Genomic DNA, 143,030 nt, shown 5'->3' with positions numbered 1-143,030 from the left:
AATGTAACATAGTGGTTTCTAGTGAGTGCTGGCACAGAAGTCTATGAAGGTGGTTTACACCTACTGTTAATACAGCTCTTTGCTGCCACAGCCTCCCTTTCTAGCTCTTTCCTTATGCTTGCTACTAATAGAATACTCTTTAAAAGGAGGGCCTTTGAGGATCTAGGAGGTGGCTTAGCAGGTGTAGTACATGCCATTCAAGTGTGAGGAACAGAGTTTGGATCTCCAGGATCCACATAAATGCCAGCTGGCTGTTGGTAGCCAGTCCATAGCCCCAGCATTTAAGAGGCAGACAGGAAATTGCCAGTGCACACTGGCCAGCTAGACTAGTCAAACTGGCAAGTTGTGGATTCAACTGGACACATCTCGATAAATGTGAGGTGGAGAGTGAATGAGGAAGACACTTCTGGCCTTCACATACACACTCACCTGCACATGTGTGCCCCTACACACAGCAGCCCCACATACCACATACATACATACATACATACATACATACATACATACATACTACACACTAAAGATTTGGACATACTTTTGAGAATTCTATGAAGATAGAGATATCTCAAAATAGACCAGAAGGTGTTTTAGTTTGGGGGGGAGTGAAGGACACATGCATATGTTTTATCTGTTTCCCTTTAGAGTCTTAATGGTGGGGGAATATGAAGGAGGCAAGTGCCCTTGGGGGCAGAGGGGGAATCCCTGAATGGCGTGGTTTACATCTGGCCTTCACTTTAAAGTCTTTGATCTAATTCAGCTTCTGTCACTTGACAGGTAAGAGCCAGTAACAGCAGCTTTAGCTCAGTGAACCAGTGACCAGATCTGCCAGTATTTTATAGCTCAGTAAACTGTTTCTATTTGATGTCATAGCTGGAGTAGCTTTTCTAGCCAGAAGTTGAAGTTGCCAAAAATAAAAATGTGCTTATTGTTTTGGCTTGGATTAGCTTTTACTTGGCACTTAACTGCTTTCTATAAATCAAGCAATTTCTTTCACAAATTAGTCCTATACTAATTAATTTGCAGAGATACTTACTAATCTTATTTTTCTAATTAATGTCAGAAAACTATATTGTCTTAGACTTAAATTAAAATTGAGAAATAAGATTTGCAAATTTAGCTGGGCGGTGGTAGCATACACTTTCAATCCCAGCATTCAGGAAGCAGAGGCAGGCAGATTTATGTAAATTCCAGGACAGCCAGGGCTGCACAGAGAAACCCTGTCAGGGGGAGCGGGGGAGCTTAAAAAAAAAAAAAAAAAAAGAATTACAGGTTGATTAAACAGTTTTCAGTCAAACATTGTATTATGTAGATCTTTGCTAAATATGTAGTAAACTTAGAATTGCAAATCTTTTTGTTTTTTTGAGACAGGGTTTCTCTGTGTAGCTTTGGCTGTCCTGGACTCACTTTGTAGACCAAGCTTTCCTCAAACTCACAAAGGTCCTCATGCCTCTGCGTGAGTGCTGGGATTTCAAGCGTGCACCACGGAGCCCGGCTGAATTGAAAATCTTTTGACCTTGACATAAGTCAAGTTTAGAAGTTTATGGACTTTAGTTAGACCTAATGTTTAGAGACTTGGCTGTTTGAGACAAGTATGAGAAAAAGTAAATGGGAAGAAGTAGAAATTCAACTGTGTAGTATAGAAAATGGTATGATTTAATTATTCATAAAATTATAATAATTTTTAGGTTTTTGAGGATTAGCTGCCAAAGTAATAGTCATATGTTGTGGTAAAGGGCACTGACACTGAATTAGGTAAAGATGGGTCACCAAATAGTCATTTTGTTGTAGACTAACTATATATAACCTTCACGATTTTTACATAAGTTAATTCATCATCCATCACATGACGTTCTCTCTCTCTCTCTCTCTCTCTCGCTCTCTCTCGCTCTCTTTCAAGACAGGTATCACTGTGTGGCTCTGGCTGGCTGTGAATTTATAAATATCCTGCCCTTCCAGAGTGCTGGCATTACAGGTGGCATTACCACACCTGGCTGTATTTTCTCTTTTATCATCCCATTAATGCACTGAAACTAGAATCCTGATATTTTTTTGTTGTTTGCTTTGCTCTGAGGTTAGTTTGAAGTGAGTTTCACTAGTAGTCCAAGCTAAATTTGCCTCTGTCTTCTGAGTGATGCCTGTGCCTCACACCTATCTTGGTAATAATCTGTTAATGGGTCTGGAAATGTAGTTTGGTCCGTAGAATGTTTGGCTGGGTTCAATCCCTAGTACGTCATAAGCCAGACATGGTGGCATGAGCCAGCCCAGAGTTTAGCTATGTAGCAAATGAAACCCTGCCACCTCTTATTGAAGTAATCCTTGGTTCTCTACAAAACAAAACAAAACAAAACAAAACAAAACAAAAACATTTATGCCGGGCAGTAGTGGCGCACACCTTTAATCTCAGCACGCAGGAGGCAGAGGCAGGTGGGTCACTGTGAGTTTGAGGCCATCCCAGTCTACAAAGGGAGTCCAGGACAGCCAAGGCTACACAGAGAAACGCTGTCTCGGAAACAAACAAACAAACAAACAAACCAAAACCAGAACCAAAAGCATTTGTTACTGTGTATGCTCATGTACTTTTGGGAGGGTGGGGTGTGTGTGGTGACAGGACAACTTTGAAGTTCTTTTCTTCCACTGTGGTTGCTGGGGGATCAAACTCAGGCTTACGTGGCAAGTCCTCTTACCCTCTGAGCCATCTCATTAGCCCAGATCTCTTTGGCTCTGTTGGTTCTTTCTTATATTTTATCATTTATTTAGTTTTGTTTTGTGTCAGGATCTCATGTCCCGAATACTCTCCTTGAACCTCAACTTCTCAATTGCTAGGATTACAGGCATGTGCTGTCAAGTCCAGCTATTTTATCTCTTTTTAAAAGTATTTAATTTATTTAGTATTATGGGCGCACATAGAGCAGATGTGTGGAGGTCAGAGGCCAGTTAGGGGGAGTTGATTCTCCCCTTTCACCATGTGGGTTCTGAGGATTGAACTCAGTTTGTCAAACTAGTTAGCACCTTCACCTACTGAACCATCTCTCCTGCTCCATTTTTTAAGATGACACATAGTTATACACATTTATGGGGTGTTATATGATGTTTTAATATGTACATATACACTACATGCATATACATATTATATAACATGCAAGTCAGGGTGACCTTCCTGAAGTCTTCAGATACTTATTTTTGTATATTTGTGGTGAGAACACTGAAAATCCTAGCTTCTGTAAAATATAGATAATTTCAGTTATCTGTACTCATCTCACTATGTAACAGAACATCAGAATTTCTATCATTCCATTACCTAACCTTTTTCTATCCCTCCCTCCCACTTTCTCAGCCTCTTGTAACCACTCCTTTACTCTCTACTTCTATGAGATCAGTCTTTAAAGATTCTGTACGTGAGAGATCATGTGATACTTGTCTCTATGTGACTAACATTTAACATAAGCACTACAGGCTTATCCATGTTGTCACTGATGACAGGATTTCATCTTTTAACTCAATGACGCTCTATTGTGTATATGACACATTTCTTTACTCATTCAGCAGTTAGTTAGTAGACACTTACTTTTGGCTGTTGTGAATAATACCTCAATAAACATGAGATGCCAGTATCTCTTAACACTGATTTCATCCCTTTGGATATATACCCAGTATTGGACATAGTGGATTGTCAGCTTTTTTTTTTTTTTTAAATTAAAGACAATGAAAGTTTGTATATTTGTGTTTTTATAATGTTGGATTATGTAATCCTTTATGTAAGTCTGTGGAGTAAGCCACAGAGGGGCCAGGTTATTTTCCATTTTCCTTAAGAATGAAAAACAGAGGTTGGGGATGTAGTTTGGTAGTGGTGCCTTTTAGGCACATTTGCTATAAGCTCTAGTCAATGTGAACAGTGTGAGCAAGAGAAAACCCAAATAAGAACTTCAAAACTGGGCTGGCAAGATGGCCCAGTGGGTGAAGCCTTCACCTCCAAGCCTGGTGATCTGAGCTCAGCCCCCAAACCCACATCACGGTGGAAGGAAGAAGCAGCTCCTAAAAGTTGTTCTCTTATCTCTACCTACAGATACACAGTAGCCTGTAGGACCTACACATACCACACACAAAAATAATAATTGCAAGAATATTTTAAAGTTTAAAAGACAAATACAAAAGACATTAAATGGAAAGCATGAAGGATTTATTCAAAATTTTTGTGAATTAGATAAATGTGATAATGAGAATCAGCCCTAACTTTTGCTATATCAGTGTTTCCTCAAGTCAAATTTCTTCAAAGTTAAATCTGAGTCAGTTCTGTCTCTGTGTCTCTGTCTCTGTCTGTCTGTCTGTCTATTCTCTCTCTCTCTCTCTCTCTCTCTCTCTCTCTCTCTCTCTCTCTCTCTCTCTCTCTCTCTCTCTCTCTCTCTCTCTCTCTCTCTCTCTCTCTCTCTGTCTCTCCCCCCTCCCTTTTCTGTGTAAGAACCCTGGCTGTCCTGGAACTTACTCTGCAGACCAGGCTCACAGAGATCCACCTGTCTCTGCCTCCAAAGTGCTGGGGTTAAAGGCGTAGGCCACCACACTTAGGGCAGTTGTTATCCTTTTAAAGTAAGAATTAGTGCAACTTTTAAACAGCTTTTAGAACTTGTTTATTTATTTACTTGCATGTCTGCGTACTATGTGCATGTGGTGCCCACGGTAGCCAGCAGAGAGCGTCACATTCCCTGGAACTGGTTTTACCCAAACTTGTGAGTTGCCATATGAGGGGGGAATTGAACCTGGGTCCTCTCAAAGAACAACCACTGTTCTTAACCTCTGAGCCATCTCTTAAACAACTTTCTAACATTTTCTTTTCAATAAAATATCTTATTTTCCTAATTCCGATTTTCTTGCAGTTTTGTGTTTTTGGTAAGTTTTGCAAGCTACATCACTTTTCTATACTATAACCTGCAGTCTCCTGGACTCCTTTCACCAAGTCAGCTGAATTGTAATTGTGGTATACCCCAGAGCTTAGAGGCTCTTCAGTCAGTCTTACTTCCTACTTGCCCCTTCTTTTACAGCAGAAAAATCTTACACTTTATCCACCTTAAGTTGAGACCCACCAAAGTGGCTGGAGATGTCTAGTACCACAGATTTGTTGCTAAAGTCACTTTCTGCTTTACCAGTTGGGAATTGTGTTTGACTTCTAAAAACAGATAAAAGAGCTGGGCATAGTGGCACACGTCTTTAATCCCAGCACTTGGGAGGCAGAGACAGGCGGATCTCTCTGAGTTCTAGGACAGCCTGATTCCAGTGTGGTTCTAGGACAGTCAAGGCTATACAGAGAAACCCTGTCTTGAAAAATAAACAAACAAGCAAAAAATAAAATAAAATAAAATAAACATACAAAATAAATAACCTCTGCTTTTGAAAAATAGTTCACTTCCTTGTTTAAAAATTTAAAAATCAGAAATAAAAAGTATAGGACTGATATACTTCAGAATTGTTAGAGATCCAAGCTCCTCCTCTGTTTCTCCTTTGCCCTTGGTTTAATTTGTCTTCCATTATCAAGGTCACCTAGTGATACTGGCTGACCACTTCTAGGCAGAAGGGAGAAAAATGAAGTGGATACACTCATCTTCTAAGAAACATCTTTAGAGAGAGGCTGTGGTGGTGTACACCTTTGATCCCAGCACCTGGGAAGCAGAAGTAGGCAGATCTCTTGAGTTCTGAGTTCAAGGGCAGCCTGCTCTCCAGAGCAAGTTCCAGGACAGCTAACACTACACAGAGAAACCCTGCCTTGGAGTGGGGGAAGCAAAACCCACAAAAACACACTTTTAGAAACCCCTGTTATACAGAATTTACGTGATTTTAACAAGTAGAGCTTAGTCTTTCATATACATAATTGCAAGTAGAGTTTATAAATGGCTTAGTTAAGTGTATGTATAGACCAGATCAGTGTGCTCAAGGATAGGGCTCTATATTATATATAAACTAATCATCTTTTTCCTACTTGCTGCTTTTCCTCATTACTGTGTCTGTTATTGACTGTGTAGCTGCTATCAAGCTGCTTGTTTATGAATTAACTTCTATGTACTTAATCTTACTAAGAAATAGAAATACAAACTCAACAGAGACATACTCTCTTCTCTAGAGAAGCTGCATTTTAATAATAGGATTTGCAAATTTGTCCACAAGTTTCTGAGAAGAAAAAGTATTAAGTTTTAAGCTCAATTGGAAATAGCTACCACTATGCCTTTGTTTTCCACATCAGTTTTTACAAGGCGTGAGAGGGAGAGGCGAAGCTGACCTTTTGGACAGGCATTACTAAATGGAAGTGTTCTAAGGTAGAGGGAAAAGATGTTCCCCAAGCCCAAGAGAAAGGGTTGTTTTTATATGCCCTAACATTTGTCCTCTGATGTGAGACCTGTTTGTTCACTAGTCTTAGATGTCACTATTCTGAAAAGTGCATACTGGTGCATGATCTAATATAAGCATTCTGTTCCAAGATATGGTTTCAGCATATATTTTCATCTTTAAGGTGTATTTATCAGTGTTCTCAGAAAAACAACCACCAATAAAAGATGCCTGTGTGTGATTCATTACAGAAATGGTTAGAAATTAGCTCATAAGACTAAATTAACCAGTCTCAAGAACTGCAAGATACGTTGGCAAACAGCTCATCAGAGTTGATGGTGTATTCTTGTCAGTGTCCAAATGCCTAAGAGCTTGAGATGATGTAGTTATTCTACACTAAAATTATCTGTCTTGAGATGCAGAAAGGGCAGAAATTTGACCCCAAAGATAAGAAAATGGTGATGTCTTAGGAGAAAGGCAAATTCAGGCAGGAGGCACACGCTTTTACTTGGGAGGAGGTTTAGCATTTTTGTTCTATGTGTGAAAACTACCCATCCCAAGTAAAGGAAATGTTTCATTTATCTATAGATAGTTAATTATTATCCACAGTAACCTCAAAGAAACACCTACAATAATGTTTAACTACATATTTGGGTGAGATTAGAACTCTTTTTATCCAGGGTGGGGAAGAAATATATTATGAAACGGTAATGAACACAAATGATATTTTAATGTCTCTAATAACTACTAATTTGACAATGAAAATACCAGTAATTTTTATTAGAATCCAAATCACAGAAAACTTTGTGCCCCACACCCTGTGTATGTTCATAATCTGATGTGAATATGTCTTGTTCTTTTTGAAATATTATGAATTCTGTTCACAGCCCTGGGCCCTAGGCCAGCAGCTTGGGGTGGGAGAGGAAATCTGCATTGACAGAGGGAGAAGGTTTGTAAGGGGAGGTGATTCTTCACTTGAGAGGTGAAGGAAGAGTAGGATAGTTAGCACACAGTTAAAGGTATTCCCTAGAGGAAAGTTCTACAGACAGTGCTTGGAGAAGTGAGACAGCCTGCTTTCTCATGGCATTGGTCATCAACATGATGAATGTGGGTAGGTGCCTGTCATCCCAGTACTCCAGCGGCCTAGGCAGAGGGATTACAAATTGGGTTGCCTAGCAAGACTATCTAAAAAAAAATTGTTTAATTTATATCTCAGTCCCTGCAAACAGGGCCATTTGTTCACAAGCCTACTAAGCAAGTACTAATTCAAAAAACCATTTAGCCAAACCATTGTATCCATATCTGTAGTCACCCCTCTTTTTAAGTCCTTTTTTCTATAACTTTATACATTGTGTAAAGCTGAGCCTACTGGGGTATTTTCCTTCTCCTCTTCCTAGTGAGCTATTTTGTTGTAGTAATGTCAGCTCAATGTATGAAACCCCACACAAACCAAAGTCATTTTTTTTCTTTTGGTTGTAGGGAATTTTATAGGCAGAGGTGACATGTAGTAGAAGTAAAAGCCTTAGATACTAGAGTCATTCCTTTTCTCTGTGTTTGTGGCCTGCTGCAATCTTGCTGTAGCCAGGGTTAGCTGGTAATGTCACAGTAGTTACAACCAATATTCAAATAATGGCTTGGGTTTGTTTGTTTTTAAAGAAAATGGTTATTTATTCCTTCATGAGATCTGCTGTAGGCCTGGTGGCTACAGGCAGCAGTCTTCACTTGGTAATGTATCCCTTTGACTCTGTTATCAGAACAGCAAGGGACGGATTTGCTAGATACTGCTTCCTGGAGGTGAAATGCCTTTATGGACATCATTTTTACCTTTCGATCAAAACAAGTCTCAACTGACATTTGACTAGAAGATAGAGAAAAAGAGGTCCTCCTTTGTGTACTGAAGAGGAGAAAAGAACTAATGTGTGTCTGTCACTTCCATTACTGATGAAATGCTGTGGCACATTTGCCTTTGGCTTGGTGGATCAGAGCACTCAGTTCCTGAAGATTGGTTGGGGAACACGGTCACTTTGGAGGCTTATGAATACTTTCTTACAGGGTCCAAAAGCCAGGTCAGGAGCTGTTTCTCAAAAGGAGAATGGTCATCCTCAGGAGGCATAGGCTCTTAGAGCAGTAGTTCTCAGCGGGGCAGTTTTGCTCCCAGGGGAATATTTGATGGTATTGGAGATATTTTGTCAAATGTAGAGAAAATGTGAGTAGAATTTTGTGGGTAGTGACTTGGGACTGAAATGCAAGCTGTGACATACCAGCCTGGGAAGCCATGCTTTATGTGGGGTTCTTGACCTATAGTCCCCTGTTGTGTCTTCTGTAGGGACCCACTGGTAGCTTTGCCAGCTACCTTATCATCGCTCATGCACTTTGAACACCATTAAGTTTGCTGGATTTAAGGGCCAGGATTTAATGGCCAAATGATGACATAGCTGCATTGCCACCATGATTTGTTGCCTGTCCTTGTCTTAGGTTATTTGGGGGAAAGTGACAGAGCAACATACATAACATGGTTTATGTTATATCTACAATTCAAGCTGGCCTATCAGGTGACTTCTGTATTTTCTCGTTATCGTGACAAAATGACTGACAAAAGCAGGAAAGGAAGGGTTTATTTTTGGGTCTTAGTTTGAGGGTAGAGTCCACCTTGGTGGACGAATCATGCTAGCAAGAAAGTAAGGCAGCGGCTCACATAGTAGTCACGGGAAATAAGAGAGAAGAGCGGTGGTCAGCTCATTGCCTTCTGTCAGTCCAGGACCCCGACTCCCACAGTCAAGGGGAGTCTTCCCTCCTCAGATAAACCTTTCTGGAAACACCCTCGCAAGACACATGCAGAGGTGTGTTTCCATAGTGATTCTAAATCCAGTCAAGGTGACAATTAATTACGATTCACCAGAACAGCTTCTTTCCAAGAGGTAAAGGGTGGCTGAGCCAGCCATTTGAAGGGCATATTTTGGTATATCCAGAGGTGTCGTTAATATGTAAAACTGCTAAATGTTCATACAGTTCTTCTAACATGTCGCATAAATGTAACTTTTACTAAGAGACCTTGCTAACCAAGTGAGATAAACATGATGTTCTCAGCATAATCAACATGCATGATATTCTTTGGGTGAGATTTACAAAGTTTGTATAGCCTTGCCTGGTGTGGGAGTGTGTACTTGTAATTTAAGCACTTTTAGAGCAGGATTGCAAGTTTGAGGCGCCCCCTAAACTAGATAGTGCAAGACCCTGGAGGAAAACTGTCTAACGTGACAGTTGGCCTCCTCTCTTACTAATTATATGACCTTGGCAAAATAATTTAATCTCTCAGAGCCTGTGTCCTCACCTTTAAAGTTGGGATAATAGCAGTTATATAGGATTACTTACTGTATATAAATAAATTATAGAAAACTGTATGAAATAGCACCAGGGTGCTGGCTAGTTTTATGTCAACTTGACATAAGCTAGAGTCACTGGCTAGGAGTGATGCTCAATTGAGAAAGTGCCTCCATAAGACTGAGCTATAGGCAAGCCTGGAGGGCATTTTCTTAATTAATGATTGATATGGGAAGGCCTGGCCCATGATGGGTGGGACCACCCTTAGGCAGGTGGCCCTGGGTTCTATAAGCTGCCTGAGTAAGCCATGCGAGCCAGTAAGCAGCACCCATCCTTGGCCTCTCCATTTGCTCCTGCCTCCAGATTCCTACCCTGTTTGAGTTCCTGTCCTGACTTCTTTCAGTGATGGACAATGATGTTGAATCCTAAGCCAAATAAACTCCTCCCCAAGTTGCTTTGGTCATGGTGTTTCATTCCAGCAATAGTAACCCTAGCTAAGACTGCTAAGTATAGCACATGTTTTAAAATATTAGCTAATAAAAACAAACCCTACAATAATGTACAAATATTTTTTTTTTTGCTTTTTTTTTTTTTTTTTTTTTTTTTTTTTAGACAGGGTTTTCTGTATAGAGAACCTAGAATTCACTCTGTAGACCAGGCTGGCCTCAAACTCTCAGAGAGCTGCCTGCCTCTGCCTCCAGAGTGCTGGGATTTAAGGCATGCACTACTACTGCCCGGCTTTAATGTTCATTTTCTAATTGTAAATATAAGTACGTGTATATAAAGCATGTATCTTTAAAGTTTAAACAAGAAGTCATACAGAGGAATGGTGGCTACTAGGGAATGAAAGGGGGCAGTGACAACATGGGGACTATTTAATGGTTGTAAAATTTGAGTTTTACAAGATGAAAAGAATATGAAATAGGTGGTGATGATGAGGTAGTAAATTTTGATATATGTATTATGCTACAATAAAATAAAGAGGAAACACAAAAAAGTAAATATCAATTAGCTTACATATCTTTACCTTAAGAAGGGTTGTTTTGAATTGTGTCTCTTAATTTAGGTAAGGATGGGAATTTTCATGGAGGTTAAAATGCTATCAAGTGCAGAGACTGCCTTTTTTGATTCTGTTCTTTGATTATCTGCTTCTTTAAAGCTGTTTATTATTCAAAAGTCTATTCTAAAATGTAGCATATTTTCTTGGCATTTATTTTTACACTTTGATAAATTGTGTCTATATTACTTAAACATACAATATGCTTAGCATGTTTATATAGGTCCTTCTGGACCTATAAAAAGGTCCAGGATATTATGTATAGATTCTTGGGAATTTGTGTGGGCATGTCATCTGTAGGATTCCTCTCCATTTGTTTGTTTGAGCGAGTTTGGGTCTCTTATAGCTGAGAATGGCCTTGAAGTCCGAGTCTCCTACCTTAATCTTCTAAACTCTGGGACTGTAGGCTTGGGGTACCACACCCAGCTTATTCCTCAGCTTTTCTATTTAGTCTCTTTTGGTTGTTCAAGTGTTTGTTTCATTTGTTTTTCCAGTACCTCAAGGATTTTAAATTTTTTATATAATTTAAATAAATTTATAAATTTAAATTTTTATTTATTCATGATGGATTTTTGCAGGCAAGAGGTCCCTGTTTTCAACAACTGCCTCTAGGGAATGGCTTTTGGCATTGGCTGAACTCCAGGTCAGTGCCAAGCAAAGATAGGTTTGTAGGTAGGATCTTCCAGAAATTGCCAATACGTTAGATGGTTGCATTTCTCTGGGAATGAAGCCTTGAAGACACTTTAACCCCACTATCCTTCAGTGGCTGCCCCCTGTGGTTTTCTGTGATTGGGAGCTATTTTGTTTTCAGAGCTATTAGTAACATGGGAATAGGGCAGATTAAGATTCTACAGAGCTTTCTGGTTTTGGCCAATGTTCAGTGCTGCCAGCCCCTCTATGTGGGGGATATGGATATGGTGTATGTGTGCCTAACTTGTATGCTTTGTGAGACCGTTGGTCCTCACCTTCGCCAAGGTCTCTTGCTGTTCACAGTTTCCACTTCAGGCTAGCTGGCCCTTGAGTTTCCTGGGATTTTCTTATCTCCACTACCCATTTCCCTGTAGGAGTGTTGAAATTTTAAACACACTACTACTGTCTTGTTCTGGAATTATTAATATTTAATATTGGTTAATATAATTATTAAGGTGGCAGTTATCCCTTAACCTGCTGTTTTAGAAATAAATGGGCATAGAAACCTCTAAGATTTTTAATAAGCCTTAATACACCTGGGGCTGGGCAGATATTAACCTTCTAAACTATCTTGTCTATTTCCCATTTCCCAAACACCATAAAATACTTGCACATGCTCCAGTTCGGCTGTTCCTGCTCCATCAGGCCAGTCTGCAGAGTAAGCTTCTTGGGCTAAGTGCTCCTGGTTCACACTAACCCATCGCTACCTGCTTCTCCTTCCTCCTGTCTCCCCTTGTAGTCCTTCTGTGCCCCCCACGCCCACCCTAAAGCCCTTGAACCAAGGCTCTGCCTAGCTCTGACCTGCCCAGCCCAGGTGTAGGCACTTTATTTGCCAGTCAGGGACAATTTGGGATTGTTTGGATACGTGAGGATTTGCTCTTAAGGAACTTGGGGAGCAAGCAGTTAACATTTGAATACATAGTAGCTACGTATCAGCCACAGCACTGTCTACTCTGCTTGAGTTTGCAGATCCTGACTCTGAACTCTGGTCCTTGAACTTGCATGACAAGTGCTTTATCCACTCAACCATCTCCACAGTAACTTTTCTTGAATATACACTTCACAGTTTGCTTTAAGCCTTTAATTAATTTCCACAGTTTATGAAAAACTTTCTTCTGACAATGTTTCTAATAGGACAGGTTTTCTAAAGTCATTATTTCACTGCCATCACTTAAGATTTCCAGGTTCATGTGTTCTAGAACAAGGAATTGGACAGGGGTGTGCAGATGGTAAGAGAAGACAGCAGACTAGCTCAGTAGTAAGAAGGACTACGACCCCCTGTTTTGTTCATTTCTTGGCTGGGGAGCTTTCCTGTTTTCCTCTCTTTTAACTGGTTTCTTTGATAGACTAAGTCTCAGCCTCCATGTTGGGTTTTTCTGGACCTTCCCTGCCCTATTTTCTTGCCTCAGTGCCACTTACATAATCTCTTCTTTCCTTGTTTGTATATGAAATGACTATTACTTTGTACAGATATTGTGCATATAATGATGAATAAATACTTCCTTCCACATATAGCTTGTGCTTATATTCTAGTGGGACAAAATTGATAGTAAATAAGTTTGTCTGATTTTGCAGTGCTGAAGATTGAAAACAGGGCTTGTACCTGTTAGGCGGGTGTTCTACCCCTGACTGCAGCTGCTCCACAGTAAACAAGTAATCGTAGCTATCATTCAGACCAGTAAATAGGATTTGGGGAAAAAGAATGTTTTCCTTTGCACTTTGAAGAGCCAAGACTTGAATAAAGTATCAAAACAGTGCAAGCAGCTGGCAGCAAAGGCAGTGGCAGTACAGCACAAGAGTGAAGTCACGTGTTGAAGAGATAGCAAGACAGTAAGTGTCACTAAAGCAGCCAAGAATGGAGACAATTGTTGTTACTAAAATTGCCTAACTTGAACCCATTGGTATTCAGGACGTGCTCTTAGTAGTAATGACTTTCCTTAGTCATTGTTCCCACTGTTGGTTTCTTTAGTGGACTGACCTTCCAGCAGTACAGGGTTGCTGGGCTGATTTATAGTGTCTTAATTGTGCATAGTTCTGAATTCAGTGTCTCTCAGAATGCCTTGGCTAACTAGCTGTTTTGGAAATTATCAAGTAGTAAGAAGTTTTAAACTGCTTTTATGAATAATTTTATCCTTCAGCAAGAATGTACCCTCTAAAATTTCCATAAGCTCCCCCAAGTAGTGCCATCAACTAGGGACCATGTGTTCAAATACGTGAACCTGTGGGTGGCTTGTCTTACTCAAACACTACATTTCATCCATGGGCCCCTATAGGCTCATGGCCATTTCACGATTTAAAATGCATTTAATCCAAACTCAGAAGTCTCCACAGTTGTTAGTATCTGGACACTGTACATGGTCTCTCTCAAAGCTCTGACTCTGACCTCCTAAACTGGTTGTAATGTGCATGGCTGTTTATAGGATCTGTTTTCCTTTTGTTATTTACTTAGATTAGCGTGAGGATGGGTGGGTAGGTGCATGCATGCTAGATGAGCTACAGTGAGTGTGTGTGCTACTGCACAAGTACCGAGGGCCTGAGTTCAATGGAGAAAACCACGTGTTTCTGCCTGTCTGTAATCCCAGGGCTGAGGGGGCTGATGGGAGGGTCTCTGGGACTTGCTGGCTTCCAGACTAACCAAAAAACGTATTCAGGACTGTGTGAAGGGCATAAGGCGGGAAGCAGCAGAGGGGGTGCTCAATGTCTTCCACTTGACCATGGCCACGTGTGCACAGCCTCACATATATGTACACATGCACACACACATAAAAATGAAGAACTGTTTTTTGAGTGTGTCAGTTAAAATAGTTTGTGTGTATGCTCTTGAGAATATTTTCTTAATATTTGAGTTTTTTATTTTTATTTTTTATAGAATTGGAAAATACACTCTCGACAAATGAATTCCACACTTGAACTCTGCCGCATCCCTGTGCCACCTCCTCCTTTAGAAAACTTATCTTAAAACAGGTAAAATTATGACTTTAACTTTTACAAAATAGATGAAAATATAATTTCTCATGATTAAACATATTAAGAATTTTTGATAGTCTGTGGCGAGCAGCTTTATTTATTATACAATTTTACCCGACATGATCATGTTGTACTGCCTTTGAATTCAATTTTTGAATTATTTTAGTAATTGCATTTAATAAATGTCTTATCTGAATTTTTCTTCTATTTGGTTCATTTATTCAGCATGATTGTGTTACCAGGGTGCATCTCATCACTGTTGTCCAAAGCACTTATGTGACTGTGGCAATGTTCTCTTGTTGTTATGTCTGGCACAGGAAAATAACCATGTGTCTATTTCAAATATAGCTACAGCAAATAACCTGCTTTTTCTAGTGTTATTAATATGTACAAAGCATGCAAAGTCAAAGCCAGGTGTAGTATGTATGCCTGTAACCCTAGCACTTAGTAGGTAGAGGCAGAAGGATCAAAAGTTCAAGGTCATCCGTAGCTAGATAGCAAGATCCAGTCTCAGAGAAGGGCCTGCAGGAGAAAAGAGAGCTCAAATAAATATTTATCCCCAAATCTATTTTGCTTTAACCCAAGATCCTGCACACATCTCAACAATCTCACTGTTTTCTTAGAAGACACATGCCAAGACAGGTCAAGAGGAAAATGGGAATGAGCAAAATCACTTAGTTGAATCTACCCAGGAAAGCAGTTGGTTGGAATTCAGAAATGGCTGACAGGGCCGTGTTAGTGAAAGCCTCAGAATGACAAGGTTCAAAATAGGGACAAAGAGCAAGAAAACTTGCAAAGGCAGTGCTCACGCTACATGGAGTCTGACCACCAGATCTAGCATCCTGACGGGAAACTGGTGTGTATCATGAAATCTCCGGAGTGGCTCTCGGCAGGGGGCTCCACCCCACCAGCCTTATGCTCATCCCAGCTAAAACTGAGTAGATACCAGCATAGATTTGCCATCATAGAACCCAGCGGCCACATGTTGCCGACCTGAGTTTCGAATGTTGTTGGGAATGGACTCATAGGGTGTAAATTTTAGCAAATTTAGTTGTAGACTGATACTGGTTCTGTATGTACTCCTTTACTATCTCCCCACGCCGTGAGGAATAATGGACTTGGCTGGCATGGTGTCCTAAGTTAGAGTCTGTATCTGTATGAATGCACATTAGGAGAGCAGGATAACCAACATTAGGTTCTCAAGCATTAGAAAAAAATACTAGAAATGAATTTGGAGTACAGGACAGATTGCCTTATGAAGTGAAGTCATCAGTAGACTTGTAAAGACAGCAAAGCTGTCCAAGGTACGTTCTGTTAGGTCACAGACCCTCTATGTGCCCCCTCCCCTCTCAGAGAGACGGGGGGGGGGTAGGGAGGGAGGGGGAGAGAGAGAGAGAGAGAGGAGAGAGGAGAGAGAGAGAAAGGAGAGAGAGGAGAGAGGGAGAGAGGAGGGGGAGAGAGAGAGAGAGAGAGAGAGAGAGAGAGAGAGAGAGAGAGAGAAACAAAGAAAGATAAAAAAAAACCCTTGGAGTCTTTGTTTTAAGCAACTAACTACTCCTGAGTGTAGGGCCTGCCCTGGAGCATAGTTGATATACTCAGTGTCCAGTAAAGCTGTCCAAGGTACATTCTGTTAAGTCACAGACTGTCTAGTTTCCCACCTCCCCCACCTCACCTCCTTTCTCCCCTCTACGCTCTCTGTCTCTGTCTCTCAGAAATCAGGCCCTGGCCCCTTAAAGCTGACAGGTCCCTGCTATGAAGTCTAGAGCACACAGGTTCTGAGGTGCAAGGGAGGAGATGAGTAAGTTCACCCTTCCCCCTCAAAGCTACAAGGTAAATTTACCCAGAACCTGGCTCCTCGGCACAGAGGCTGTACCAGACTAAATCACACTAAAACTTGTGGTCATCCCCTCAAAACCTAGAGAAGTCAGAGAATCCCCTTTGTTGGTGGTCTCTGCCTGAAGGCTGTCTTTATTTGCCACCAGGGATGCGGTGTGTGCACACATGTGCTTATGTGGAAGTCATAGTACAACCTTGAGAGCCAGTCCTCTCCTTCCACCGTGTGGGTTTGGGGAATTGAACTCAGGACAACAGGCTTGGCAGCAAATGTTTTTACCCACTGAGCTCTCTCTCTGGCCCTCTCTCCAGTAGCTTAGAACTACTGTATCAAAGTACAGTTTTAAGTTTTGCTTTAGGGAATTTAGTCTTTTCAATAAAAGCTGCCTTAATCTAAGTTTTAGACATACACTTGAAATACTATTGTAATTTTTCCAATTTTTGAGGAGAGGACTTGAGACAGGGTTTCTCTATATAGCCCACCTGTCCTGGAACTATCTCTTAGACCAGGCTGGCCTTGACCTCAGAGATCTAGCTGCCTGTCTTTGCCTCCTGGGTGCTGGGATTAAAGTCATGCACCACCATGGATGGCCCATTTTGAAAATCAAGCTTAAGAATTTTCAGTAATGGTTATTATTGACTACCTCATATGTTGTACTGGTAATTCTGTGGCTTCGTTTATCTAATTTTGATTCCTTTGAAATCTTTGAGAGCACTTATTTTCTTTTTATCCCTCATTGTTGTATCATTAGCATTTCATTCAACAATATTTTCTTTTTTCTTTTTGAGACAAGGTTTCTCTGTGTAGCCTTGGCTGTCCTGGACTTAATTTGTAGACCAGGCGGGCCTAGAAGTCACAGTGATCTGCCGGTCTCTGCCTCCCGAGTGCTGGGATTAAAGGTGTGCACCACCACGCCCGGCTCGAACCATGTTTTGATAATGACAAATAAAAGTGGAGAAGAGGCCATCTAGGCAGTGTCAGGTGGGGGCTCCCTCTCTGTGGTGTGGGCCTCAAGTTGGACCAGTCTTTGGATGGCCACTCCCACCATTACCCCAGCACATCTTGCAGGCAGGACAGGTTGTAGGTTGTAGGTGTTGTGGCTGGGTTGGTGTTCCAGTGCCAGCACTGGAAGTCTTGCCTGGTTACAGAAGATGGCCAGGTGAGGTTCCACATCCCTCATTACTAGGCGACTTCTCCAGGGTCACTCTCATAGATCCCAGGGAGTTTCAACCACACTAGGGTTCTGCATTGTCCTCAGTTCCAATCCTTCCTCCCAGTCCTCTCTCCCTTCGTTCCTCTCCCCCACCTCCACATGATCCCTCCTGTTTCCATTCCTACCCATGCCTAGTCCACTCAAATACCTACTCAACTTCCCCTTTCTGGGGAGGATAGAGCCAAGCTTGACTGGTTTTTTTTTTTTTTTTTTAAGAGATGGGGGAAGCAATGAAATGATTCCTAATGATGCTCTGCTATATTCATAGACTAGAGCCTAGCCAAACTGTCATCAGAGAGGCATCATCCAGCAGCTAATGGGAGCAGATGCAAAGACCCATAGCCAAACACTAGGTGGAGCCAGGGAACACCCCACCGCACCCCCAACACACACAGCAGAAGAGAGGGGGAAGAATTGTAGGAGCCAGAGGGGTTGGCCCACAGAATCAACTAAGCAGGGTCACAGGGGCTCACAGAGGCTAAAGCAGAAATACAAACCCTGTATGGGTCTGAGCTAGGTCCTCTGCACACTTGTTACTGTTGCACAGCCTGGTGTTCTCGTGGGACCCCTAACAGCAAGAGTTGGGGTATCTCTGACTCTTCTGTCTGTGCTTGGGACCCTTTTCCTCCTACTGAGCTGCCTCGGCCAGTCTTGACGTGAGAGTTTGTGCCTAGTCTTATTGTAACTTGTTAAACTATGTTTGGCCTGCTCCTTTTTTTTTTTTTTTTTTTTTAAGGGAAATGGAAGAGGAGTAGATCTGGGAGAGAAGGGAGGTGGAGGAAGGCCTGGGAGAAGTGGAAGAAGGCTCACTGACTGTGGTCAGGATGTAATGTATGAAAGAAGAATTTAAGGGCTGGAGAGATGGCTCAGAGGTTAAGAGCACCATCTGTTCTTCCGAAGGTCCCGAGTTCAATTCCCAGCAACCACGTGGTGGCAAACAACCACCTGTCATGAGATCTGGTGCCTTCTTGTGGTGGGCAGGCACACGTGTGGGCAGAGTACTGTGTAAATAATAAATAAATCTTTAAAAAAAGAAAGAAGAATTTAAAAAATGGAGACAGACGATGGAAGAGTAAATTAGATACAAATAATTTTGAAAATGTATGTATAGGTATGGGTACGTGCATGTGTGTATGTACCCTAAGAGGCCATAAAAGGATGTCAGATCCCCTAGAATTGGAGTTACAGGTGCTTATGAGCTACCAGATGTGGCTGTTAGGTACCAAACTCAGGACTTCTGCAAAAGCAATATGCACTTTTAACCACCAAGTCATCTCTTCTGCCTCTTGCATTGGATATAAATATAATATGACTGACCTTAAGCTTATAGCCATTTTGCATAGTAATCAGAATACAAAATTTATTATATATTATTCTATCTACTTTGTTATAGCTTGAAATGTCTTATAATGAACAATAAAAGCTAAATATTCAAATACACAAAACCTGATATAAGAGATACAAAACAGGGTGCCTACATTTATTTGTTTACTTATTTATTTATTTATTTTATTTACTTACTTATTATTTACTTGTTTTGTGGGTGGGGCTATGGACAGTATACATTCATAGACTGCTCTGAGGTCTAAGCAGAACTGTGAATCCTACTTCAGAAAAAGGGAAGTAGGGCAAGGCATGTGGCCCAGCTGGTGCAGGGCTTGCCTACCATGCAAAAGGCACTGACTTCATTGCCAGCACAGAGTGAAAAGACAAGTACCAACACTGTCTAATGGTTTAAAGAGAATTTTGGCCTATAAAACATGTTTTTGGAAGAGTTACTTTTCTGTCACCTCAAACATCTTGTTTATAAAATGTGGACAATAGAAGTATCTATGACAAAAATTTTTCAGGTTTTGCTTGTCTGCTTTGTTTTGAGACATGGTCTCACTGGGAAGCCCTAGTTGGCCTAAAAACTCAGTATGTTGACCAGGCTGACCTCAAATTCACAGACATTCTTTTGCCTCTGCTTCTCCAGTGCTGGAGTAAAGGCATGTGCCACTACACCCAGCTGATAAGAGATTTTTTTTTAACAGAATAAATAACACACAAAAGTCTTAGAATAGAGATTGGCTGTTTGGGTTAGAATTTAATTAATAAACACTATGACTAAAAGCAACTTGGAAAGGAAAGAATTTTTTCATATTATACTTTAGAGTTCTATCATTAAGGGAGACAAGATAGAAATTCAAGGTAGGAGCTTGAAGCAGAAGCTAACAGAGGAATGCTTGCTTGAAGTCTCACATTTAGCTACATTTCCATACATCCAAGGGTCACCTTGGTCAGGGATCTCCTGTCAGTTAGTGGTCAAGAAAATACTGCACAGATAACAGCCATTGGCCATTTTGTCAGAGGCTGCTCTTCAGGTAAGGTTCCTTTGTATGACTAAATTGACAACGTGTGATACATGATACCCAGTGTCTTTACCACCCAGTCAGTGATATGAGCCACTAAAGGATCCCCCATTACTTTAAAGCGAGCCCCAAGCATTACACCACTAAATTTCAATATGTATCTCTTAGAACTTGTTTGTTTGAGACAGGGTGTCCTTGTGTAGCCTTGGCTGTCCTGGACTACCTTTGTAGAACATGCTGGTCTTGAACTCAGTGATCCCCCTGCCTCTGCCTCCCGAGTGCTGGGATTAAAGGCGTGCGCCACCACTGCCTGGCTTTTCTTAGGACTTTAAAAAAAAACTCTTTTGTACCACTATCATATATAAAAATGAACTTTGTGCTGGGCAAGGTGGCTCACATCTTTAATACCAGCATGGGAGACAGAGGCAGGCAGATCTCTGAGTTTGAGGCCAGCCTACAGAGCAAGTTCCAAGACAGCCAGGGCTACACAGGGAAACCTTGTCTCAAAAAAAAAGATCATAAAAAGTCAAAGTGGTACATGCCTTTATAATCCCAGAATTTGGGAGGTAGATGCTGGGTCTCTGTGATTGTTTTTTAAATCTCTGGGATGGGTTTTTTGGGGACAGGGTTTCTCTGCGTAGCCCTAGCTGCCCTGGATTTTGCTCTAAGATATCAGTAATTTTGTGGCTAGTCTGGTCTAAATCCTGAGTTCCATGCCAGCCAGAGACACACAGCAAGATCCTGTCTTTAAAAAGTCATACCTTTGTTGTTGTTTTTGTTTTTAACTTTTAAAAGAGGCAGAATCTTGGTATGCAGCATTGAACTCATGATTCTCCTGTGTCTTCCTCCTGATTTTTTTTTTTTTTTTTTTTTTGAAACAAGGTTTCTTTGTGTAGCCCTGGCTGTCGTGAAACTCACTCTGTAGATCAGGCTGGCCTAGAACCCAGAGATCCTTCTGCCTCTGCCTCCCAAGTGCTTGGACTAAAGATATGTGCCACCACCACCACCTGGCTTCCCTCATCTTTCTTAATTTTGGATTTAACTGAGCAAATACATCACTCTATTTTAAGAGATTTTGCTTTTAAAAAATAATGGCATATCTTATTTCTTTGTCTTTTTTTTTTTTTTTTAAACAGAGTTTCTCTGTGTAGCCTTTGATGTCCTGGACTCACTCTGTAGACTAGGCTGGCTGTGAACTCACAGCGAACCACCTGTCTGCCCTCCGAGTGCTGAGATTAAAGGCATGTGCCACCACACCTGGCCTTATTCCTTTTTCTTATCTTTTGTTACATCAACACTCTGTAGTGCCCCTGCACACACATGTTTTAAAGTCCTTGTGGAACTATAACACACAGACCTAAAGAAGCTAAATAACAAGAAGGCCCCTAAGGAGGATGCTTAATTCTCATTCAGAAGGGCAAATAGAACAGACACCGAAAGCGGTTGAAAAAGGCAGCAGGCTGGGAGCCTACCATAGAAGTCCTCTGAAAGACTCCACCCAGTGCGGGATTGAAGTAGATGCTGAGACTCACAGCCAAACATTGGGGTGGAGCGCAGGGAGTCTTATGGAAGAGTTGGGGGATAGAAGGAGCTGGTGGGGACAGTAGCGCCACAAGGAGCCAACAAATCTGGACCTGGGTTGCAGAGATGGATGCACCAACCAAGGACCATACGTGGTGAGAACCTAGGCCCCTTTGTAGGCATAAGGTTATTGTGTAGTTTAAATTCTGAGTTCTGTCTCAGTGTTGTGTAAACACTGCTCCCCAGCTGTTCCCTGGTATGCCAATAAAGCAGCTTACAAAATAATATTGAGCAGTTTAAGTCTGTTCTTAATCCTCTATGTTATCCTGACTCCATCTTTGCCAAAATTCCCACGTTACTTGCTTTTATAGTTCTTTCTTTGCTCCAACTGAATTTTTTTCATTTTTCCTGCTCCTCTGCCTGTGGGTAAATCCCTCACTTCCTTTTCTAACTCCTCCTCTCCTGACTGGCAGAAAGTTCAGCCCTATTCTCTCCCCTGCTCATAGATTGCTGTAAACTGCCTTACTGACATATCAGGGAACAATTGGGGAGCAGTGTTTAAACAACATTGAAATAAGAGATTCTCAGAACAAGGATTGCAACCAGACATGGGCAGGGGAGGGGTACAGAAATCAGCATTTGAATTATATAATAACCCTATGCCTACATTTCCCTTTTTAGTCTAATAAAAGGCTCTTTCTTGCGTGGTGTCACACACCTTTAATCCCAGCAGTTGGAAGGCAGAGGCAGGTGGATCACTGTGAGTTTGAGGTGAGCGAGTCCAGGACAGCCAGGATTACACAGAGAAACTCTGTCTCAAAAAAACAAAACAAACAAAACAAAAACAAAGAGAGAAAGAAAGAAAGAAAAAGGCTCTTTCTCTTACAAACTACTATAGTTGTATGTTGGTATAGACTTAAATATATTTTGTTACAACACCCTTGTAAGCTGCTTTATTGGCATACCAGGGAGCAATGTTTATAAAACATTGACACAGAAATTAGAATTTAAACTACACAATAACCTTATGCTTACACCCCCTGCTCAGATGTAGTCAGCAGGCGGCACAGTCTCTTTTGGGTCCCATAATATGGGGAATAGGGACTACTGACAGGGATTCTGGTGCCCACTCATTGACCACTTCCCTTTGGCGGAGCTGCCTTACCCAGGCCCCAGCGGGAGAGGATGCAGGCAGCCAGATGAGACTTGATAGGCTGAGGTCAGATGATAGGGGAGGAGGGCTCCCCTTTCTGAGGACTAGAGGAACGGGGGAGGAAGGATGTGGGGAGAGATGAGGGAGGGCCTAAAATTGGGATGTAAAGTGAATATATTGAAAAACTTTTTAATTAAAAAAGTCTTTGTGGCCGGGCGTGGTGGCGCACGCCTTTAATCCCAACACTCGGGAGGCAGAGGCAGGCGGATCGCTGTGAGTTCGAGGCCAGCCTGGTCTACAAAGTGAGTCCAGGACAGCCAAGGCTACACAGAGAAACCCTGTCTCGAAAACCAAAAAAAAAAAAAAAAAAAAAAAAAAGTCTTTGTGGAGTTTTAAATTAGAAATGTAGTGTGAAGAGTAAACAGTATGGGGGAAATAGGATCAAGGTTCATCATATACACATATGGAAATGCCATAATGGAACCAATTTTTGAATAAGTAATAAAATTAATACTTTTTAAAATCTAGTGTGGAATTTGACAAACACAGAAAGAGCTTTTTTTTTTTTTTTTTTTTTTTTTTTTTGGAAACAGGGTTTCTCTGTGTAGTCCTGGCTGTCCTAAAAGTCACTCTGTAGATCAGGCTAGCCTTGAACTCAAAAATCTGCCTGCCTCTGTCTCCCAAGTACTTGGATTAAAGGTGTGTATCTTTTTGATACAAGAACTTCTTTTCAGTTATTTCATAAATAGTCTTGCTTCTTCAAGTTCTATTTTTTGCTTATCTTGTTTTTCCCCCATTTTAAAATATAATGTAAACTGGGCACCATGGTGCAGACCTATAATCTCAGCACTTGGCAGTCGGGTCTCTGTGAATTCAAGGCCAGCCTGGTCTGCACAGCTAGTCCAGGATAGCCAAGGCGACACAGAGAAGCCCTGTCATGAACCCTCCCCCTAAAAAATAATAAAATAAAATAAAATGCATTTTATTTTTATCCAGAATTAAGTAGATTAGACTACTCTCAATGGCAAGCATTTAATAGTTGAGCATATATTTGTTTCCTGGTTTTTAAAAAATATAAACTTTAATTGGAATTATAATTTGCAGACTGTTAATCAGTTTGATTTTGCTACTTAGGCATTTTTCATCTTAAAAGTTAAAAATCTAAGCCGAGTGATGGTGGTGCACGCCTTTAATCCCAGCACTCGGGAGGCAGAGGCAGGTGGATCTCTGTGAGTTCGAGGCCAGCCTGGTCTACAAAGCGAGTCCAGCACAGCCAGGGCTACACAGAGAAACCCTGTCTCGAAAAACAAAACAAAACAAAACAAAACAAAACAAACAAAAAACAAAAAGAACAAAAAAACACAAAAGTTAAAAATCTGCCTTATTTTAGATAATATGTACATTGTTACAGTTTTTCGACTGTACGTATGGCCCTTGCTTTTTTAAGATCTGCTGTTTATATTTTGTCAAAGGGTTTGTTCTGTCATATATAACTTGCTCGGTGCATGTGCTTTGGATAATGTAATTTGGTTTCACTCGGACGCTTAAGTTATCTTTCAGCTTTTTGTTTTGTTGGTCCAGGGTGTTGCTGTCTAGTCCAGGCTTATCTTAAGCTCACTTCGCAACCCAAGCTGACCTCTTGCCTCAGCCTCCCCAGAACTGAGATTACATATGTCTAATTTAAGGATGTCTTCTTTGACAGTTTGAAGTGAGGAAAATGTGAAGGCATGAAGACAATGGGTTTCTGATATATCATTAACAAATAAAACTTATTTTTGAAAAGTTTTAATTGTACTCTAAACTGAGTGTGAGCCTCTTTCTAAAATATAGACTAGATAAGTTTCTTGGTTAGTAAAATGTACACATTATGTACCTTTGGTAATTTCTGTAGATAATGTTCTCTTCAGATTCATTTCTTAAAATTTGTGTTTTAGAGATAGAAGAAGAATAGAAGGTAAAAGAAGATGCTGGGGTCAGAACGAGCTGTTGTGGAAGAATGGCTATCAGAGTTCAAGGTAAATGTGGGGTAAGACTGTGCTGTGTAAGTGTAGGCCAAAGTGTAATGATGGGAGTGTGTTCTGAAAAGAGCCCTAGAAACAGACCTTTAAATGGGAGATGCAGAATGTGAAATAATGCCTCTTTGCTTGTGGTTCTTTCAAGTACAGCTAATATGAATAAGGGTCAAAGGAATTGTGTGGAAATAAAAATAATTGTTGGGTTTAAGATACATCTAGTAGAAGACTGGAGTCTTTTAAGCTTTTATAATAGTATTGTTCCTATGGTTAAAAGTCAAGTAGTTTTGATCGAAAACTATCTAATATATGAGCATTTATGAAATATATTTGTGAAAGCATAATTCTAAGAACTGAAATACATCCTGCTCTCTTTTAGGCTAGGTTACTTTAAGGTGACCTGTTTTTGTGAAATCTAGCTATAATATGTAACATGGTTATTTTTTCATGTAAAAACAGCTAGAAAACTCCTATGTTGATTATTTAATGTTAATTATATTAATTATTTTCAAGGTTCTTATTTGACTCTTCTTTTGCTCAAGAAGCACTCATGTAAAATAAATTTGTTTCCTAAATACTAAGTTCATTTTGCTGTCCTTTGGTGGTTTTATCGTAGGCATTACCTGACACTCAAATCACCACTTACGCAGCAACTTTACACCGGAAAAAAGCACTTGTACCAGCACTCTATAAAGTTATTCAAGACTCAGACAATGAGGTAGGAAAGCCTGTAAGAAAGTAAGTTCTGAATAGTGAGATGAAGCCTGTGCACTGAAATCACGTAAATGTAAGCTTATAGTTTCTGTCTCACTTGTGAATCTGGAAAGCTCTTTCTTCTATTTTCATCCTGATAGTTGCTTTGGCTTCCCCACCCCGTCCTCTTACATTTGATAATGTTTTGGTCTTTTTTTTTTTTTTTTTTTTTTTTTTCTTTCTTTTTTTGTTGTGAAGGTGGTATGCTTTGATTCACCTTCATCTCAATGGATTATTTACTTAATGTATTTTTTCTTTGTATTCTTTAATATTCTTTCTCTGGAAACCAGATTTTAATGGTATGCAGATTCAGCCTTCTTTATTTTAATATTGTTTACTCTTATTTCTTAGTACTATAGAGATGTGTATAAGCACTCTGATCAGTTGTAAGCTGATAACACAACATTATGCTGCTATCCACTGAGTTTACCTGAAAATTACCAGAGGAAGTGCTTTTACAAATCTAAGTAGCAAAGATCAATAAACTTACAGTAACAGTCAGCTGTTTACGCACCCCGTGATAGAGGATAGAAAATGCAGCAACTGAATCTATATGTAAACTTAAGCCGGATACACACAGTAACTTCCCAGTAACAGTGGTGTGACAGGTCGTTTTATCCCACTGGATTCATGTATGCTTTACCATGAAAATGGAAGGAACACACAGGAAAGTAGCTTCTTATCTTCCCAGATACAGCCTCCGAGACTGCCTCTGCTGTGCACTGCAGCGAGCTTGAAGAAGTTCAGGTAACCAGCTCCTAACCAGCAGCCCAGCTTAAAGTGCATCTTTACCGTGTCCTCTCACCACAAGCTTGCTTATTGACCTCCTCCTCCTCTGTCTCCTGTGTTTGGATTGGCTCTCAGACTTGCATCTGCTGTTTTTTCTAGCAGCAGCTGCAAGATTCATTTGCTGCTTTTTCTCCTGCGGTGTATTGCTGAATTTTTTAAAACTTCAGACATGGGCTGTGTGTGCGTGAGAGTGTCATGCACACACATATCTCTAGTCAGGAGTATTTGACATTTTCTAAAGAGTAAATTCTATATACCCTACCCCTGATTTTGCATTGTCTTAACATTTAAGCTTTGCTTATTAAAAATTATTTGTTTTATGACTTTCCTTTTAGATTGTAAGCTCTTCATGGGCAGTAGTCATATGTGTTATGATTGTTATTTCCCTAAAATATAATATTCTATTATGTATGTAATGAATATTTAATAGCTATTATGTGCTTGGGATGTGGCTCTGGGGTTAAGTGTAAATAAATAAGCAAGTATTTATTAGAAAATAATGAAATACGAAAGATTCTAAAGTTTTTAGATTTAGTACTCAAAAGGTATGAAAAGTGTTCTCACTTAAAAAAAGATAGACTTTTTTAAAAAAGGTATTCAGACTCTTCTGTATTGCCGTGCTTTATAGTAGCACATGAGACCTTGAAGTCATGGATCAAAATGGAAATAGAAGCTGAGAAATCCAGTCTCAAGACTTTAGCATTCATTATAATTATGAAGTTGCTAGGCCAGGTCTGCATCCTTCCTTTTTACTATCAAGTCAGAAGCTTCTAATCATGCATTCAGACTTTTGAGAACCCAGTATAATAAATTCTGAAGACCCTCAGAACTGTGCTGCGCTGCAGTCACAGTCGGGTGCACTTCAAGTCCTGGTTTGTTACGCCATGAAGCATCATCAGCTGTGCTACCAAGATGCTATTTCAGAGAACGGCCACACACTTTGTTTAATATGAATTGAACTTAGGATAGTCTGGAAAAAAATTTATTTAAAGACATGAAAGTCATTGATATGAACTTCTAGAAGTTTAATTTTACATGTCATGGCTACCTTTGTTACAACTTGACTTTTAACTGCTTTATTTTTCTTTTTTCATCTTAATAGACCTTAGTCACTCTAGCACTTTTTCCATTTTGAGCCTCCACTCTTGAGTCCCCTCCGTTTGATTTTATATTTTCTTTGAATCCGTACTGTCGCCTTCCACCTTTCTGAGATAGGTGTGCATGTGTCTGACTGTCCGCTGTCTCTGCTTCCCATCTCCCTGCAAATGTGTAGGGCTAATATGCATGAGTACCGAGACCTCAGCTCGGTCCTGGGACCTACGCACTACCACTGAGCCGTACCTGCCCACCACACTTCTATAAAACAAAGCAAAACCTTCTTTGACTTTTCCTTCTGTTAGCTACCTCACCCCTCTGCTGCTGTTCCCAAGTAGACTTAGAACAATTTTACTCCTTATTATCTGTCTTATTGGTCCCGTTTCTTCACCTCACATTATTTCTCCTACTCGAGTTAGGCTTAAGTTTCTGTCATGTCATTCAAAATGCTCTCTAGTGTCTTCATCACATAGTCTGTCTCAGTAACTATGTCAAAGCAGTGTTTGCTTAACGTAGGAAAGGAGTAAGTTGATCCTAATTAGGCCTTTGTAAGCCACAGATGACCGTTGTTATCACTGGTGTGTGGGTGATAGTACCATTTAATGGGCTTGGTTTGTTTGAGACATGACCCCATGCAGCTGTGTAGCTGAGAATACCTTTGCACTTTGATCCTCATGCCTCTGCCTACCAAGTGCCACCATTTCTCATTTTCATTGAGAACTTCAGAAATAGTAGCATGATACAAATGCTTAGAGTTAAATATCTTAATAGATAGCAACGGCAGGTTTTTAGTGGTCAATTTTGTAGTTGTATTTGATTAAAAGCTGCTGGATTACCAGTACCTCCCACCTTTAAAAATAACAGGGTCAAGCCTGGTGATGGCATACACTTTTATACCCAGCACTTTGGAGGCAGAGGCAGGCAGATCTCTAAGTTCTTTTTGTTTGTTTGTTTGTTTTTATTTTGTTTTGTTTTTTCGAGATCAAAGTTCTGCTGGCCTCTGCCTCCCTGTGTGCTGGGATTAAAGGTGTGTGCCACCATGTCCAACTCGGATCTCTGAATTCAAGGCCAACCTATTCTATAAAATGAGTTCCAGGATAGCCAGGACTACACAGAGAAATCCTGTCTCAAAATAAAACACACAAACAAACAAAAAAATGGAGTCATAACTTTGGAACCTCTTTTTCTTTAGTATACTCATAGTGGCTTCTTTGCCTGATACTTTCTACTAAGCTGAAGAAAATCCATTATTTGTATTTAAATAGCTGAGGCATTTTCTAAGAGTTCATAACACAAACTGTTGTAAAGGGCAAAAGTAAAGATCATTCATGGTTTAGAGAGGCTAAGCTGAATAAAAGTTTTAGCAAAGATTAAGTGATCAAAGAAAATACATTCTCAGTATAATTAAATATTATTAAACTTTAAGTGGTTAAAATTTTTTTAAATGGAAGTTAATGCCTTCATAACAAACTTACTGTGATGATATCACAAGCCACAAAATTTTAGAGAAAGCAGTCTTTGGAAAGTCGTTTACTAGAAGAAGAGCAAATCAAAGAGTATGGATTTTTAGCAAATAATATTTCGAAAAGTGCACAGTCTTTAATTGCTCAGAGCAGTGCTGTTATCATTTCCAGATACAGGGTAGTGATTCACTGTTTTCAAAATTATTGGTACTGTTGGGCGTGTGATGCATACCTTTAATCCCAGCACTCGGGAGGCAGAGGCAGGAGGATCACTATGAGTTTGAGGCCAGCCTGGTCTACAAAGCAAGTCCAGGACAGCCAAGATAACACAAAAGAAATCCTATCTCAACAAACTTAAAAAAAAAAAATGGCACTATGTCTAGTATAGTACTGGTAATTTATCAGTCTTTACCAATATTTTAGCATAAGAAACATGTTAGAGCCGTACATGGTGGCGCATGCCTTTAATCCCAGCACTCAGAAGGCAGAGGCAGGCAGATCTCTGTGAGTTCGAGGCCAGCCTGGTCTACAAAGCAAGTAGGACAGTCAAGGCTACACAGAGAAACCCTGTCTCGAAAAAACAAGAAAGAAAGAAAGGAAGGAAGGAAGGAAGGGAAAAAAGATGTTAGTTTAGAAAACCAGTTTGATGTTAGAAAACCTTCATTTAAAATCCTCCTCTGCCACTAATTTCTTGGCACACTTTATGATTATTCTAAACATCGGTATCAGGAGATAATTTTTTTTTTTTTTAACTTTTAAAAATACTTTTAAGGGCTGGAGAGACGGCTCAGGTAAGAGCATCTTCCAGATGCTCTTCCAGAGGTCCTGAGTTCAATTCCCAGCACCACATGGTGGATCACAACCATCTACACCCTCTGATGCATGCAGATAGAGCACTCATTCATATATATAAAATAAATACATAAAGACTGCCACTAGCAAAAATACTTTTAAATTTTGCCCTGATTTTTATTTGTCTTAGAGAGTTGAATATTTACTAGACTAGGGCAAGTATGTATTTGTGAACTTTTTAAGCTTTAAAGTTGTTCTTCAAGAATAAAGGTCAGCTTCTCTAAATATTAACTGTACAATTGGCATAGAGTTGTTGACAGTTTTACAACTGTAAACGTAGTGACTTCATTCAAGAAAACTGAAATATTAAAACCACAACCTTCTAATATAGATCTGAATATAAATATTTCACTTAAATAGAGGTAAGTATATGAAGTTACTAACTATTGCTCCTTTTTTAGCAATTAAATTTTAATATGAAAAATTTAGTTTCTCACCAGTTTTTATATGCAGTTAAAAGTTAAAAGTTAACCAGGCATGTAAAGTCTATAGTTAATAGGAGTGAAACCATTTTAAATCATCAGTATGTAGAACTGCTCATTTTTTTTAGTTTTCAACATCATTTCATGTGGTAATGCAAGAATGATTAGTCATTTAAACACTGAAAAACTCAATTGGTATATACTTTTTTCCCTTTCAAAATTGTGTGTGTTTGTGCGTGCGCGCGTGCATATGTGTGTGTGTGTGCACCAGCCAGCAGTAGATCTTGAGCACTGCTGTCCAGCACTCTCCACCTGGTTCCTGAGGTAGAGCCTCTCACTGAACCTGGAGCTTGCTGTTACATACAGCCCAGCTGGTTGGCCAGCAAGCCCTAGGGAATCTGTTTCTCTCCCCCTCCCCTATGCCCTGCTATGCTCAGGTTTTATGCAGGGGCTGGGCATCTGAACTCAGGTCGTCATGCTTGTTCAGCAGGGACTTTACCCACTGAGCCATCCTCCTAGCCCCCAAGTCTTTTAAGTAAATATAACTAGTGACATCTTAATGTTTTTATCTCCCTTGTATGTATTTAAAATATATTAGTTAGAATTTTGGATGCCTACATCAAATGTTTTGTAAAATGAGCGGTATATAATTTAAGTCATGGCTTTACTTGAAATTTGAAGTTATTTTAATTAAGAAGACATTTCATAAAATGGAAGATGGGCCAGTGAGACTATTCAGTGGATAAAGGCAGTCGCTACAACCTGAGTTGAATCTCTAGAACTCATACAATGGACGGAGAGCACCAGATCCCACAAAGTTGTTCATTGACTTACATACGTGTACCATGCTATTAAAGTGCCTGCACATACATGCATACATACACAGATGTAAAAAAAATTAAAATAGAGACCAGAAGGTTTTGATAAGAACAGAAAGAAAACCCACCAAGTATAAATACAGTGAGTGCATTGGCAAACAGATTTATTATCTAAAAAATTTAGTAGCATAGCACACTAAAAAGTATAGTGATAGTTTATGGTACCAAAGTGCTTACAGTTAGTGGTTTGGCCAGGTTAATATGTAGTCTATTAAAGGCTTTGTTGAATTAACTCATATATGGAGGAATTAATAGTGAGAATTTATTTTTTTAATATTATAAAGATGCATTTGCCTTTTAAGAAATGCAGTTACAGATCAAGCAATGGAAATCATATTGCTGTTTTTCTTTTAGCTCCTGGAGCCTGTCTGCCACCAACTGTTTGAGCTCTATCGTAGCTCTGAAGTCCGACTTAAGAGATTCACACTGCAGTTCCTGCCTGAATTGATATGGGTTTACTTGCGACTTACAGTTAGTCGAGACAGACAGAGTAATGGCTGCATTGAAGCACTTCTCCTAGGAATTTATAATTTGGTGAGTTGAAAGTGATAGGTTAGGGAATTTAATATTTTTAAATCCTCTAAAATATCTGAAGATTGTTTAGAGTGAAACAAATTGAAATATCTATTAAATGATTTTTGAGACAAATACAAACATTTGAGCTAAATACAAAATAATGCAAACATAAGGTTTTTTTTATAAAGTTGTTGAAGATATAATTGGTATCATTGTTAGATCAGATGACTTACTTTTATTTCATTTCACCAGTGTCTATGAATGCCTTTATATAAGAAACAAGTTGGATTCTGTGAATTCAAGGCCAGTCTGGTCTATAAAAAAGTCCAAGGCTACAACAGAGAAGCCCTTTCGGGTTAGGGAGAAACAAATTAGATACTGAGACGAGCTACCTGCTTTAGGGAAACTCCTACCTCAGAAGGCATATTCATAGATGACTAATAATGCAGAGTGTGTATAGAAAGGGCATGAGAAATTGAAATATTAGCCAAAGTTACTATAGCTTTCTGGAGGAAATGGCTTCTGCGATTAGGGATAGGTGAGATTTTAGGAAGAAGTACTTGTCTTAGGGTGTCTATTGCTCTGATAAAACTAAAAGCAACTTGGGGAGGAAATGGTTTAATTCACCTTACAGTATTTTTGTAGTCGTATCATCTATGGAAGTCGGCAGAAACTCAAGTCTAGAACCTGGAGGCAGGCACCGAAGCAGAAGCCATGGGGGAGCGCTGCGTCCTGGCTTGCTCCTCAAGGCTTGCTCAAGCTGCTTTCCAGGCCACCTAGGATGGGCTGGGCTGGCCCTCCCACATCAATCATTGGCCAAGAAAATGCCACACAGGTTTGCTCTCACGCATCCTGAAGGAGACATTTCCTCAAAGTTCCTCCTTCCCAATGACTCTAGCTTGTGTCAATTGACATAATGCTGCGAAGCACAGGAATCAAATGAGCAAAACAAAAGGAAAGCTTACTTGTGTCAATGCAGATGAAAAGCACAGGATATATATATATGTTCTTTTATTTTTGCTTTTGTTTTTGTTGTTAGCATTTTTGTTTTTGTTTCTCCCTGTGTAGCTTAGGTGGGCCTCAGACAGTATGTAGTTCAGGCTGCTCGTGACCTCTTCACTTGATCCTAGGTCAAAAGGCCTCATTCTTCACCTTCTTGCCTTAGCCTCAAAAGGCTAAGATTGCAGACAAGCACCACTGTGCCAGCTAGAAAACCTTTTCTGTTTTGGAAGATGGGGTCTTATTATGTAGCTTTGGCCAGCCTGGAACTCAGTACATAGAGGAGACTAGCCTTTAACCTACAAAGATGGTCCTTTGTTTCTGCCTCCTGAGTGCTGGGATTAAAGATGTGTACCACCACAGCCAGCAGGGAAGCCTTTGTGATGGGAAGAGTTCAGGCTTTCTTTACTGCGTTCCCTGGGAAAGCAGATGGGAGACTTTTGAGAATTGTGTTATATCCTGAAAGGAGGGATAGAATGGTGCAGCAAATTTCACAATTTCATCATTTGTAACAGTTGAATAACATTTCTTTGGGTTTATGTATCCCATTTTCAGTGTCTGTCCCTCAGTTGGTTGACATCTAGGCTGGTTCCAGTTCTGGCTGTTATAAACAGAGCAGCAGTGAACACGGATGAGCCAGTGTCCCTGTAGTAGGATATTGAATCTTTTCTGTGTATGCCCAAGAGGGTGTGGCTGGATCTTGTTATAGATCTGCTTTTAAATGGGACCTCATAAAACTTAAAAGTGGCTTTTTAGGGGCTGGAGAGGTGGCTCAGAGGTTAAGAGCACTATCTTTTCTTTCAAAGGTCCTGAGTTCAATTCCCAGCAACCTCATGGTGGCTCACAGCCATCCATAATGGTTTTGAGATCTGGTGCCCTCTTCTGGCATGGAGGCACACATGCGAGCAGAATGCTGTACAAATAAATAAATCTTGTTTTTTTTTTTTTTTTTAAAGTGGCTTTTTAAATAAAAAGCTAATCTGATTTTAGCTTACCTGATTGTTTATGAGACAGGATCTCAAATATTGTAGTCTGGCTTCAAACTCTGTACAGCCGAGTCTAGCCCTTTAACTTTAGATCTTTCTTCTACCACCCATGCAAAAGTTTGCAGCAGCATATCTGGCTCTGTTTTGTTTTGTTTTGTTTTTTAATTCTTTGTGGCTCCTTAAACTCTGACTCTCTACTATAGGGTGTGTAAGAGCAGTTTTCTGTATATGGGTTTCATGCCAATTACGTATTACTAAGAAAAACAGAAAGCAATGGGGCAGTGAGATGCAGCAGTGCTCATTCCTCATGCAAGAACTACTGCTACCTACTGAGCAGAGGTGACACACAGGAGAAACGAAGGGCATCAGCACTCCTTTCTTTTCTTTTTCTTCCTCCAAGAGAACAAACACTGTAAAACGTGTAGCCAGGTATGGTGGCACACACTTTGTACCCCAGCACTTAGGAGGCAGACCTCTGTGAGGTCAACACCAGACTGGTCAGAACAGCCAGAGCTCATAGGGAGACCCTATTTCAGAAAACTTAAAATTACAAAGAACTGGATGTGGTGACTCATTCAGGAGTCTGAGGCAGGATTTTGAGTTCCAGGTCAGTCTGAACTACGTAACAAGTCAGGCTGCAGTACTACATGAGACTCTCTCTGTCTCAAAAGGGGAAAAAAAGGAGGAGGAGGAGGCAGGCCTGGTGACACACATTTCTAATCCTAATATTCAGTAAACTGAAGCCAGCCAGGACTGCATAGTGCATGCAGGCCCACCCTGGCTACTGAGGGAAACATGCAAACATGAACACAAAAGGAGTCTCTTACAGTTCAGTAGCAATTACTAAAATATGTCCATTTCTTGACTACTTACACTAATATTGCCAACACATAGCTTACTACAGTCAGTAGTTTATTACTGAGGGATTATAAATATCTTTTCATCGGGGCTGGAGAGATGGCTCAGAGGTTAAGAGCACTGTCTTATTCTTCCAGAGGTTCTGAGTTCAACTCCTAGCAACCACATGGTGGCTCATGGGCATCCATAATGTGATCTTAATCCCTCTTCTGTTGTGTATATATAATAAGTAAATAAAATCTTTAAAAATAAATAAATATATTTTAATCAAGATTCATTCTTAAAATACTCTCATTATGAAAATGGTAATATAGTACTGGATATTTGAATAAGTTTGTTTATGGTAATTATTTCACAAAGAAAATGTATCAAAACTTCACTTCATAGACTAGAAACTTATATAAACTCTACCAGTTATGGCTTGGTAGAGCTGGGGAATGCTTCATTTGTGTTAGAATAATGTGTTTTTCTTATTTTAGTAAGTGTGGGTCTCTTGCTATAGTTACATGTATTCAGCCATGTTTCTACCAAAAGATCTGATCAACTTTTTTTTCCATCTAAGGTCTAATCACTTTTTTTTTTTTTTTTTTTTTTTTTTTTTGGTTTTTCAAGACAGGGTTTCTCTGTGTAGCCTTGACCATTCTGGACTCACTTTGTAGACCAGGCTGGCCTCGAACTCACAGCAATCCGCCTGCCTCTGCCTCCCGAGTGCTGGGATTAAAGGCGTGCGCCACCACGTCCAGCGGTCTAATCACTTTTAATCTTCCTGTTCTGTGTGCACCTGCTTCTTGCCTGGCTGTCATGTTGGAGCTGGTGTAGTGTAATTTGTGCTCAACATCTCTGTGGGTAACAGCTGTGCCATAAATGTATACCAATTTGCTAATAAATTGAAAGGGTATGCTAGGGTAATAGTATATTTATGTACTCTTGTTTCTAAAACTCTCCCTCAGTTACCAATGGTATATTCTGTAAATTAAGGAAGTTATTATTTATTTTGCTGAAGACTTACTATTACATTGTTTTGTACATTTTTTACTACAGGAAATTGCTGATAAAGATGGAAACAATAAAGTGCTGTCTTTCACTATTCCTTCCTTATCCAAGCCTTCAATATACCATGAAGTAAGTAACATTGGGAAAATGGAATGTTTGTTTCAAATTATGTTGAGAAAGAGACAAAAATTATTTTGCCAGAGGTAAATGCTGTAAATACTTCATTTTGTTTCTGTTTTTGAAACATGATCTTTTGTAGCCCAGGCAGGTCTCAAACTCACCAGGTGGTCAAGGGTGACCTTGCACTTGTGAGCCTGCTTGCTCCTACCTGCCCAGCGAAAGGGTTGCTCCACCAGGCAAGGGTTCTAATATGCAGTCTTCTCCTTCTGTTGTGAGCTGAGATGGCTCCGTGGCTAAGAGCACTAACTGTCCTCCAGAGACATGCAAGTTCAATTGCCAGCACCCAATGGTGGATCACAGCACCTGTGAGTCCAGTGCCAGGGTATCTGACACCCACTCCTGGCCTCAGGGACACCAGGCATGCCCCTGGCCCACCTATATACAGGTGAAACACTCACACATATTCAGTGTGGGGGGGGGGGAGGGCGAAGGGAGGGAGGGAGAGAGAGAGAAAAGGAGGGAAGGGAAAAGAAGGTAGGTAGGTATTGGGCCAGGCCAGTCACCAAATGTGACAAACCTGAGTTTAATCCCTGGGACCCACATAGTGGAGGAGAGAACTGACGTCCACAAATTGTCCTCTGACTTCAGTATGTGCATACACTCACATTAAATAAATTAACTAAGAGTAGATACTGTGTTTGACATCAAGGGAGTTAGTATTTAATGGAAGAATTTCCTCTAATTCTTGCCTATTCATTTATTTTCCCTCACCAGTATCATTTTCAGTTTTTAAAATGAATTTTCAAAAAATTATGTCTCCATATTTTTTGGTGATTATCTTTGTTAGACTGGTTCATTTGTATTATTCTTTAGGAAAGTAATTACTCAGAAGGGTGCTAATACAATATAAAGAAGTGCTACTGCACACTTTAGATGGTCAGTAATGCATTTGTTTTGCTTATATTTATTCCACTGAAGAATATGAGAACACTCATTATTATATAGATAAAAGTTGCTGTTGATCTGAGCTCTCTTTAGTAATAGTAAGAAACTGTGTTAAGAATCAAATTTATGGGGCTGGAGAGATGGCTCCACGGATAAGAGCACCTTCTGCTCTTCCAGAGGTCCTGAGTTCAATTCCCAGGAACCACATGGTGGCTCACAACCATCTATACTGAGATCTGATGCAGTATACTGAGATCTGGTGTGCAGGCACACATGCAGACAGAACACTGTATATGTAATAAATAAATCTTTTAAAAAATAAGAATAAAATTTATGGTTGTTATTGGCCTTTGATGCATCAGATTGTGAACATTTAAAAAGTTTATCCTAAAAATTATATTCCATTTCAACATCCATTACCCTGTTTGTCTTGTAGCTCAATGTAGCTATTCGTTTTTAAATTAATTCCCCTGAGACTTTGTTTTGCATTGGAATAGTATGTTTCCTATTTAACCAGGATTCATTTTAATATAGAATATCTTTAAATAATGAATTTTAATTGTTATTTGTATTGTGTTATGAAATAAAATGGGAGGTAGTGACATTAATAAATGTCACTTGACAATAAACTTGAAAAACATAAAATCAATTGTGTAAATATTAAGGAGATTTGATCATAGTTTTCAATACTGTTTATTTTATAGAATTATAAAATAAATATAACTATATTTATAGTCTGTGTTCTAGAATACAAATGAAAATAAATGGCTTTCTTTTAAACCTTAGTGTTTTCAGCAGCTTTTCTATTTTCTAATACAGAGTAATTCAACATCTTAAAAAATGAAGTTGTATAGTTCAAATTTTATGTGTCTTCTACACAAAGTCTCCACAAGAAGGCATAAAATGTCATTGAAGAACAGAGAAAGCTTACTTCGGACTACATTTTATTTAAACAAGATTAAATATGACTACATGATACAGACTTTTACTTGATTGTGGAGACATTGCCTCATGCTGTATCTTTTCTTCTATAGCCCTCAACAATTGGATCCATGGCTTTGACGGAAGGGGCCTTATGTCAGCATGATCTCATCAAAGTTGTTTATAGTGACCTTCATCCTCAGAGAGAAACATTCACTGCACAGAACCGGTAATGGTCTCAATATACAGTAGGGGCTAGAGAGATGACTCAGCGGATAACCACTGGCTGGTTTTCTAGAGGACCTGGGTTCAATTCTCAGCACCCCGTGGTGGCTCACAACCACCTATAACTCTGGCTCCAGGGCATCTAACTCTCTCTTCTTGTTTTCAAGGGCACCAGGCATGCATGTGGTTCACATACATACATTCCAGCAAAATACTCAAATATATAAAATAAATTTTGAAAAAAAATATGAACTACATAACAACAATGGTAAATTTATGGATAATGGCTAAATATAATTACTTCATTTCAAGCTTGATGTGAATACAGTCTAAAAATTAAAATATAGTATAGTATAGATGAAGCATCTTTGTCTGAAAAAAAAAATCACAAATCTGAAACATTTCAAAGTCTGAAATCTGGTGGGCACCATCATGGTAGCACACAAGTAGACAATCTACATATAGCTTGTGTGACTGGGACACAGGTGAAATGCAAGTGCACTAAAATACTATGTAAAATTACATTCCAGCTGTGTGTGTACAGTACATATGAAATATAAGTGTGTATTTCTAAAATATACTTGGGTCTTATCTCCAAAGAAGACACACATTACAAAATCTGAAACATTTCTGGTCCTTGGCATTTTGGATGAGAACTCTTCAGTCATTTTTATGAACTTAATACATGAACATTGCATCTACAGCACTCCTCCCCTCTCTTAACTCTTCCAGTGTCCCGCCTCCCATATTAATAATGTCTTTAATTATTGTTATAGGTATGTGCATATGTATATACATATGTACACATGTGTATATATAATCTACTGAATTCATTTGCTTGCTTATACATGTGCCCAGGGCTGACCACTTGGGATTGAACAGTCTATTTTGGGGCTTGTCCATGGAGAAAACTGATTTACCCTCACTCAGCAGCCATTGCCTGCTTGAGGCTGTAAATCTAGGGTGGTACCTCAGGCTGGTCGGCACCTTGTTGTATCACTGTGTCTTGTCCATAATCAGACTCCTCCCCTGTCCCCACTGTACTATAAATCACTTCTGCTGCTTGAGGAAATTTACTGCTTACAGAACAGTTGAGCTAATTCTATTAAACAAGGTTAATATACCTAATCGAATACATGTAACAGGGCTGGAAAGGGTACCTGCTCCATAGTTAAGAGCCCTTACTGCTCTTGCAGAGGCCTGGGGTTCAGTTCCCAGTACCCACACTGCAGCTCACAACCACCTGTGCCTCCAGTCTCAGGGCATTAATGCCCTCTTCTGACCTCTGTAGGCACCAAGGATGCATGTGGTACACAGACACACGTACAAGCAAAATACCAATAGCACAAGATAGTAAGTAGTAAAAACTCCTCATCTCACCAGCCCCTGATGTCTATTTTCTGATCCTAGTGTTAATGAGAGAGATTTCATTGGAGTGTTGTGGAAGATTTTTGCTAAATATATTATTTATACTTTTTTGGGGGGTGGGGTTTGGGACAAGGTCTCTCTGTGTAGCCTTGCCTGTCCTGGGCTCACTTTGTAGACCACACTGGCCTTGAACTCACAGAGATTCCACCTGCCTCTGCTGGGATTAAAGCTGTGTGCCACCATGCCCAGCTGCAGTATAATATATACTGTGAAGTATCTTACAAATAGACATAGTTATACCCCAAAATTAAATATGCTTTACTTCCACACAGTTCATTAATAAAAACTGCTGCTATCTGTTCCTCCTCACTTCATTCTCCCTTTTCAAGACGTAATGACTTTTGCCAGTGGTTCTCAACCAGGGTGTTCATCACTTCCTCCATTTACCATTTAGCAATCAATATGGAAGATTGATTTGATTAATAGAGCTGGGTGGAGAGAGGGCTGTGGTGCATCTGGTGGACAGAGGCTAGGAATGCTGTTCAGCACCCAGAAGTTCCTGCAGGACATCATATGCCCTGGAACTGGGGTTGTTGGTGCTTGCGAGCTGCCATGCAGGTGTGAGAACCAAATCTAGAAGACTAGCAAATGCTTGTGTTTACCGAGCCATCTCTCCAGACCCTTGATCTAATTGGGTTTTCAGTTTTGGGTTGGTTGGTTGGGTGGGTGAGTGGGTGTTTCGTTTTGCTTTGTTTTTGAGACAGTCTCACTGTGTAGCCATGAGTGGCCTGGAACTTAAGACAGACCAGGCAGGCCTCAAACTCACAGACATGGGCCTGCTGCTGCCTCCTGAATGCTGAGATTTAAGGTGAGCTCCACTACACCCAGCCTTAAATTATTTTTTCTTTTTTGGTTTTTGAGACAGGCTCTCTCTACATAGCCCTGGCTATCCTGGAGCTTACTCTGTTGACAAGGCTGGCCTTGAACTCACAGAGATCCATTGGCCTCTGCCTCCTGAGTGTTGGGATTAAAAGCATATGCTACCCACGCGCAGCCTTAATATGTTTATTGATGATAGAAAGGGCTGTGGCTCATAAGAAGAACAGAAACAGACTATTGAGGAGGATACTGTAGACACCTGATTAAGAAATCATGATGATTTACATTAAGGCAATATATAATCAGTTCGTAAGTAAATAACTTACTGTTGTCTCTGCTGGAAGTGAATGACTGTGGTCATCTGTGTTATCTTTTTAGGTTCGAAGTCCTGAGTTTTCTCATGCTGTGCTATAATTCAGCAATTGTGTATATGCCTGCTTCGTCCTACCAATCTCTTTGTCGACTGGGCTCCAGGTGAGGAGAGTAACTATTACCGCCCATGTACACAGGTGTTTGCCAGGCTATGGTACTTTCTGAGGCAGTAGTCAGTTAAGCTTCTACAGGAATGAACATTATTTTAAGAGCCTGGAGAAACGGCTCAGCAGTTAAGAACATTTACTGCTCTTGCACTTGACTGGGGTTCACTTCCCAACACCTACCTAGTAGCCTGCAACTATCCTCAACTCCAGTTCCAGATATTCCAGTGTCCTCTTTGGGCTTCTGTGGGTACTGCACTCACATAATTGTACATACATACATGCAGGCAAAAACAAAGCCTCCAAACACTCAACAGAATATTTCTTTCTTTTTAAAAAAGGATTTATTTATTATTTGTACAGTATTCTGTGCTCATGTGTGCCTGCATGCCAGAAAAGGGGACCAGATCTCATTATAGATGGCTGTGAGTCACCATGTAGTTGCTGGGAATTGAACTCAGGACCTTTGAAAGAACAGACAGTGCTCTTAACCTCTAAGCCATCTCTCCAGCCCCAACAGAATATTTCTTAGCTCAACAAGTTAGTTCAAGTGTATATTAATTTAGAATATATTACTATATTACTTCACAATTTCTAAGAAGTTCGGCTTGGCTGAAATTTAAATATTACCTAGAAAAAATATTTAAGTAGTATAAATTGGGTTAGGGTCACAGAATTTCAGTTCTGAGCTTATGTATTCCAAGTAACCTTTCAGTTCAGAAGCTGAGTCTCCCCACTTCCCACTCTCACTGCCCAGAGTTAAATCATACATAGTCCTAACCGGGCAGTGGTACTACTCACCTTTAATCGCAGCACTCAGGAGGCAGGGGCAGGGTGATCTCTGAGTTCAAGGCCAGCCTGGGCTACAGAGTGAGTTCCAGAGCAGCCAGGAATAAACAGAGAGACCCTGTCTCTGGAGAAGAAAAACAAATCATAAAGTCTCTTTCTTTTGCTACACAACAAATTCTTGGCCCAGCAAGAAGCCTCCATGAATAAAGGTCTTGTTGAGAAACCCTTAAAAATGTGAATTCAATCTCCAAAATTCTAATTACAAACTTGGATGTGCAGTGGCACATGCTTGTAATCCCAGTACTTGGGAGGCAGAGGCAGGCAGATCACTGTGAGTTCAAGGCCAGCCTGTGTACAAAGTAAGTCTAGGACAGCCAAGTCTACACAGCGAAACCCTGTCTCAAAAAACCCAACCAGCCACCCAAACAAACAAACAAGCAAACTTGAATGCAGTTGCTTGCATTCATAATTCCAGCACTACTGCAGTTGGATTCAGGAAGCTCTTATTGTTGGATGAAGTAGAGTGGCAGAAATAACAGCTCATTGGAGAGAAGAACTGAGTCCCCAGAAGTTGTCTTTTGGCCTCCATGAACACATGCACACTAAGCAATTTTTAAAGAGGAAAAAAACAGTTTTCACAATTTTAGCAGCTTATAACATCACACATTTATTATTTCATAGTTTTTATGAGACAGGAATGTAGGCATGGCTTGCCTCTGCTTAGAGTGTTTTGTTTTTTCCTTCCTGAGTCTCATTCACTCTGTGGGTCTGCCTGGCCTGGAACTCCCTATGTAGGTCAGGCTAGCCTCCAACTCACAAAAATCTGCCTACGTCACCTCCTGAGTGCTGGAATTAAAGGCATGTGCTACCACACCTGGCAGTGTCTTTTAAGCTATAGAAAGACATAAGGAAGTGATAAGGAAGTGTAAGTCTTCCAAGGCTTAGCACTTTTGGCAGAACTCTGTCCCTGTAGCTGTAGGGTTCTAGGTTTACTCATCTCGTTGGCTGTTGCTGGAGTCCATCCTCACTCTCATGACACACGGGCCTTGTAACGTGGGCAGCTCATGACATCACAGCTTGCTTCTTCAAAGCCAGAGCAAACTGAGTATCCAGCATGATCTGTTGCTTTAGGACAGTTATGCACATGACATACAAATAGTACACATAGTGTGCGTGGAGTCCTTTCACCTTTGTCTCCTCGTGTTGGATAGATCAAGTCATAGTTCCCACCCTCTGTGGGTAGAGTAGACACAGCATAAATGCCAGAAAAGAAGGCTCACAGGGATGGAGAATGTGAGGGGCGCCCGGGTTCACAGTGCTGCTCTGGTACTGAGAGGAGCACAGCCTTGATTGTCACAAGCTCATTAGTTTGGATAATCTAAACTATTCATTAGTCTAACCTACATAATCCATAACTTTGAGTTTATAAAATATCTTAAAATGGAGTCTATAATTTTATCCCGCTTATAATGTTAATGTGAAGAAACCTTCTTTTCTGTAATGTAGAGTCTGTGTCCTCTGAGAACTTTTAAAAACTTTGTTCTGAACCTTGAACTTGGTTGTTTTTGTTTTTGTTTTAATTCAAGTTTTTTCATCCTTCCTTAACAAATGACTGTTTTTAGTGTGTGGCTATTGATATGATAAAATCATTGGGTTATCTTAAACATATAAAAGTATGACTACCAAGCTGGGCAAGGGTGGCACATCTTTTGATCTCAGTTCTTGGGAGGCAGAGGCAGACGGATCTCTGAATTCGAGGCCAGCCTGGTCTACTGAGTGAATTCCAGGACAGCCAAGGCTGCACAGAGAAACCCTGTCTTGAAAAACAAAAAACGAAACAAACAAACAAACAAAAAAGTATAAATACCACAGTAATTTGATATCTACTATTGCCCATTAGAGAATAAATGAGCAAGCGCTTGTCTTTACCAGTCTGGTTTGTTCTAGTGGTACACTTCTTCATAGGTGAGACTGGACTAACATTGATTGTGTGGCTTCCATTCCATCTCTTGAGTGCTGGGGTTATAGGCATGTGCCAACAATTCTATTGATATAATGCTATTTTCAACTCGTGATATTTTTATTACATTATATTCTACATATAATTTTTAATTGATTAATACAAGGCACTACAATTTTTCTTCTGAATTTACTATTATAATTAACCTGATAAATTTATTAATATAAACACACTATAACTTGATATAATGTTATAGCACTGTATATTAAAATATAACTTTTGGAAGCACCTCAGTGAAATGAGAGGCATTTGTTTATGATATTTTGAGTAATAGTGGCTTTAATAGTCTTTGTTGTCACTGTCTGCAGAGATGATAGCATCTCCTATGTGGCATTATGACCATTCTTATACCCCTTGTAAACCATAAAATCCTCAAAAGAGGGCCAAGAAGTTCATTTGGCATCCAGCTAATATGATAAAATTGAGTATAATTGAGAACACACTGACATATACAACAGAGTGCAGAAAAGATTTGAGGGCAAGGTTGGTTATAGGAAAAATAATCTCACTCTTTAATCCTAGCACTCAAGTGACAAAAGTATGTGGATCTCTATGAGTTTAGGGCTAGCCTGTGCTACATAGAAAGTTCTAGGCTAACCAGGGTTGCATAGTAAGGACCCTGTCTCAAAAGGAAAGAAAGAAAAAAAAAATAACGTTCATGCTACCCAGTAGCTCCTGGAAGTCTTTGGTCTACAGTATCAGGGAGCAGAGGTGCTGCTGATGTGGGGCAACACATCTTGCTGTTGCTCACGCTGTTTCCAGTGTGGAAGGACAGCCTCACTGGCCATGAGAGTCACCAGTCTCAGTATTCACTACATAACAGAAAATGAATAGATAATAATTGTGCACATTTAATTTTGCGTAAATAAAAACCAAATAAATAATAGTGGCCTCATGAACAACAGTATTTTGAAATGTTGTTTTTAAGATTCATGTACTATCTAGTAATTACCCAATACAATCTAGGATGGATAAAAGCTGTGTATTCATGTGTTTGAGAGAGAGAAGGGGAAAAGGATGTCTGTGAGAGAGGCTGTTAGCTATTTGGGGAAGCTTAGTACTTTTGTGTAGTCCACTAGACTACATACTCTATGAATAAAGGCATGTTTTAAACAAATTAAAAACCAACGCCTTCTACCTGTTCATGACTCTGGCATTTAGCAGGCATCAATAGCTTAGGGAATGAATCGTTAAATTTATAAATTTAGCCAATCAAGAAATCACACGTTAACTATTGTATTTTCCTAGGGTTTGTGTGAGTGGGTTCCCACGGCAACATGAGAAACAGTGGAAGGAACTCTGTGGTCGAATAGTATTAGACCCTGAATTTATGGTGCAACTTCTCACAGGAGTTTACTATGCCATGTAAGTAGAAAGAAGATGGATTCTTCTGCAAACAGGAACATTTTATATTTCTTTTTCCTCATCATAGAATCTTTTGTTTCATGATAGACATGTTATTTTTTCAAATATAATTTCTATATAGTACTTTAAAAATAGCCAATTAATAATATGACTAGTAATAAAATTAGAGCCATCTTAGTAATTTTTAGGTTTTCTTTTCTTTTTTGAAAGATGTATTTATTATGTATTCAGTGTTTTGCCTACATGTTGGCCTGCAGGCCAGAAGAGGGCACCAGATCTCATTATAGATGGTTGTGAGCCACCATGTGGCTGCTGGGAATTGAACTCAGGACCTTCAGAAGAGCAGCCAGTGCTCTTAGCCTTTGAGCCATCTCTCTAGCCCTCAAATTTTAGGTTTTCTATATGGAAAACTATTTTGTTTCTATATAGTTCATTATCATGATTTTCATGAATACTTTAAATAGATTACTCTGAATAACAACACATAGTAAAAAAGCGATTTGCAAGTGCTAAAGATGAGAGATATCTGTTAAAAGTACTAAATGATCCATCCCATAGGTATAATGGACAGTGGGACCTTGGCCAGGAAGTACTTGATGACATCATTTATAGAGCTCAGCTAGAACTCTTTTCCCAGCCACTCTTGGTAAGTTTTTATATATATTTATGTACTTTTTTCCATGAAGAATAGAGTTTTTCTGAGGTCCTAGTTCTGAAGATACGTTGTCTCTTCTTTTTTTTTTTGGTTTTTCGAGACAGGGTTTCTCTGTGTAGCCTTGGCCGTCCTGGACTCACTTTGTAGACCAGGCTGGCCTCGAACTCACAGTGATCCGCCTGCCTCTGCCTCCCGAGTGCTAGGATTAAAGGCGTGCGCCACCACGCCCGGCATGTTGTCTCTTCTTAAAGATCAAAATGTTGCTATGGGGCAGAGGGTAGGGAAGGTATTGATAAATTGAAAAATGAAATGTTTTAGTTAGGGGGACAGTCTCTGAGTTTGAGGCTAGCCTGGTCTACAGAGTGAGTTCAGGACAGCCAAGGTTACACAGAGAAACCTTGTCTCCAAAAAAAAAATCCTTAACAAAAGAGAAAACCAAGTTGAACATAGTAGTTTACACTGGTAGTACCAGCACATGGAAGCCATCGAGGAAGGAAAGAGGAAGTGGTCCTCAATGATGCAGCAAGTCCCTGGCTTCCTAGACTCGTTAGCGAGGCTGTTAAAGAGAGGACAGCCACAAAGGTTTATTCAGATGTATAGAAAAAGAAAGGCTGTCAAGTTTAAGTGAAATCTCCATGTTGTTATTATAATCAAATCTAGGACAATTTAGAAATGGAGCAGTCACGAAGGGATTTTATTTACATAAACATGTAAATTCTAAATCATTACCTTTATATTAAAAAGTAAAGTTAGGGTCAGACAGTGGTGGCACTCAGGAGGAAGAGGCAGGAGAATCTTGATTGCAGACCAACTTGGTCTATAGAATGAGTTTCAGGACATCTGGGGTTACGCAGAGAAATCCTGTCCCAAAAAACAAACAAAAAAAATGTAAAATGAATATGTAGTACACAGAAAGAAAAATATTCTCTGTATGCATAAGACAACCCCAATTATACTCTTACTGTTCTAAAGAGTTCATGCTTCCCTGTGTGTAGGCCCTGTGAGATGACTCAAGATAGAGGCACTTGCCGCCAAGCCTGACAACCGGGGTTCAGTCCCAGAACCCACATGGTAGAAGGAGAAAACTGACCCCCACAAGTTGTCCAATGATCTCCGTACTCACACCATGCTATATTCACACACACAAATAAAAAGTAAGTGTAAAAAAAATCAAATACAATGTTGGGCCAGCATTATGACCCAGCAAGTAAAGGCACTTCCTGTTCAAACATGTCACCTTGAATTCTATGCCCAGGTGGAAGGAGAGGACCGACTCTATAGAACTTTCTCCTGACCTGCACACGAGCGTTGCAGCAACCCTCCACACACATATTATTCATGCATGCACATACACAGTAATGAAGTGTAAAGGGCAAATGTAAGATGCAATAGGGGAAGATGAAGCATTCTTTATGAATCTAACCATCTCTTTGCAGAAGCAGCTTGGCAATGAGTGTTTATTTTCTTAGTCTCTTTACCCCATTTCCAGCTTTATATCTATGGAAACTAATACCTTAAAAGAATATTAGAAAGGGCTGGAGAAGTGGCTCCGTCACTAAAATTACCGGCTGCTCTTGCAGAGGACCTGGGTTTGGTTCCCAGCCCCACACAGGGGCTCACAGCCGTCTGTAAGTCCTGTTCCAGGAGATGTGATGCCCTCTTCTGGCCTCTATGGCCTCCAGGGATGCGCATGGGGCATTGAATGTACATGCAGACAAAACACCCATACAAATCAAATTAAAAATTCCAGAAGTATAACATTACAGTTACTTTTATTTTTTGGTTTTTGGATTTTTGAGATGGTTTTTCTCTGTGTAGCACTGACTGTCCTGGAACTCACCTTATAGACTAGACTGGCCTTGAACTCAGAAATCCACCTGCCTCTGCCTTCTGTGTGCTGGGAATAAAGACATTTGCCGCTGCCAACACCTGGCCTACAGTGTTACTTTAATTACAAAGAAATAAAAGTAGTCTAAATGTTCCCATAACAGAGAACAATTGAAGTGCTATATTTCCTTAATGAAATTGTATATTTGAGAGAAAAAAATAGTAACTTATGTTAGGTAGGAAAGTATATATGCATTTTAAGTCTACATGAGAAAGAGAACACAAGGTACGAGTTCTAGGTAACTTGACTCTATATGGGCCTCTCTCTTCTTTCCTCCCCTTCTTAGGTATCCCAGTCTGGCTTTGAATTTCTAATTCTGTCTTGGTCTTCCAAGTGCTGTGATTACAGGTGCCACCATACTTGACTTGCTTTTGCAAGCTTTCTGTAGTGGGTTTGTGATGCTTAACATGCTTACGTATTTTCTACTTAGGGTAGTTTTTAAAGCTATTTTATTTATTTATATAATTTAATTTTAAGCTCAAAATAAATTTACTAATGTGTAGCATTTTTCTTATATCTAGAGCTATATGCAAAACAAAATAGAGAAACAGGCATCCTCTATATATTGCTGACAAGGGCTTAGTTTAGAGAGAGCTGTACTTATATCCATCAAGCCTTGAGACAGCTTCCTACTGTAGGTCTGTGTGGGTAGACCAGATTCCAGGTTGCTGCATCCTCCCTGTGCTTGTCAATGTGCAGAAGGAAGGACGGCCATTCCTCTAGCTCAAAGGCTTCGCTGTAATACTACATACTGGTTAAGAGACACACCAGCCAGATAGCAATTGTTTACCAGTCAGGTTTCCCAGGCTCCTCCTTAGAAGCATAGGACACAGCATCAGCATGCCTTTAGGGAAAACTTTTTCCGCATGGAGACACAGGCATGCAAAAAAGTGTACTGTTTTAGCTCAGATTAAGTTTTTTGCTATTTATCATATGAAAAAACAGGAACTTTTAAAAACTCACATCTTGGTTACAAATATTAAACATTTTTCTTTGGAATAGTCTTTCCTTTTGAAACTCAGCAACATCAAGAATCCAGTAGGGGGTACTGGAGAAATGGCTCAGAGGTTAAGGGCACTGCTTATTCTTCCAAAGATTCTGAGTTCAATTTCCCAGCAACCACATGGTGGCTCACAACCATCTACAATGAGATCTGGTGCTCTTTTCTGGGTGTGCAGGCACACATATGAACAGAATACTGTATAAATAATAAATAAATATTTTTAAAAATGCAGTAGAGTATATTAGTCATATTTTAATAACAAATTTCTATTTGAAAATCCTGCTGAAAGAATATATAACTTTAAAAGTAAATATTTTGACACATTTTTAAAATGTTATATTCTACAACTTTATATGTTACACAAGCTGTACATGTTCAAACATAATGGAAACATCTGGCCAGGCATGATGGCGCACACTTTAATCCCAGGACTCAGGAGGCAGAAGCAGGTGGATTGCTGTGAGTTCAAGCCAGCCTGGTTTACAAAGAGAGTTCCAGGACATCCAGGGCTACACAGAGAAACCTGTCTCAAAAAAATAAAAATAAAACAAAAACAAACAAATAAAAAATGAAAACATGCATTATAAAATAGGTACAAATTGTATGTTTATTGTAAGTTTGTAAAGACTTATATTATCATTTTAGGTGGCTAATGCCATGAAAAACTCATTACCATTTGATGCACCTGATTCATCACAAGAAGGCCAGAAAGTACTTAAAGTGGAAGTCACTCCAACAGTGCCGAGGATTTCTCGGACTGCAATTACCACAGCTTCAATCCGCCGTCACAGATGGAGAAGAGAAGGTAAGTGTGCAATTCCTCTAGTTGACTCATGGATTCAACTTGTCACTGCTTATACAGCATGTCCTGAAGCTTGATAGTCACTAATGCTCCATGCATTAAAGTAAAACATTTTCATTTAAAAGATGGTATGAGAAATGTGATAGTGCTTAGTTATTTTATGTAACTATATCTGTTTATAAAGTAGGAAGATGTTAGACTATTCTATTAATGTTAAAACGTAAAATAAAGCCTAGCTAAAAATTTGTCTTTTTAAAAGGCTAGTAAAAAAAAAAAAAAAAATAGGGGAGCAAGTTGCTTTAATCCTATTATCTCAAAAAAGGTACATGTATGAGCACTGTGGGAGAAAACAATATGATTGGTCAAACTAACAGTGTTATACAAGCTTTACATTAAAAAATTAGTTCTTATTTTTGAATTTTTATATTTGCTTTTTCTTTTTTCCTAAGAGCTGAACCCAGCAATACTTTGTAGACATGTGGTACTTAATAGTCAACTGTCTTGCCTAGAAGACATGGTCATTCTAATGACCCCGATTTTTCTGTCCTGTTCATTTGCAATCCTCACATTGTTCATTTGCTGCCTTATGTGTGTGCAAGCAATGCACACACATGTAACTATATAGATAGTGTCTGTGTTAATATCATATCCATATATACATTCTCTTGTCTGCCTGGGTCAGAGTGCTCAGAAAAGAATAGAGCAGCACAAAAGTACTAAAATTTTATATGTTGAATCCCAGATGGCTTTGACTTCTCAAACGAGGCTGACTCGAGTATTCCTGGCTCCCCGACCCAACACGGCTCCACTGACGTAGGGATCAAACGTGTGCAAGAGGGGGAGGTGCTGGTTCGCAGGACCCCTGAGCACGGCTCGCCGGAGCCCAACTCAGCAGCAGCCACAACAGAGGGTAGGACAGAGATGAGGAGGCAGAAGTCAGTGAGGCAGTTGCTGGAGAAGGATCCTGGCTCTGTCCCCATGCAGAGCACCTTTTCCATTCTAGTGTGTCTCCACTACCCCTGGGTGGACTAGCTCCTCTTTGCAAAGCAACCCTCCTCCCTATATGCCTAGCACCAGGTTAGGTACAATCTTCAGTTGCCATTTGTGCTGGCCTGGAGTCTGCATCCCTGTGTCAAACAACAGCTTGGCATGGCTACTAACAAGGCAGGGGCCTGGATGACAAGGTGTGCAAATGCTTGAAGTTTTCATTACTGAGCATGTTTATTCTGCCATTAGGGAAAATGCACCCAATGGTCCCAAGCCTTACTAGTCAATAGTAATGTGTGCACATGATGAAATCATCATTCCTTAACATATAAGCACATTGAAGAGATTGAAGTGGAGCTGGCATTTATCTGTTTTCTGTGGGTGTCAAGTTAATAAGTATTTCCAGTCTCTTACAGAGAATGCGGGTATTGATTGGCTTCTCATCAGCTGGATTAAGCTGTGTAGTAAATTGCTGACATCGTTTCTCTATAAATATGCTAGCCTGGAGCATACTACACTTCACGGTTTTTCTTATAGACACTGGTTATAGCTCCTGGATGGAAGTGAAATGTGTTATTGACAGATCAGGTACAGAGGGGATCCCTTGTTTCTACAAGGTGGATATTTGCAAATAAGAACCCAGTGCCCCATCACTACCTATAAAAGAACACTTCTCTCTGATGAGAAAGTACCTGCCTGCTGCTTTATATGAAGTGCCGTATGAGTTAGCTTTGTGGAAAAGAGAACGGCAACCAGATGGCTTTAGTATTTAGTTATTGCCCCTGGTGTACACTGTAAAGCCTTATACTAGGGGCTGGAGAGATGGCTCAGAGGTTAAGAGCAATGGGTGCTCTTCCAAAGGTCCTGAGTTCAATTCCCAGCAACCATGTGGTGACTCACAACCATCTTTAATGAGATCTGATGCCCTCTTCCGGAGTGTAGGCACACATGCGGTCAGAATATTGTATAAATAATAAATAAGTTTTTAAAAACTTTATAAAAAAACTTATACTAATGAACCTATAAGTAGCTTGGAAAGAAATCAACTATTTCTATTTATTTTAAAGACCAAGCACACATAAAAGATTTACCTTCTACTTTAAAGGAAGTATCTCTTTGGTATATTAGAACTTTGAGCATGCTCAGTAAGAATCTAAATGTGCCCTCAGGTACTCACCCATTTGCCCAAAATTGACTTTACTTCATTTAACAGTTTTAGTTTTGCATGTGCATGACCTAATGACCCCAAATTTGGTACTGTTTCAGAGATCCTTCTTAACATGGCTGTGGAAGATGTGGCCTTCCCTTTTTGTCTCTTGTATCTCTTTTTCTTACCCGTAGCAATTAGTTGTATCTTATTTAAATGCAAAAAAGAAAGGAAGCAACTTGAGAAAATGAGTAGATTTGGAACCCAGAATGGACCCAAACTGATGACTATGCACAGCTGTTGTTAGGGTGTTGAGAGTATTTGCACTACGAGTAATGCCTTATTAACAGTTGCAAGAATGACACTAGGATTAGGCATTACTTCTAAGTCATCAGTCATATACCTTGAAAAAGGAACCAAAATAGTGATTCCTGTTTAATATCTGTTTTAACTCTATTGAGTCCCCTTAGTCTTGGGTAGTTTGCAGGGGTGATAGGCACAAGGAAAGTGAATACATTTCTTTAATGTGTTGGAAGCTGGGTGTGGTAGCCTTTAATCCTACCACTCAGGAGACAGAGGCAGTCAGTCTCTGTAAGCTTAGGGCTAGCCTGGTCTACATAGTGAGTTCCAGACCAGCCAGAGCTACATAGTCTCAAAAAAAAAAAAAAAAAAAAAAAAGAGTTAAGCTAGATTAATTGTGGTTTTCAATGAGTATTAGTAGATGCAAGCTTTATGGGAAAGTCAGCTATGAACAAAAAGGTCACTGCAATCTCCGCTCAGTTTTGTCTTCTTAGAGTCATGGATGTTGTCACCTATAGAAGAAATACAAAGGGAGACATGTTTTTGAGACTCAATTGCATTTTACTTCCTTTTTGGTTTTGGTGGTGGTGGGGTTTTGTTCTTGTTTTTGTGAGGCAGAGTTTCTCTGTGTAGCCTTGGCTGTCCTGGACTGACTCTGTAGACCAGGTTGGCCTGGAACTCAGAGATCCACCTGCCTCTACCGCCCAAGTGCTGGGACTGAAGATGTGCACCAGCACACCCGGCTTTCTTTGAGAGCTTTTAAGACAGAGAAAAGGAAATTGATTAAAATTTACAAGAATTTTGGTAATTCTCTAGAATGCTGGAGGCTTTATTTTATACATATAATACTTCAAAATAAAACATGTTTGTAGTAATGATGTTTTAAAATAATTTCATAATAAAAATGTATTCATTAGGGCAGGCAAAATTGTTGGGTTGTTAAAGGTGCTTGCCCTGCAAGCCTGAAGATCTGAGTTTGATCTGCAGAACTCATGTAAAGGTGGGTGGAGAAAGCCAACTCTGCAGTATTGTCCTCGCCCTCCACACACGTACACAGTGACAGCAGTGCACACAGAAGGAGGAGGCTACGCTTCTAAGATAGCGCTTGAGAGTTGTGTGTCATCATTGTCCCGTCAAATCGGAACAGCATTTCTAGCATATAAAATAGCGCTGGGCTCTCTTGCATGGTGGCTTTCTATGTTATCATCCCTCTGTGGCCATACTGCTTGGGCATCAGATCTGCATGTAGCTAGCAAGATTCAGAGCCAGCACTAAGTCTCTCAGTCTCCTGCCCTAACTACTTAGATAAACTCAATCCGGTTTTATATTAATATTTCTGAATATTTGGAATCTTTGTACTCATTATAAGTCAATTATTAAGAGGGGATGTGAATATGATCTAAAGTTATCATTTTCAAGATATACAATGCTCAGTTATTTTGAAGGGATTGAGAGAAGTGGTGTCAGTTGCTTTTATTCTTAGTAAATGTGTTTCCACATGGCTTTGCATGATGATTAAACACTCAATTGCTGTAGATACTTAACTTTACATATATGTAACAAGTTGCCTTTTGCTTTAAGGATAGACTAATTTGATTCTTTTTTAGAAGCAAAATAACTAATCCATGTGAAGAAATATAGCTAAGAAAATGCTTTATCTTTCCAGGTACTATGTTAAGTTAAACGTTTGTGTTTGAATATGTACATTTTGCTTAGGTAATCTGTATCTCAAATTAGCATTTAAATTGTTCCCTAATACTTTACCTTAACTATTATGTTAATATCTGTTTTATAGATTCATGCTTTCTTTCAGTCTGAGAAAAATAATTTCAGTTTTTGAAAGAAGAAAACATTAATTTTGAGACTATTTGATCATACTTTTCAATAAGAGAATTGGGCTGTCTGGAAACTACAAGCTCATTGTATTCTCAAGATGAAGACTCTTTGACTAAGTGCAGTTACTGTGTGAGATGTAATGCAGATTGCAGTGCTCTGTGAATGTGGCAGCACTTAGGCTCTGGCCAGGAAGGTGATCTGCTAGAAATACGTGATATAGACAGGAGGAATGTCTCTGCCGCCTCACAAGCAGTATAGTCATCATACTGATTGAGCACAAGAATATGGAAATCAGTGTGTAGGGTGTGTCCATAAGACAGAACATGATTGTGAAGTTACTACAGCAATGAGTTGGCAAAGTTTGTAGATATTAAAAAGAAATATATTGCCAGGCATGGTGGCGCACGCTTGTAATCCCAGCTCAGGAGGCAGAGGCAGGCGGATCACTGTGAGTTCGAGGCCAGCCTGGTCTACAAAGTTAGTCCAGGACAGCCAAGGCTACGCAGAGAAACCCTGTCTCAAAAACAAACAAACAAACAAAAAAGAAATATATTTAAAAGCTACATAAGCAGTTAGCTGCCACATAGATCATTGGAAAGGGGGTCTGCCTATAGCCTGAATGACTTGGCACAATTCTGAGTAACTGAAATTAAAAGAGAATCCTTTTTGTTCAGTAGGTTGTATGGTAGGTTAAGGAGAAATGAGGAAGGAGTTTTGTTTTAAAATATGTAGATATAGTGACTTTGAATGGGTGGCAATGTGGTTTGAAAGTGTTAGATTTTAGTTTTCTATGCCTTAGATGTTGGTAGTTACTAGTTAATATTTGTGGACAGTTTTACAAAATTAGGACAAATAAAGCCGGATGAAAACAATGAATAGTATGATAGAATTCTGTATAGAAGTTTATTCTCCTCAGTTAAAGTACTGAAGTCATTACAAACCTATATATAGCAAACGTTCATAAGATTAGGTCACAGCTGCTTTTTACTTAATTTAGCTATTGCTAAGTCTGTCTGGTTCACTTTTTAGGTGCTGAGGGTCTAAATGGAGGAGAGGAGTCTTTAAACATGAACGATGCAGATGAAGGATTTTCATCAGGGGCTTCGCTCAGCAGCCAACCACATGGGACCAAACCATCCTCCTCTTCTCAGAGGGGAAGCTTGCGGAAAGTAGCAACTGGGCGTTCCGCTAAAGATAAAGAAACAGCGTCTGCCACCAAATCCAGTGAGAGCCCTCGTGACTCAGTAGTTCGCAAGCAGTGTGTGCAACAACCAGCCGATCTCAGCATAGATTCAGTGGAGCTGACGCCGATGAAGAAACACCTGAGCCTGCCTGCTGGCCAGGTGGTGCCAAAAACCAATAGTTTAAGTCTAATTCGGACAGCCAGTGCTTCCTCAAGTAAATCATTTGACTATGTAAATGGCAGTCAAGCAACTACCAGCATTGGGGTTGGCACTGAGGGAGTTACTAATCTAGCAGCTACAAATGCTAATCGATATTCAACTATCAGTCTACAAGAAGACCGGCTAGGTCACACTGGTGAAGGTAAAGAGCTCCTCAGCCCAGGAGCCCCCTTAACCAAGCAGTCTCGATCCCCAAGTTTCAATATGCAGCTAATATCCCAGGTGTAGTTTTGATGTCCCCTCATACTGCTTACATTTTAAAGTGAACATTTCATTGTGCAAGACACTCATCCCACATTGTGAAAAAAAAATGTCATTGTAATCAGATCTGACTTAGCTTAGGCATCTTCATACTGTGTTTTGTATGGAAACAGCAATAAGGTTTTCTTTTCCCTTCTTTAACCTCTCACCTACTCCTTGTAAAGGTGTTTGTGAAGCAGTGTAAAATGTTTGCCTTTCCCATGCCTTCCTTTCTCCTTGGGTGATGTGCAATCCATCGTAGGCTGATCGGTCCCATTTCAACACTGTGAGACTGAGAGTATGTTAGAGGAAATGGTGTATGTGATCCCTATGAAGTGATTTTTTGGCTTTTGTTTAAAGACAAAACGGGTTTGTTCACATAATCTATGGAACTATGAAGATAACTGGATCGTATTTTTTTTTTCTCTCTGAACCAGGAGTGCCTCAGAGATTCTGCTATGACTTTGGACTTCTCTGAGTCTGTGCAATTTTATATTTTTGAGACGCATGGGGGAAGGTGGTAGACTACTGCAATTTTTCATTAAAACGAGGCTAACTGCCCCCCCATCCCAAGGACATAAATGTGTAATTATTGAGGCATTTAAATCAGCTTGTGACCACCTCCATTGGAGGGCGAGGCTCTGAGTTGATTGTGTAATTGATAATGCACTTTCTCAATGGCTCTCTAGTCATTAACAACATGTCTTCCCTCTTCCCACAAGGACTTAAGGACATTTCTGCCCTTAAAGTTTGAACTAACGAATCTGAGACTCCAAGGGGCATGTTCTATTTCCTAGGAATGATTGACGCTATGGTGCTGGGGTTTTGTGGGGGGAAGGGTGTTCTTTGTTTAGTTTGTGTGAGATTGTATATGAGGTGAAGTTATAATTGTTTTTTTTTTTTCCTTTCCTTTGTGAGTTGATGATGACTGAAGTAAAAACTGTACATCTTCAGGTAAAGAGAGGGATTTCTCAATCCACTTTCTGTGATGTCAGACTATTGGAGAAACCCTTTCAGCTGCTTCTTAGATGTACCTAAATTCAGTCAGATATTGGATAAAGAAACCTAAAGTCCTGAGACCATGTACTCCAAGGAAACACATCAGGGATAGATAATTGGTTGAAAACACTGATGTTTCAATGTGACACATTTTTATAGAACATTTCTACCAGAAGGTACTGACTTGATTTCTCCACAAGGACCACACTGCCTTTGTGTTTAATGCAATTTGTGTATCTTCTGATTATCTGCAAAGCTTCTCGTTTTTATAAAACTTTGAAATCCTGCCAGTAAGCTAGATGTTGAATGTAAGCAGCAATTGGTGACCCTTAAGTGGTTCCAAAAATACATTATTAGTTTAACCTTTTGTGTTGTGATCTGGTTAGAAAGACTTTTTATAATCTCTTCTGGGTCTCAGGCTTCGTTTGAAAAAGAAGGGAATATATTGGGATTTTGAAAATCAGTATTGTGATTTCAACTGCTATGAATTATCCATCTCAAAAACCTGAGTTACACATGCCCTCATACATGTAGACATTTATGTGTTATTGTGAAAGAAAATTGCACTGCCGTTATAGAAAGCATAGAAAGTCATAATTGACAAGGTTGTTTTAACTCTATTTACAGTAGAATTTGATAAATAACCAGGAAAATGCCTCTCATTTTTTCCACACATAAACCACCACTTTTGGAAGAGTTGTCTGTTTGTCTGTCTGTCTGTCTGTCTGTCTGTCTGTTTAGGGGGCTTTGTGTTAGAATAATCTTCAATTAGATTTGATAGTCTGTAACACTTTTCAGCTCCCAGCGAAATGGAAAACTAGAACCTCAGCTATTATCCACATCATTGCCAAAATTTTGAGTAAAGCTAAAAGCTGATATGTGATTTATTGATTTTTATAATATGTGAACAGTATGTATATGCACTTATCACAGATACATTTTAGCCCTATTTCTACTAATTTAAGAGATATCAAGTAAACTAAAAAATTGCAAAACATAAAAACAAGTGAAGTAAAACAATTTTCTAATACACTAAACAGAGAAGGTCTCTAGTGCACAAAGGAAGGTGTCAGCTGGCATACAGCAAGACCATGCCTGTGCCATGTAGGAGGCCAGTAGGCTCAACTGCACATACATTGCCATCTAAATCAAGTATTTTAGTTAAAGCACAAAAGAAGACCAAATAATTTGAAATTATAGCATAAACTGTTGTAAATACAAGAAAATGTCCTTTGATTAGAAATGTTATAACTGTAAAGTTGGTTTTAAGATATTTTTCAGAGCCAGGCATGATGCTGCACACCTTTAATCCCTGCACATGAGAGGCAGAGACAGGCAGATCTCTGAGTTCAAGACCATTCTGGTCTACAGAGCGAGTTCCAGGACAGTCGGGGTTACAGAGAGAAGCCTTGTCTTGAAAAACCAAAAGAAAAAACGTTTCCATTTTAGAGGATATCTTTTTTGGCATGTATAGATCTTGTATGTACACCCCAATTAATATTTAGCAACCTGTAACGTTTGCTTCCTGTTCTTTGGGTTCTGATTCGGTTTCAGTGAAGAAATCCTTCATGTACACGTTATAGCCAGAGTCTTAGAATAAATGTTCCATGTAAGATAATAGTTAAAATGCAATGAGTTAAACAAACTGTCCAGTTTTCTAAGAATCATTTTAGCAGCTTTGTGTTACCAGCATCCAATTTTAAAAGGTTTTTGTTCAATTATACAGCAGCTGTTCTGAATGTAAGCCAGAGTGTCCATACTTTATCCTTTAACAACTTCCTTTTAATACGTCTCAGCTTTCATAAAGCTTCATCCCACTAATAGAAAAGACATTTAGGAGTCAATATTTAATTTATATAATTTAAAAAATGATTGATGCCATCTGCACTAGGTCAGACTTCAGCATCTGAGGGATCTAGCTCTTCTATGTGACTTTACGTTAATGTTACTAGTAAGAAAACTATACTACAAAGTAAAATGTTAACTTAGAAGTGAGGCTTTCAAATATGAAAACATAGTAAGAAGCCAGGAAAGGAAGAGTTGTCATTTCAAATCTTGGTCCTTTACTCACACCTTTTCCTTTCCAGTCCACTGCTCTGTGCCTGCTTACTGCAGATCTGGTGTCTGTGCTAGAAGAAACCCTAGAGATAATTTAGCTTCTCTCTCTCTCTCTCTCTCTCTCTCTCTCTCTCTCTCTCTCTCTCTCTCTCTCTCCTCTCTCTCTCTCCTCTCTCTCCTCTCTCTCTCTCTCTCTCTCTCTCTCTCCTCTCTCTCTCCCTCTCTCTCTCTCTCTCCCTCTCTCTCTCTCTCCCTCTCTCTCTCCCTCTCTCTCTCTCTCTCTCTCCCTCTCTCTCCCTCTCTCTCTCTGCCACACACCACACACATTCATCCTCAGGACACTGAGGCTCAGAGAGGTTGTGAAATAAAGTCCATAACTAAGAAGCAAGCCATAATCAAACCTCATCTCCAGTCAAATGCATAGTAATGCCCCATTGCCTCTTGTTACCCATACTTTGGTAAATATGGTATGTAACACTTTTCCAGTCATTGATAAACACATTAAGAAATGTATTATTTCCAGAATAAAAGATAAAATAATAAATACAGATGAGGATGTGTCCAAGATGTAGGTAGATGCATAGCACATTATTCTTCTCTAATTTATGCCTTATTAATTTTCATTTAAATGCTGCCATGTTATTTGTATTTGTGGGGATTTGTTGAAATGTAAAATAAACCCAATGAAATTACTTTGATCAGTGTTTCTAGCTATTTGGAAGTGATTTTTTGAATCAGCCGGTTTTCAGTCACCAGAGGTGCACTGTGGAGGATTGCAAAGTAAAGATAAAATAAATCCAATTCCATTAATTTTTAATCTATAGAGAGTCTGTTCCTTACTGTGCTTACAGCAGATAAAGCAATATTTCTACATGTGATTAGAAAAGATTTATAGTGAGTGTGATGCTTAATGCGTCCATGAACCGTGGCCTCTGGTGGTCTCAGCTGTATAAGCTCAGCATCTCTAAACAGGAGTCTTGACTCTGCTTAGTAGCTTTTAATTTTGTTGGAATTATTTATTAGACATCCGAGTCCTGAGAAGAACTTCACATTGCTTTTGTTTGCACTACTTTTGTGAAGACTTTAATGCAGTAGTGTGTTTTTCCTACCTCGCTTTGGGAGGTTTATTTGGGTCCGTGTTTGAGTCCTTCAGTTGTTGACAGTCAGCTGTCTCATTGAATTGATCACACATTCATTTGTAAGTGGGAACATGAGTGGCTGTCTTCATGGGCAGCATAACACACTGTGCTGACCCTGGCAAGGAGGGCCACTCCATTTTTGAACTTGGATACATTATAAAATAAATGATTTTTTAACCAAAAAAAAAGCTTTGTATTTCAATTATAGATTATTGTTTTTCAATTTACAAAGATTAATACGTCATGTCAGTGATCAGAAATTCTACAGGAATCTTAGAGAGACTTTCCTGCACTGTGGTTATATTAAGCAGTCGGAACGGGAGGCTTCTCTCTCTTTCAAGCTGAATGACTACTGTTTCAATACCAAATTGGGTGAGACACTTACTATAATACTTTTAATTTTCTTAAAGTGGTTTTCCAAAAATAAGGGAGTGAAAACTAGCTATTGACAGCTTAACCTCTTAAAAATAGAATATTTGCCAGATCATATAAACATGGAATACAGTATATAATAATGCTCATAAAATCATGAGTCATCAGATTGGTAAATTTTTCCATGCAAAGGTGGAATAAATTTCAGTATTTATATTGTGTTAATCTAATGGATCTATCACCCTGGTACTGAATTACATAGGAACTTCTATTTATGTCATTGTAAGTGCATTTTGTCTAACCCTGACCATAAAAAACAGAACATGTTGCTCTTCTTTTCCCTCCAGTATTTTTGTAATGCTAGCCATTTGTCCTATGACAAACATATACAAGACCAAATAATTCAAGATACAGTTTCGCAGACACCTAGGAACGATGAGGAAAACGGGCAGCATAGCACAGAAATGGAATTTCTATGTCTTGTTTCTCAACTTTGAGAAGATGGGTTCACAATGTTTACAAATTAAGGCATATTCATGTCTGATACTATACTACCACATTAATATTGTTTTACCAAAAAAGTAGGATTAAGTGTATTTTAAGGTGTAAATGAGTCTTTTTTAAAAATTGTGTATCTGGAGGTAGATCTAACAGGTCTTTTTATTTACAAGGAGAAACGAGCCTAATTGGATAATCTATCCCCATCGACAGGATTGCTGTGCGGCTTACTGTATTGGGGTGTAAACAGTTCAGTGTTAATAGTTTTACATCTTCATCAATTTACAAAATTTACCAAAGAAAATGTTACTGACCAAAATGGTTTTAAAGCACCTCTTAAGGAATGCACCCCATTTAGTGTAATGATTGCTTTCTAACTCTGAAACAAATACTGATACATTATTTGAACTTGAAAACACATATACAGTCAAAAAGATGTCAGTACTCCAATAAAAGTACTCCAATTAAATAATAAATCATTTTTATTCCTTATGACATGTTTATTAAAATTAAGGAGTTTGTTTATCAGTGTTGAATATAAAGGGGGGGAACTCTGAAATTGTTATATTGTATATTGTGGATTGTTTAAACTATAGGAAGAATTATTGAAAGACCCCCTTCAATGGGCAGTGGCATTTATTTCTAGTGTAACATTAGCTAAGCTAGTATGGCTAGTTTACAATTGACTGTATATGTGGTCACTCTAGACTGCTTTTTGTCTTTGCATGTAAGACACGATTGGCTCCTAATACCTGCGTCTATAATACGTAGGCCAAAAAGATCTAAAGGGTTTAAGCTGTATAATGATTTCTTAAATCATGGAACACAATTGGGTTTTTTTTTTTTTTAAACCACAACTCCAAACAAGTTCTATAATTTTTTTTTAGTACCACATTATAGTTAATAAATATTGGCCTGGCATGGCAGCACGTGCCTTTAATTCCAGCAGAGACAGGCAGATTTCTTGAGTTCCTGGAAAGCCAGGGCTATACAGTGAGACCTGTCTCAGAACAACAAACAAAAATGTGTTGCTCTCGGGAAGAGACGATTGGCTTTCAAATAATGATTGTATTCTTTAAAGTTTTTATTATCAAAATAGAATGCAAAGATGTTCCATGTGATGTTAAAAATACTAGTATGGCCGGGTGGTGGTGGCGCACACCTTTAATCCCAGCACTTGGGAGGCAGGCGGATTGCTGTGAGTTCAAGGCCAGCCTGGTCTACAAAGCGAGTCTAGGACAGCCAAGGCTACACAGAGAAACCCTGTCTCAAAAAACCAAAAAAAAAAAAATTACTAGTATGAAGTTCATCTTGTGTCTTACATTGGATCTTTTTGGTTCTTCTAAAATCTAGGCTGGCTTTACATTCAGTTTAAAGTTGGTTAAAGGAACTGTTTGATCAGTACAAAGATTTTACTGTCTTGGCTTTATGTAATGTGATTTCTGTAACAGGGAAACAGAATACTCCACTTTGATTATTTGTTTCATAAAGGATATATTAGATCAGCCTATTGTTGTTTTTTAACAAACATCCATTTCTAGCTTGGTATAAACTTCCCAAGAATTGAGAGGTTTCTGTTGGTGAAAATTCTGGCAGGCATGTAAAAAGTATGTCTTTATTGACAGATGCCCTTTCAATTTAGAGCTAGTGAAAAATCCTTTTTTTTTTTTTTTTCCAGAGCTGAAGAAAAAAATGCACACTTTAGCCCATGTGTACCGGTGCATGTGAGCCATTATCTTGTCTTACTGAATGGACTCATGCTGATTGTTGGTTGTTGAAATGTGTCACTGTTGAACTTGTAAATATCTGCCAGAGATGCAAACATATTTTAAGTCATTGTAAATAAAGATGTGTAAAATTTAGTATCAGTCTGCAATGCAGAAACAACATCTCAGATGTTAAATATTGTGTCTCTTGAGGGGTGTGTGTTTCTCCCTTGATGTATCTAGCTACAATAAGAATGTAAATTTTCTTTTGTACAGTATAAAAATACAGCTTTATTTGGCTTTTACTTGGATTTCCCTGAGTTGATTTTTTTTTTTTTTTTTTTTTTTAAGATTTATTTATTTATTATGTATACAGTGCTCTGCCTGCATGTACACCTGCACACCAGAAGAGGGAACCAGATCTCATGATAGATGGTTGTGAGCCACCATGCGGTTGCTGGGAATTGAACTCAGGACCTTTGGAAGAGCAGACGGTGCTCTTAACCGCTGAGCCATCTCTCCAGCCCCCTGAGTTGATTTTTATCTTACCTTAGTTTTGTACTTCACCACAGTCCTTTCATTGTGTTTTTAAATGTGATTTTACTTATGAGTGTCAGATTTTATTGTATTTTATTTTATTTGAGTCAAAGTCTCACTGTGTAGCCCTGGTTAACCTAGAACTCGCCATGTAGACCAGGCTGACATGTAATTCATAGAGATATGCCTGTGTCTGCCTCCCAAGTGCTGGGATTAAAGATGTGAAACATCACACCTCCTAGTATATCTGAGTTTTTAATATATACCTTATTAAAGTAAGATGGTGTGTTAAAATTATATGATACCAGGAAATACCACAAAGATAAAAATTCTGGTGTGCTGGCACTCATCCTAACCCCAGCAGTCAGAGGCAAAGGGAGGAGCACTGCTCTGAGGTTATACTGGGATACAGAATGAGAAAGTTTGTTTTAAAACAAGATTAGGGCCACCAAGAAGCATTATCTGGTAAAGATGTTTGCCTCCAAGCCTGATAACACTGGGACTTGCATGATGGAAGGAGAAACAACTCCAGCACGTTTTCATATGACCTCTACACACTTACACAATAAATAATTGTGTTTAATTGTAAAAGAGGTGAAATTAAGTCATAAAATATATAGAGTAAGCCAGGCATGGTGTGGAACACGCCTTTAATCCCAGCACTCGGGAGGCAGAGGCAGGCGGATCACTGTGAGTTCGAGGCCAGCCTGGTCTACATAGTCCAGGACAACCAAGGCTACACAGAGAAACCCTGTCTTGAAAAAAAAAAAGATATATAGAGTAGTTATATATTTCTGTATGCTAATTGTAGGGACAGGAATTTAACACTAAAACAGCCAAATATAAGAGCAGAGCTTTAAGATTAAATAAGCCAGTTTCTTGTTTATAGAGGAGCCAGCTTTATTAATGGAAAGCCTCAGCATTTACCTTGCCTCTCTTCTGTACCCCAACCCTGGTGTGTGTGTGTGTGTGTGTGTGTGTGTGTGTGTGTGTGTGTGTGTGTGTGTGTGTGTTTGATGCATCTGTGGGGGGCAGGGTTCACATAAGTGTGCAGAGGCCTGAGGAAAACCTGGAGTGCCATCCTTAAGAATGACAGCCTCTTTGAGACAGTGTCAATGGCCTGGTGCTCAACTAGACTGGCTGGCCAGGAAGTCTCAGGGATCTCTGCCTCCACAACACGGAAACGACGTGCCTGCAGAAAGACAGTGGTGCTTGTGAGCTCTAGGCTAGCCTGAGCTACAAAGAATAAGGTTATACTTGAGCATTTTTATGTCTGGAGTCTTCATAAATGGACAACAAATATATGGCTCCTCAGCAACCACTACCTGCCTATAAAGATGCGGAGGGAAGGTTGGGGACTTGTAGCCTCTTCCCTGAAACCACTAATTGCCTGTAGATAGATGACCAGGAAGGGGAGGAGCCTGATGATCTCCTTACCTCTTCATTACAGAATGCTGATTGCCCAATCTTGTATTATACAGGTTATGTATAGGTGATCACAGCTGAGGATCCGGGTACAATGGCCATGCCATGCCAAGAAGGAAGCATCCCATGAGACTTCACTCTCTCCTCCAACTGTTATCTTCTGCCCACTCTTCTGAGCCTTGGAGGAGAATATGTAGCTTCATACCAATCTGCTGGTCTTTGGAAACTGTGTTTGTTTGATCTCTGAGGCCCCCAAAACAACATAAGCAATTGCCATTGCTCTGACACAAGATCTAGAGGGCAAGACCTTGTTACTGAAAATACCATATACTTTGATTGCCGGACATGGAGAAATAAATCTGGACCTTATTTGGAAGCTTCCTCTCTGCTGTCTAGCTTTCATAGGCCAGGAAGCTGTTATGCTGATGATAATATGGTTGATGATTCAACAGTCATTTATACTTAGCAGTTTGACCAGTTATAAGTCTCTGTAATAACTACTGTCCTCTGCAAAGAGAAGCTTCTCTGACTAACGCTTATGACAGTACTAATCTCTGGGCATAAATATTTAGAAGGCAATTTGACAGGTCATATCTATTTAGCAGAGTAACAAGATCTTCCCCCACAAAGCCCTTGTAACCTCTTCAGCTGCAAGCTTTTAACCAGGTTCATTGACTGTCAGGATGTGAGTTCCCTCCCATGGAACTGGCATCAGATAAAATCAGAAAGTAGTTGGTTACCTCCATAACTCATGCCACTGTTGCACAAGTAGCCACATCTTGTGTGCCAGGTTGGGAGTATAGCATGCTAAGGTCCATCACGAAGTAAGGCTGTGGTGACAGCTCACCCCAACAACCTGCTTAGCACCTTCCAAGATTTTTTTTTCTCTATGTCCTACAACCAAAGTATACAGTTTTTCCAGCAACAAGGTCTTGCTTTTTAGTTCTTGTGTCAAATCAGTGACAATTGTCTATGTTGTTTTGGGGGCCTCAGAGATTTAAAAACAACAACCAGTTTTTCAAAGACCAGCAGATTGGTAGAAAGCGTTTCATGATATTTGCAAGGACAAGTGAGCTGGTGCATGCCTTTAATCCCAGCACTCGGGAGGCAGAGGCAGGAGGATCTCTGTGAGTTTGAAGCCATCCTAGTGTCCCACCAGGTGTAGTGGTACACACCTTTAGTCCCAGCACTTGGGAGGCAGACGCAGGCCTGGTCTACAAGGAGAGTTCCAGGATAGCCAGGGTTGTTGCACAGAGAAACCCTGTCTTGAAAAATGAACACTGTCCCAAATTTAAGTGCCGGTATAAAATGAATATAACTTGTCCATAAGATCACCTTAATATCACACAGACTGATAATATTCTTCAATGTGGCCTTTTAAGCTGAGTTTATTGCATAAATTGGTGTATAGTTTCTTTCAGGTTGTAAGTTGTACACTTGGGCCTGCTGTGTTTCAAAAGTTTGGTGAGAGCCTGGCATGGTGGCGCACAGCTTTAATCCCAGCACTCGAGAAGCAAAGGCAGGTGGATCTCTGTGGGTTCGAGGCCAGCCTGGTCTACAGAGTGAGTTCCAGGACAGCCAAGGCTACACAGAGAGACCCTGTCTCGAAAAACAAACAACGTTTGGTGGCACCATGACTGGAAATATAAGCCAGTTGATAGAATGCTTGCAGAGCATGCATGAAGCCCCTCAACCGCAGGACTGCATGAAGCATAAAGAAAAAGTTTTAAAATTTAATCCCAGGGCATATATGGTTAGTAGCCAGTTTGTGCCACATAAAAGGCGCTCCCCCACACACCTTTCCTCAGCCAATCCAGTTCCAGGGTCTAGATCCTCCGTGACGTACCTCTGTCCTCCAGGGTCTCCGCTAAGTAGAACAGGGCCTACCTGTTTTACAGGTCTAACTTATCTCCCAGTTCTCAATCTGTGGGTCACAACCCCATGTCAGATATTTGCATTATGATTCATAACACGTAGCAAAATTACAATTATGAAGTAGCAACAAAAATAACTCTATAGTTGGAGGTCACAACATGAAAAACTGTATTAACAGGTCACAGAATTAGGAAAGCTGAGAACCACTGCCCTAGACAGCTTCCAAATAGTCTGATTCCATTTCTTCCCTCCAACTATTATATTCCATAGATAATCTCTCAATACAAATGTGACCAGTGGCCGGGCGTGGTGGCGCACGCCTTTAATCCCAGCACTCGGGAGGCAGAGGCAGGCGGATCACTGTGAGTTCGAGGCCAGCCTGGTCTACAAAGTGAGTCCAGGATGGCCAAGGCTACACAGAGAAACCCTGTCTCGAAAAACTAAAAAAAAAAAAAAAAAAAAAAAAAAAAAAAAAAAAAAAAGGCACAAATGTGACCAGTGCCCTAAGTACCAACTTGTAATTCATAATATCAGCTCAAGCCTTGACACTTTACTCACCTTCTGTTTTCATTTTGCCTTTCTTCCTGGAAAACTTAAATCAATTTAGGCCTTAGGTTTCAGTTTAAATAAAATAAAGATCTCTTCCTTTAAGGAAAGCGTTCTCGTTCCTTCTGGTCTCTGGTCTTTTAATTATATACTTCTGTGCTCCAGTGTTAGGAACATAAAAATCATTCTGTGTAACGCAGAAACCATTTTGTGTGACTTGGAATAATGTGATGCCACCAGGTAGTTCTGATAAGAGCTAGAAGCATGCCACTAGCAGGGCACCTAGCAGCCCAGTTACCAACCTAGCCCTGGACAGGCCTTGATACATGATATAAATAAATAAATAAATAAATAAATAAATAAATAATAAATAACCTAGCACCCCGGTGTATTGATATACAAGCGATCCAACCCTAAGCTGTGAGCTCTTATGAAATAATACAAATGTTGGAACTTTGGGGGAAAAGACTTTCTCAAGGATCGCACTATCATGCTTCCTAGACTGAGTTTCTAGCCTCTGTGCTGATACCCATCGGCGAGAACTCACTGAAGCACTTTTCTTAACACTGCCTGATCAGTACTTTCTCGTTCAATTGTCCAGAGGTGGCTTTTGTCTACCTCCGTATTGTATCCTTACGGTTGGCACTAAGAGTGTTGCTTTGATTGTAATAAGCGACTCCAAAAGACGTAATCCTGTTAGTAGACAAATACTGTCATGTATCCCAACCAGGTTCATTCTTTTTCCTCCTCATTTTCTCTGTATAAACCCCCGTTTATACATTTCCTTCGTTTTTCGGTCCTATTTTCCCATTAGTGCTGTCTCCTCCCTTTCTCAAACCTTCGAGATAACTTTGCATCAAATGAGAAAAGGTGTGTTGTTCGTTGAGCGAACCCACTTTATCTTTTTCCTCAGGATAGCAGGGCTCACGACAACATTAAAATTGCCACAAAACACCAATCAATCGTACAACTAGGAACGTTCCCCTACACTTCCATAGAGCTAGCTCACACTAGCTGGGGGAGAGAGTCCGCGAGCGTCACTTAGTCTTTTTTTCCCCCTCCGGAAACGGAAGAAAAGAGAAAAGCCCCGGAACCCAGTATTTGGTAGCTCTGTTTTCCGGCCGACGGAGGCCCTCTGGCCCGCATCAACGGGCTCTCGGCGCCATCACTCTCGCCGGCTCGGCTCTTCATTGGGTCTCTTAGAGCATCGCCCACTGGCGGAGCTGGAGAGTCGGCGTGCTGCGCGCGTCTCGGTTGCGCAGCTCCGAGCTCCCGGGGGAAGGCGGTCTCCCTCGGCGGTTCAGCGGGGTTGTCTGCAGCGGCGGAGTCCTGGCTGGCCGTGCGTGTGGGCTTCGCGGCCGTTCTTCCCGCCGCCTCTGGCTGGAAAGGTGAGTCCCGGTGAGCTCCTGCTGCAGCCGCGGCCCCGGCGGCCTCGCTCGTCGCCCACCGCTGCGGGAGAACGCGAGGCCGCGGGGCGCAGGCTGGGGGAGGACGCTGGGGAGCAGCCCCTCGGGAGCCTCACCCGGGAGGGACGTTATCTGCGAAAGCCACGGGTCAGTCTGCCCTGTGGCAAGAGGTCTCCTGCAAGGACCGTCCCTGCTTCCCCGCTAACCCGACCCTCTGTTTGGAAAGAGAATTGTAAGGTCCTCTAAGGAAAAGAGCGGAGTGCCCTGCTAGGGGAGAAGGAACTCTGAGGGGGTGTGGCCCAAGGGGATCTCAGGATGGAAGGACTGCTGAAGTCTGTCATCCCTGCCGGGTGCCCCTAACAGTCGCCTTGGGACAGTGCTTGGTTGTAAAATGTGTTCACCCCTAGAGGAACGCTTGTGGTTCCCAACGCTTGGCGCTGCTGTATCACCTTGTAGTTGACAATGGGGAGACGACCCTTTAACCCCACAGATGCTCACTCTGAATATCTGTATTTCATTGGTTGATTGCGGGTGTGTGGTGTGTTCGTTCGCGTGGATGTGGATGTTGGTGCATTTGTGCGGGTAGTGCGTGGAGGGCAGAGGTTAAAGTCAGATAGCTTTTTCGATGGCTCTTAACGTTGTTTACTGAAGTTGGGTCTCACTGAAATCGGGGCCATGGTTGTTTGGCTAGACCAGCTGGCCAGCTTGCCTCGGGGATCCCCATTCCCCGCCTTCCCAGCTCTGAGCGCTCAACTGTTAAATGGTTAGAAGGATCTCCGCTCCCATTCTGACTTCTTGCAGTTCGAGTGCTTTTATCCACTGAGCCGTCTAGTCAACCCGCCATATTCTTATTTTATGTGGTTTTGTTAGGTAGTGTTTTTCTCACGAATTGTTGGAAAGAAAGGAAAAGTCTCTCATGAGATCTTGTTAGAAATTTCAGTTGGGGTGATTTTGCTTGTTCTACATAAGATATCCTAAAAACAGATAAGTTGTATAAATGCATTTGGAAACAAACGAGGCCGACTCGGTCTATTTATGGTAGGCATATCCAGCTTTTTTGACATTTCGATACATGTTGCTGTTATCTATAAAGTTCATAGCTGAGAACATCACAGTCCAGTTTTTGTTGTTGTTGTTGTTGTTGTTTTTTAACTGCAAAGAGAACCCACCACAGTTCAAGGCCAGCCTGGTCTACAAAGTGAGTCTAGGACAGCCAGGACTACACAGAGAAACCCTGTCTCGGAAAACCAACAAAACAAAACAAATAAAAACCTCATAATATTTAAATAAGCTTACAGTTTTGTATTGGGCTGCATTCATGGTTATCCTTGACCACATGGGGTAAGTCACCTAGTTAGTGATTGAAATTCTAGAGCTGGGTGTGGGGCATAGCAGTGAGCCCAATCCCCTTGAAGCACAGACCATCAAATCATGCCTTGTATTATGAAGTAAGACCACCACAAAAAGTAAATTAAGGGGCTAGGGGTGTGGCTCCTTTGATGAAGAGCTTGGCATACGGTGCTGGAAGCCCTCCGCCCCATCCCCAGCACTGCATAAGCTAGGCATGGTGGCACAGCCTGTGATAGCATTTGGGGGGTAGAAGCAGAATCAAGGATACATGGTTGGAGGCCAGTCTGGGATTCATGACAGCACTTGTTTTTTATACAAAACAAAACAAAAACAAAAACAAAGCAAAATAAAATACAATATGTGTTAGAGAGATGGCTCAGTTGCTAAGTGCCTTGCAAGCATGAGCACCTGGGTTCAAATCCCTAGAACCCACATTTAAAAAAAAATGGTGGCCTAAGAGTTTGCAATCCTAGCTTTTGGAGAAACAGTGACAGAAGGATTCCTGGGGCTTGCTGGTCAAGCAGCCTAGTTTACTAGCTCTAGGCTAGTAAGAGACCCTGCCTCAAAAAAGCAGGATGAATGAGGAATAAAAGCACCAGAGGCAATCCTTAGTCATCTACACTTACACATACACACCCAACCGCCATAGGGAAATTGCCGGTGATAATATTTAGTTACCTAGAATAGTTTTATAAGAGTCCCTGAAAATTCACTCCAAAGAATTATTTAGGTTTTTTTGTTTGTTTGTTTTTTGTTTTCTTTGTCCCCCACCCCCACCCCCAGACAGGGTTTCTCTGTGTAGCCTTGACTATTCTGGACTCGCTTTGTAGACCAGGCTGTCCTCAAACTCACAGCCTGCCTCTGCCTCCCAAGGGTTGGGATTATTATTATTTGGCGGGGGGGGGGGGGGGGGGGGGGGTTCGAGACAATTTCTCTGGTGTATCCTTGGCTTTCCTGGACTCACTTTGTAGACCAGGCTGGCCTCGAACTCACAGTGATCCACCTGCCTCTGCCTACCGAATGCTGGGATTAAAGGCGTGCACCGCCACCACCCGGCTGAATTGTTTAGCTTTTGCCAATGAAAAATTACATAACATTCTTCTCTGTCATCTGTCCATCCCCCCCCCCCGACACACACACCCCCAACACACACACTTTCTCTCTTATTGCCTTCAAGTTCAGAGCCAAATGTTTTGTTTTATCATGGCATGATATGAGTAGTTTTCAGAGAGCAGAACAAGCAATTAGGGTAAGATTTTTACTCAGTGGCTGCAAGTGCTTTACAAGGCAAATGAAAGAGGAACAAGTAATCAAGTAATAAGGAATTTAGGAATCAGTCAAAACTGGGTTTCTAATTGTTTGAATTTTGGTGAACCATTCAATATTTGACAGTTTACATATTTATAAAGTAGAGTAACTGCACACATACACAAATATGTACTTGACTCTTACATACCTTCTAGTGTATTTAAAGGTACATGATACAGTATCTCACATATAGTCCCTGCAAAGAAACAAAACCAAAAGCCCTTTTTATTCGAGTGTAAACTGTTAGTTTCTCCATACAGAGATTGTATAGGTGCATTTTATCTGATAAGTGGGGAGTCTTTAGAATAGGAAACAGCATTTGATTGTAAAATGACCCAAGAAGGAGGACGGCTGTACCAGATGTGCTTGTGACTCAGTGGCGGAAGCAGGAGAAATTTGAGTTCAAAGCTAGCCTGGGCTACTCACTGCACCAGAAAACAGAGCCCACAGTGAGTGCGTACCTCTCCCCTGCCCTGCTTCTCGCCAGGCTTCTTTAGCCTGGTATTTGTTTGTCCTCTTTATGCCCTCATATCCGCTTTAGCTCCTTGAGAACAATTCTCTGCACGTCATGTTGTTGGTTAAACTCTTCTCTTTGGGGTGGGGCAGTTCCCCTGGTTGATTTCTTTTACCTACTCACTGACCTTGACTGACTTCTAAGTTCCAGGTGCCTGCATTTTCCAGCTCCAGAATGCACAGCTCCTTACAAGGTAAAGGAAAAAGCAACGGCCATTTCATTGTGCTGGTTTTGAAACAAAAATTTAGCTGTCTGTAAGCAGTAAGTTGAGAGATAGTCATTAGGGGTTTTTGTTGGCTGGTTTGGGGTTTTGGTTTGTTCTTTTTGCCAGAAGGAAAGGTAAAAATGGGATTTATGAGAGCACATCCTAGTTTGGTTTCCTGTTGCTGTGGTAAAGACTGATCAAAAGCAAGTTGGGGAGGAAAGGGCTTGGCTTACATGCCCCAGTCACAGGGCGTCATTTAGGGACATACTAATAGAATAATGTATAATATGCTTCTGCCGTTACAAATGTTAGATAAGTATCTGTATTCATTTCACAAATGTTTAGTTAACGTGACCATCGGTGTGAGTTCTTTATCTCCCTGACTTACTGCTTTTGTTCAGGTTGGCCATGATGAGCACCCTGCAGTCAAAGGACGCTAAGGCGCTGCTTGTTCAGTTTGTGGGAGATGATGATGTTCTCAATCACATTTTAGACAGAGAAGGAGGTACGTGTTTGTGCAGTGAAGAGATGCTTCTGGAACACCTCATTCTTAAAGATGTAATAGATAGTATTCACCCCAGTAAGACTAAATAAAGACTGCTCTGGTTTTTAGGTTGCTTCTTTTGTAGTTTAATTAAAAGCCAGTATAAAGCCTTATCCAAAATCAAATGCTTAGTAGTAGTGGGAAATAATAACTTCCCATTAACCCTGAAGAAACACATTCAAGGTGTGTGTGTGTGTGTGTGTTTTCTTTTTTTTTTTTCCCCCTCGAGACAGGGTTTCTTTGTGTTGCCCTGGCTGTCCTAGACTTGCTTTGTAGACCAGGCTGGTCTCGAACTCACAGAGATCCACCTGCCTCTGCCTCCCAGTGCTAGGATTAATGGAGTACGCCACCTCACCTGGCGGTATGTGTGTGTTTAACTTAGTTACAGACAATTTTTTTCTCTTTTTTTGGGGGGGAGGCGGTTGTTTTTTTTTTTTTTGTTTTGTTTTTTTTTTTTTTTTTTTTTTTTTTTTTTGGTTTTTCGAGACAGGGTTTCTCTGTGTAGCCTTGGCCATCCTGGACTCACTTTGTAGACCAGGCTGGCCTCGAACTCACAGCGATCCGCCTGCCTCTGCCTCCCGAGTGCTGGGATTAAAGGCGTGCGCCGCCACACCCGGCTTGACACTTTTTTTCTTAATGTTTATGGAGCTTTTGCCTGCTCTATGCCTGTATACCACAACTGTAGGGCTAGAATTACAGGCAATTGTGAGCCGCCAAGTAGGTGCTAAGAACTGAACCCAGATCCTCTAGGCAGCAAGGGCTGTTAACTGCTGAGCCTTCTCTCCAGCCTCTGACTTGGTTGTGGGTTTTTCTTTTTTTTTGCTTTTTGTTTTTTTAAGATGTATTTATTATGTATGCAGTGTTCTGCCTGCATGTATACTTGCATGCCAGAAGAGGGCATTAGATCACATTATAGATGGTTGTGAGCCACCATGTGGTTGCTGGGAATTGAACTCAAGACCTTTGGAAGAAAAGACAGTGCTCTTAACCTCTGAGCCTTCTCTTCAGCCTCTGACTTAGTGCGTTTAATGAAAGAGAAGACATTGACTCCCCCAGCTTTATGTACTGACAGTGCATGTAGTGTCGTTTGTCTTCTGACATATATGCATCATGCACGTGTGGTCAGAGGACAGCTCTCTGCAATTGGTTGTCTCATTCCACTGCATTCCGTTAGGCTGGCGTGGTGCACATTCTACCTGCTGAGCCATCAGGATGGCTCTAATATAAAACTTAGAAAGAATTCACACCCCTTACGTTCTAATATTTTTGTATGTTTTTATAGGAAGTAAATTAAAGAAGGAGAAAGCTCAGCTTTTGGTCAATCCCCAGAAGATAATAAAGAAAGCAGAATGTGAATTGGAAAAAAGTGACCAGGAAGTCTTAAAGGATCAGAACTACGTGGAAGTTTTGGGAAGAAATATTCAAGGTATTCATTCAGGGCAACATATACCCAGCTTTCGGCTGGTATCATGAACTGCTTTCAGGGTGCACAAAGATAACTCGGTAGGCGACAAAGTGATGTATACGGTAATTGGTATGGTATATATAGGTGCACTGTGTAGGTGCACGCATGTGTGTGTGTGTGTGTGTGTGTGTGTGTGTGTACTAAAGTATACGTATAAAAGGTATACGTATAGTTGTGCGTCAAATCTGAAAATATTTCCTTTAAGTTGTTTGCTTTGCTGCATTTTTAAGGTGGAATTTTAGAGTTGTGTGTGTGTGATTGTGCACATGAGTGCAAGTGCCCTCGGAGGCTAGAAGAGGGCATCAGTTGGTGGTTGTGAACCTGCCAAAGTGGGGCCGGGAACTGAACTCAACTCTTCTACAAGACCAGTGTGCACTCTTAACCCTGAATCATCTCTCCCGCCCCCAGCAAGTTTTTTGTGTGTTTGTGTTTTTGTTTTTTAAATAAAAAAAGAAGTAACCAGCCCTTGGTCTGTGCCCTCTACAACGCAGCCCCTCAGTAGTTGGGATTATAAGCAAGTATTATCAAGCCAAGTACAAGCGTATGATTGTTTTTAGAGGAGAAAAGAATTATTGTAGGTTAGTGATTCGGAGGATTCAACCCATGGTTTCTTCAGGTGGCCGGGCTAGTGGGCAGGGTTCAGTCCGTGGTCGGGTGGTCCAGTGCGCTTGGGCAGAACATCCTGGGCTTAGTAGCATGTGCAGAGGAGAGCTCTTCCCTCATGGGCATAGGAAGCAGAGGAGAGTTACATTTTTTTTAATTTTGAAAATCACTTTAAAAGCCAAGTGCAGTGGCGCACACCTGTAATCCCGGCACTTGGGTTTCCCCTGTGTTGTCTCTGTGTCTCTTGTCCCCTTGTCTGCTGTGTTTATCACTGTCATACTTCCTATCGGCCACGATGACTATGCCTGGTCTTTCTCGCTTTTGAAGCGATAATGCTTCTTATGGGCTTCAGTTTCCCTGGTGTAACTCCTCTGTCGCCCAGGTAGTACTTGAACTTGCAGCCCTCCTGTCTAGATCTCCTGAGTGGCTGGGGTTATAAGCCCTATTCTGGATTTTAAAGAATGAATCCAAATTTAGTTCAGCTCAGTACTGCTAAGTGCTCACGAGTAGGCAATCGACCCTTGGAATGTATTCTGTACAGAATTGTATGACTACTTAGGCTAACCTAGGAGACTGATGAAAACAGTATTCTGGGTGGAGAACACAAACAAAGTACAATGAGATGTCTAGATATTATAATGAGCCCATTATTTTATATGTGAACTCAAAGAAGACAAAAGGACAAACATTTTTTCTTTTTAACTAAAAAATTATTTCCATATGAGTACTTCTAGCAGATAACGATATTGGTACATGTCCTGATGAAACATGTCAAGGCTTTGCTGTAAGACCCTAATTCCACCTCCTTCCATCCCCCCAACCCTGCCTGGCCTGGAGGAACAATATGCAAATATACATGTGACCTGTATCTTTAATCTCTCTGTCCTCTAGGAAGCTTTTCCTCACTCTCTGGTCATTATCTCTTACATGTCTGAATTTTTTCTTTTTGGTGTTTATTTTTTTACCATCCACTCTTGCCTTTTTCAGTGTTTTTTTTTCACAATTACTCCCGTCCATGAATATTTTATATTACAGGTATGCTGTCTATCTGGCTTTGTAATGTAATTCTTTCAAGGGCCACAGACTTTTGTAGTACCCAGGTTTTTTGGTTGTTTGTGTGTTTGTTTCCCCTGCACGCTTCTCCCCTGTTAATGCTTCCTTAGCTAGACAGGTGGACAGAGTTTTCAGCCCAGCTACTGAGGGACCTGCACCAGGTCAATGACAAAGGCTGCCTGCATTGTGTAATGAGTTCAGGGTCAACCTGGCTTAGGTAATAAACCCTGTCCCAGAAAAGGGAAAAAGATCTGAGAGTGTAGTTCAGGAATAGAACACTAGTATTGCATGTTTGCGGTCCTAAGTAAATAAATAGAATGCGCACTTCATTCAGAGAAGAGGGAATGACTTCAGGATGGGCCTTCTATTTTTCTCCTATATTTGTAAATATAATTTTACATTATTTTGTGTTTTGATTTTATTAGATTTACTTTTTTTTTTTTTTTTTGAGTGCTTATATGTACACATGCGAGTGCAGATGCCCATGGAGGCCACAACCATTGGACCCCTGTGGAAGCTGGAGTTGCAGGATGTTGTGAGGAGCCCTACTTGGGTCCTGTGCGAAAAGCAGCGCACAGTCTTAACCAGCCTCTTAATGTTTTAAGCTATGTTTATTTATATGTATGTGTGCATGTGTGGGGAGGGGGAAGCCAAGGACAAGGTTGGATATCTTCCACAGTCGCTGCCCACCCGCTTTGTTCGTTCATTGATTCATTCATCGACTCATTCATGTTTTTGAGCCAGAGTGTTATGTAGCCCATACTGGCTTTGAACTTACTCCGTCGCTAAAGATGAACTTAAACTTCTGGCCCTCCCTTCCCCACCTGTGTTGCTACCATGCCTGGGTTTTATGCATTCCTGGTGCCAACCCAGGGCTTTGTGCATGCCAGCCAACAGTTAATAAACAGAGTTACATCCAGCCATCCTCACTTTTTAGAAAATGTGCACTGGTGTTTTGTTAGTATGTGTGTCTATGAGGGTGCCAGATCCCCTGGAACTGGAGTTACAGACAGTTGTGAGCTGCCATGTGGGTGCTGGGAATAGAACCCAGTGCTCTTAACCACTGAGCCATCTCTCCAGGCCCTGTCACTTTCTTGTTTGTTTGATTGTTCATGGTTTTTTGTTTTTTGTTTTTTTTGGTTTTTCGAGACAGGGTTTCTCTGTGTAGCCTTGACCATCCTGGACTCACTTTGTAGACCAGGCTGTCCTTGAACTCACAGCGATCCGCCTGCCTCTGCCTCCCGAGTGCTGGGATTAAAGGCGTGCGCCACCACGCCCGGCTCTTGTTTTTTGTTTTTCAAGATAGGGTTTCTCTGTGTTAGCCTTGCCTGTCCTAGACCCACTTTGTAGACCAGGCTGGCCTCAAACTCACAGCAATCCACCTACCTCTGCCTCCCAAGTGTTGGGATTAAAGGCGTGCGCCACCACCACCCAGCTGTCACTTTCTTTTTTAAGACAGGGTCTCTCACTAAATCAGGAGCTTACTGGTTATGGCTGTATGGTTATACAGCTAAAATGACTGACCAGCAAGCCCCAGGGATCCCCCTATATCAACCTCCCCAGCACTGGGGTTACAGTTGTGCACTGCAATGCCTGACTTTTTATATGGGTACTGGGAGTCCAAATTCAGGCCCCAAGCTTGTGTAAAAAGTGCTTCACTGATGGTACCATCTCACCAGCCCTTATTAAACACTTTTCATCATATGTCTACAATAATTACCCTGTTCCCTATTGTTGGACAAGTGGATATTCTAGTCTTTTGCTATATTTTCTTGCTAAATCTTCAGATACATTTACTATTTCTTTAGGAAACTTCTTGGTTAAAGAGGATAGCTCTACCCAAATGGAATCAACATTTTAGAATATTTTAACATAGTCTTTGCTGTGCTGGGATAGAACATGAGGTCTTGTACATGCTGGGCAGGTGCTTTTCCACTGATCTAGACCCCAGCCCTCCACCCCCTACCAGTCAGTCTCACTGTGTTACCCCACTGTCCTGGAACTCAGAAAGATCTAGCTGCTTCTGGATCCCAAGGTCTAGAATTGTACAACCACGCCACACATGAGGCGTGGTTGTAGAGGTAGGGAGTGGTGTTCAAGATAACATTTTCTACATTTATCTTAGGTGTTTTTTGTTTGTTTTTTTTTGTTTTTTTGTTTTAGCCTGATTTGAGTTTTGTTTGTATGTTTTTTCCAAGACAGGGTTTTTTTGTGTAATAGCCCTGGACTCACATTGTAGACCAGGCTGGCCTCAAACCATGAAGATCCTCCTGCCTCTGCCTCCCAAGTGCTGGGGTTAAAGGTGTGCATCACCGCAGCTGAGACATTTTTTATTATCTGTTTTGTTGTTTATTTATGTGTCAGTCTGTAAGTGTGCATGCTCGTACATACACTCATGCACAGGCACGTGAGACGCCTGCCTGCTTTTTTTTTTTTTTTTTTTGTGATTTTGAGGGTTTCTCTGTGTAGCCCAGGCTGTCCTGAAACTCACTGTGTAGACCAGGCTGGCCTGTAAACTCACAGGTCTTCGCGCCTCTGCCTCCTGAGTGTTGGGATTACAGACGTGTGCCACTGTGGCCTGGCCTGCTCCTTATGTGGCTGTTGGAGTCTGAACCCCAGTCCTCATGACTACACAGAAACCATTGGTAAAGTGCAGCTTTGTCATAAGCAGAAAACAAACTAATATTGTGGGTTTGGATTTTTTGGTTTAAATTTTTTTTTTCAAAAGTTACATGTCAAGTGTTTATTTTGTGTGTATTCAAATGTGGAGGTGAGAGATCAACCTAGGGGAGCTAATTCTCCTTCTAGTATGTGGGTCCCAGTGATCAAATCAGGTTGTCAGAGTCAGGGCCAGGCAGGTACCTTTGCCCACTGAACCATCTCACCGGCCTAAATTTTGAAACACAGAGGGACACAGGATCTTTCCCTTCATTAGCATTTTGAGACTTGGTATCTTGTAGCCTAGGCTGGGTTTGAACTATTGGTCATCCTGTCTCTTTCTAAGTGCTAGAATTGCAAGTGTGCATCGTCATATCCAGCTCCTAACAGAATCTTTAGGAAGAGTTAGAAAAGAAAAAAACCCTGTTCACTAAGAACATCTGCTGTGCTGTGTTCCCAGGGGCCGTGCATTACAAGTATGGTACCCAGTGTGGTGATGTTGAGAGCTGACAAGGTCTAACAGGAGTTATGTCACTTGAGGTGTGCTATCTCAAGAGATGCAGCCTCGAAGTGGCTTCTAGCAGATTGGACAGCGCTGTGCTACCATTAGAATGAATTAAGTTACTTTCTGCAAAAGCTGGTTAAAAAGAAAAGTAAGCTGCCCCTGGATTGCTCTCAAGCTCCCTGCCTTTCCTGTGGCACAACTAAGGGAACTGTCGTCAACGAGCTCATGCTAGTTCCATTTCCAGGAAAATGGGCAACTTTTATTTATAAAGTTCCTCATCCTGGGGATTGCTTTCTTTTTTTAAAGAATTGCGGGTCTCTCTCTCTCTCTCTCTCTCTGTCTCTCTCTCTCTCTCTCTGTGTGTGTGTGTGTGTGTGTCCATGAACATTGGATCTGCTGTAGCTGCCTGATGTAGGTAGGTACTGGGAACTGAACTCAGATCCTCTAGAAGAGAAGTAGGTGTGCCCTTTTGTGTTGTTGTTGTTTGAGAAATAGGGTTTCTCTGTGTAGCCCTGGCTGTTCAGGCACTCGCTCTCTAGACCAGGCTAGCTTCAAACTTAGAGATTCTCCTGCCTCTGCCTCCTGAGTGCTGGGATTAAAGTCATGTTCCACTGCACCCAGCATTCTGAACCACTGACCCATCCCTCCAACTTCTAGGGGTTTTGTTTTTCTACGTAACAGAAAACTAGTGAAGCTAGCCTTTATATGCGCTATTAGCCCTTTTATAACCCATGGCTTTACACATTTGGTTTAATTCTCATAGTCTGTGTTAACATTTAAATAAAACCAGTCAGTTTTCCTTGTGTATATGAAAATGTTTTGTATATAAGTATCTGTTGGTAAACTTGGAAAGCTAGTGAAGGGTATAGCTTTTAGACTTTAGCTATTTGCGGTTTGATCTTTTTCCTTAACCTTCTTGCTTTTTCCTCAATGCATGTTAATTTTCTTTTTCAGAATCCTTGAAAAATGGCTCAGCTGTAGATGGTGGGGAAAAGGTTTATTCTTTTCAACACAGAAAACACCCTGAAGAGATGACGAAATTAGGTATGTTGCGTTTCTGTTTTGTCTAGTCATTGTAGACTAACACTAAATTCTCATGGCTATTATCTTACTTTAGTCCCTAAGGTTATAATGAAATCAATGGTCCTTAGAATTTAAAGAATGAGACATTTCCTTAAAGAATGATGCAGTTAGCTGGTATGATGCCGTACATCTGTAATTCCAGCACCCTGGACATAGAGACAGGAGCACACCAGTTCAAAGATATCCTGAGCCAGGTTTAGATGTCAAAGCTTATACTGTTCTCTTCCTACCAAGCCTCCACAGTGTTGTGTGTAAGCTGCAATGGTTGCTCTAAGTAGAAAGGCATTCTCTGGGGTTGAATCATGGAAGGTGGTGATGCAAGTCCTTGAAAAGTCGATAGAAATTTGTAAAGAATTCAGGACAAAGGGGGACACTGAAGTGAAAAAGATGATTCCTGTAAGTCACCAGGTGCATGAATTGGAGAACAGAATCTATGAAGATGTTTTAGGGGAGAGATAAGGGCGGGCCTATATATCAAGCAGGGGTGTGTGTATTTCATCTTTGGATAAGTTGAAGAATCACTAGATAGCTTTTCTTTTTAATAGCTTCATTCATATGTTTATGGCTAGACATGTGTGCACACGAGCACTATGACGTGTGCAGGTTACAGAGCAGCTTTTGGAACTGGGTCTTTCTTGCAGCATAGGTCCTACACATCGCCTCAGGCTTGGGGGCAAGTGCCTACCGACTGAGCCATCTTGTAGGTGCAGTTATTGGAATCTTTTAAGAAAAGATGTTACCTGAGCAGACATGTAACTGAGAAAGTGCTTGGTGTAGTGTGAACAGAGAGGTGTGATAGAGCCAGAGTGAAGGTGAGAGCGCTGCTGAAGTAGAGTCAGCAAAGAATGGGCCATGGTGGGGAAGTTGGGTTCCAGAACAATCCTGTAGTGTCTGGGATTAACATGGTGATAAGCTGAAGTATTACAGATGAGAGTGGGGACTGCAGAGGAAGAGAGCTCAGATGTCTGTCCTGGCCATGGTGCTTGGGAAGGGCTCTTCTCTCTGTAGCCCTGGCCGCCCTGGAACTCACTCTCTAGACCAGGCTGGCCTCCAGCTCGGATGCGCTTGCCTTTGCCTCCTGAGTGCTGGGATTAAAAGTGTGTGCTTCCACACCCAGCCTGGTAAAAGAGTTTACACATGTTGAAATTAAGTCAACCAAGAGGAATTTGCCTCTCTCTCTATATATATATCCGTGTATTGGTGATTGTCTCTTTCTCTTTTCTCTTAAACTCTTATTTTACTAACCAAGTGTGGTAGTGCATCCCTGTAGTCTTGGCACTAGTTACACTCGTAGCTAGTAACAGTAGTCAAGAGGCAGGAAGATCAGAAGTCAGGGTTGTTCTCAGCTACAAAGTAAGCTCGAATCCTGTCTGGCTATGTGAGGCTCTGCCTCCAAAAAACAAACAAAAGTTATCTTACTTCCCTTTCACTGTTTCCTTTGCAGTTAGTAGTTACTTAACATCAGGTACAGCTAGAAGTGGTGGCATATACCTGTAATTCCAGCTATTCAGGAGGCTGAGGCAGGAAGACGACAAGATTTGAGAGCTAGCCTGAGCCAAGTAGTCAACGCCTACCTTTTTAAATAATCCATTCTTATTTCAGTAAAACCAAAACGACCTCAGCCATCTGTGTGAACTTATATGGCATTTGTTGATAGAGTTTTCCTTCTCCCATCGCATCCTGTGGATCAGAGCCTTTTAATTCAAAAGTGTCAGTTTTTCTTGAAAGGACAGTAGACTGAGCCACAGGCATGCCTAGAGCACTGCAGAGGACGAGGACAGTGAGGAAGAGCTGGGCTGATCACAGAGCTGCAGGGACCCAGAACAGAGTGTCAGTGGCGTCCACGCAGCAGAATGACCTGCAGGAAAGCTTTCTGTCACCAAGCGTCTCTGCTGGCCTGTTTGGCGGTGCATAGCGGGTCTCGCTGTGGCCTTCTCGGGCACGTTTATCCTGTTTCACGCACATCACTCTTTCTTCCCTTTTCCCAGTTAGCTCCCGTCTACTTCCATCGGTCAGGATCTCCCCGTCCCCCACTCATGAGCATAATTAAGGTCATTTACATGAGCAGCTTAGCAGTGACTACAGCGCTGAAAGTCTCTTTGTCCCCTGGCAATTAGCTGTGCATTCTCAGGAGCAGATGGGATCCTGTGCCATCTCCACACTGACACCCCTCAACTGCCTGTAAGCCCTCAGGAAGCCTCAGGACCTTTTGGGCCCCTAAGTCCTTCATGACAAAATACCCATGGGTTTGATTTTGTGCTGTCATGTGGAAGTAGTCACAGCTGTTGGAACGTCTGCGTCGTGCATGGAAGATGGCACTGCCCTACGTCCCTTTCCTCCAGCTCTCTCTACCTTCTTTCTTCAGGAATGGTGTCTGACCTTGGAGGTGGGGAGGCTTTTATGGCCGAGCATTCAGCAGTCACTTATTCCTAGCACCTCTGTAGTGACTGCGGTCTAGGGCAGAAAGAAGCTTCTCTGGCCAAAATCAAAGGAAGTCTTAAAAAACAAGACCATACAAAAACAAACAAACTGTAACAACAAAAAAAACACCCAATGATTTATATGGATCAAGAAATTAAGAAAATGAAGTGCTTGTGTCTTAGATAAACTTCAAGATCAGAAGATAAAAATGGTAACAGGGTTGGCAAGCACAAATAGGCTATAAAATGACTTAAATTTAAATACAACTATGCTTTCCCATTTAAAGAATAAAAGAAGTAGGCTGGAGAAATGGCTCGACAGTTTACAGTATGTGTGCCCTGCCCCTGCGGAGGACCCAGGTTTGATTCCCAGCACCTTTATCAGGCCGCTCACAATCACCTGTGACTCCAAGTGCAGAGTATCTGATGCCACTGTGGGCATCTGCACTCACACACGCATAATTAGAAATGATGAAGATAAATCGTAAAAAGAATAAAAGAAATAAGGTGATGTCATTAATATGCACCATTATGAGTCTTAAATTTAGGGAATGTAAATCTATTCCTTCATGTGGGCTCATTTTCTACATGCCTATCATAGTGTGAGAGCATTAAGTATCATTGAAACAAAGATTAGATGTTTTGTTTAAAATATCACCTAAAGGGCTGGAGAGATGGCTCAGAGGTCAAGAGCATTGGCTGCTCTTTAAAAAAAAAAAAAAGTCCTGAGTTGAATTCCCAGAAACCACATGATGGCTCATAACCATCTATGATGAGATCTGGTGCCCTCTTCTGGAGTGCAGGTGTACACACAGGCAAAACACTGTATACATAATAAATAAATAAATCTTTTTTTTAAAAAATCACCTAAAAGCCAACTATTTGATCTAGTGCTTAACCAAAGAAACAGCCATCTGTTCAGCACAATACTGGTTTTTTGGTTTGGTTTGGTTTGGTTTTTCGAGATAGGATCTCTCTGTGTAGCCTTGGCTGTCCCGGACTCGCTTTGTAGACCAGGCCAGCCTCGAACTCACAGTGATCCACCTTGCCTCTCCCTCCCGAGTGCTGGGATTAAAGGCGTGTGCCACCACGCCCAGCCCAAAATATTGTATTTTATGTATCATTCACATGTGCAGTTTTAAACACAAGAACACCATAGTTCATAGAAAATTTAAGAATTTTAAAACATGACTTCAACTACATACAGTTTTTAGATCCCAACTTCTTACCCCTGTATCACCTAAGGAGGTTGTGACCATGATATATATGACAAGAAAAGGAAGGAGAGCCAGGCATAATGCACACCTTCAGTCCTAGCACTTGGGAGGCAGAGGCAGGTAGATCTCTGAGTTCCAGGACAGCCTGGGCTGCATGGTGAGACCCTGTCTCAAAACAAATGAAAGAAATAAGAGAGAAAACAGTAAACCAGTCAGAGGGGAAAAGAAGTAGAAATAGTATAAGCTGTTGGTGGAGATGCAAGTGATTATTTTGGTTTTGCTGTTGAAGTTCATGCGTGACTGGGAGCTGTAGGTGCTAGGAAGGGGTTAGACGGCCTAACAGATCAACAGCTCAGCAGGTAAAGGCATTTGCCATTTAACGTTACAAGATTAAAAAAGATTCTGGGAAGACAGTTTAAAGGCTCTTTTAAAAGAAGTATTTTTTTGAAATTTATTTACTTATTTATTTATTATGTATACAGTATTCTGCCCACATGTACACCTGCATACCAGCAGAGGGCACCTGATCCCATCCTAGATAGCTGTGAGCCACCATGTGGCTGCTGGGAATTGAACTCACGACTTTTGAAAGAACAGCCAATGCTCTTAAACTCTGAGCCATCACTCCAGCCCTAAAAGCAGTACTCTTTGTTTGTTTGTTTGTTTTGTTTTGTTTTTCGAGACAGGGTTTCTCTGTGTAGCCTTGGCTGACCTAGACTTTGTAGACCAGGCTGGCCTCAAACTCACAGAGATCCACCTGCCTCTGCCTCCCAAAGCAGTACTCTTAATATGGGTAGATTTATTATCTTTCTGATAAAAGTAATGCACGTTTTTGCTTTAAGGAGGTAATATAAGTGAAAGCTACTTTGCTCTGTATCTGCTGTTCAACAAAGATGCTTTTTTTTTTTTTCTGATTACAGCTTTAGAACTAGCAAAGGTGCCAAGAAAAATTGTTCCATTTGACTCAAAGAATGATCCTGAAATTACAAAAACTGTTGCTCAAAAAAGCAAGGGTAAGGAACCATCAGGTTGATGGGTGCTGCTGTTTTGTTTGGTGGTGGTGGTGGTTGTCGTTGAAGTGGGTGTTACAGACATTTCTCCACTAATAATTTAAGGTAACAGGTAGCTCACAGCGTAGATGTCTACAGTTAGAAGTCTCATGATCGATGGACAGAGCAGCTCAGCAGCAGCACCAAGGCCTTACCTCTTCCAGTCATCATCAAGGCCTTGCCTCTTCCAATCTTTACGTTGCCACCAGCATTTTTTCATCTGATTTTGTTTGTTTTTTTGAGACAGGGTTTCTCTGTATAGCCTTGGCTCTCCTGGAACTCATTATGTAGTCCAGGCTGGCCTCAACTCAGAGAGATCCACCTGCCTCTGCCTTCCAAGTGCTGGGATTAGCGGTGTGAGCCACCACCACCCGTCTAGCATTTTTTCATCTTTAAGATTTATTCTTCTGCCAGGTGGTGGTGGCACACACCTTTAATCCCAGCACTTGGGAGGAAAGGGCAGGTGGATCTCTGTGAGTTCGATGTGAGCATGAGAATCAGAATTCTAACCACCAGACCCCATAAAAAATAGGTGGACGTGGAACCCATCTGTTATCCCAGCATGCATGTGGCTGAGACAGGGTGCCCTGGGCCGGCTGCCAATCTCCAGGCTCAACAGGAGACCCTGCCCCAATATACACGGAGGGAAGTGATCAGGACACTCTACAATCTTGGGCCTCCGTGCACAGAAGGACACCTACACAAATCTACACACAGGAGTGTTCACTACATTTAAACAATTCATTCCAGTAGTTTTCCAGTAGGGTAGTTAGGTATGCTTACCTACATCTGATAACTGGGGGGGAAAATGCTTAGAGAGTGTATATAGCCGTGAAAGCATAAGAATTAATGTAAAATTGTAATTAAGATCTCTTACTTCAAAGCTCACATTTTTTAAACATTTATTTATTATGTATACAGTATTCTGCCTACAGGCCAGAAGAGGGCACCAGATCTCAGAATAGATGGTTGTGAGCCACCATGTGGGTGCTGGGAATTGAACTGAGACCTTTGGAAGAGCAGTCAGTGCTCTTAACCTCTGAGCCATCTCTCCAGCCCAAAGACCACATTCTTGATTCCCCCAAATAGCTTTTCTTTCAACCTGCCAAATTTCCCGATTGCTTCTGCCCTACAGTGCCAAAGTTTCACTGTGACAGTGAAAGTGAGTACTCTGCTTCCAACTCCGAGGATGAGGAAGAAGCTGCAAGAGACGATGAAGAGGACGCTGCTCAGAGTAGACTCCCTCCAGCTCCTGCTTCCAAAAGGACCCCAGCTAAGAAAATGAAAAGGGAGAAGGCTGTAAGTGAAGAGGGGGCCTCAGGCTCTGGAGGAGGGCTGTGTATGCTGCCTTCCTGGTGGGCCGCCTGAGACATCAGCACACACCAGCCATTATTTGTTCATTTTTAAAAATATTTTCTTAGCTTTACCCATGGATTCCCACCCATACTTGTCTCTGTCCTTGAACTTTCTTTTCAGTGCTGGGTGCACATTTATGGTGAGTACTGTAACATGCACTGAGAGTACCATCCCAGCTCAGTTGTGTGAGAGCTGACTTGATGAATACTGATCGGATCACTGGTGATGAGCTCGTCAGTACTTCCCTTTCAGAAGGCTTTGCTTGTGTGCTTAGAGATGGGTGTCCAACTCCTGATCTGTGTTGAATTGTTTGCAAGAGTATTGTGGCCACAGGCTGCCCTTGCGTGCAGAGCAGTCTTCCTGCCTCGGTCTGCCAGTCCGTGTTCCCCCACTCTGAACCTGACACTGTTTCTATGGTGCTCCTTGTCCTGCTGTTCTCTAAGATTCAGGATAGTCCAGGTGCCACACTGCTCAGTGGCTGCCAACCCAGAGAGAGCTGATTCTCCCTCACGTCAGTACGTAGTGCTCCATCTTCTAAATAGGTGACAGTGTGTGTTTGTTTTTTTTTAAACTTAATATTGTTTGTTAATGCCCAGCTGCTGTTGGGAGGAGGTCCAGGGCAGGGTCTCTGGTGCTGGATGCACATGCCCTTCCAGTTTGCTTCATCTCTTGGGTGGCCAGAGCTGATGGCTCAGACAACCGATCAGGATTGAAAGAGAAAGGAGGGAAGGGGAAAACAGCCCAAGGTTTCTTCTCTAGGGACTGGCTGTACTGTGGCCGAGGAGGAGAGCTTAAACTGACCACACTTTTCCTATGGCTGAGGCTGTAAAAGTGGCTTCTGGCTGGAAACTTCACCAGGTGGTAAAAGAAGGCTCTTTGATGTGTAGATAGGCCTCTTTGTGGAGATCTCCAGTGAGTTAGTGTAAACTTAGGCTCTCAGCCTTAGAAGGCTGATGGTCCTGAGTCTGCTAACTTGTTTGTGAATCTACAGAGAAAGAAGAAGTAAGAGAGAGACAGAAAATAAACCACTCACACACATACATTCAAGAGAAAAGGTGATGAAATTAGGCATCTCAACTTCAACTGAGTCAGGTTTCCCAATTTCAACACATACTTTCAAGAGAAAAGGATCAAGAGAAGAGGCGGATGAAGTCAGGCATCTTAACTTCGACTCAAGTTAAGCATCCCAATTTCCAGCCCCGTTTATTGTAGCAGACCGTACTTATACTTCTGAGGAAAGGGAATTACCTCACAGTCAGAAGAGTACAATTATCACAAAACCAGATAAATTCTAAAATGTAACAGGTTACATGTTTTAAATCTAAACATTTCTTATCTATGTATCCACTACGTAAGTTCATGGTGAGTTCAGAACGACGAAGGCTGGCAGGGTCTAAGTTAATAGAGTCTGAAACTTAAAAGAGTATAGGACTTATCAATTAGGACGGACCTGACTATACATTATCCAGCCATCTCTTAGTTCATTATGAGCTCAGGACAATAAGTTTATCTGTCTTTCATTCTAAGAAACAGAGTAAATTCAGACATCTCTAGGTAACATCATTCATTCATGTGAAGTTTAAACAAACTGCCTATATTCTTGGTGCCATCTGCAATGGAGGCTTATCTGAAGCCACAAATCTGCTACAAGGCTATCCTTAGTGAGGCATCTGGAGGTCCACAAAGGTATTTATTACAGCCATAAACTAACTTTTACTTTTAAAACTATTTGAATCAAATCAGAAATTCCATAATCAGGGATAAATTCATCTGAATAACAAACAGTGCATCTTCAACAAGATCCTATAGGAAGTTTGCTCAATCAGAGCTGGTCAGGACCCAGAAAATAACAGTTCACACCAATGCCAGATGTATTTACTTTTGGTTTTTTGAGACAGGGTTTCTCTGTGTAATCTTGGCTATCCTGGACTCGCTTTGTAGTCTGGGCTGGCCATAAATGTAGTCCTGGCTGTCCTGGACTCACTTTGTAGACTAAGTTGGCCTTAGACTCACAGTGATCCACCTGCCTCTGCCTCCCTGGGTGCTGAGATTAAAGGCATGTGCCACCATGCCCAGCTCTAATGCCAGATTTTAGAGAGAGGCAGCAAAGCACAATTGACAGGGCAGTTAGAAGTTGGAAGCAATTCTGGGGTACATCACAATACTGACCTTGCAAATACTGGATCACCTCCAGAGATCTCTCATGCCTACTGGACTTCCCCAAATCAATGGCTCCTGACAACATGTCAAAGGCTGGAAGCAGTTTGGGGGTGCATCATGGTACAAGACCTTGCAAATACCAGATCACCTCCTAGACAGTCCACATGCCTAGTGAGCTTCCTTAACAGGGTGGCTCTTGGCAATTTTTCCTTTTTTTTCCATATTTTATCAGTACTAAATACTAACAAATAACAAAGATTATCTGAGGAGAAACAAAGGCCCTGATAAATAATAATTTCCCTTTTAACATAAAAGTAAAATTATATATTGTAACTTAAAAATAATTTTGTAGGAACCAGATAATTCTTTTTGTTCTTAGCTCTATACATGAATTCCCACACATACTTATTTTTTGTCTTTTAAGTTCTTGATGCATATTCATAATCAATACTATAATACATGTAGGGTCTCTATGTAGACCAGGCTGGTCTTGAACTCAGAGATCCACCTGCCTCTGGCTCCCTGCTAATTAGTGTATTCTTTGAGTTGTATTTTCATAACAGTTACTTGAATTTATTACTGGAATTAAATGTCTTCTATCCTTGACCTGTATACTACTTTTTAAAAATTACTATCAGTAAGATAAAATTAGTTAGGCATGTTAACACATACCTGCATTTCTCAGCTGTTTGAAAAGCTGAGGCAGGAAGATTTCTTGAGCCCAGTTTTAACTAGTGTTACTAATTAGATTTTATGTAGCACAAATATCTGAAATACTTAGACCTGACATCTTTCTCCATTTCAGAGTGACTTGGTAGAAGAATACTTTGAAGCCCACAGTAGCACAAAAGTCGTAACGTCAGATAGAACCCTGCAGAAGCTGAAGAGAGCTAAGCTGGATCAGGTATGCTGTAAAGGGTTATCAGCATTTGTTTATTGTGACCTAAAAACACATGAGCAGCACGTTTGGAGAAGTAGTGAGCAGGAGCAGAATTATTTCGCTGATAAAGTTGTGGTTATTAAATATTTGTTGCATGAATTGTAAATAATTCACTGACTAGAATTATATTTGACATTAATTTTACTTTTCTTTGGTTGTTTTTAATAAAATCTCAATTGTCCAATTTTACCAATAAAGACTAGGGGCCCAGATGCTACGGTGAACACCTGCTAGCTCAGAGGCAGAGAAAGCACCTGGCTGACCTCGGGCAACATCCCAGGAAGAACCCTCCTTCTCCCACACTTGCTAGCTCCCAATTGGGGAATTTTCACTCAGTACCAGGGACCAGGCCTTCAACACAGCAGCCCTTTATATTCATGCCATAGTGCCACAACACAGCACCACAGATACGGCATTTATTAAAAATAGCTCCTGAAAAGGCACAAATACAAGTTTATTTTTGATGGTGAATTATATAGAAACTTTAATGTTTTCTAAAAGTTAATATTGAGGTGGCTGGAAAGATGGTTTACATGTTAAGAGCACTGGGTGTTTTTTTCAAAGGTCCTGAGTTCAATTCCCAGCAACCACATGGTGGCTCACAACCATCTATAATGAGTTCTGGTGGGTAGGTGTGCACGCGCACAGAACACTGTATACATAATAACGTAATTTTTTAATTAATATTGAAATTTTTGAATGTTTTGAAAAATTGAAACTTTTTGCAGTTTTTCAAATCTACAGGTTTAGTTTTTTGTTTTGTTTTGATTTGGTTTTTATGTTGTTGCCATTGCTGTGCTGAGAGTTCAACTCAGGGCTTCATACTTTCTAGACAGGCACTCCAGCACTGAGCTGCACAGCCCAAGCCCATAGGCTTGTGGGTATTATTGAGCTTTTTTGGATTGGTTTGGTTTGGTTTCTGGTTTTTTGAGACAAATTTCTCTGTGTAGTCTTGGCTGTTCTGGACTTGCTTTGTAGATCAGGCTGGCCTCGAACTCAGAGATCCGCCTGCCTCTGCCTCCCGAGGGCTGGGATTAGAGGTGTGCTCCACCACGCCCGGCCTTTATTTGGTTTTTGTTTGTCTGAATTTGTTGTGAAAACTGGGACACAGATTCGACCATCTTATAGTAACTATATTTTTAGAAATGAAAGCTTTATATTAGGAGTTTATTATAACCATTTAAATGGTTCTAGGCAAACTTAGCAAAATTTTATATTGTTCTTTTACACGTGAAGTAAAGAGAATTTTAAAAGGAGTTGGAGACATGGTGGCTCATACCGTTTATGACTGCAGGTCCAGGGGATCGGATGATCTCTGCTGACCTCTCTAGGCACAGGGTATGCACAAAATACTCAGATACATAAATATAGCAAATCTTTAAAAATAGCTTTTAATTAAATGAGTATTTAAGTCATGCTTAATGTATTTTTTTATATTTAATTGGTGTATTTATTTCCATACCTGAGTTCAGTCGCTGTCTCCACGAAGGACAACCTCTCTTTCTTTACAGAAAACGTTGCGTAGCTTACTCAGCAAAGCCTCACCTTCCTTCTCTGCTGAAATTGAACAGTTAAGTCAACAGCATGAGAAACTGTTTCATAAATGGATGCTACAGCTACAGTAAGTATTCTCCTGGTGAACCCTGGCACGACGAAGGGTAATGCGCACATGTCTGTGTTAAAACGTAATTTGCAGCCAGGTGTGGTGGCTGTATCTTTATCTTAATCCCAACACTTGGGAAGCAGAAGCAGGTGATACTCTGTGAGTTCTAGGCCAGCCTGGTCTTCGTAATGAGTTCCAGGACAGCCAGGACTACATAGAGAGACCTGTCTGAGAGACAACCCCAAACCCGTAATCTGCTGTATTTGACTTTCAGATTGGGAATATGGTTCCATGGTAGAGCACTTGCACAGTATATGCAAGACCTTAGGTTTAATTCCCAACACTACCCCCAAAAGTATATTTTATCTCTGTGGTGTTGTTGTTTTATTGTTTTCATGTGTGAGTGTGAACATGTGTGTACTGCAGTGCATTTGGGAGGTCAGAGGACAACTTTTAGAAGTAAGTTCCTAGGATAAAACCTAGATTGTCAGGCATGCATGGTAAGTGCTTTTACCCACCGATACATCTGACATATCTCTCTCTCTCTCTCTCTCTCTCTCACACACACACACACACACACACACACAGTTGTGTTGCTAGTTTGCTTTTCTGTTGCTCTGATCAAACACCAAAAGCAGCTTTGGGAGGACAGAGGTTACTTCGTCTAACAGGTCACAGGCCATCATTTAGGAAGCTAAGGCGGGAACCTGAAGCAGCGCCTCAGAGGCTGCTTACTGGCCTGCACCCATGGCCTCTCAGCTGCCTGCCTTATACAGCCCAGGCTCAGCTGCCTGTGGATAGCGCCACCCTCAGTGAGCTAGACCCTACTTGACATATCAGCAGTCAAGAGCACATCGCACAGGCATGCCTAGAGGTCAGTCTCAGACAGGCAGTCCCGCAGCTGAAACTCCTTCCTTGTTGCCAAGGTTTATGTCAAATTAGCAAAATACCCAGCACAGCCTACCCTTATCAGCCTGACACATAAGTCTCAGTCTTCAAAACATTTCCAAATTTCCATTTCCAAATTTTAAAAGTCCAGTGTCAAGGCTGGAGAGATAGCTCAGTGGTTAAGAGTACTAGCCACTCTTCCACATGGTAGCTAAGCTGTCTTAACGCCAGTTCTAGGTGCTTCAATGTCCTCTTCTGGCCTTGGAAAGTGTCAGGCATGCATGCAAGCTGTATGTGCACATACATGCAGGCAAAACACCCATGCACATAAAAGAAACAACTTTTTAAAGTCCTAGCCATATGGTAGTGGTGCATGCCTTTACCCCAGCACTCAGGAGGCAGAGGCAGGCAAATCTCTCTCTCTCTCTCTCTCTCTCTCTCTCTCTCTCAGATTTATTTATTTATTATGTATACAGCATTCTGTCTGCATACCAGAAGAGGGCACCAGATCTCGTTATAGATGGTTGTGAGCCACCATGTGGTTGCTAGGAATTGAACTCATGACCTTTGGAAGAGCAGACAGTGCTCCTAACCTCTGAGCCATCTCTCCAGCCCCCTAGGCAAATCTTTGAGTTTGAGGCCAGCCTAGTCTCCCAAGTTCCAGGACATTTAGGGCTACACAGAAAAACCCTATCTTAAAAACAAAACAAAACCGAAAGTCTGTTAACCTTAAGAGTTTCTTTAATAGCAAAAATAAGTTACATACTTTTTTTATCCCAAGAGGGAAGAAGAACCTAGGCATAAAAGGAATCACACCCGCAGCAAAACCAAACCCAGCAGTGCATTTCTAAGTTATGTAGCTCAGCACCTGACATCATGGGACTCACTCATGATCTTACGGATACCAGAGGGCTCAGGCCAGCTCCATTCTGAATCTGTCACTGTCCTTGGTCATTTTACAATTTTCATTTCCAGTATCTAGGGTCACCACTGCTACTGAGGCTGTATTTTCACCAGGCACTCAGCCCCTGTCACATGGTGCCAAGCTTGAGCTTTTCTTCCTAGGCCCTTGATTGAAAGGAAAGCTACAGCTTCATAATGGCCTCCTGGTTTCTAGGGACTCCAGGCCTGCCCATGGTGCCAAGCCTCCTTTGCTCTCCGTGACCCCTTCAGAGAGACTTACACATTATCAAGTCCAGCTACCAGCTTGAGATACAGCCTTCCTTCCCCACCCCCAGCCTCTCCTCAGCACACACACTGGCCCATAGCTTTCTGTGTGGTGACCCTGTAGAAATACTTCTCTGAAGATTTCACCATAGTGATGTTGGTCTCTTACTAATCATAATTGAGTTTTCGGGCCCGACTAGCCGGCATTCATTATCACAGTAAAACAAAGGGTTCGTTTCAGCTCCCAATGCTTTCACAATCCTTTCAAAACAGCCAGCATGGTCCGGTAACTCACAGCAGCACTCCACTCCCAGTACCGACTTCTGTTGTGGTTTGCTTTTCTTTTGCTGTGCTAAACACCAGATTATAGTCCATCATAATGAGAAGCCAAGTCAGGGGCTGAAGAGGGAGCCGTGAAAAATAGTGCCTAGTGCCTTGCTTCCCTGGGCTTGTGCAACTCTTTCTCATACAGCCTGATTTCCTGGCCCTGGTATGGCATCACCCTCCTACACTAATTAGCAATCAAGAAACTGTCCCTGCTAGAGGGATGGATCAATGGTCAAGAGCATTAAAATAAAATAATTTTACAAGTAAAAAGAAAGAAGGGAAGAAAGAAAATGCCCCCGTAGCCATGCCTACAGGCCAGTCTGAAAAGCAGTTCCTCAGCTGAGGTTCCCTCTTTTTGGATGTGTATAGGCTTGCCCCAAGTTGACAGAAACTAACCAGCTCACACAAACATACAAATACCAAAGTCACTGAGGAAAATAAGGCAGGTGTAAAGATAAGTGTAAGTAACTTAACAACACCGACCCCATTTCAAGATTGGAAACAACAGCAGACGTGGGGCTGTCTCAGTGGTAGTGTGTGCGCCTAGCATTTGTGAGGCACTGGGTTCAGCCCCGAGCACGGAAGGGAGGAAAAGAGAACAGAGGAAATGCGGTTGGAGAGGAGGGACAAGGACAAAAGGCAGCCAGGAGCCAAGCCAGCAGGTGCAGCTGTAAGGACAGACCATCATCTTGCCTCCCACTGATGCTGGGTTCTTCTTTCCCCGCAAAGACCTCAGCTCTTGGTAGCTGTAGATGTGTGTGTCATAAATGCGTGCCCAGCTCTTTGGTCCAGCCTGCCAGCTCTTCCTTTCCTAGTACGTCAGCTCAAACATGCCTTTGCTTCCCAGTCTAGACCTGTAGCCCCTACTTCAGTGGACTGCCTTGCTCTGAATCCCCTTGGCGGTTTCTGCTGCCTTGACCTTGCTAGTATCCCCCAGGGGATCTCCTTCCGGCTCTTTCCTAGCTGCCAGGCATGTCTGGGGGCCTCCTGTGAATACTGTGCTGTTTGATGAGCTGCTGTGGATAATTCTGGATTTGGATTTGGTCCCATTCATATTCTCTCTCTCTCTCTCTCTCTCTCTCTCTCTCTCTCTCTCTCTCTCTCTCTCTCTGTCTCTCTCTCTCTCTCTGTCTCTCTCTCTCTCTCTGTCTCTCTCTCTCTCTCTGTCTCTCTCTCTCTCTCTCTCTCTCTCTCTCTCTCTCTCTCTCTCTCTCTCTCTCTCTCTCTGTCTCTCTCTCTCTCTCCCCCCCCCACTCTCTCTAAGTTTTGTTGCTCTTTTGTCTTGTTTTGTTTTGTTTTTTCTAAGAGAGGGTTTCTCTGTGTAGCCCTGCCTGTCCTAGACTCACAAAGATCCATCTGCCTCTGCTGGGATTAATGGTGTACCTACCACGCCCAGCTCTGTTGGCTCTTTTTAAGGTTTGGGGGTTTTTTGTTGTTGTTTTGGATTTTTTGTTTTGTTTTTCCTTTCAAGACAGGGTTTCTCTGTGTAGCCTTGGCTATCCTGGATTTGCTTTGTAGACCAGGTTGGCTTGGAACTCACAGTGATCCACCTGCCTCTGCCTCCCGAGTGCTGGGATTTAAGGTGTGCGCCACCATGCCCAGCAAGTGAATAACTCTTAGCACTGTAATCTCCAACCCTGACATTACTTGTAACAACAGTAGCCATAACTATTGCAGTGACTGCTGCACGTCCCACTGGGATGCCTAACTGAACATTACATAAAGCCATCTGAAAGCACTCTCTCCACCTGCCTCCTTCCAGCTCAGGAGCTGTCAGTCACTGTGTCGCTGTCTAACGCCAAAAACTGCACTTTGCTTTTGTCGGCTGCATCCATCAGTCTCTAAATCCTATTATTTTGAAATGCTTACAGTTTTCTACATGACAGTTAATTCAAGCCCTCCATCTTTGGCAGTTTTGTTCCTCTTCCCTACTTAACACCTTAATACTGTAGTCTTTCTAGAATTATATGCTACTTTCCTGTTGTAAAACCTTCCAGCTACAGGTTCCACTGTTACTTTCAGTATTGTAATAAAGTAGAATTAACATTGTAGTGTAGTTCACTGTTCCAGTTAATCTGTTAATTTCACCTGTCCATCAGCCTGTTTGTAATGTTACAGTATTGGCCTTAGTTACTTTAATCTTCAGCCCTGCAGGGGAAGCTGCCTTATAGTTGGAACTGTGGCTCTCATGTAGTCGTGAAGGGCGCCTTTGCTGTGTTCTAGGGGACCGACAACTTAGCTACAAAGGTATCTTAGTTTTTCCTGTACTCTTTGTACTTTTAATTTTATTCATTTGTTCATTTGTTTAATTTTACATTTATGAGGCAGAATCTCACTATGTAGCCCTGACTAACCTGAAACTTGCTTTGTAAACCAGCCTAGCTCCAAGATTACAGCAATCCTACCTGTCTACCAAGTGCTGCGATGAGAGGTGTACGCCACATATCTAGCTTTTAGTTTTACTCTTTATTCTGTTAGTATTAGTATTTTAGGTTTTTCAAGACAGGGTTTCTCTGTATAACAGCCCTGGTTGTTACAGGCTGATCAGGCTGGCCTTGAACTCACAGAGATCCAACTGCCTCTGCCTCCCAAGTCCTGAGAGTAGAGGTGTGCACCACCGTGTCCAGCTCCCTTTTATGTTTTTCTTTCTGTGATCCTTATAAGCTGAGAGAAACTGCTTGGTAGTAAAGCTGGCGGTCAAGAGTCTTCAGCTTTAGTTTCACGGGCGTTGTCTTTCCTTACAGCCTTGGCTTCAGCATTGTGCTTTATGGCCTGGGGTCTAAGAGAGATTTACTTGAAAAGTTTAGAGCCACCATGCTTCAAGGTTCCATTCATGTTGTCATCAATGGCTTCTTTCCTGGGATCAGTGTGAAATCAGTAAGTTTCAAAACTATTAAAAGGAGTAACGTCGTGTCCTCTACCAAGTCATGGTCCCACAGTAGCAGATGGGACTTCTGTTTCTGAACACTAAATATAACAGATTTTGTTTTGGCCTTCATACCAGTTAGATCATGTTTTGAATTCAGAGCAATTTGTCTTTAAATTTTCATCTTTGAATTTCTTACTGTGAAACTGGCATGGGGCTGGGGCAGTGGCTCATTCTGTAAAGAAGATATGAGTTCATCCTCACAAACTTTTTGTTTGGTTGGTTTCTACAGAACCTGGTGTGGTGGGCTGTGCTTGTGATCCTAGTCCTGGGGAGACTGGGGAGAGGGTGCTGACCTTAGGGCTCACTAGCCATTCCCCCCAGCCTGCTTACTGAGTCCCATACCAGTGAGATACCCTGTCTCAAAATAAATAAGAGGGCTGGAGAGTGGCTTAGTGGTTGAGAGCACTTGCTGCTCTTGCACAGTATCCAGATTCTATTTTCAGAACCAGCATGGCAACTGTAATTCCAGTCCTGGGGATTTGATGCCCCCTTCTGGTTTCCTAGGGCACTGCATGTACATGTTGCACATAAGTACATGCAGGTAGAACACTCATTCACATAAAATGGAAGGAAAAACGGCCTTTTAGGGATAGTTAATAAATAAAAATAAGCATAGTCAGTACCTAAGGGATACCTCCTAAGCTTGTCCCACATACATACATAATCACTCTCCTAGTCAGGGTTACTACTGCTGCGATGAAACACCATGACCAAAAGCAAGCTGGAAAGGAAAAGCATTACCTGGCAAAGCTTCCATATCATAGTCCGTCACTATAGGAAGTCAAGAGCTGAAGACATGGGGCAGAGACTGTGGAGGGTACTGCTTACTGGCTTGCTCGGCCTGCTTTCTTACAGAACCCAGGACCGTCAGCCCAGGGATGGCACCGCCCACAGTGGGCTGGACCTCCCCCATCAACCACTAATTAAGGAAATGCCTTCCAGGTCTGCCTACAGCTGGGTCTTAAGGAGGATTTTCTTCATTAAGGTTTCCCTTCGTTTAGACGACCTTAGCTGTATCAAGTTGGCATAAATTGGCCAACACACTCACAGAGAGACCTGAGGGAATCAGTGGGACGGCTGAGGACAGGTTTATGGGATCTGTGATTCTATTATGGTCCTGTATCACTGTAGCACACGAATAACAGTATACAGTTTTACAGTACATTTAATCTGAAAACTACATCAAGGCTTTGATTACTGGACGGTAGCCAATGTGGTGTCCCTTTTTACTATCCTTAGTGTTGTTATTATTTCTTTTGACACATTCATAGTTGGTTGTCATGTCCTTATCGTTCCCTCCCCACTCCCTCATCCCAACACACATAGCTTTGGTTATTTTGAGACAGGGTCTCTCTGTGTAGACTGGGCTGTTCTGGAACTCCCATGTGGACCAGGCTAGCCTTCAATTTACAGAGATCTGCCTGCCCCTCTCTCTGCCTCCAGTATACTAGGATTAAAGGTGTATACCACCGCTGGGCTCTGGGTGTAGGTGTTTCCTGCCTCCAAATTTTCTTTTCGTGTTGTTGTTATTCCCTTTTCTTTAAGCCTTATATATATATATATTTTTTTTAATAAATTTTTAAAAATTAAGAATTTTAAGTGCTTTTTAAACTTTGTGAGAAACTCAAAATAATTTTTAATTTATGAAAAACAATTAATTTGCTAATTGCATTTATCATATGTGACAGAATAAATTGCAGTTGATATGATACCTTTTGCACTTCTATGATGTAGATCCTGAATTCTATAACCGAAGATGTCCTTGGTCATATGGGTACTTTCCAAAGTGTTCTGGACCAGCGAGACTGGATAATAAACAAACTTAAAGAAGGTAATAAAGTAAATCATGTGTAGAATTTAGTGTGAAGTTATGCACTGCATCTCTGTATTTATATAATTTTAGACAAAAAGATGAAGATTATTTTAATATGGATACTCTAGTCAATACCAATTTAGATTTCTTTAAAATAATTTGTCTTAGCCAGGCACGGTGGTGCACACCTTTAATCCCAGCACTCTGGAAGCAGGGGCAGGCAGATCTTTGTGAGTTCAAGGCCAGCCTGGTCTACAAAGTGAGTTCTAGGACAGCTAGAACTATTGCACAGAGAAACCCCTTTTCAGGGGTGGGTGGTAGGTGGGGGGGGTTGTCTTCCTGTTGTACTGATTTGTCCTGTGATTTCACCTAACTGAAGGGAGTTGCTCCTACTGTCCTAACTCTGTCTGGCCTTTTTTACTTTAGAATAATTTCGCTTTTTGTTTTGTCAGTGTGAAGTGCCTGTAACAAATTTCTACATCTTTGTCATTTTTATGCTATTTAATATTGTGTATGTGTGTACATGTCTGTAAGTGTGTACATGGGAGCAGGAATGAGCATGCGTGTCTGTACTTGTGCATATGGGGGCCAGAGGTTGACTGGCTGTCTTCCTTAATCCATCTCCCTTTTCCTCCCTTCTCCCATGTGTGTGTATGGGGGGGGGGGGAAGCGGGTGGGGGTGGGGGTGGGACACTATAACGTTGAGCTAAGAATTTGGCTAGGCTAGTTGACCAGCAAGCCCCAGTGATCCTCCTAGCTCATCCTCGGCTTTTCAACTCTTGGTATGACAAGTTTAAACTGCTACACCCAGGTTTTTGTGTTTATCCTTTGTGTCTTTTCATGGGTGCTGAGGGTTGAACTCAAGTCCTCATGTTTGTACAACTCAGTCATCTTCCCAGCTCCAGATATTGTGATTTCTAGAAAACATTTCTATACTTGTTGCTAGGTTTTGCTGTTCATTTATAGAGCCTTGCATAGCACCTTACTTGACATAACTTTTAATATTTGGCATTGTATGTGCTAAAGACTTTACAGTCCTCACTGAAAGTAATAATTAGATTCCTTTTCCTTTTAGATTCTTCTTTGGAGCTCTTCCTTCTTATTCACAATTTGGATAGCCACATGTTAAGGGGAAACAATAGCCAGCAGATCCTTGCACAGTTGTCATCTTTACCTAATGTGTACCTTATAGCATCTATCGATCACCTCAACGCCCCTCTCAGTAAGTTCCGTGTTACTGTTTCTCTCCCTTGAGAGATTACTCTTGCAAAACTTGATCACTGTTTTTCAGTAACTTTCAGCTTGTTAAAAGGTGCTCTCTATTTGATTCAAAAAGTAATTACTGGAAATAAAAATCCACACTAAAGAAGTATGTTTGTGGCTGGGCACAGTGGAACACGCCTGTAATCCCAGCACTCGGGAGGTAGAGGCAGGTGGATCTCTGTGGTCCACTGAGCAAGTCCAGGATGGCCTGGTCTACAGAGCGAGTTCCAGAACAGCCAGGGCTGTTACACAGAAACCTTGGCTCAAAAAACCAAAACAGAAACAGAAACAAGAAGTGTGTTTGCATCTGCAGTTACATGAGGAGAGTAGACCACTGTTCTGCTTCAGTCCTGCTCTTCGTGTGTCACAATGTTTATTTTATAAATTCAAAGAGTTTGTGATAATGAGAAAACAGAAGGTTAAAGTTTTTAGTATTTTTTTTTTTTATCTTATTTGTGTATATTTTGCCTTCGTGAGTTTATGTGCACCAGAGGCCCTTGGGCATGAGATCTCCTAGAACTAAGATTATGGGTGATTGTGAGCTAGCACGTGGGTGCTGGGAATTGAACCTGGGTCCTCTGAAGAGGTAGTATTTTTAACTGCTGAGCTATCTCTTCAGCCACCTTATTAAGTTTCACTTTATTTATTTTATTTATCTTTTTTGTTTTTGTTTGTTTGTTTGTTGAGACAGGTTCTCACTATGTAGCTCTGATCTGGAAGTCACTCTGTAGACCAGGCTGGCCTTGAACTCATAGAGATCTGCCTGCCTCTGCCCCCCCAAGTGGTAAGATTAAAGATGTGTGCTACTACACCCAGCTGCCTTATGTAGTTTTTAAAAGAATTGATGATGGTACTAAGATATGTTCATCTGTATTTAATGTACAAATGGAGATCCAGATGTTACCTCAGTGAAGTAGCTCATACTTATAAACCCTAGCACTTGATGGCGAAGGCAAGAAGAGTGGATCTGACACCAGCCTGGGCTACAGAATGAGACCTTGTCCCAGCTAAAACAAAAAGATTGATACTGATGACAGTGGAAGCTGATTTTGAGTTACAGGTGTATATAAAGAAGTGACAAATGTCAGGCGTGGTGGTGCACACCTTTAATCCCAGGACTCAGAAGACAGAAGCAGGTGGACCATTGTAAGTTTAAGGCCAGCCTGGTCTACAGAACAGCCAAGGCTACACAGAGAAACCCTGTCTTGGAAAAAAAGAAAAAGAAAAGAAAAAGAAAAACAAACAAACAAAAAAAGAAGTAACAAAATGAAATGTTTTATGATTTTTTAAAATGCAGTACTAAAGTGTAAAACCAGAACCTTGTGTGCTTGAAACAAGTACTTTACCACTGAACTGCATTCCCAGCCTCTGGGCACTTTAATGTCTCGTTCTTTACTGCAGTGAAATCTCATGTAACATGACTATATGGCAGTCATTTCTAATTCTTTGTTTTGATCCTGCTCTGTAGTGTGGGACCACGCAAAGCAGAGTCTTTACAATTGGCTTTGGTATGAAACTACTACGTACAGCCCTTACACTGAAGAGACCTCCTATGAGAATTCCCTTCTGGTTAAAAAGTCTGGCTCTCTGCTGCTTAGTTCTCTGATTCATGTCTTACGAAGCCTTACGCCCAATGCAAGGTAAGGATGGAAACTATAAATAAAATAGATACACACACACACGCACAGACACACATACACACACATTTAGGGCTAGAGATGTAGCTTAGTGGTCAGGTGCTTGCCTAGCATTTTAAGTCCCCTGAATTCAACCCCCAGCACAACTAAGAAAATAAACATCCTGTACATTTAAGAACCAGGAGTTTGCGATCAGTGGTAGAGCATGTGCCTCTCATGTACAAGACCCGCCATTCACTATCAGCTCTTTAAACCAAAGCAAGCTTTGTAGACTGAGGATGTGCTCCTAGGGTACCAGTGGTACCGCTGCAGCTTCACTCTGCTGTTGTGGCAAACACCACGAGGATGCTGCTTGCTGACATGCTCCCAGGCTCATGCTCAGACCTCACAGCCCAGCTCCGCCTGCTAAAGGTTGGTACTGCCCACAGACATGCCTACAGGCCAGTCTGATCCGAGAATTTCCTCAGTTAGGAGGCCCTTCTCAGGTAACTCTAGGCTATGTCATGTTGTTAGTTAACAATAACTGGGACGGGCTGGAGAGATGGCTCACAGGTTAAGAGCACTGGCTGCTCTTCCAAAGGTCCTGAGTTCAATTCCCATCAACCACATGGTAGCTCACAACCATCTATAATGAGATCTGGTGCCCTCTTCTGGTGTGGAGGTGTACATGCAGGCAGAACACTGTATACATAGTAAATAAGTCTTTAAAACAAACCAATACTGAGACAAGACTACCCACTTGCTGTAAAGGATTACACAATAGGCAAACTATTCAATATTAGCCTATGAAATTGACCAATAAAGTAGAATAGTTTTTCTCTTAACAAACTGTTAGAGGCTGGGGAGATGTCTCAGAATTTAAGTAAAGCTGTTGTTGGTCTTCAGTTCCCAACACCCACATGGTGGCTCACAGCCGTTCGTAACCTCACTTCCAGGGAATCCAGCAGGCACACAGATGATGCCCATACATGCATACACACAACTTTTATGTTGTTGAACAGAAATGTCTGAGTTGTGAGTGTAACCAGAACTCAAGCTTTTGCTGCATTTTTCTCTGTGAATGTGAGATGGGTGCTTGCGGGGTTACTTGGCTAGAAATTTTTGGTTTTGGTTTTGGTTGCTTTGGTTGTTTATGAGACAAGGTCTCAAGCTGTGTAGTCTTGGCCACCCTGGAACCCACACTGTAGACCAGGCTCTCCTGGAACAAACCCAGAGATGTGCCTGTTTATGCTTGCTGAGTTCTGAGGTGAAAGGCCTCTGCCACCACCCCCAGCGAAGGGCAGAGCTGTGCAGCTGTGTAACTGTACCCCTGCAGCCAAATTTGAGTGCCTGCGTGCGTGCATGCATGATTTTGTTGGAGAAAGGGCAAAAGGCTGAGCTGAATGTCTGATGTTCTCACTTAGATTTACTACTACAGGTTACTCCTCTGTTGAGTCTGATGTTCTGTTTTTGTGTGCAGGGGGATTTTCAGGCTACTTATCAAGTTCCAGCTGGATAACCAGGACAGCCCTTCCTACATCGGTACCCAATGTTTGTGATACTTAATGTGACTTTCTGTCCCCCTATGTTCCCTGTTCTGGAGCCCCCTGGGAGCCTTCCGTCTCTCACAGCAGAGTGACTGCTCTGTGGTGGGCATGTCTGTCAGACCCACCTACTTCTAGAATTCCATGTGGTACTGTAACTATGGATGTGCATCCAGGAGTTTCATAGTTTTCCTGTGTGGGCATCTTATTTGTCACCTCCTTGGCAGAAATGGGTTACTGTGTACAGAAATTTTAATGATTACATTTGTTAAGTTACTGCCTTCCTTTAAAGTCAATATTACAGGCTGGAGAGGTGGCTCAGAGGGTTAGAGCACTGGCTGTTTAAAGGCCCTGAGTTCAATTCCCAGCACCCACATGGTGGCTCATAACTGCCTATAATGAGATCTTGTGCCCTCTTCTGGCACGCTGGCTCACGTGCAGGTAGAATACTGTGTAAATACTAAATAAACAAATCTTTAAAAAAAAAAAAAAATCAACTTTATTTGTACTACTTAAACTGCCCACAAGGTTATGTGCTATTAATCACAAGTGACTACTTAAGAATCTATAACCCACCATGTGTAACATGTAAGGGTTATTTATACAGTATTTATGTTTGGGGCATGTCTTAACTGATGATTATGAAGCTGGAGAGATGGCTTAGCAGTCGAGAGCCTTGCTGCCCTTGCAGAGCACCCAAGTTTTGTTCCCAGTACCTGGTTGGGCCGCTCACAGCCTCGTGTAACTCCAGTGGAAAGGGATGCAGCACCCTCTTCTGGCCCCCGCACATGAGTCGTACTCTCAAAGAATAGAGTGAATTAGCCTGGCGTGGTGGTGCACACATGTAATCCCAGTACTCGGGAGGCAGAGGCAGGTGGATGTCTGTGAGTTCGAGGCCAGCCTGGTCTACAAAGTGAGTTCCAGGACAGCCAAGGCTACACAGAGAAAACCTGTCTCAAAAGCCAAAAAAAAGAAAAAAAAGATAGTGATTATGTCTGGAATGGTGGTCCATACCTTTCATCCCAGCCCTCAGTAAGCAGTGGTGGGTGAATCTCTGTGAGTTCAAGGCCAGCCTGGTCTACATGATGAGTTCCAGGCTGACAAGAGCTACACAGACCCTGTCTGGAAAAAAACAAACAAACAGAACTAGAAAACAAAATACTGATTAACTTACATCTTTTCATCTCCCAGGACTTTCTTTCCAAGACTTTTACCAGCAGTGTCGGGAAGCCTTCCTTGTTAACAGTGCACTCACACTCCGAGCCCAACTAACTGAATTTAGGGACCACAAACTCATAAGAACGAAGAAGGTAAGACTGCTCTTGTTACACTGGGTACAAGGGTAGTGCACAGTGTTTACTAAGGGCAAGGGCAGCCGAAACAGCCAGAAAGGAAAAAAAGAAAAAAAAGAAAGAAGAAGAAATGATGTTACAGAAACTGAGGGACAAGAGAATAAGTGATGCTTTGTAGTGTCAGATGCTTCTGTGAGGCCAGGAAGCCACAGACTGGGAACATCTGGGGTTTGGATGATGTGATCGTGAGCACTTGCCTGTTGTGCAGTAACTGGACTACATGGACAAAAGAGGAGACACACTGTGGACAGCTCTAGAAAGCTGTAGGCCAGTGCTAAAGAGGAATGACTCTGACAAGGTGTTTCTAATTAGTTTATGTGCATGCATGTTTTATATGTGTCTGCATCGTGTGCAAGCCTGGTGCCTGAGGAAATTAGGAGAGGCTGCTGGATCCCCGGAAACGGAAGTTACAGATGGCTCTTGGCTGCCATATGGTTGCTGGAAATCAAACCCAGATCCTCTGGGAGAGCAATTAATGTTTTTACTGTGGAGCCATCTTTACAACCCCAAAAGATATTTAGCTGAAAGCTACTTGAATGTCTTCAAAAGCAAGTGAGAGCTGGGTGTGTTGTCACCTTTAATTCCTGCACTGCGGAGGAAGAGGCAGGCAGCTCTCCAAGCTGCAGGCTAGCCAAGGCTACCTAGTGAGACCCTGTCTCAAAACACAAGCGTCAGTAAGATGACACGTGTTGAAATGATGAGGGAAGTAGAACAGAAAAATCAATATTGTCAGATTGGTGAGGGAAAAGAGGTGAAGCATATCCTGTGGGTGTGGTCTAAACTGTAAAGTTACTGAAAATAGGAAGTTTATGATTTTTACTGTGCATGGTTCTCAAGTATAAACTTTATAAATGGCAGTGTCAGAAGGTTAGACGTGAGGAAAGCACGTGAGGAAAACAGTCATCTCCCTGCCCTGTAGTCTTTCTTGTTTAAGTGCTTGACCCTGTCTCAGGGTTAAAGCAGACACACGGTCATGCTCCCTTTGCCTTAATTTTTCTACTTAGGTATATAAATCTTATTTATATGTTTAAAATAGTCTAAAAAAAAAATAGAATGCCACCACTGGGCAGCAGTGGTGCATGCCTTTGATCCCAGTACTCAGGAGGCAAGGGCAGGCAGATCTCAAAAGTTCAAGGCCAGGCTGGTCACAGAGTGAGTTCCAGGACAGCCAGAGCTACACAGATAAAACCATCTCAAAAACCAAAAATAATAAATTAAACATCCAGGCTTTTACCAAGCGTGGTGGCGCACGCCTTTAATCCCAGCACTCAGGAGGCAGAGGCAGGCGGTTCATTGTGAGTTCGAGGCCAGCCTGATCTACAAAGTGAGTCCAGGACAGTCAAGGCTACACAGAGAAACCCTGTCTTGGGGGGAGGGGGGGAAACGAGGGTTTTTGTTTGTTGATTTGGTTTTGTTTAACCTGCAATAGAAAGGTCTAGATAGCTCCCTTACAAAGGATTAACATAAAATATTCTTTTATCTTGTAGGGAACTGATGGTGTAGAGTATTTATTAATTCCTGTTGACAGCGGAACATTGGCTGATTTCTTGGAGAAGGAAGAGGAGGAGGTTTAGACTCTCCTACCCTTGAACTTTATGTGGAAGGCCATTGTACCCAGCTCCAGTACGAATGCAAGTTTACATCCAACAGTAGGTCATTCTGCCCAGCATACCAGATGGTCTATTGAAGGGCAGTCATCAATTTGAACTTGATTAGCCTGGCTGGTGTACTGTCTCTAATACTATGCAGTGGTCATCGAGTGGGAGAAAAATGTGCCTTTAATTTATTACCTCTGGAGAGTTGTTGGTAGATGAACAGTGTGCTCAGGGATTTTGTGGAACTGGATGTTTTGGGGTTATTTTATACTGAATGCTGTCCCTAACTTTTAGGGCAGTCTAACACTCCAGAGCTGAATTACTACAAGTGCACTTGATTCAGATAGTCAGAGTACAGAGATGGGGTCGCACAGAGCGGACGGGGAAGGAGGTGGTCCATCTGCTTTTTCTGAAACGATAAAAGGTATTAGTGGACTTGGGCTCCACATACTTAAGACAGGTGATACTGTTCACCTGAGAGAGTGAAAGAAGTATGAAGGCATGCAGGGCATGTGTCCAGTCTAGAAAGCGTGCTCGAAATCTTGAATATCTGAACCATGACCTTGATTTTTATGATACAATTGAGAAGACAAGCTAAGAAATAAAATCCCAATTTAATTTTAGTAATTGTTTTCAGGACAATAGAAAAGAAAAAATTTCATTATTCTTGTACATTGACATTTTTTTATTTTCTTAAATAGCACACAGGTATAGTGGGTATACCCCTTTAATCCCAGCATTCAGGAGTCAGAGGCAGGCACATCGCTTCTCTCCTTCCAAAGCAACAGTGGCAGGACATGAACTCACATTTGTAATCCTAACACCAAGAAGGCTGAGGCCGGAGGAGAACCTGAGTTCAGTGCCTGGACTAGTTAGTGAGTTCTAGACTGGTCTAAGCTGCAGTGATGCCATTTCAGAAAACAACAAACATTAATAAATAAATGCACATTGGTAACATGAAACCTGCTGGTTTGCACTTTGCTTTTGTGTTGTGTGGTGTGTGAGTGTGTGCTGCTATGCAAAGGCCAGAGATGCTAAGTATGTTCTACCACTTTCTGCCTTACCTCCTTGAGGCAAGGCCTCTCATTCAACCAAAGCTCCTGATAGGCTAGGCTAGGCTGCTAGTGAGCTGTCAGTCAGCCTCGTCCCACCAGCGCTGGCCTTCCAGGCACACAGCATGGCTGTCCTTTAACATGAGTGCTGGATTCAGACTCAGTCCGCATGCTCTCAGAGCAGACCCTCGCACCCGCTGAGCCACCTCCCTAACTCCACAGACCTTGCACTTTTGCTTAACTTATCTAGTTTATTATAACGTCTAGATATAAACAAAATGTGTAATTATGGAACATGTACATTTTTGTGTTTGCCTTTATAGTTTTTAATAGGTTTACTGTTCATAAGCAAAGACCAGTCATTTTGTGGTGCTGGTTTTGAAGTGTTTGAAAAGCATTTTGAGTGCATCTTACAAATCTCATGGTACCATGGCAGAGTACTGTCCACTGCCTCACTGCTCTGCGCAGCGCTGTTCCTTCATGTCCAGCAGCTGTGACTGCCTTGAAGCTGCAGTCCCTGACTGACTTGTCTCTGGTCTGGAGATGTGATTCACCAGGGTGGGGGTGAGGGTCTCTTTTGTTGTTACCTTGTGTTTAATTTTTAGGTCAGCACGTAAAAGTACAAATCAAGATTAACTGAAGGGCAGAGACCACTGCAACTGATGCACCATCTAGAGAGCTACCTCCCACGAACGTTAAGTGCATGCTCCCAGCACTTAGCAGGCAGGAAGATCAAGAGTCCAAGGCCAGCCTCAGCTAAATAGTGAGCTGGAGGCTATCCTGGGTTACAGGAGACTGTCACAAATAAACAAAAATACCTACAGGTTTCAGTCACCTTTTCCTAGAGTTTATAAAGAGTATCTGTCTTTTAATGTACTCTTTAATTTTTACATTTGGTGAGCAAGATGGAGGAGCTGAAATGATGTCCTCTGTTACACCTCTGCAGAAGAGGGGCGGCACCACTGCTCCTCCTGCCCATCCCACTTGATCCAGATGTGTAGGTTGTGTCATCATGATATCCTTGTGCATTTTAAACCACACGGAGAGGGTCCCTGTCTGTCTCAGACAGGATAATATTAATCTTATTCTCCAAGTGAATACCCAGCATTCCTTGAAGCTCAGAAAGGAAGCCTCGTTCAGTGTTGCTGTGTTCACACAGGATGACATTTATCCCTTTGGCAGCAGCATCCAGAACATCATGGTGGGACATTTCACCTGCCGGAAGAGGAAAGAGCGAGCACTTAAATCCTAGACATAGACTCCGTGCGTGCTAAATCCCCACAGCACAAGTCCACGCTTGTATCCTAGGGCAGTGAACCAAGTTCCGTATTCCTGGGCACAGAAACGCAGGGCTTACACTGTGGTCAGGTGTCACCTGCTCACCTCTTGTGCACAAGGTCAGCACAGAAAAAGGAAACGCTCAAACTATACACATCCCTTCATGTGTCAAGCCGTGCCTGTGCTCTGGAGGAGGGTATGGGAATGAGACAGAAGACAGATGGCACTGGGGTGGTGGGTGTAAGTGTGGGCATGATGTGTCGTGGTGCATACACAGAGGTCAAAAGGCAGTTCTCTCCTCTCAGTGATCTAGAATTGAAGTCCACTCTTCAGTCTTCCCAGGCAAATGTGTTTACCCAGTGAGCCCAAAACATGCATTTTGCTTTATTTCATCTATACTTTAGTCTCATGACCTGAAGATTGTATCCAACAGTATTTTGAATGTGCCAGAATTCTTACTGTAACTTGTTAAATTTGAGTCCAGGTGGAATTTTCTTTTTACACTTCTATTACTCAAATCAGTTTTGTAGCATTTTAGACATAAATATTTTTCTTTGATACAAAATGCTGCCACAGATGGCATTATATAGCTGTAATTCTAGAATTCACAAATAATCAACTGAACAACAGCAAAAAAGGCCTTGTTAGAAAGTGAGTCCAGGATAGCCAAGGCTACACAGAGAAACTCTGTCTCGAAAAACTAAAAAAAAGAAAAGAAGAAAGTTACTGTAGCCGAGCAGTGACAGCACACACCTTTAATCCCAGTACTCAATAGGTAGAGGCAGGCAGATCCTTTGAGTTTGAGGCCAGTCTGGTCAACAGGTCTAGTTCTAGCATAGCCAAGGCTACATAGAGAAACCCTGTCTCAAAAAAAACAAGGGGGGGCGGGGGAGGCATGGCTGGGTCCAATAGTGCATACCCATAATCCCAGCACTTGGGAGGCAGACGCAGGTGGATCTCTGTGAGTTTGAGGACAGCTAAGGCTACCAAGAGAAACCTTCTCTCAAAAAAACAACAAAACAAAAACAAAAGAGAGAGAAAGTTGCAAAAAATATGTAGGGAAAACTCCAACATGTTTTGGATTTTTAAAAGCACCTCTTGTGAATCTGATGACTAAAAGTGTGGACAAAAACCATGGGGGAGCGGTGATGAACAGGATCAAAACATACAGAACTCTTGAATAACACGTGTGTGCGCCTGTGTGATGTACAATTTAGTTTGTTCATAAAAAGTTAAACGTGGGCCAGTGCTTACAGACATAAAGCCATTAAAATATATTTTTTAAATTGTTGTTTTGTTTTGTCAAGACAGGGTTTCTCTGTGTAGCTCTTGCTGTCCTGCAAATCACTCTGTAGACCAGGCTGGGCCTCAGATTCACAGATCTCCACCTGCTTCTGCCTCCCATGTCATGGGATTTAAGACATGGACCATTAGGCCAAGATAAATTTTTTTAAATATAAAAATAAGAAAAAATGTGTTCTTATTTGGGAATGTGAGCTATTTTCAACTCTACACAATAGCATTAGTTCACTATTGGGAACAGTTTGTGTCTGAGCACCCTCTAAAATATCTTAACTTTTGGAACTGTCTGAATTTATCTCATGCACAGATTTATAATTTTTAAGAACTAGAATTGTTTTTGTTTTTTTAACAGCTGTATGTGTATGGGTGTTTGCAAGTACATGTCATGTGTGTATGGGTGCCCAGGAAGGACAAGAGTATTAGCAACTCTAGTGAAACTCACTGGACCATTAGGAAAACAAGAAGAGGAGAGCAGGAGTAGAAGGGACAAGAGAATGTGACAGGATAAGTATGTTCAAAGTATACATGCATGGAAGGGTCATAATGAAATGACAGAGCTAGAAAATGATCCAGCAGACACAGCAAAGGAAGTAGTTAGAGGGCTGAGGAACAGAGGTGGACGTGCTGTACACACAGGTGTGCAAAGGGGCAGGCACCTGAAAATGCCTCCAGATATTTTTTAAAGATTATTTTTTTTATCATGTATACAATGTTCTGCCTGCATGTGATGCCTGTATGCCAAAGGAAGGCTCCAGATCTCATTACAGATGGTCATGAGCGACCATGTGGTTTCTGGGAATTGAACTCAGAACCCCTGGAAGAGCAGTCAATGCTCTTAACCTCAGCCTGCCTCCAAATCTTCTGGTCATATTCGAACAGTAAGCAGGTTAAATGATGCTGTCTATCCCTGTGTGTGCACTTAAGGGATTTCACATGTTACTGCTTCGCTGCCCATCAAGGACACCGTAGTTCACAATTCTCTCCAAGACAGCCCTCATGCTCGCTTACTCCCAGCTGTGCTGTCAGCCTCCCCACAATTCTTGAGTTAAGCTTCCTTTATCTCTGCTTGGTTTACGGATATAGCCATGACAAATTCCAAGCTTCCATATATACGTAAAGGGTTATGTGTTCACACAGGTATGAAGTGCAGCCAAGCATGCTCACACTTTACCCCTCAATGGTTCCTTGTGTAATCTCCTCAGAACAAGGGCGTTCAATCCCTTATGTGAGCGTGGAGAGTTAATATGTTGGTTTACTTTTCTCTCCACCTTATGTTTTCAGACAAAGCTGTTTATTGAGCATGAAGTTCAACTCCTCCTTGAGACTGGCTGACAGGGAGCCCTAGAGCCCTCCTGTCTTCTGTCCTCAAGGACAGAAGGAAGCAAATCCCAAGAGCCAGAAAACAGTGTTTTACCTACCAGAAGTGTACAGTGGAAGTCAGTACAAGAAAAGGGTTGAAGAGAATTAGGAGAAAGACAGTGTCAGAAAAAGAAAATCTTAGGGTTTTTGGTTGGTCATTTTTGAGCTCATCACTGAAAGCACAAAAAGAAGGACACTAGAAAGGCGCGATAAGCAGAGAGAGCTCTTAAGCACGGCTGCATGAGAAGTTAGGCCTCACCTGGGTAAGAGAGGGCTCACCAATGCCTAGTTTCCAAGTAGTAATAGTTGGAATACTTAAATTTGGGACTAGGCATGGTGGCACAAGTCTGTCATCTCAGCCAATGGAAACAGGCAAAAGAATTGCTATAAGTTCAAGGCCAGCCTGGTTAACATGTCCAGGTCTAAGCCAGTCAGGGGTACACAGACTATGTCAAACCAAAAGCAGCTGGGTGGTGCACATCTTTAATCCCAGCATGCACAAGGCAGACTGAGGATCCTTGAGATCAGCGTGGTCTACAAGGTGAGTTCCAGGCCACTGAGACCCTGCCTCAAAGGTTTGATGGTGGTGAGCTGGCTCACTGACTAAGGGCACTTACCCTCAGGCTGACAACTCAAGGTCAATCCCAGGACCCCATGTGGTGAGAACCTACTCCTACCAGTTGTCTCCTGAGTTCGACGTGTGCACTGTGGCACACACAATAGAAGTAAAACCCCCAAACAAAAACAATAAAGACTAATTTGGGAAAACATTAGAGGCACAATGCAGTACTTCAGGTAGGATATATGCTTGTATAGAGATAAAGGAAGGTTCCAGAAAGATTTCAGAGCTTGACCTGATGGAACTATTAACTGGATTTTGGGCCAAAAGGAACCTCTTTCCAGCCCAGGTGGCAAGGAAGAAAGCATCCCACTAGCTGACATAAAATCTGAGAAGAAAAGTAGTTAAATAAATAATGGCTGAAATGAACTTTGGGGCAAACTAATAGATTGTCAAGTGATTTCTCCCCTCTGTTGACAACACCATATGCCTTCAATTTGATAGCATTCTTGTTTAGTTCAAGTTCAGAACACACTTATGAGGGGCTGGTGGCATGACCCGGTAGCAGAGTGTTGGCTGGTATGCAGGAGGCTCTGGGTTCAAGGCCCTGCACTGCAAAAACAAAAACAGAAAGGAAAGGGGAGACGCTGTTGATTATACCTCAGCTGCCCCACAGTCCTGAAACCTGCTAGTTGTTGGAGTGTGGTCTACTGCTTTGTATTTGTTAATTGCTTGCCTCCCCAGATTCTTACTGGAGACTGCACAACCCAAGTACTGCTGTTTAACCTTGCCTCTCTGTTTGATAAAAAAAAAGCCTGGGCAGGGCTGGAGGAAGGTAGGCACAGCAAAGGCTCAAGGGCTTGGGGACAGAGAGGATCTTGGGAAAGAGATGTAGTTAGGTACTAGAGGAGGAGAAGGAAGAGGATGGTCTTGGGATAGAAAGGAGCCATGTGGGCCAAGAGGAGGGACTGTAAAGTCCCACATGGAAGAGATGGCCCAGATGAACAGTCTTAGCAAGTACTGTGGGATAATGGACGGGAGGCAGCCCAGATGGAAATTATTAGAAGCAGATGGCATGAGATGGAGGCTGAGATACAATAGAATATAGCTTAGGAGTTAATATCTGCCATGCCCCAGGAGATAAAGCTACTCTTAAAAAATACCCGGTGTCTGTGTCTTTTGGGGTAAATAATACCACTGTGATAATTATAAGCGGAACAGTAAACATTTATTAGGCATTACTTTTAACAACAACAGCTAGTTCTGAATGTTTAAGAAATTAAGTAAGGTTGAGGAAGAGCTCAAGAAATTGCCGTACCTGTGAGGTAAAGGTCAGCCTCCACACCTTGGAGAATGCTGCCCCCAGAGCCAGCGCACAGAGCCACAGTTGTGACTGGGGACTCTGCAGGACAAAAGCAGCAAGCGTGGCGTTATTATAGAGACACAGCCCTTCAGTTCAACAAGCAGACTGACTAGTCTCTTCACCATTGTATGAATCAAAAATGGGTGTGCTAGGGGCACACCTATCAGCCCAGTATTTGGGAGGTAAGAGGCGGGTCTATCACTGGAATCGAGGCCAGCCTGGTCTACATAGTTTCAGGACAACCAGGGCTACACTGTGAGATCCTGTCTCAAAAACACAAAGCAACAGCAAAACCAAAAGGAGGGCTGAGGGCACATACCTATAACCCCAGCTCTGTGAGGAGGACCCAAAGTCAGGCAGGGCCAGCTGAAATTTGAACTTGGATACAACTAGTGATGCTTCTGCCTCCGCTCCACAGTGTCCAGCGTACAGGTGTGCACTAGCATGCCTAGCTCCATCCTTGATACCCCACAGGGAGCACAAGATAAGAGCACTGTTCCTTCAAATATTGCTGCAAAAACCCAGGAGCCTCTGAGGACTAGCAATGTGGCAGCTCCCGGCTCTGCCTCAGCATATAACAAACCTCAGCTGGGTCCACAGACAGTGGCCAGAGGGCTAAGGACCTAACAGGGCAAGTTAGAGCAATACAGAGCAGGAAAGATGGCTGTCAGGTAAAAGTACCTACTGCTCTCCCAGAGGGCCCAAGTGTGGTTCCCAGCATCCATGTCTGGTAGCTACCACCACCTGTAATTTCATCTCCAGGGGGTTTGACAACATACAAACACTTCCAAGTTAAATAAATCTTAAAATAAAAAATAAATAAATAAAGCAATATGTTACAAATATATTAGGCACCTCCTCCTTACGGTGTAGCCTTGGCTCACCTGTAGCTCACTATGTAGATCACTATGCACAGAGATCCAGCTGCACTGCCAGGTGGTAGAAGTAAAGGTGTGTATCACCACACCCAGCCCAGTGTAGACTCTTTGCCTAGTGATTTAAAACCCTCTACTCCGTCTGCAGACCTCCAATGCTGACAGAGAACACACAACAGCTAAGAAATGTTATCATTTAGGCTAGAGAGATATATTACACATTGTAAGCCTCGCAGCACCCTGAGCTGCTGTCACGTTCTACCGCTTACATGAATAAAAGCAGTATACACATGCAATCCCAGCACTTGGCAGATAGAGGCAAAAGGAACAGGAGTTTGAGCCCATCCTATGCTCTATGAGATCGAGTGTCAAAAACGAATAAAACCCAAATGATCCAAAGTCACAGTAGATCTGTAGGTGATGGAAAAAGATATTTACCTAAGGTCTTCCCTACTCCGAGAGCTAAGCGAATATGAGCTAGCTTTAGGTGACTTTTGATTCGCTCTATCATTGTTGCCAGGGAGACAGATTCCTTCAGTGTGCACAACCGTCCCATTCCAGTATGCAGAAGCAAAGGCTGAAGAAAAACACAAGTTAGAAACACTCAGTCCCGAGTCCTAAGAAATGTATAAAGCTGGGATCAGTGAGATGTGTGTACATAAACTTCAGCTGAAGTGTGGGGTGCCAAGTGAACACAAGCATCTTAACTTCCGGGAGCTCACAGCCTCCTAGATATTTAACACATAATCACACCTAAGCTTTACAGTTCAAGGTAGGTGCTACTGTTAAGGGAACGTAAAAGAATGACAAACCAGGAGCAGGAGAGATGGCTCAGCAATTGAGAAGAGTACTTGCTGCTCTTGCAGAAGCCCCAGATTTGGTTCACAGCACTCACATGGCATCTCACAACCACCAAGGGATCCAGCACTTTCTTCTGCCTCCATAGGCACTGACCATACAGGGTACACACACATACATGCACACAAGACACTCATATGCATAAAACAAAAATCATTTTAAAAAGGGAGTAGCTAGGCGGTGGTGGTGCCTGCCTTTCATCCCAGCACTCGGGAGGTGGAGGCAGGTGGATCTCTGTGAGTTTGAGGCCAGCCTAGTCAACAAAGTGAGTCCAGGACAGGCAGGACTATAAGAGAAACCTTGTCTTGAAGAAAAAAAAAAAAAAAAGGCAGTGGGTGGGAGGGAATAACTAAATGAGCTGGGACTGGAAAAGATATATACATATACTTTTTTTGTTGTTGTTTGACTGGGATTTAGACCTTAGAGAAAACCAGGAAGGAGATAAGAAAAAAGAGCGGTGTCAAGTGCATTATGAAAGGATAGGGGCAGGAGGGGACATGGAAGAACATTCTAAGCCAAAAGACATGAGCAATGTGGGCAGAGGAGCCCAGCTCAAAGGGCTTCAGAGGGACCAATATTAGCAACGGGGCTAGAGACGGATCTTGTGACACTCTGGCAAAGAAGTGGCCGCTTTCCTGCTCTTGTCCTGAAAGTCTGCCTGAGGCTATGTCCAAAAGTTTTAGTAAAGGAGATTTCAAGAAAGCCTAATATTGACTCTGCTGTGTAGTTACTAGCAATTGCTCTTTTGAATGTCTACAATGAGAAAGAGCAAGCAGGGCAAAAAGGGATTTAAAAATGTAGTTTGAAGAGGAAAAAAGCATGGAGAAATGTAAAGCTAGAGCCAAGGCTAACGCTCCAGAGACAGGGAGAGGCCTGATAGGAAATGGAGGCAAAGTGCCCTCAGGGTAAGACCTGTGTGTCGGCACAGCTGAGCTCCCAGCTTGTGGAAAACCCTAAGGAATTTCCTGCTCCTAAAAAGCAACAACCACCAAAGCTTCTGCAGACACAGGGGCCAGGCTCTACCTCATCTGGGCAGCCAAACTTGGCAGAGTTGCCCACGTGGTTCTGGGTTTAGGGTCATGAAGGATAAACTAGGAGAGGTATCAAGAAATCTTCCTGCATGGTTATGGAGAGCCACTGAAGCTATAGGCATGTGGCAGGGGAGTCCCTACACAGAAGTCCCGAGAAGCCAGAGCCATGGGATACTGCCTAGGAAAGCGGCAGATGAAGGTGGGACCAGCTCAAGAGAGAGAGAGTGAGGGCTAAGGTTATGTTCTAAGTTTTAGTTACTATGCTTTAAGAGATCTATAAAACAAAAATGCCTCTAACCCCACTTGCCCAGAGGAAGATCAACCTGTAAGACCCAAGGGCTGTTGTTCATGTAAGATACCAAGCCACGTGTTTTCATTTCTGTGAACAAGATTGGTTACCCCAGCTGCACAGGATGTGCTCGATCACACATAGGACGGAGGGGCACAGGCAGGATGGAAGTCAGGATGTACCTCTGCCCCAATTGGATGAAGGCAGGAAGCATGCAGCCTTGTGGGCTGTGCCTTTATAAGTACCTGGCTAATGTAATTCATGCTCATTCTCTGGAATCCTAAGTGTGGCCTGGCAAGTGTCTGTAGGCTTAAGGTCATTGTGTAATTCAGACACTGACTTCTTTAACCCCCATATCTGGTTGCACCTCTTATTCTGAGAATCTCCTGTCTCAGTGTTGTAACACTGCTCCCCAGCTGTCCCCTGACACCCCAGTAAAGCAGCTTACGGCCAACTGCTGAGCAGGAGAGAAAGTAAGGTTGGATTTCCTGCCATCTAAAGGAGGAGGAGTTAGAGGAGGAAACAGGGGATTCAGCCACAGGCAGAGGTCCAGGAGAGAGAGCTCCACAGAGAAAACCACAAAGTGCAACTACCTCTGGGATGAATCCTGGGAGGAAGCCAGATTAGCTTACAAGGTTAAGAAAAGAGTTAATACTGCTCAGTTACTGTGCTATGACGCTTGTTTAAATAATATAATAGAGTCTCAATTATTTGTGTGATAGCTGGGTTAAAAGAGAAACTGAGAAACAAACACACTTTTATTAAAAGCAACTATAACAAGTGCCCATTGTCCTGGCCATCATTTAATAAAGCTTGCTTCAAATTTGGCTCAAAAATTGTGGCCGTGGTCTTATTCTTGCCCAGTGGCATCAACAAGAGAAGTGTGCTGCTGTCAGCAAAGCCATAAAGGAAGAGCCATCTAAGCCTTTGGCCACCAGACACAGAGCTACAGGATTTGGAGTTGACCCTGTTGGTTTCCTTCTGCTCTGTCTCAGGTATTTCCTCACTATGCCACCATTTCCTCCTTTTTGGAATGGTAATATATACTCTGTGCTATTATATGCTGGAAGTATATAATTTGCATTTTGATTTTACTAGGCCTTACAACTAAAAGACTGCCTTGAGTTTCAGAAGAGACACTGAACTTTGGTCTTTTAAACAGTACTGAGACTATGAAAGACTATGGAGGGCTGGAGAGACAGCTAAGTGGTTAAGAGTGCCGCCTGCTCTTCCAGAGGTCCTGGGTTCAATTCTCAGCAACCACATGGTGGCTCACAACCATCTACGATATATGATGCCCTCTTATGCAGACAAAGCACACGTATACAATAAATAAAAAATAAAATGAATAAATATATAAATAAAAGAAAGACTACGGAGACTTTTGAAGTTGGACTAAATGCATTCATTTTTCCTGATGACATGGCCACGATCCTCTGGAGACCCATCAAGTGGGTTGAGTGAAAACAGCCCCACCCCATAGGCTCATACATTTGAATACTTGGTCCCCAGTTGTAAAACCGTTTGGGAAGGATTAGGAGGTGTGGCCTGGTTAGAAGAAGTCACTGGAGGCAGGCTTTGAGGCTTCCTAAGTCTCAAGTGTCCTCTCTCTGCTGCACAATGCTGTCATGCCTTTTCTCTGCCACCTCTAACCCCCTGAATCCAGAAGCCCAATTACACTCTTTATGTACACTGCCTTGGTCATGGTGTTTTGTCCTAGCAATAGAAAAAGAACTAAAACAGGAGGGCAATAAACACCCAAGTCTAAAACCACAGAGAAGTAAGTACCAATGATTTCCTAGTCTTAGGCTGTCTCCTCACAATAGTTTCCAGGAATATGTCCTCAACATAGTACGTGTCTGTGTGTTGTGTGCACCATCAGTTCTCTCCTTCACTTGTGAGTTCTATGGATCAAACTCCGGTCGCCAGGCTTACACCACAGTCACCTTTGTTAGACTAACATTTTACAAGTGAACTTGCAGCACAAGAACAATTGTAGTGCAACCCACCAATATTCACACATAAAACACACCTAGTATCTGCATGCCAGTCACGCATCAACACAGCTGCTAAAATCCATAGCAACAGCAGCATGAGGGCAGAAAGAATTTTTGTTTACCTTCTCCAGTGAAAGAATTTCAGTTTTCTGATAAAGTTCTCTGTCCTGGGAGAGAAAAGCTACCACCTGCATCAAAGTCTTCTGAGTACAATTCAGACTGATCCGTGTTTGCTCCTCATCATCACACCTAAAAAAAAAAAATTAGTTGCTCAACTAGCATAGAAATATTTTAAATGCCAGGCGGTGATGGCGCTCACCTTTAATCCCAGCACTCGGGAGGCAGAAGCAGGCAGATCTCTTGTGAGTTCAAGGCCAGCCTGATCGACAGAGCAAGTTCCAAGACAGCCATGGCTATGCAGAGAAGCCCTGTCTCGAAAAACAAAAAAACAAAAAGTATTTTAAATATCCCACAGTCTATAACCTGCCATAACAGATTTATATGAAACCAAAGAGGTGATCAACAGAATTTAACTTAATCCCAGACCAATACAAGGTCCTCAAACCACAGCGGCTCAGGACCTTACATCTTAAGCCTAGCAGCTTAAAACAACAATGGCTACATCCTTCAAAATGTCCAGTTAAAATACATCTTTGAATAGAGCTAGAGAAAATGGAAGTTTTATCTTTTTGTCCATGTATGTGTGTGCATGCATATGTGTAAGTGTGCCTGACACAGTGAATCAGAGGACAACTTCTGGAAGTCCATTTCCTCTTTCTACCATGCGGGTCCTAGAGATCAAAACCAAGGCCCATCAGGGTTAGCAGAAAGTGTCTACCCTAGGAGAGTAATTGTTAGTCAGTGACTCCAGAATACACAGAATAGGATATGAAGGCTCAGATCTGCATTTGTAATAAGCATCCAGAAAGGACAGACAGCCCTTGAGCAGCTGTGCTGTAGGGATTCTCAAACAAAGTTGTATCAAGAGTTTTATCATCACAGCAGGGCATGGCATGGTGGTGCATACTTTAATCCCAGCACTCCGGAGGCAGAGGCAGGCGGATCAATGTGAGTTCGAGGCTAGTCTGGTCTACAAAGTGAGTCCAGGACAGCCAAGGCTACACAGAGAAACCCTGTCTCGAAAAAGAAAAAAAATTTTTTTTATCGCCTGGCATGAGGCCAAGTGCCTGTGATTCCCACACCCAGAAGACTGAGGCAGAAGGGACTTTAACAAGTTTAGGCCAGACTCAGCCACATACAAACCTCCAAACAGAAACAAAACACTTGCAGTTTGGTTGTTGCAGAATTCTAAAAAGATACTTTAAAGGCTGTCTGACCTAGTCGGGTAACACATGCCTGTAATCCCAGCACTTGGGAAATAGAGGCAAGATCAGGAGTTAAGAGGCCAACCTGGGCTACACAAGCCTCAGGCTCCATCAGAGACAAACAAGCCAGGTGCAGCGTCACATGCCTTTGATTCTAATTCTTGGGAAGCAGAAGCAAGGGTTCTCTGTGAGCTCAAGGCCAGCTTGGTCTACAGGACTAAAGAGAAAAGACCCCCATCTCAAAAACAAAACCAATAAGCCCAAAAGATAAAAGTCAAACAGATGGTCTGGAGAAATGGCTTTGCAGTGAAGGGCACCTGTGCTCTTTGTAAAGGAGAAGAGCTCAGTTCCTAGCACCCACATCATGTCACTTAGTTAAGAAAACAACACATATGCCTGGTGTGGTGGAGCACGTCTTAATCCCAGGAGGGGGAATGGGTCTCTGAGTTTGAGGCCAGCCTGGTCTAAGAGTTGCAGGACAGGCAGTCCTGGTACAGTGAGATACAGTGAGATATAGTGAGACCCTGTCTCAAGAAATAAACAAATAAAATGAAGGCAAACCAAGGTGTAAATCAAAAGTGTATTTCTTTATATTCCTATGTATGTTTGTAAGTGTACCAGTTTCTCTGGTGGGTGGGCGGGCCATGCCTGTATCCCTTGGAAGGCTGCGGCCAGTGTGGGCTACAGAGTGAGACTGTCCCACAACACAGAAGGACCCAGGTCTCTGTAAACAGGGGAAAGGGTTATATGGATTGTGAATCTTCATTTTTATTCGTTTATTCAGCGTGTATGTTTATTTGCATGCAGAGTACACATACAGAAGACAGAGGACAACTTTAGGACTTGGTCCCCTTCCTCCACCATGTGGGTTCGGGGACCAAACCTGGGGCATAATGCTTGGCAGCAATTAATTGCCTTTTACACACTGAGCCATCTCAAAAGCTACTGTTTGATTTTTTGTTTGTTTTTGTGTTTTGTTTTTCTAGACAGAGTTTCTCTGAGTAGCCTTTGCTGTCCTGGACCAGGCTGGCCTCGAACTCACAGAGATCCACCTGCCCCTCCCTCCCGCCTCTGCTAGCTTTTTATATCCTCTCCTGTTCCCAGAAGTCCAAGAGCCACCTGACACTTAAGGACATCGGGTCATTTAAAGGGCCAGGCGCATACTATTTCATACTACACTTGGGGCCCAGGCACACATGGGATACACAGACATAAGTGCAGGCAAAACACCCATAAATATAAACAAATAAAATTTAAAAAGAAGAGCCAGGAGTAGTAGCTCACACCTGTTACCCAAACACTTGGAGGCACAAGGACAGGAGTCTGCAGCCAGCCTGGATACATCATGAGACCCTGTCTCAAAAACAAACAACAAAAAGAACACAAAGCTTACAGTAAACAAACAAAGCACCAGAGAAGGCGCACCCAGCCGGTTCAGTGGGCAAAGCCGCATGAGTTCAGCCTTTGGATCCCATGCAGTGGAAGGAGAGAACTGCAGTGAACACACCCTCAATTTGTCTTCTGACCTCCACATGCACTATGGTGTGCACGCATCCATACAAACACACACACTAAATAAATAACGTATATAACGTACGTAGCAGGAAAAGAAGTGACAGCAACATTTCCAATTCCTTTCACTGCAGACATGACTTTCTCCACGTCTTGGGTGTGTTTCACGCTGAACTCCAGCCGGTGAGTCCCCTCGGTGGGGCAGTCGGGAGCTTTGGAAGGGTGGATGGGCCTGGTGGTGCAAGGTCCTAAAGAGAAGACGGTGGGGAAACAAGGGTTTTGCAGCGCTTGAGAACCGGAGATGAGGAGCGATGGGTAAAATCTCTGTGAAGTGTCTCAGAATTCATTCCCAGGAATGTTCGTATTCGTGAGCGTACTCATTACCAGTCACCATAACTAGCGCTGGTCTGGACATGCAAAGGAAAAACCTACTTTCCCCCTTCCCTTCCTGAAGACTCATAGTTCAGAAAACCTTGGACAAAAAGACTGAATCACTGAATTTTTTTTTTTTTTAAATTATCCTCTGTTTGGTCAATCTACTCATTTAAAGCAACGTATAGATCACAAATACTTATATATTGAACTTATTTATAGTGACCATTTTATTATAAAAGCTTTATTCTAAGGCCTGGTATTGTAGTAGACACCTTTAATGCCAGAACTGAGGAGGCAGAGGCAGGTGGATCTCTGAGTTTGAGGCCAGCCTGGTCTACAGAGTAAGTTCCAGGGCAAGGCTACATGGTGAGACTGAAAAAGAAAAAAAACAAAACAAGAACAGCAAAATTGCTTTAGCCCCAAATGAGAGCCAAAATAAAGCTCACCCATGGCGGATCCATTCATTCATGCTGTGATGGAAGCATTCTGTGAGACCCGTGCTAGGCTGCCTGTGAGACCCCGTGCTAGGCTGCCTGTGGTCCACCTGAGACCCCGTGCTAGGCTGCCTGTGAGACCCCGTGCTAGGCTGCCTGTGGTCCATCTGAGACCCCATGCTAGGCTGCCTGTGAGACCCCGTGGTAGGCTGCCTGTGAGACCTCGTGCTAGGCTGCCTGTGAGACCCTGTGCTAGGCTGCCTGTGGTCCACCTGAGACCCCGTGCTAGGCTGCCTGTGAGACCCTGTGCTAGGCTGCCTGTGGTCCACAGGCCTCTAATTCTACCATTGCATAAAGCAACTTCCCACATAAGACTAAGAACCTGAGCTCAGCTGCAGAGAGACCCACAGTGGAAGAGAGAACCAACTCCTGAAAGCTGTCCTCTCACCTCCACAAACACGTGCTCCCACAGTCACAAAACAATAACAACAAAGGTAAACAAATAAAAACAAGATAACAACAAAGCAGACAAAAGGCCTGATGTCTATGTAACTAACCTAACAAGCATACCCTGAGATCCTCAGCTATGACTCAAGCAGCTGTGGGTGCCTGCAGGGCCGCCACCATGTCACCTGACTTAACAACCATGATGCCTGTCCAGCAATCAAGACCCATGCATGCTCTGCTTACTCACCAAGGTTACCACGCTGCCCTCCCTGTGCTGGATCGCTTTTGTCAGCTTGACACAGGCCAGGGTCATCCGGGGGAAAAAGGAAATCTCAATTGAAAAAAGTGCCTCCATCACATTGCTTGTAGGCAAGTCTGTGGGGCACTTTCTTGATTAAAGATTGATGTGGAAGGACCCAGGCCCTGAAGAGGTGGTCCTGGGTTATATAGAGGGCCAGGTGTGGTGGCACACGCCTTTAATCCCAGCACTCGGGAGGGAGAGGCAGGTGGATTGCTGTGAGTTTGATGCCAGCCTGGTCTACAGAGTGAGTCTAGGATAGTCAGGGCTACATAGAGAAACTCTGTCTTGGGAAAAAGAAAAAGCAAACAAACAAACAAAAACAAGAAAGCAAGCTGAGCAAGTCATGAGGGGCAAACCAGTAAAACTCTTTCCTTCTCAGGGCGCTTTTGGCCTTGGTGTTTAACACAGCAAATGAAGACAATCCACTACATAGAGTCCGGGGCCAGCCTGAGCTACATGTGACCCAGCAGCCAAACAACCAAAAAAGTCCCATGGTTTGTTTTCCTTTTATTTAGGTTTTGGTGGGATGACATGATGTTTGGCTTTATGGCTCAGGCTGGCCTTAAACTCAAGCTCTTCCTGACGTGGCTTCCTGGATGCTTAGAGAACAGGATTTTGGATTACAGGATTAGACCACAACAAACCTAATTTACAATGTTTCAGCTTTCTTTTCTTTTCTTTTTTTTTTTTAAACATTTTGTTTAGATTTTTTATTTCATTGTTTTATATGTATGAGGATTTTGCCTGCGTGTATGTATATGCACTATGTGTGTGCATACATGCATATACAGAGGGCAGAAGAGAGCATTGGCTCCCTTGGGACTGGAGTTAGATAGTTGAGAGCCTCCATCAGGACCTCTGTAAGAGCAACAAAAAGTATACTTAATTGTTGGACCAATTCTCCAGCCCCCAAATAGTTCATTTTTCAAATGAAACTTGGGCTGGAAAGGCAGTTCAGAGTTGGAGAGCACTACTTGCTCTTGGAGAGGGCCTGGGTTCAATTCCCAGCACCTGCATGGCTCTACACAACTGTCTGTAGCTCCAACTCTAGAAGATCCAAAACGCTCCTCTCACCTGTGTGGGCACTGCACATATGTGGAGCACTTACATACAAGCAGACAAAACACTCAGCAGATAGAAAAACAAAATATGCCTTACCATATTTAAGCAATGCATTATTTTGAATATTATACAAAAGTAGAAAAACCTGTTGCCCCTAAGAAACACCATTGTAACTTTGCTAGTAAGATATTCTAAAATTTCAAAAGTACTTGTAGGGAAGTCATTAAATATGAAAGGATATGAGGTTTCTCACCAAGCCCCTTAGCCAGCCAGCTGTTGACCCCCTGAGGTGCGGCGTCATAGGCTGTGTGGGGAGAGTAGATGGCAACCCTGTTCTCCAAGGCCCGGATCACCAGGCGCTCCTTCCATGTCTTCCAAGTCAGGTGCTTCATGGGCCGGAAGATAGGAGGATGGTAGGAGAGGACGAGATCTGCCTTCCTCTGCAGAGCCTCCTCCATGACCTCCTCAGTCAAGTCATTGGTCAGGAAGAGCGTATTGACAGTATGGGGAGGGCTTGGTTCCACCAGTAATCCCACATTGTCCCAGCTCTCCGCGAAGGAGAGGGATGCAAAGTCATTCAGGGAGGAAAGAAGAGCCTTCAGATCCATGAGGGAACGCGAAGGAGAACTGCAGAGCCAGGACTGGGCACGCCGGACACTTGTGTGGGCCAGGCGTGCGGACGACAGCATATAGAAGCCAGGTAAAACTGTCTGGAGGCAAAACGTAAGAAAAGGTGTGTAGAGCCAGGCGTGGTGGCGCACGCCCTTAATCCCAGCATTCGGGAGGCAGAGGCAGGTGGATCGCTGTGAGTTCGAGGCCAGCCTGGTCTACAAAGTGAGTCCAGGATGGCCAAGGCTACACAGAGAAACCCTGTCTCGGGGAAAAAAAAGGTGTGTATTTATGTACAGTTCATTTCTGCACCTTGAAGCAATAAATCATATTAGTAAAATAGTTGTCGCCACAGACCCAGATTTAAACAGTGGCCTGCCACTCTACAGCATATTGGGCTCAGCTAAGTCATTTGACCTCTTTTTTCTGTCATATACAAAATGGAGACATTGCAACCTACCTCACAGCTGTCTAAAGAGGCAAAGGAATTACTATAGCGCCTAGCAAGCTGGGAGACATCATCTTATGTGCCAGTCACTCTCTTCACCGTTCCTTCCAACCTTACACCCTGCATCTCTGCTGCACTCACAACACAAACCCACACCAAGATATACACATAATTGAAACAAACATATTTAAGGTAGAGTGCTTGCCTAGCACCCAGGGGGATTCAGCCCCCAGCGCCGAATAAACTGGGAGTGGTGACACGTGTCTGTAATTCCAGCCCTTGCTCGATTAAGAGGCAGCAGGATCTAAGTAAGGTTCAAGGCCAGCCTGGGTTACACTAAAGACCCTGTCACCAACATTTGAAATGAAATGCTTGAGTGCATGAGCAAGAATTGAGGCAAACAGGTCATTCCACAAATGAGCAGAGCCAAGGCAAGAGAAGCCCAGAGGCACTGCCGCTGAATAAAAACCGAGGGCGCCCGAGAGAAACGGGGAGGAAACGCACAGGGCATTTACACACATGTTCTGTGGTCCTTCAGCTAAATGGTGGAAGGGCAGCGTTTCACACCAATGCAGCCCGGCGTGGGGGCGCACGCCTATCATCCCAGAGCTTCCAGCACTCGGGAGGCAGAGGCAGGCGGATCACTGTGAGTTCGAGGCCAGCCTGGTCTAATACAATGAGCCTAGGACAGCCAAGGCTAAACGGAGAAACCCTGTCTCGAAAAAAACAAACCAAACTAAAACAAAACAACAACAACAAAAAAAACCCCAAAACCCAAAACAACCAATTTAAAACAAATAGGTAGATATAGTTACTGTGTGGTATGTGATCTGCGAATTAATAATAGCTTTGAATAAAAAAGGAACATATTTGCCTTAACCAGCTATCAAGGGAATTGGGAAAACTTGGCAAACTGCTACCAACGGAACTGATGTGCCTTGTGATTTGTTATTCAGTAAACTTCTATTGCGAGAGGACATGGATGTGTTCGGCTATGTTTCTGACACATACAGACACACTTCAAATATTATTTGAAATAATATGGGTCCCCTTGAAACCACCTGAGATTTGAGAGGACTTCACTTTCCAATCCCACATCCACGCACTGCCACTAACTTGAAAGTGAAACCGCACTAGGGATTGTAAATGAGAAACTCCCGAAAAGACAACTGATTGGAATTGCAGGACAGTGGAGAAATTAGACAATTACAGGTCCACAGCCAATCTACTCTATCTAGAGCTACCTTTAGCCCTCCGAACAGCCATTTGCTAGTTTTTGTTCTGTTTTTTTGTCTTTTGAGACAGGGTTTCTCTGTTAACTTGGCCGTCCTGGAGCTATTTTTTAAGTGACATGAACGCTCTCTTTACACTCGCGTATGACTCTTCCTTCTTTGACTTCTGCACGGCTTAAGACCTTCCCCGGTGTAATAAAGGGCCATGTGGCACAGACTTTAAACCCTGAGTCCGGACCCTCGCCCTTCCTGCAGCAAGGAAAATTTCCGCCGCAGTCTCTCCTTCTGCCCTCACCCTCCGCGGCACCCGATAATCACCACCGCCGGCCCCAAAGTGCAACTTCGGCGAGAGGAACGGAGACCCTTTGAACCTTTCACTCACCAGTCGCAGAAATTCATCCGGCGAGCCACTTCCGCTCTACCCTGAAGCTCCTGGCAGAGTAGGAAAGAAGTTGGGCGGAAGTGGTCCCCTGCTTTTTGCTTCCGACCTGTATGAGGTTACTGGAGCCGTAGTGGGTTCTGCCTCTTAGTGTGACTGTCAGAAGTGGGGTGCACGCTCCCCCGAGTCCTAGTCGGTGTGCTGAGGGGAAACCGACGGGGAAGCAGCGCGTTCTCTGCGGAGGGCCCGGCGCTCCGCTTCCGGTGGTGCAGAGAGACCGGCTCGGAACGCAGACGTGCCGGCGCCTGTGATCGTGTCTTCTCTGTTTCCCCAGCTGAGGTGCTGAGCGAAGTGGGTAAGTGTGGGGTAACCGCATTTATCTTTTGATTCGTGCACTCCCGCGGTGGCGCCGTTTTATTCCTTGGGATATTCGTACTGAACTTTCGGGCTAGAGAGGGTGCTTCTAGAACTTTGTTTTCGTTTTTTGTTTTTGTTTCTCGAGACCGGGTTTTTCTCTGTGTAGCCTTGGCTGCCCTGGACTCATTTTTGTAGACCAGGCTGGCCTCGAACTCACAGCGATCCGTCTGCCTCTGAGACTTTATTTATTCGTTCATTTTATTTATTTATTTATTTTTAATTTTTTGGCTTTTCGAGACTGGGTTTCTCTATGTAGCCTTGGCTGTCCTAGACTCACTTTGTAGACCTGGCTGGCCTCGAACTCACAGTGATCCGCTTGCCGCTGCCTCCCGACTGCTAGGATTAAAAGCGTGCGCCACCACGCCCGGCGCCAGGGGACTTTAGACTGAAGAATATATTGTTACTAGTGACCACTGCTGTGGGAGAGCAGATAGGGAGGGCGTAGGGGTAAAGCGCTTTTAAATACGATTGTCTAGTTAGTAAGATTTGGAGTTTGAAAAAGACTGTGAAGAGTGGAAATGTATTGTAGTAAAGTAGATGTCTCCGGTAAAGGGAGCTCCAGTGCCTAGCTAGAGCGCTAGCCCAGGAGGTGGGCGTATGCCTAGTCTGCAGAAGAGCCTTGAAGAAAAAGCAGAGTAAATAGAGTGGTTGGGGGCCATGTTGCGTTGGGTAGGACCTCAACACCTCTATGATGCTATTCTAAGCTTTTTGCTGCAAATCTTTTGTTTGTTTGTTTGTTTGTTTGTTTGTTTTTTGAGACAGGGTCTCTCTGTGCAGCCTTGGCTGTCCTGGACTCGCTTTGTAGACCAGGCTGGTCTGGAACTCACAGCGATCCGCCTGCCTCTGCCTCCCGAGTGCTGGGATTAAAGGCGTGCACCACCACGCCCGGCTTTTTTGCTGCAAATATATCATAAAGATGAACAAGTATGGTGAGAAAGATAGGATAAAATGAACTGATGACTCTTTCTCGTAGGTCCAGAAACTCATTTTCACGTTTTATCCGTAAGGCTTTGGGAAATTAAACGTTGCCTCCTGGAACCATCGAGAAGAAGAATGGTGAGTATTGTAGAGCTCTTCTAAGTGGGTGCTTGGTTGCGTGTTTTTATCCGTGTCCAGTAACCTGGCGCTGGAGTCGCAAGCAGATGTGGGCGCTGGGAACTGAAGCAGCACGTGCTCTTAACTGCCGAGCCAACATGTTTTTTTAAGTATGGATATTTTTAGGAAGTCAGACAAGGTACTCAATGTGTGGCCCAGTGGTGGAGTGCATACCTAGGATGAGAGAGGGAGGGAGGGAGGGAGGGTGTACTAGTGTAGAGGGAACAGAGTAGAATTAGTAGGTGTGATCACTACCACGTTACCCTGCCGGCGTGCTAGCACAAGTCTGTTATCCCACACTCAGAAGGCTGGTCTACAGGAGTTCCGGTTACAGACCATCCAGGTCTACACAGGCTCTGTCTAAAAAAAACCCCAAACAAATAAACAAACAAAAAAACGGAAAAAGAAGTAAACAAGCAACAGAGGGTGTGCTTTCCCTGCGGATCTGAGCAGCACAGGTAGAACCTGAGGTAGAATAGCAGGAGAGAAGCCGCTCATCTCCCCTGGAGCGCTCCTGCTCACCCCCAACCAGGCACACCACTGCTAGACAGTGCTGTAAGAATAAAGGCTGGGGCAGGAGAGTCGCTACCACTGCGAGGCCAAGCCTGGCTTCATAGCGAGACTTGACGCAAACAAAACAAAATAAAACAAAAGAGGAACCCTCTCAAAGAGTTTTCTTCATCTCTGAAATAAGATATGAAAAATAGTATAATTACCAAGTAACTGATACCATGAGAAACGTACTGTGGCCAGCACCACACACTAGGACTTGGAAATGTGAAATGTCGGTCTTTAGTAAATGAAGGAATTGCTTTTTAACCCTGTTCCTCAAAATTAAGCTACCCAAAGGAAACAGTGGAAACTGTTTTGAAAAGTCCATTTATTAACAAATTTTCAGTTAAATATTAGTGACATTGAGACATAAAAACCAGTAATAGATGTAACCTTTTTTTTTTGGTTTTTCGAGACAGGGTTTCTCTGTGTAGCCTTGGCCATCCTGGACTCACTTTGTAGACCATATATATATATATTTTTTTTTTTTTTTTTTTTTAATTCAAAGTAAAAGTAATTATTTTTACTACAGTGCTTGCATCCAAAATTTAGCAGGGATGCCACTTTTAATCTGTGTGAATCTTCAAGAGATATTTTTCATCCTATTGAAATAAATTTGAAGCCAGACACAGTGGTGCACACTTTTGGTGGAGGCAGAGGCTGGCAGATTGCTGTGAGTTCAAGGCCAGCCTGCTCTACAAAGTGAGTCCAGGACAGGCAAGGCTACCCAGAGAAGCCTTGTCTCAGAAAACCAAATAAATAAATAAATAAATAAATTTGGAGAAAATACGTGTGACTTATCTGTCAGAGCCACTTTATGTAAACAAACCATCTTTAATGCCTGTAATCAGGTTCTATGCTGAATATCCAGTCAGGGAAATAAAACAGCACCTGTAGTTACTGGAAGAAATATGTTTTGTTTTCACATTCTCTTTTAGTCTGTGACATTGCATACGGATGTGGGAGATATCAAAATAGAAGTCTTCTGTGAGAGGACACCCAAAACATGTGAGGTGAGTGTCACAATTTCATATTAAAAGTCAACTAACATGGCGGTTATATAATCCTATCACTCAGGAAGCAGAGTCCAGGGGAATCTCTTGAGTTTGAGGCCAGTCTGGTCTACATAGAGAGTTCCAGGCCAGGCAGAGCTACATAGTGAGACTTCCTTAAAACAAACAACAACAACACAGAGACCCTAATATAAGAGAACCACTTTGAAATTGAATTATTCAGCCTTAAAAAAAAAAAAAGAAAAGAAAACCTTCTGTGACCCCACTATCAGGAAAAGCTTATTATAATTTCAGGTCTGATTTCCGTTTTTCCTGATGTCAGAGTGAAATAAGAAAAAGGAAGATGAGGGTTCTGAGAGATGGCTCAGTGGTTAGAGCACTTGCTGCCTTTCCAGAGGACCTGAGTTCAATTCCCAGCCCCCACATGGCAGCTCACAACTGTCTGTAGCTCCAGCTCCAGAAGTTCTGACGTCGTCACACAGATACACGTACAGGCAAAATATCAATATGTGTCCATAAAATCAAAATAAACAAATACTTTTAAAAAGTAAAGAAAAGAAAAAGGAAGAGACTAGGGGGATAACTCAACGGGTAAGAGTGCTTGCTCTGTACTCACAAAGACCAGAGTTCAAGTCCCCAGAACCCTTAGAAAATGCTAGACATGTTCACATTTACCTGTGAACCCGGTGCCGGGGTGGGCGTGGGGCTGAAGGGGGAAAGACAAGAGGACCCCAGGCAGCTGGGGTTAAATGGGAGACCCCGCCTCAAGGGGAAAAGGCCAAAGGTGTTGGGGGATTCTCATCCCTATTTATTTAAGGGCTCGCTTTCCTGCACACGCGTGCACACACACCACACGCACACCACACATATGAAATAAATAGGTAGGTGCTTTTCCTGTAACTTAAAAGTGTACAGTGCCTTTTTTTTTTTTTTTTTTATTATTATTATGCATACAGTGCTGAAAAGGCCATCAGATCACATTATAGATGGTTGTGAGCCACCATGTGGTTGCTGGGAATTGAACTCATGACCTCTGGAAGAGCAGTCAGTGCTCTTAACCGCTGAGCCATCTCTCCAGCCCCAGTGCCTTTTTTTCTTCTGCTTCATTTTTTTTTTTTCAAGAAGATATGAGAGAATTGTTCTGTAATTTTTTTCCCCACTAACTGAAAATTGAAATGTTGGACATATTATATGAAAAAAATGTGTAAAATAATTGAAAAATAAAACATGGAGTATTTATTACAGGGCTACTTTGACAATTGCAGAAAAGTTGGGGGTTTTGTTTCTTTAAAGTATTTTTAAGTTGGGCTGGAGTGATGGCTCAGAGGTTAAGAGCACTGGTTGCTCTTCCAAAGGTCCTGAGTTCAATCCCCAGCAACCACATGGTGGCTCACAACCATCTATAATGAGATCTTCCGGTGTGCAGGTGTACATGCAGACAAAACATGATATACATAATAAATAAATAAATCTTTATTTTAAAAAAAAAAAAGTATTTTTAAGTATTTTGCCTGCATGAATATAATTGTTCTCTTCCAACTTATGCTGTTGAAATAAATGACAAGGCTTAAAGGAAGAAGGGTCGGTTAATTTCCATTCATGCAATTGTGTGTTAAAAGACTGGCCATCTCTCGGGTACAGCAGTGAGCAAGAGACGTTCCTGCCCTCAGAAAGCCACGGCTCCAGCTGGGAGTGAAGGCAGGGGCAGCAAATTAAAGGCCTGAGAAAGAGTTCAGAGCCTTAGGTAGGAAGAGGGCCAGGCACAGGGGCGCGCGCCTATAAGCCCAGCACTCGGGAGGCAGAGGCAGGAGGATCTCTGTGAGTTTGAGGCCAACCTGGTCTACAAAGTGAGTCCAGGCCAGCCAGGGCTACACAGAGAAACCCTATCTCGAAAAACCAAGAGATATGGAGAGTGCCGGGAAAGAGCATGTGGGCCTCTGCGAGCAGCTGAAGAGGGCGCGGTGTTTTCCAAGAGTACAGTAGCTGGTACCTGATAGTTCAACAAGCTATGATGGTGTTTTCAGGGTCTGTGACGGGGCCTTTATCTGAAGTATGTTTCTGCTCAAACTATTAATCATTTTTATTCTCTTCAGAATTTCTTAGCTCTTTGTGCCAGTAATTACTACAACGGCTGTATATTTCATAGAAATATCAAGGGCTTCATGGTTCAAACGGGAGATCCAACAGGTAAGTTTTTCTACTAATGAAATTAGGGTATATCATATGACATGAAAGATGTGTAAAGTAATTGAAAAATAAACCATGGAATCTTTATAACAGGGCTACTTGACAATCATAGAAAAATTTAGGGGTTTTGGTGGGTTTTTTGGGGGGGGGGTTGTTTTTTCAAGACAGGGTTTCTCTTGTAGTCCTGACTGTCCCGGTCTCACTCTGTAGACCAGGCTGGCCTTGAACTCACAGAGATCTGCCTGCCTCTGCCTCCCGAGTGCTGGGATTAAAGGCGTGCACCACCACGCCCAGCTGAGATTTTTATTTTAATTACAACATTTTCCCTTCCCTTCCATTGCTCCAAACCCTTCCATGTACCCAACCTTGATCTCCTCCAAACTTATGGACTCTTTTTTTTTATCAGTTGTCATTACATGCGCGCATATATATATGCCTTTGAGCGTACATATTGTCCAGATTGATTTTATGTCAATGTGACACAAGCTAGAGCAGGGGTTCTTCTCAACCTATGGATCTCTACCCCTTTGGCTGGGAGTCAAATGACCTTTCCACAGGGGTCGCCTAAGACCATTGGAAAACACAGATACCTACATCACAATTTACAGCTGTAGCAAAACTACAGCTAAGAAGTAGCAATGTTGTGGTTGGGTCACCATAACATGAGGAACTGTATTAAGGACTCGCAGCGTTAGGAAGGTTGAGAGCCACCGAGCTAGAGTCATCAGAGAAGAGGGAGCCTCAGTTGAAACCATAAGATCACGCTGTAGCTCGGGAGGCAGAGGCAGGCGGATCGCTGTGAGTTCGAGGCCAGTCTGGTCTACAAAGTGAGTCCAGGATGGCCAAGGCTACACAGAGAAACCCTGTCTCGAAAAACCAAAAAAAATAAAAAATAAAAATAAAAATAAATAAATAAATAAATAAATAAATAAATAAATAAATAAAGATCACGCTGTAGGGAGCTAGAGAGATGGCTCAGAGGTTAAGAGCACTGGCTGCTCTTCCAGATGTCCTGAGTTCAATTCCCAGTGGTTCCCACATGGTGTCTCATAACCACTCATAATGAAGTCTGGCGCCCTCTTCTGTGTGCATGCATTACATGCAGGCAGAACACTGCATATGTAATAAATAAATCTTTAAAAAAAAAAAAATCAGTCTGTAGGCAAGCTTGTAGGGCATTTACTTAATTAGTGATTGATTGAGAGATCCAGCCCATTGTGAGTGGGGCCAACCCCTGGGCTGATGGTCCTGGGTTCTATAGGAAAATAGCCTGAGAAAGCCAGTGAGCAGCACTCCTTCATAGGCTCTGCATCAGCTCCTGCCTCCAGGTTCCTCCACACTGCCTTTTGATTTTTCGAAACAGGATTTCTCTTGTCTCTGTTTTACTATCCTGGAACTCACTCTGTAGCCCAGGCTGTCCTCAAACTCAGCAACCCCACCTGCCTCTGCCTCCCGAGTGCTAACATGCCTTTAATCCCAGCACTCAGGAGGCAGAGGCAGGAGGATCTCTGAGTTCGAGGCCAGCCTGGTCTAGAGAGAGAGTTTCAGGACAGCTAGAGTTGTTACACAGAGAAACCCTGTCTTAAAAAAACCAAGATTTACAGATGGTCCAGGCAGTGGTGGTACACGCCTTTATTTATTTTTTTGTTTTTATTTTATTTTTGATTTTTCCAAAAACCAAAGGAATCAAATAGGTCAGGAATAGACCGCCTGCTCTAGAGGGATGGGCATCCTTCAGGAACTAGCACACAGCCCTGGGAGGAAAATGGTACATGCTTTGCTACTGTGCAGAAAGCAGGATAGCGACGGGTCATGGATGAGTTTTGAGTGAGGCCTGAGGATGAGGTAGCATTGCTGCAGGAAAGGAGAGTACTATCAAGGCTCTGGAAGGTCCCGTGCCCCTAAGGATTTAGATCAGGCCTCCCTTTGCCCTAGCAGCTTTAAGCCACAACATTAGCCCCGAGTGGCTGCAGTCCAGGTGGCACAAGTGTTCTGAGCCTGGTCGCTGTTGCACGGCTAAAAGGCCCAGGTGAGACAGCTCAGAATGAAAACCCGGTAAGAGCTGGGCCATGGCAGTACAACCCTTTAATCTGAGTTCAAGTCCAGCCTGATATACAGAGTGAATTCCAGAACAGCCTGGTCTATACAGAGAAACCCTGGCTTGAAAAACAAAACAAACAAACAAAAAAAACCAGCAGAACTTCTAGGTCTGTGTGATCTGACTGGAATACAAACACACCTTTAATCCAGGAGACAGAGGGAAGCAGATCTGAATTCAAGGCCAGCCTGGCATAGAGCAAGTATCAGGTAAAGAAAAGCTGAGGTCTGGGCATGGTGGCACACGCCTTTAATCCCAAACAATGAAGGTAAAGTTAGTTTGTAGAAGGAAGCACCCATGTTTGAAAGTGAGGCCTAATTGAGTGGCAGAAAAGGTGATGAATTTGAAAAAGATTTGACAATAGGATATGCCCAACTCTTGAGAGAAGAGAGAGGAAAGGAAGCTACTTAAGGGGCAGTCTTACAGAGAAAGGAGGCAGTCTTACAGCGAGAGAGGAGAGAGAGAGAGAGAGAGAGAGGGAGAGGAAGAAGAGGAGGAGGAGGCCGCGGCAGTCTTACCAGGGCATTAACGGAGAGATGGGTCAGGTGAAGACAGAATGAGCCAGAGAATGAGAAGCAGCCGGAAGATTAGAAAAGACTGCTGGAGTTAGTTTGAGGCCAAGCAGAGCAATTCAGAGGTTGAGAGAGAAGCCAGATTGAATGTCAGCTGGGAGAAGAGTTTGAGCCAAAACAATCGAGTTGAGCCAGCCAGCCCAGAGCTCAGAACGAACAAGTAAGGGGGAGCTTATTAGGCAGTAAGTCTCAGAGGCTGAAAGCATTCTAGGCCTAGGTTTGATTGTATAGATGCTAGAAGCTTCCCCGACTAGGCCTAGGTTAGCAGGAGGAGGCAGCAAGCCTCCCTGACAACAGTTGCACCAAGGGAATAGAAGTTACTTTTATAGAGCAGTGGTGGCTCAGGCCTTTAATCCCAGCACTTGGGAGGCAGAGGCAGACAGATTTCTGAGTTCAAGTCAGCCAGGGCTTCTGCTGCTTCTTTTTTTTTTTTTTTTTTTTGGTTTTACGAGACAGGGTTTCTCTATGTAGCCTTGGCTGTCCTAGACTCGCTTTGTAGACCAGGCTGGCCTCGAACTCACAGCGATCCGCCTGCCTCCGCCTCCCGAGTGCTGGGATTAAAGGCGTGCCCACCATGCCCGGCTTCTGCTTCTATTTTCAAAGCATCTAAAGTAGCATTACAAGGGACCTAACGCCCTGTATTACGGCATTTCCCATCCTTGACTCTCTCCTTCAGGGCTTCCCAGGTGACTTAGCAAATTTGATAGCTTCTCAGTTTGTCCGAAGCTGGTATGATTTCCCTGTCCATGTGGTCATACTGGGACTAGGAGTACCAAATGTTGTTTTTAACAAAATGTCAATTGTTGGATTTTACCAGTGAAGACTTGGGAGCCAACTGCTAGGGTGAAAACCTGCTGGCTCAGAGAGGCAGAGAAAACACCCAGCTGACCTTCTTCCTCTGCCAGCATCCCAAAAGAAGGAATGTTCCTTCCACACACCACCTTAAAAAAAAAAAAACAAGCTGAATTCCCTCCTTTCGACTTCCTGTATATCTCTCTATCTGTCCTCCTGACTTCCTCTTACTCTCTATTCTTTATTCCTATGTTCACTCCCTGTCACCTGGGTGCCTGCTCCACATCTTGACCTACAGTTAACTTTATGTAACCCTGTTTACCATACTCAAAAAGAACTGTCTTAGATTAAAGGGGTGTGCTAGGGCTGAGCCATACCACAACTACAAACAGGTTTTTCCAGTAAACAACACGATCTCAAGGTTCACAGTGTGATTAAGTATCCTGCATCAAAGGTCAACCAGAGTAACCTAGGGAAACCCGGACTCCCTCAAAATGTTAATTGAAAAAGGCACAAGATGGGTATGCTGGAGAACACTTGTGTAGCATACATAAAATCCTGGGTTCAGACTTACACACACACACACACACACACACACACACACACACACACACACACATCTAAAGAATTCTGCTAGGGCTGCAGATCGGCTCCGCATGGCAGTGCTCTTGCCTAGCATGTGCACTGCCCTGGGTTGGAGCTCACCACCACGTAGATGAGTATGTCATGGTGTAAGCAGCCCTCCTGCTTAGAGTGGAGCCCTACTGGTATCCACTAGATGCGCCTTTTGATTTGCTTGTCTTGTTCTGCAGGTACTGGAAGAGGAGGCAGCAGCATCTGGGGCAAGAAGTTGGAGGATGAGTACAGTGAATATCTGAAGGTGTGTCCCTGTGCTCCCAGTCTCACTGGGACAGGCTTTACACATGATAGGAACACATTGTCACCACTGTGAGCCAAGTGCAACAGCGGGTGGGTCGAGGTCAGTGTGCTCCTCATAGTGAGTTCCAGGCCAGCCACGGCTACGTGGTGAGACCGTCTCAGCCAACAAATCATCATGAAATTAACGCACACTCAATACGTGGCGTTAGAGTGGGTGTAAGAGGCGGTTCTCACCTGCATTGTGATTCTTTATTCTTATTCCTTTTTTTTTTTTAATTATTTATTTATTTTGGTGTTTCGAGACAGGCTTTCTCTGTGTAGCCTTGGCCATCCTGGACTCACTTTGTAGACCAGGCTGGCCTTGAACTCACAGCGATCCACCTGCCTCTGCCTCCCGAGTGCTGAGATTAAAGGAGTGCGCCACCATGCCCGGCCTTATTCTTTTGTTTTATTTTTTAGATTTATTTATAGAGCTTAAGAGCACTGGCTATTCTTCCAAAGTTCGAAGTTCAATTCCCAGCAACCACCTGGTGTCTCATCTATAATGAGATCTGGTGCCCTCTTCTGGCCTGCAGGTGCTACGTGCAGGCAGAATCTTTTTTTTTTTTTTAAAGATTTATTTATTTACTATTTATACAGCATTCTGCCTGCATGTGAGCCAGCAGGCCAGAAGAGGGCACCAGATCTCATTATAGATGAGCCACCGTGTAGATTGCTGGGAATTGAACTTAGACCTTTGGAAGAATAGCCAGTGCTCTTAACCTCTCAGCCATCTCTCCAGCCCCTGCATTGTGATATTAAAAGAGCTTGTCCTTGGGACCAAATTGAAGTATTTAGCAAGAAATATACAAAAGAGGCTTAGTGTCGCACCATGAAATTTGAGTTAAATGACATGGGTCACTGGCCTTTCATCTCTTGTTTCTGTTGTTGTTTTGTTGCTTTTTGAAGGTCTGTGTAGCCTTGGCTGGCCTCAAACTCTGGTGGTCTGCCTGCTTCTGCCTCCCAAGTGCTAGAATTAAAGGTGTGCACCACCATGCCAGACCCTCTCAGTGCCCTTTCTTTACTTTCTTGTTTTGTGTTTTGAGACAGGGTTTCTCTGTGCAGCCTTGCCTGTCCTGAATTTACTTTGTAGACCAGGCTGTCCTCAAACTCACAAGGGATCCACCTGCCTCTGCCTCCTGAGTGCTGGGATTAAAGGTGTGAGCCACTGTGACTGGCTACGTAAATATTTTTTATTTTAAAAAAAAACCCACCAGCTGGGGATGGTAGTGCACACCTATAATCTAGCTGAAAGCCTTGAGTTCAGTCCCCAGAGCTACAGAAACAAGGTATGGTGGTACATACCTGTAATCTCAGGGTTAGAGAGGCAGGAGGATCAGAAATCTAAGGGTAGTCTCAGCTACAGAATGAGTGTGAGGCTAGCCTGGGCTACCTACGATCCTGTCAGAAAACAAGCAAAAAACTATTGTCCTACACACCATAGTTGAGGATGAGTACTCGCATGCTATTTGTGGCATATACTCCAAGAGACACGTGTTCATTAATTACCAAATAAAAACATTTTTTAGCATATTCAGTAGTACTCAAGCATATTGCAGTCTTTGTACTGTGTGGCTCAGGCTGGTCTCGAACTAGAAACCCTCCTACCTCAGCCCCGCCCCCCATATGCTAAGACTCTAGGTGTGCATCACCACACCTAAGTACCAGTTATCCTTCACAGAGATGACAACTTATTATTTAGATGTAGCTACAACCTCCCTGGCTTTTCCAGCTCAGACTTTACCTTCATTTGTTTTGGTAAGATCCTTTGAATTCTTATATGCCATGCCTTGTAACCCAGAAGTATTGCTAATATTAGAGCCAGGTGAGACCTTCCTCAGATCATCCAGGCCTGTGGTAATAAACCGACTGGCCATGGAGGGAGGTTCACAGATGCAGTCTTTGTGAGCATTAAGAAGAAAAACCTTTGGGCGAGAGCTCGACTCCATCTCCGTCTGTCCAGTTTCAGCTTGCGATCTGCTTGACCCTTGGGAGCATCTTCATCTTGAGTAAGCCCCTGAACGAGTCCAACCTCCCTTGTTTTACAGATCAAGAAATGAGCCTAGAGTCCAGAATTCCGGAAGAGATTTGAGGTTTGGGCTTTTGTTGCCTGATTGTTTTTTCATTCCAGCACACTATTCCTTAATACAAATGTAAGGAGTATTGTGTTAGACGTAGATAGAATAAGAGTGTTTGTGACTACTTCTCCAAAGTAAAAATGAAATTGATTGGAGGATATAATTATACAAGCAAATTACATGCAAGACTTTAAGGGATAAATAGAATACAAACCTGCACATTTGGATTAATACTACTAGAAGCTAGCTAAACCGATTTCCTGGTCTCCTCAATATTGGGAAAGCAGAGAGTGCTTGAGTGTGCCTTTGGAATTTGCACTTAACAGCACAGTTAATTCATGCCTTGGTTTGTGTTTTTTAGCACAGCGTTAGAGGTGTTGTGTCTATGGCTAATAATGGCCCAAACACCAACGGATCTCAGTTCTTCATCACCTACGGCAAGCAGCCGCACCTGGACATGAAGTACACAGTGTTTGGAAAGTGAGTGTTCTAGCCGTCTCTTCCTTTGGCACATTGGCGCGTGTGCACGGCCCTGCTCAGCATAGCTAGGACTGGCCAGGCCAGCTGCGCAGCCACAAGTACATGGGCTTTATACACCAGTCCTCAGCTCTCTGACCCTGAGGTTATCCACCATCTGAGCCTCAGTTTCTTTATTTCTTTTCTTTTTTCTTTTTTTTCTTTTCTAGACAGGGTTTCTCAGCTGGGCGTAGTGGCACACACCTTTAATCCCAGCACTCGGGAGGCAGAGGCCGTGAGTTCAAGGCCAGCCTGATCTACAAAACGAGTCCAGGACAGCCAGAGCTACACAGAGAAGCCTTGTCTTGGAAATGGAACAAAACAAAACAAAACAAATCAAGACAGGGTTTCTCTGTCCTGGAACTTGCTCTGTAGACCAGGCTGGCCTCCAACTCAGAGACCTTCCTGCCTCTGCCCCTTGAGTGCTGGGATAAAAGGTGTGCACCTCTACCACCCAATGATCTTCGTTTTCTTTATCTTGTTTAAGAGGAACCAAAGAATTGCTGAGGCATGCTATGCATTAATAGTGATATCTATGTTTCCATTAAGAGCAACACTTAACAGTAAGCAGCATATCTGACAATAGTGACGTAGAAGATGGACAGGGTGACTCTGTTTGTCACCAGTGTTTCAGGCTCCTCTTGGTTTTTAGCCGTCGTTGTTTTCATTGTCACCTCATGGTTATCCAGGCAGCACAGCTTGTGGCATGCAGAAAAGAGGAGAAGGAACAATGGTTCTGCTGGCCGAGAACCTTTTTACACAACTTTGGGCCATAGGGGTGGCTCAGTAGAAAAGAAGCATTTGTCGTGTGGGAAAATTTGCTAACCTGAATTTGATCCCTGTCCTAGAACTCTCAGCCACCCAAGGTGTACACTGCCACCAGCACCTAGCCAGGCTAGGACTTAATTGTCTTAATGTCGGAGTAAATTTAAAAGGTGTGCTTTTCTTGTCTATTGTTTTTGCTCGTTTGTTTAAGACAAGGTCTCACTGTTGAGCCTGGAACTCACTATGTAGACCAGGATGGCCTTAAACTCAAAGATATCTGCCTGCCTCTGCCTCCTCCCAAGTGTTGGGATTAAAGCCATCTGCCACTAAGCCTCGCTGTTCCTATGTTCTTTTATGTCTTAGTGGAAATGCAAAATAAATAAAAATATGTTGACTTGGTTTTTTTTAAAGTACATACTTCATGGGGCTGGAAAGAGGCCTCATAAGTTAAAAGCACTGGCTGCTCTTTCAAAGGACCAGGGTCCAGTTCCCAGTACATGATGCCTTACAACCTCTGTAACTTGTCCCTGGGAAACTAGCACCCTCTTCCTGGGGCACTGAATGCATGTGGTTTGCATGCTGGAAAAACACCCATTCACATAAAAGAAGATTTTTACATACTTTGCATTGCATTACGTGCTTGCTTTGCATTACGTTGAGCTATAATATAAAAAAGCATTTTCCCTCACCAAATACAGTGGCTCAGACTCCAACCATGTATTTTGTTTTTAAGAAAAGGCTTTTTTTTGGGGGGGGGTTGTTTTTTTTTTTTTTTTTTTGGGTTTTCGAGACAGGGTTTCTCTGTGTAGCCTTGGCCATCCTGGACTCACTTTGTAGACCAGGCTGGCCTCGAACTCACCAGCGATCCGCCTGCCTCTGCCTCCCGAGTGCTGGGATTAAAGGCGTGCACCACCACACCCGGCAAGAAAAGGCTTTTTTTGACCCACAGTTTTAGAAGTTTCAGGTCATGATCATTTGCTCCAGTTCTTTGGCCTGTTCATCGCATCATGAAGCATGTGGTGGACCAAAACTGCTTACTTCGTGGCCAAGAAGCAAAAGAACGAGTTAGAGAGAAGGTCCCACAGTTCCCTTTATGAGCATATCCCTGTGACCCAAAGACCACCACCAGTGCTGCCACCCTCCTCCTCTCACTATACATGTGTGCCTACGGATGCAGATAGCTGTTCCTGAGTCTAAGACAGAGGCTGATGTCAGGTGGCTTCCTTACTCTTTCACTGACCGGCTAGCCCCAGCCCTCGGTCCCTCCTGTCTCCGCCCAGCCAGCCCTGGGATTGTAGGTGTGCTGGGGTTGAGCCCACATCCTCCTGCCTGCACATGAGCCATCTCCCTAGGCTTAGACCCTATCTCTAAAAGGCTTTCGAACTTCCCAATAGTCCCAAACTGGGGACCAAGCCTCTAGCACATGGACCTCTGAGGGACACTGAAGTTCCATAGCAGTAGATATACATGTCCTTGAGGCCACCCAGTGCTCATGAGAAAGACCCGGGGAAGTGTGGGTCATGAACCTCCTGAATTCAGGGCCACATCACTCTCCTTGGTGACTTTTGTTGATGGCACAGTCCAATCAGGCCACAGGATGGGAAGAGAAGGCGCCGCTGAAGTGGAGACGTTCCTCTGAAGACTATAAATGCTATAGGTACAGTATATTTCAAGCTGAGACCTTTTTTACATGCTACACTGTTTTCCTTTCAGGGTAATAGATGGTCTGGAGACTTTGGATGAGTTGGAGAAGTTACCAGTGAATGAGAAGACGTACAGACCTCTCAATGACGTACACATTAAGGACATTACTATTCATGCCAACCCATTTGCTCAGTAGCTGTAATAGCCCTGGACAGATACTTGGCAAATGCTTCACCGGACCACACCCATGGTGGCTTGTCCAGTTCTGCTTGTGTCAGAGACTGGTCCTTCTGGTGGTTACAGGAATGACATCCACCCCGGAGCCCCAGGGCTTCCCCCACCCCCCCCCCCAGCCCCCGTCCTAGCACACCCCATGTCACTGCTGTTGTCCATTATGTCTACATGCAAAGCAGTGCCTCGTTTTTTATTACATGTGTCCACTCTTTAAAAAAAAGATGTATTTATTTATTTACTGTTGTGTATATTGTGCTCTACCTGCATGTACACCTGCACATCAGTAGAGGGCATCAGACCACATTGTCGATGGTTGTGAGCCACCATGTGGTTGCTGAGAATTGAACTCAGGACCTCTGGAAGAGCAGTTAGTGCGCTTAACCTCTGAGCCATCTCTCCAGCCCACACGTGTCCATTTTTAAATGCTGATCCTCAGATGCAGGCATTTTGAGCACCCAGACTAAATACTATGACCATGCTCTCGTCTAAGTCCTAGAAAAATTCCTTCACTATGCACTCCCTGTAGACAGAAGAAGGAAAGCACGGCTAGATTGTGGTGACGCACACCTCTAGTCCCAGCACTCTGGAGGCAGAGGCAGGCAGTCTACAGACTGAATCCCAGGGACAGCCAAGGTTACACAGAGAAACCCTGTCTCAAAAAACCAAAACCAAACCCGGTATGGTGGCACACACTTGTAATCCCAGCACTTGGGAGGCAGAGGCAGGCAGATCGGTGTGAGTTCGAGTCCAGCCTGGTCTACAAAGCCAGTCCAGGACAGCCAAGGCTACACAGAGAAAACCTGTCTCGAAAATACAAAAAACAAACAAAAGGTAATACACTAGTTACTGTTCCACTACAGAACATTATTCTTTGGGGTTGAGCTCTTGGTGATAAACAGCTGTAATCTAACACACATGAAGCAGGAGCATCTCCCTAAGTTTGAGGGTAACCTGGTCTAATACAGGGAGTTCAGGTCACTGTGGGCTACAAGAGTGAGACCTTGTGTCAAAATAAAATAAAATTGTGCAGATTACTGTTGATTTAAATGAAAACCTCAATCGTCCTCTTACCAATAAAGATTCAGGAGCCAGATGCTGGGGTAAAAACCTGACATCGTGACGGAAAAGGCCCAAATGGCTCACTTGCTCAGCTAACAGCCGAGGAGGAAGGGGCCAAAAAAACCCCCCAAGGCTAAAGGCTTGCAAGCTCAAAGGCCAAGGAGCTAAAGAGCTAAAAGCTCGCTGGTGGCACAGGAGAGCAGCAGGTGGTTTGCTGTAAATTCCAGGCCAGCCTGGTCTACAGAGTCCAGGACAGCCAGGACTTCACAGAGAAACCTTATCTCTAACAAAAGAGCTAAGAGCTCCCACCTCTGCCTTAAACAAGACTTCAAAGTCCCGCCTACTCTTTAATCCCTGTCAGCTGGCTTCTTGGTCTGCCTCTTGACCTAGGCTTAGTTTTTTGTTTTTTTGTTTTGTTTTGTTTTGTTTTGTTTTTTTGGTTTTTCGAGACAGGGTTTCTCTGTGTAGCCTTGGCCATCCTGGACTCACTTTGTAGATCAGGCTGGCCTCGAACTCACAGCGATCCGCCTGCCTCTGCCTCCCGAGTGCTGGGATTAAAGGCGTGCGCCACCACGCCCGGTTTAGCTTTATTAAACCCTATGCACCTGTTTGCAATAAACAGGTCTTGGATTAAAGGTTTTCGTGTTAGGGCTCAATCACAAGAAACAGGGATTTAGGGGTCACAATCTTAGGAGTCACAATCGGAACAAATATCCTCTAACAGATTACAGTAATAAAGGTGATGTGAACCCAGTATCCATAAATTACTAGGATAAGTTCAACAAAAGGGTTTATTTTGGTTTATTGTTCAAGGGTTCAGTCTATCAAGGCAACAGGAATCTGAGGCAGGTGCTCACATCGCGTTTGGTCGGCTGCGCAAGAGCATGGTCAGAAAACCTTCGTCAAAGTCAATTACTAAACCAAAGCTACTTTGTTGGTGTAGTTTACAACGTCTAAACGCTTGCAATCAGAGCACGTCCTACTATTCGCCCTGCTTCCTCCGTCTTCCTTGTTCATAGGGTCGGATTCAGCTCTTTGTCACCGTGGAGGAGACCATGACTGTAACCTTCAGCGTCCAAGGAATCCTCAGGAAGCCACACCTTCTCCTCCCGGCCCCTGGGCCAGCCGACCGCGCCTGCGCACTCAGGCCCCGCCCCGTGCGTCACCAGTGTTTTCGAGAAGACTCCGGCGCCTCGGCTGTCAGCTCCATTTTGCGCTCGGAGTTCGTCGCTGTCGCCTACACGCGTCCCACCGTCGCCTTGCGAGCTTTGTCCCCGGCGTTGGTGTCTCTGCGGAACGGTAAGACGCGGTGCCTGTCAGGGCTCCTCCCGGGTCCCGCCATCCGCGCTCCTTGCACTTCCTGGGTGTCGCGCGAGGACCCCGCTGCGGCCCCTCAGGGCAGAGCTCACACGAAGCGGCGGTGATCGCCCCGAGCTGCGGAGCCGTGGCCGCCGGCTTCTCAGGACGGGTGGGGACGGCGTTCGCGGCCCCGGCTGCCCCGGCTCGACCTAAGATGGCGGTGGGGTGGGGGTGGGGAGGCCGCGCTCGTCCTCCGGAATGGCGCCGCCAGGGCGCGGCGTCCGCTTGCGCCCTCCTGGTATTACTGCTTTTACTCATCCGTGGTGGTGAAGAAATCTGATTTAGGTGCGCGAGGAAAGAAGTAACACGATGCAGCTTTTGGTGCTGATTTTCTTTTTCTTTTGTTTTTTAATAATTTGAAGCGAAAGGTCTTTGTTTGTTTGTTTTCGTTTTGTTTTTCGAGGCAGGGTTTCTCTGTGTAGCCCTGGCTGTGCTGGAACTCACTTTGTAGACCAGGCTGGCCTTGGACAGCGATGCCCCTGCCTCTGCCCCCCCCCCCTCCGTGCTGGGATTAAAGGCGTGCGCTACCGTGCCAGCCTGCGAAAGGTCTTATAACCAGTTCTTAGTGGGAACCTCCACCAAAGGCAAAACCCAGCTTCTACGAAGAAAAAAAAATTTCAGAGGCAGGCAGGCAGATTTCTGTGAGTTCAAAGCCAGCCTATTCTACAAAGCGAGTCCAGGACAGCCAGGACTGCACAGAGAAACCTGTCAGAGAGAGTCTTAATTGCTTTAAGAGGGCATTAGGCAGGTTGTGGTGGCTCAGGCCGGTAGGTGCGCTGAAGGAGTCGGAGGCAGGAGTTCGAGGTCAGCCCGAGCTACAAAGTGACTCCAGGACAGCCAAGACCACACAGAGAAACCCTGTCGAACCCCACCCCCAAAAAGAGGGGATTAGGATTTAGGTGGCGCTAGTACCTAGAGATTGTTAAATCCTCCTTGTTCTAACAAGGTTCAGTGTAATTTGTAACAAAAGAAATTATCCTTTGTAAACAAAGCTGTAAACTGTACTCCTAAGGGGCGTCCTTTACCTTTAGGAAAGGGAAGAAGCCAACAGTTATAAATCACAGCACTTTTGCTCTTAGTAACGTTTTATTGCCTATCATGGCCTGCGCTGTTAAGTAGATTGCCTGAATTTCACTGGCAAGCCGGTTCTCTGGGGCCCATCATTAGTCTGTCTGTCTTTCTTTTCCTTTTTCTTTTTTCTAAGTTTTTTCCTTATGATTTATTTCTTATATATATGGTGTTCTGCCTGCCTGTGCACCTGCAGGCCAGAAGAGGGCACCAGACCTCATCTGATTGCTGGGAATTGAACTCAGGACAGTTGGGAGAGCAGCCAGTGCTCTTAACCTCTGAGCCACCGTCTCCAGACCTCCTCTTGCCTAAGTTATATAGAAAAAATATATATACGGGCATGGTAAGAACAGAGCAGAAGAACGTGTGAATGAAGTTCAGATTCCAGAATCTGAGACAGTCAATACCTGTTATGATTTCAGACAGTTGACAACAATATTTCTACCTTGTTCTTAAAACAAAAAGGTCAACACTGGGCATGACAAGCCTTTAATCTTAGTACTCTAGAGGAGAGGCAAGAGGCAGCCTGGTCTACATAGCTAGAACTACATGGTGAGACCATGTTGGGGAGAAAAACAGATGAAAACTAGTGGGAATTTGCAAAGAAAGCTTTTACTACTGAACAGAAAAATGCAACTTAACTGGGAAACTTTGTCTTTTATGTAGATGAGACATTCAAAGAGAACGTACTGTCCCGCCTGGGATGGAGGAGATTGGGATTATGGAACATGGAGAAGCAGCAGCAGCCATAAAAGAACAAAGCGATCACATAGCGGTGCCCGCGAGCATAAGCGCTGCAGATATGATCACTCCAAAACTACTGACAGGTAAGGAGGCAGTCATGGGCCGGAAGATGCCTCGGCCAGTCAGGCAGTGGGCTCCCAGCACCTCAGGCATGCCGCCTCTGTAACCTCTAGGCCAGCCCTGGGGGCCTGATGCCCTGTTCGGGCACTCATTAGTCCTACCCACACCAGGACACATACCAGGCACACAAAACAACATATTGCAATATAAAGGTAGATTTTTGGCCTGGGAATTAGCTCAGATACAGAATGTTTGTTTACCTAGCAAGCATAAAGTCCAGGGG

General features: G+C 42.5%; 5 protein-coding genes across 6 annotated transcripts in view; 4 read left to right on the top strand and 1 right to left on the bottom strand.

Annotated features, from left to right (window-relative positions):
• The first annotated feature begins 24,412 nt into the window (after positions 1 to 24,412).
• Positions 24,413 to 56,117, top strand: Hycc2 (hyccin PI4KA lipid kinase complex subunit 2). Its single transcript, XM_051154529.1, has 11 exons — positions 24,413 to 24,431; positions 25,873 to 25,928; positions 31,035 to 31,214; positions 35,081 to 35,161; positions 37,132 to 37,247; positions 39,869 to 39,964; positions 44,024 to 44,140; positions 44,699 to 44,786; positions 48,332 to 48,491; positions 49,231 to 49,398; positions 53,788 to 56,117. The coding sequence occupies exons 1-11, from the start codon at positions 24,413 to 24,415 to the stop codon at positions 54,387 to 54,389; spliced, it is 1,683 nt and encodes a 560-aa protein (XP_051010486.1). The 3' UTR covers positions 54,390 to 56,117.
• Positions 56,118 to 70,175: 14,058 nt separating this feature from the next.
• Orc2 (origin recognition complex subunit 2) lies at positions 70,176 to 103,691 on the top strand. Its single transcript, XM_051154528.1, has 16 exons — positions 70,176 to 70,327; positions 70,741 to 70,844; positions 72,166 to 72,309; positions 78,122 to 78,211; positions 82,808 to 82,915; positions 83,518 to 83,585; positions 84,026 to 84,235; positions 87,258 to 87,356; positions 88,904 to 89,013; positions 94,122 to 94,254; positions 96,041 to 96,137; positions 97,195 to 97,341; positions 98,851 to 99,022; positions 100,479 to 100,540; positions 101,734 to 101,852; positions 103,382 to 103,691. The coding sequence occupies exons 2-16, from the start codon at positions 70,748 to 70,750 to the stop codon at positions 103,466 to 103,468; spliced, it is 1,743 nt and encodes a 580-aa protein (XP_051010485.1). The 5' UTR covers positions 70,176 to 70,327; positions 70,741 to 70,747; the 3' UTR covers positions 103,469 to 103,691.
• Positions 103,692 to 105,321: 1,630 nt separating this feature from the next.
• Nif3l1 (NGG1 interacting factor 3 like 1) lies at positions 105,322 to 121,624 on the bottom strand. 2 transcript variants are annotated; one of them, XM_051153850.1, is made up of 6 exons: positions 121,162 to 121,624; positions 118,375 to 118,537; positions 115,575 to 115,701; positions 111,716 to 111,854; positions 110,358 to 110,441; positions 105,322 to 105,756 (listed from the first exon to the last, which is right to left on the bottom strand). In XM_051153850.1, the coding sequence occupies exons 1-6, from the start codon at positions 121,595 to 121,597 to the stop codon at positions 105,572 to 105,574; spliced, it is 1,134 nt and encodes a 377-aa protein (XP_051009807.1). In that variant the 5' UTR covers positions 121,598 to 121,624; the 3' UTR covers positions 105,322 to 105,571. The 2 variants fall into 2 exon arrangements, with proteins under 2 accessions (XP_051009807.1, XP_051009808.1); XM_051153851.1 differs by lacking the exon at positions 111,716 to 111,854 and having other exon boundaries at positions 105,575 to 105,756.
• A 3,026-nt stretch (positions 121,625 to 124,650) lies between these two features.
• On the top strand, positions 124,651 to 138,560 carry Ppil3 (peptidylprolyl isomerase like 3). Its single transcript, XM_051154527.1, has 6 exons — positions 124,651 to 124,662; positions 126,579 to 126,653; positions 128,747 to 128,840; positions 133,115 to 133,182; positions 135,660 to 135,778; positions 138,293 to 138,560. Exons 1-6 carry the CDS (start codon positions 124,651 to 124,653, stop codon positions 138,417 to 138,419), a joined length of 495 nt encoding a protein of 164 aa, XP_051010484.1. The 3' UTR covers positions 138,420 to 138,560.
• A 2,090-nt stretch (positions 138,561 to 140,650) lies between these two features.
• The window catches only part of Clk1 (CDC like kinase 1), a 10,078-nt gene continuing 7,698 nt past the window's right edge, over positions 140,651 to 143,030 (top strand). Inside the window, exons 1-2 of the mRNA XM_051153846.1 lie at positions 140,651 to 140,815; positions 142,610 to 142,770. Of these exons, the coding sequence (XP_051009803.1) occupies positions 142,610 to 142,770 (161 nt within the window). The 5' untranslated portion in view covers positions 140,651 to 140,815. The remainder of the gene's footprint in view (positions 140,816 to 142,609; positions 142,771 to 143,030) is intronic.

This window comes from Acomys russatus, chromosome 12 (assembly GCF_903995435.1).
Source record: "Acomys russatus chromosome 12, mAcoRus1.1, whole genome shotgun sequence".
NCBI classification, from domain to species: domain Eukaryota; kingdom Metazoa; phylum Chordata; class Mammalia; order Rodentia; family Muridae; genus Acomys; species Acomys russatus.
This window is presented reverse-complemented; position numbering and strand designations above follow the sequence as displayed.

Coding starts and splice junctions, on each gene's coding strand:
- Hycc2 (XM_051154529.1), top strand. Junction 37,248..39,868: donor ACATTCACTGCACAGAACCG/GTAATGGTCTCA, acceptor TTATCTTTTTAG/GTTCGAAGTCCTGAGTTTTC. Junction 44,141..44,698: donor ACAGGAGTTTACTATGCCAT/GTAAGTAGAAAG, acceptor TCCATCCCATAG/GTATAATGGACAGTGGGACC.
- Orc2 (XM_051154528.1), top strand. CDS start 70,748: ATGATGAGCACCCTGCAGTCAAAGGACGCTAAGGCGCTGCTTGTTCAG. Junction 82,916..83,517: donor CAAGGGTAAGGAACCATCAG/GTTGATGGGTGC, acceptor TGGCTGAGACAG/GGTGCCCTGGGCCGGCTGCC. Junction 100,541..101,733: donor GGACAGCCCTTCCTACATCG/GTACCCAATGTT, acceptor TTCATCTCCCAG/GACTTTCTTTCCAAGACTTT.
- Nif3l1 (XM_051153850.1), bottom strand. CDS start 121,597: ATGCTGTCGTCCGCACGCCTGGCCCACACAAGTGTCCGGCGTGCCCAG. Junction 118,538..121,161: donor CTGGCTGGCTAAGGGGCTTG/GTGAGAAACCTC, acceptor TCTTCTCTTTAG/GACCTTGCACCACCAGGCCC. Junction 115,702..118,374: donor GTCACTTCTTTTCCTGCTAC/GTACGTTATATA, acceptor TTTTTTTTTTAG/GTGTGATGATGAGGAGCAAA.
- Ppil3 (XM_051154527.1), top strand. Junction 128,841..133,114: donor TCAAACGGGAGATCCAACAG/GTAAGTTTTTCT, acceptor CTTGTTCTGCAG/GTACTGGAAGAGGAGGCAGC. Junction 135,779..138,292: donor AAGTACACAGTGTTTGGAAA/GTGAGTGTTCTA, acceptor TTTTCCTTTCAG/GGTAATAGATGGTCTGGAGA.